The sequence below is a fragment of the Sebastes fasciatus genome, chromosome 11 (assembly GCF_043250625.1).
Source record: "Sebastes fasciatus isolate fSebFas1 chromosome 11, fSebFas1.pri, whole genome shotgun sequence".
Taxonomy (NCBI): Eukaryota; Metazoa; Chordata; class Actinopteri; order Perciformes; family Sebastidae; genus Sebastes; species Sebastes fasciatus.
Genome location: NC_133805.1, coordinates 20,607,084 through 20,751,262, shown reverse-complemented (window position 1 = coordinate 20,751,262; position 144,179 = coordinate 20,607,084). Strand labels below are relative to the sequence as shown.

The window sequence follows — 144,179 nt, the reverse complement described above, 5'->3', positions numbered from 1 at the left end:
TGCGAAATAAAGACCCGCACAATAATGAGTTCTGCTTAGTGCGATATATATCTGTTCCCTCTATTCACTACATTTAAAACTACGCCTCGTAGAATTGCGACAGGCAGGTGAATGGCGGTTAATAGAAGAGGTAATATATCTCTTGAAAAGACTAGTATACTTGAAATTCACTTGACATGAAATAAGAAAGTTTACAGAGCCAGCCTGCTAAAATGTCTTCTTCGGGGGATCAAAGGAAAACCTCCATTAAACAATGAACAACACAGCCACAGCGGCTCTGAATAGAAACCTCGCTGCTGTGTAAGAGTGCAGACATTTTGCTCAGCCTGCACTGAAAACCTTCAGCAGGAGGGATTACGAGAGAAGGTGGAGCATTTATGCCGTCCACTGCATGTTTCCTAAATTACACTGTGTGGGTCATTTCCATAGGGGGGAGAAAGTAGGCCTGCGGCGTATCTAATTTGTCTATAATACCAGCAGAAATAGAGAATCTCCTGCCAAGCAGCATCTCAACTTCTCCCTTTGTCCGACATCCTGTTGCCGGAATTGCAAAACTCTGCCAATCTTCTGCCGATATTCCAGGAAATTAGATGTAAAACCAAAACAAGTCATGCACTGGAGAGATTGTTTTATGGATATCCAATGTGTGTTAATTCACAATTCCTGAAGTATTCCATTATTGGTTTAGTTTTCATAGGAGATAACGCATTAAACGTGTATCATTTTTATACACAAAATGGGTAAACTTGTAGCTTTGTTTTTAGCTTTATATATTACTTGGACTATTAAGTGTTATAATACACAAAGGAACACTAAACCTAATTAGAAATCTGATCAGCACTACAGATGATGGTTGTACAGGTTTGAATGTGTGTAATAGAGCTGAGCGATATGGCCGACAAATAAAATGTATTTGTATTTTTTCAATTCACAACCGATTTACGATTTTAAATGATTTTTTTCCGAAAAGCAAACTAGGCCTACAAAAGAAAAATAATTTATTAACTTTCACCAAACTTGACTTCATTTAAAAATAAATAAATAAAAGACACCGCTTGAAAAAATACATTGTATCCCCCCCCACACACACACTATAGACCCTCTCCGACGGGGCACTTGCGATGGAGAGATATTTCTTGGCCAGAGTACAGCGAATGTGCGTTAGCATGTTGGATATGTTTCCATTCACATACCCTAACAGTGGTTGCAACGCCGACTCTCGCCGGCAACCCGGGGCCTGAAAGATGTCTCATCTTATACACAAATCTCTCTCTGCGTTGCTGTTGTAGCTGACGAGGAACCAGCAGGCGGGTCTTCCTGCTCCAGCGTTTCCATTTGTGCTCACATTCTTCTCATATGGGATACTATGAGAAAATGACTCTGCTAATGTTGCCTGCTTTTTAGCAGGTGTTTTAGGGCTGCCGCCATCTTGTGCAACTGGCAGTGCCGCACACTCCCACTCGGCTGCATGCTTCTGCTTGAGATGCTGGCATGAAGTAGTCGTGCTGCTGCTTTTAGTTGCCACAGACTTTAGAAAAACGTTTACAGCGGACAGTGTTTTGCTTGAGCTTGCTGAGGAGACGGTGTCTTTTTTGGGATAGAACTCATCACTTTAATCAACGCATACTGCCATGTTGATATTTTACCTGTGTCCGAAGAGAGCTTTACTATGAACTGCGGGAGCTCAGGGAAGCGCACCGTAATTACCCCAGTTAAAGGGAAAATTGATTTTCATTTTTAAACATTGTCCTAAATAATGAATTTGAATGAATTGATAAAATCGATTTATCGCCCGGCTCTGGTGTGTAACTGTGTGAAAGTGGAGTGGGGAAGATATCATATAGTACATGGTCATGGATGAATTAATAAAACAAAGAAAGCTGTATTTATTTGATAAGATAGTTTAGGACTGTATTCAAAAGATGCTCCATAGCTAGGATATTTTTTCCATTTAATTATTAAGTGCAGTAATGAAAGAGAATGCTTATTAAAATGTATAAATATTCAAGTCTCAGCCCTCTTCGATGAAGGGATAATACTCTCAATGTGAGATCAGTATTGTATGATTTCTCCTTGCAGTAGCAGCAGCAGCTCAGCAGCAGTGTGTGTTTCTATAATAAGGCTGTATGTGTGAAAACACCTCCACTCTTTTGTTGAGTGAACTAAAGGCTCTCCTCCTCCTATATTCAATCAAATACAAGAAACCTTGGAATCCATGGAAATTCTATTCATTGTCAACAATACAGAGAAACCCAGTATAAAGAGAAAACGTTTTTTCCTCTCAGGAGGGGAAATAAAAAAAATTAAAAAAAAACATTCATTCCTCTGCGTGGTCAGAAATGTACAGTCATGCTGATTCAATTTAACACTGCTACAGGAGTGTAAAGACATTAATCAATAAATGGAGGGTGCAGTGTTAAGCTTTAATTTGTGTGTTTAAAGAAATACGATCACTGCTGCTACTGAGGCTGTCACAGTTTCTCTCATGTGGGTGCAAAGTGACAAAAAAAAGTTGTTAAAGGAAGTGAAATCTTTTTTCTCAAATTGCAGTCGAGGCGAACGGCGCCAAGAAGCGTTTACCATTCAGGTGTTGGTCAGAGGGTTGGATGTGCTTGACTATTTCAAATTGATTACAGGGTGAAGGATGGCCGCTAGACCTAAATTTAGGAACGCTTCTCAAGTGAGATCTGAGATTGTCTACTTTTTTTTTCATATAGGCTACAGTCGGATTGCTCCCTGTCGCTCAGGTTACAAGCTGCTTCTATACTTGTGTTCAAAGTTAGGCACAGTGCACAGATCACACCTAACACAAACTGACAGGGAAGCCAAAATAATGTCAGACTGTTTTTTTTTTCTCAATGTCAAATCTTTTTTTTACGTTTTGTAATTTCCTAGCGACGTTATGAATCTAATTGTCTTTAATAATCCGTGATGGTGCATATTTCTGCTGTAACCTTCTTTTTAGCCACAGATGAAGGTTAACCTCTGCTTGACGAGAGAGAAAAATGAGAAGACGGTTAATTTTCTTTTTCTTCTGTGCCTGCTTCCTTTGTGTCCTAGTTAACATTTATATTATAAATAAAACCTTCCAAAAATAGACAAAATAACCTTTTGTTCTCTCACAGGCAAAACAGTTAAACACTTCAAGCCCTCATGACAGCGTGAAGTTCAACATCTACTGTAGCTGCGTTGCACAATCCATAAAAATATAGTTGTTATTAATAGCAGTTGTACTTAAATTGATTGAAAATGAAGATGGACACCTGCTAATCTGTTAATTAGAGCAGTGCTGTGTGTCTACAAAAGACAGGACATAAAAATCATGCTTTTAAATATTAAAAAATGCAGAAATTCAATATTACTCATTTACAACTGCAGTTTCCAAGACAATTGCTAAACCTTGTCACACTGCTCTTCATCTTATGTACATAATTCTGTAAATATTCACTCAATTTATTAGTTACACCTAGCTAATGCAGTCTACAATAAATCCTACCAGCATGAAGGTTATAATGTCAGAGAGATGTTGATCTAACTTTATCTTGGAGGCGGTAGTTTGTGTTGTTGTTGAATATATTGCATTAATACTGAGAGGACAAATATTATATTGATATTATGATATGAGAGTTCAGATATAATTGTCTTATAAAGGCTGTATTGTAAGTGATAATATTTTTCTAAATGTGTAAAATCAATTTGAGTGCCTTTTCACCCACATCTAAATATCTACTTTAGATTTAAATATTATATTTATTACAAATATCCACACCCAAAATATGACATATTATTGATGTCAAGGTGTTAAGTCAAAATATTGCAATGTTTGTTAACGCCATCTAGGGATGGGGCATGATTTTCGACTAGTCATTAAATTATAAAAAAAAAATCGAATAGTTAATGTGACTATCGTCTTGTCTTAAAAAAATATTTCCCCTTGTTTTTACTGTTGCAGGTGCCACCTGGCCGTAAACGTGTGTGGCAAGCTCAGTTTGGCTCTTTTCCATTGGCGCAGGTGTGTGTAGTTTCAGCTGGGAGATGTGTTTGAGCGGCAGAGAATTGTAAAACACACTTCATTCAAACTCGACAGAAGTAAAACTCACCAAAACCATTGTGGTTGGTCTTTCCACTGTTCCAACACTTTGGTCGAAATGAACCCTTAATTCATTGAGTTAGATGTGTGTTCAATGTTTTACCACTTCTCTCTCTCCTAGTGCGGGGGGGGGGGGGGATCTTTGAAGAATCATCAAATAGTTCCCAGTGATTATCGAATAGTATTCTGCTTGAAATGCCCATCCCTAACGCCATCACTGGGCGTCTTATCTGCTAAAATCTTAGAAAATATTAATTTGTCCACAAAAGTGAAGGATGTCAATCACTTTTTCATGATTGACAATAATCATAAGCCAGAGAGTTAATAACAACTTGGAGTTTTTAACAGGGGTAACAAAAACACAATAATTGTGATTGAAATATCTTTTGACACGCATGTTTCGGGCGACCCAGGACTCGGCGCCATCATCCCTGCCTTGTCCTTAAATGTCTCTGCTGTATAATTCACACCGCACCGTGCCACTGCAGTGTTACATGTCATGTTGATAATGGCACAACGCATTTGTCAGTTCACACCCTGGAGTTTGTCCCTCTCATCGCCCTGTGTTGGGATGCTCAACAGCAATATGCACAACGCCACTTAGCATCATTTAGCAAGACAAGGAGTACACAGGAGAACTGGATCACTATAACACAACAACAACAACAACGTCCAATTGAGCTTTTATTAGTGTCGGGTCTCTTGTTAACAACTGTGGTGGTGTATTTAGTTGCGGTGGGTGCAGACCCTATGCAAAAATCCATATCGCTGCATGTTGTCACCACATGTCTTTTTCACAGTAACATAATTCCTGTAATAGGTGTCTGGTAGCTCTCGGTGTCGACTGTATAATCAGTGCAGAAACAGCCCTAGGTGCTCAGTTTATTGTATTCAATGGAATTCATCTTGATAGGTCAATCTAAAAAAAAGTAAAACTGGGAAGTGCTGCTGTAAAACTGTGGAGCCGTGCTGCTGCTGCTGTTCGTACTTACTTTCTGCGGATCACTTACTGTGGATTTCTAGAGCTGGAGAGTGAATTTTGTCACACTGTATGGTGCTTAAAAACAAGAGGTTAGGAAAACATAACCTGCCTGTCTGAGGCAATATGGTGTGGAAAGACCCGCTGTTTCTGTTAATTCCCAGCGCAAAAGAAAAAATAAAAAATAAAATCCACACAAGGTAGAAAATATCAGCAGAAGAAATCTGTGCCAGCGAGAGAAAATAACACATGTTGCTGGGTCTGATTCTATAGAGGCAGGCAAGAAAACATAATGCTAATCAGATAATTGGGTCCAGAAACTGACAAAATGAATTACCGACTGTTTGTGTCACAGCCGGGGATAACCATGCGATTTTGATTTTAAAAACATTAATATTTTGATGATGGTCTGTAAGGCTAACAGATGGGGGCAAGCTGGCCCTCTTAACATAAAAATACTTAACATAATAGATAACCCAGGGAGAAGCCATTCTGTGCAAGTGGCCACACTCGGCTGCTATTATGTAATTCATGTATTTGTGAATTAAAATTTAATTTGATAGAATCCAAAAGCTTTCTTTGGAGCCCCAAAGATGACAAAATGGAGTAAAAATGTTTTCAGACAAGTCACAAATATAACTGAATAGAGCAATATATAATATTGTTAGTTAAATAACTGAAATGAAGAGTAAAAAGATATATAAAGCGTTATACTTTTCCTTTAACCCACATATTCAGTTGTTGGTTTTGGGGGATCTTAGCACATATTTAAACATTTATATATTCCTTTTTTTCCCCATGCACCATTTCCTATTTTCCTAAAACATATATGTTAATGAGATGGCCATGTAGGGCTGTTTTGTAGGGCTGTCCCGAATACCAATTTTTCGGGCTTCGAAGCTTCGGTGAGAAATATTCGAAGGTATTCGAAGCTTCGGGACAGTGCCGCTGCTGTACTACTGTACACACACGCACCTCTACACACAACAAACAGCGATTTCCGTCTGAGTATAACTAATAATAATTCATGTTGAATATGAATAATGAATAATGTTGTGGAATTATTATTCTTTATTTCATTTGGGGATTTACACATTATTATTACATATTTATATATATATAAAAAAAATCAAATACTGATTTTTGAGGTCGATTACCATGGCAACGGTCAAAGCTTCGAAGCATTTGGGTCAGCCCTATGTCTTGTGATACTTTGTGATATTGATTTTTAATAATGGTTTACATGCAAAGATTAACTTTGGATTTTGGATATTACAGGGACTGTGATAAACGCAAATGCAGATCATCACCACTGTTCTGATTGTATAAAAAAAGTAAACTTTTTTTTATTCAGATTGTATGCATATGGTGGTGTGTTCTTTATATTATGACAGTTTTCCTAAAATTGGATAAAGAAAATCAAAATGTATCACTTTGCTTACAGTAGCACAATACAGTATATTGAATTGTAACCCCTGTAGCATGATACGTATCGTATCGCCAGATTCTTGCCAATACACAGCCCTAGTATCCATGTATAGCTGAAGCTAACTAGCATATAGTGTTTATACTGTAGCTGAAGTATTTTAGACGGCAAGCAAATGCTAACAAAGTTAGCTAGCTGATGCTACTTAGACGTTTTTGTTTGATTTTTTTTTTTGCAATATGAGAAAAGAGACATTCGACATTAGGCACCGATCTGATGCCAGTGTTTAATTAATAATCTGTATGCCTCGCTGTGTGGAAATGACTGTGATTATTCTTTTATGTTCAAGGTTACATCAGGTTTGACTTAAACATGGCTTTAACACAAAATGTACATATGCCTAGATGTAAATTTACTGAATTATATTAAGATATTAATTTGCGCACCAGCAACTTGGTAAAAAATCTTCATAATTAACAGAAATTACATTTCAAGTCTGAACCTTTTTAATGCAACAACAAATTGATCAAAACTTAAATAGGAATTAAAATTCCAGGATATAATATATATAGTATATAAACATAGAATTTAATTGATTAGATCGGCCCCATTGTCACTGATGCTTGATACAGCTATTTAAGTCAGTATCGTCCCGATATATGATATCATTATCGGTATCGGTCCGTCCATAAATGTGATGAAGATAGAAGCATGGTGTCTGTGAACTTGTAACATTCCTCCATGAGGTATTTTAGTCTTGTCTGATGAGCTTTTATTGTAGTTTCAGGGTCGTTTCAACAGAACATACTTTTCAATTAAGCTTTTGCTCGTCCACTTTCCCACTTGCAATTGCACACATATACATTATTTTATCTTAATGTGAAATGACATTTTACTTTAATTTAAAAAAACGTTTACATAATTTCCAAATTGTTTACTTGGACCTCAAAGTCCCATTGAAAATAAAACGAAGCGTTGCACCCTCTTGCTGTTTTGTTAGTAATGTTTTTATGCTCTGTGGAAATCTAATTTTGGAATGAAACTCTTCACTTGATACAGATTCATCCAATTATGTTTTTGCTGTTTTGTAATTAAGTTCTGCTCAATATTGAGCAGAGAGAATGTAAAAGAGGGCTTCATCTGCTCGTGTCATTAGATCTGGCGGTGAGGATTGCTCGCAGACTGAAAAGTTGCATCTCTGTAGAAACCTCTGGGCATTACCGTGGGGAGAGATTAACCCTGTCTTCTGCTGTTTTGATGTGGTCGGCTGACGTAAAGCTCCACAGTCAACTATGTAAAGATACACGAACCAACCGTCTCCGTGCTTGTGAGTCGTGTGGGAGGCATGCGAAGATGGTATATGAAGCATGCTCTCTCCTAGCTAACAGCTTCCAGTCAAGGATGATGTCACTTCTTGCCCTGCAGAGGAGTAATCAGTCTCCTGCATGCCTGAAGGGCCCCTTAGGAGTTATCAGTCTTTGATAGTTGTCTCTATTGCAACTGATTCAATCTGTAACACTTTAAGCCGTGCGTGAGCATACAACAAACATACTTAATCATTTCTGTCGTTAGAAGTGGAGAAAGTCTTCCGCGAGCCTTCGTAGTTATGTTCTAGATGCATAGTATTAATATCCGAGCAGACAAAGTGCTACGCCTTGCAAGAGGTTTGATTACATACATACACAGGACAGAGGGAGACGCAGAGCGACATATTCACACACACACACACACACACACACACACACCCTCGGGCTGATACAAGCACACAGAGGCACACACGCACAGCTCAGTGTGCCACTTCCTCATCTCCTGCTGCTCTGTCCTTAAACCTCTTCACCCTCCATGCAGGGAGTAGACACTGTGCTCTTTTCTCTTTGTCATGGTAATAACACTAAGCCTAACTGTCCCCCATTTTGCCTGTCAACTTGCATTTATTTTGTTTTCCTTTTTTCTTTTCTTTCCCCGGCATGTACTGTCAGGTTTCTCGGGGTACGTTTAAGTCCCTCCCTGCATCATTCACCACTCCTGGAACCAATTATATTATCCGGCCGGCCCTTTCAATTCCTACAGAGCGAAGGACAGAAAGAAATCTAGATCTATTCTCTGTGCCGGCAGCATCACACCTTTGCTAACCTATTCTTAAGATCCCACTCAAGAGATTTTCATTCCTCGCTCGGCTTTCTCTGTCCCTCTCAAACTCGTCCCTCCGCATTTTCTCATTCTTTCCATGAAGCCTCCCCTGACAGTGTGAATAAGGGTCTTGTTGTTTGCGACACCAACATACTGCTGTGTGACACATTATCTGGTGTAGTCTGCCATTGCAGCATGATGCTTGCCTCAGAGCCTAACCGTATTGTCTGAGCTTTCACCTCACCCCTGGCTATCTGCTGTGCTCTGGCTTAAGGCTTATCCTCAGGCCTCTGCAGAGCTGCCGGGCCAATGAACACTAACAACTTTCCCTTTGTATGCTGTGAGAACCTCTCTACACCAGCACCGGCAATTTACTACTTCTATCTACCTCTACTACTGATATTATTCCGTCTGTCCATTAGCGGCATAACAATAAATTGTATTATGTTGGATTGTTCAGAACAAGCCTCTCAATTCACCACGCATTTTGTTCAAAATCTCTTGAACAATGCAGAGCGGTTTGTTTAGATGAGATCACATCTCTTGTTTTTGACACCACATCTGGTGTTTTTGTTACACTGCGAGGCTCTGCTTTGTCTTTTGTTATATATGATGCTGAGAAACCGTGGGTCAAAATGATGTTTTTTATCAATTTGAATGTTATCTATCCATCTATCTGTCTACCAACCATGGGCATTGATCTGTTGCCATATCAGCCTGCGCTCTTCTGTGAAGGCTTTCCACAAGATTTTTTGAATGCTGGCTGCGGGGATTTGCTTTCTTTCAGCCACAGGAGCATTAGTGAGGTCAGGGCACTGATGTTGGACAATGAGTCCTGGCTTGCAGTCGGTGTTTCAGCTCAGCCCAACGGTGTTGAGGTTGGATATGGGGCCATTATTGTACCAAAGCTTTTTGCCAAATGTGCGCGAGAGTTGTGTAACTGTATTTTATTGAATGTGTAGAGGAATCTGCAAATGTGTAAAAGAATCTGTGTCCGTAATCTGACTTGTAAATATGTAAAAAAAAAAATCATACATACATATATAGATGCTAGGGGTGTAATAAAATATTGATACACATGAGTATCGCGATATTGTGTTTTGTGATACTGTATTGGTTCTCCAAAGCATTTTATTGATTTTGAAATAACTTTTTAATAATCTGACGGCCCGCCGGCTAAATAACGCTCCACAGAATCGCTAAATTTTGGCGAGGAAGAACTGGAATGGCCATTTTCAAAGGGGTCCCTTGACCTCTGACGTCAAGATATGTGAATAAAAATGGATTCTATGAGTACCCTCGATTCGCCCCTTTACAGTCATGCCCAGTTTATTTTATATATATATATATATCATGCAGTTTTGGGCAAAATCCATGCAGTTTTTTGCATACAGTAAATATGTGTTATTTTTGCCTATTCTAAAATGGTGTAATTCTGGTGTGTTCTTTATACTATGACCGTTTTCCTAAAATTAGATTTAAAAACTTGCAATATTTCGCCCCACTTACAGTATCGCAATATATCGCAGTATATTGAATCGTTACCCCTGTATCATGATACGTATCGTATCGCTGAATTCTTTCCAATACACAGCCCTAGTAGACTCTGCATTGTAAACCAGCCAGGTTTTATGTTATAATGTCTGCCATGCTGATGTCGGTAGGCTTTTAAGTGACTTAATGTGGGGAGCTAGTCGGTTAGCTTTGCACATCTTCATCCTCCCATGATTCCTCCTGTTCTCAAGAGGAGTAACGATGGGTTGTTAGTCAATGCTCTCCTCTCCTCTTTCAGTCTCCACGGTGCAGCTACACCTCTTGTCTGTCTTGGCAGCAGTGGTAACAGTGTAGAAGCCTATAGCAATCTGCCTGCCGCACACATTTTGTGTCACGTTGCCCAGTGATTTTAAGTGTGACATTGCTGAGTCACATAGACATTTAGTTATACATAGCCAGCACATTAGTTTCATCGCCACTGTTAGACACTCAACACAAGTGTGTGTGTTTTAGTGTTGTGTTGTGTCTGTCTAGCAGCGAATATAGCCTAATGCCTTGTTTCCACATAGCTCTGTATACATATGCGAGTCAACCGGGAGTTCATTCATTCCTATTGGAACCTCCGTGATCTCCGATGTGTTTGAGAAACTCCTCTTTCTGTTTTTTTCCGGTCCGTAATTTGCCTCGAGTACATTGAAAAATGTTTACTTTTGCAGCAGTGTATGTACAATCCGTATGAGCTGTGCACAAAACAAAACCCTGTGGAAGCGAGGGTTTCTACGAGCATAGATCATAAACCATTGAATACACACAGATTGAGATACAGTTACACAACTCTCCACACACATTTGCAAATAGTTTTGCTACAATAATGGCCCCATAGTCGGGGCGCTGTGCAAGCCAAGTCAAGTTCTTCCACACAAAACTCAGAAAGTCATTTTTTATGGACCTGGCTTTGCCCAAACCATGAAAACAGCCCTAGACCAAAGCTATCCATCCATCCATCCATCCATCCAAAGTCAACAGACCCCAGTTGAGAAAAAATAGGACGTGAGTTTAACAGGCCTATGGCAACAGAATCAAAGGATGATTTAGTCCTTTTAGTCCGTCCAGCTATCTATCTACGTACCTACCTCACTCATTCACTCCTAGTTAAAATGGCAGTCATGGCGGGCGTTTTGCAGCGCAGTGGGACTTAACACAAGTTGCGTTGCCACCTAACTGATGCCACCATGTCCATTTGACTCCCAGATGCCTCACACATTTTTTGACACCACTTAAAGGTTAAAGCAATCTACCCCACATGTGGTGCTGTTTCAAAGGCATCGAGGTAGACATCACATGGTAAACCATTCTTTCATCTTCTCACTAGCTGCTATTGCAATCAGACAAGGCTTTGCCCGCATAATCATTAGCTTTGATATGGATGCAGTTCCATTGAGATTTGTGTATCGTCAATTCTTTTTATGTTGCGTTTCTCAGCTGCTTGACTTTGGTTTTCTCTGACTGCAAAATGATGCTTAACTTCACATAAGTTTCATATGAAATACATTTTTTTTCCCCCAAAGTTTCTGACTCTCCTATACAGAGAGGTGAGATCCTATATATGAGCCTGATTGAAATTCCAGTGCCACGGTCAAAGTTGTCTTCAGTTTCAGCTGAAAAGCGGTCCTATGTAATTATCCTAATCGCAGTTTTAAAAGCAGTGGAGCTGTCAAATACTCCCATGCAGGATAATACACAGATTGGCTAGAAATGAGCTGGTCGGACAAGCGCAATAATGTGTCAGGAATGTCACTAGCTGAAGAAAATGCCCTCCATTGTTATTCTGTCACACCTGTGGCTACCTTTTTTTATTTAACAGACAAGCTATAATTAAGTGCTCAAAGAAAGATGTAGATGGGGAGTATTAATGTTAATTTGTCTACTTTATTATTTTTAATTTATTTATTGTGGCTTATTATCTATTATTATTGTTGTTTTTGTTGTGTTGGTGGTTTGTCTGTATTGTGTGCTTGTTTCCCTGGAATAACTTATTGTTAAATGAATACAAATACAAATTGAATACATAAATGCATACAGTGGAGAAAAACAACCAACTAAAATGTGGAATAAAACCAGTCTAACGTTCATAGGTAACTTAGATAATATACTTATACTTAGATAATATATATAGATATAGATATAGATATAGATATAGATATAGATATAGATATAGAGATATAGATATATATATATATGAATTCAAGAAGTGAACAGCTTAACACACAGCAACCATGTTGGAGACTGGCGACCTGGAGGTCAACAATGTCTTCTGGAGTTGAACTAATTTGCTTTCTGGGACAATGTAAATGCAGGGATGCAATCAACTCGCTTTTCTGTAAGTTATTAATAACTTACTCAGTACGCTGCTTTGTAACTTTTTGAGCCGCCCGCCTGAACCTGCGATATTTGCTTGTAAGCTCACCTGAACCCATGGGCAACGTCCACTGAAAGCGCTGCATTTTCCATATGCCACACAGACATTTATGGGCTTAACGAATCAACAAACTAGTTAATTATCTTTGTTTACATTGCACTTTTAAAAATTGAATTGATTAAGTAGATTCACATGATTTGACTCAAGTGATTCACATATTTTGTTTTTAGAGCTATTTTTGGCATAGATTTATTTTATAAATAATTTAATTTAAAACCATTACATAGGCTGGATAAGACATACAATTATAAACATGTTCCCCTTTAAAATAACCTTGTCTATTTTTGTTGAATAAGAGTGCAGAGCACATGCCTTCATCACATGGATATATGATATTACGATGTGACATTTTTTTCTCGAATTCAGGTAGTTGTCTCTTTTTTCACCACACATGTTTGCATCCCTGTTAATGCAAACAGAAAATGATGAGATGTACTACTCCAAACAACTGCGCTGTGATGTACAAGGAACACTGAGGAGGCAATGGAAAGGAGAGCTACTGTAGATACCTGGCATCAAATTATGCTTGTAATCAATAAAAAAGTTGTAAAGCTGGAATGATGGTTCTCCAGGCTGCACGTAGCCGAACATGCACTTGGATACATTCTTGTATGTAGTACGGTTATATGTCTGTTTTTGTCCAGTTTCGATCCCGCCTCCTGAAGGGAGTTGAATTAACGAATCGACTTGCTGACACGCAGGTCTGTAAAATGCGGAATTTCACCCATAACACCCTTCCCCCGTGTATGCTCGTAGAGTATACATCTTCAGAGAAGCATAATTCCAGTTTAACAAGAAAATGGGGTAAAGCTGATCTTCCAGGGAAAGAGCAATTATTTTGAATTGTTTGGGAAATGTATACAATGGAAAAACTGACCTGCCCTCTGAGTTAAAGGAAGTATTTTTGGCAGAAATTGGAAAAAGTGGATAATTTACAGGAAACATGATGCTGAAAAAGTAAGTGTTTGAATATGCACTAGCTGGAAAAGAATCTCTTCCAGGAATGATTGAGCTGTTTAATTTTGGATTAAAATGAACGATGAGAGATGCAGGGGGCGTGGGGTCGTGCAGTGGGCGTCGACTGAAGCTCGGTTGCTCATGCAGGGTGTCCAATAGTGTGTCAATCAGGAGGTGAAAAGCTTACGATGGTATGTGTTCACATGGCAAGTTCAGAAGCAGCTGTCCGGACAGCATGGGGCAAAACAGGCTCCTGGTGAGGTTTACAAGCCCCCTGTACTGTACACACTCACACACAGCAGATTCAGCAGTCGCTGCTCGTTGCTCAGGTCACTGACAGTTCAGGCTCCCAGATTTCTGGTCCTGCAGTGTGGAGCTGCTGCTGAGAGAGGGGGTGCGGATATGAGACTACGGAGCTCTGCAGGCGCAATCTTATTTATATTCAGTGTGTAGATTTACCCTGACTCATCATGGTGCAGGAAGAAGTATTAAGAGTGCTGCTGCACATCACTGGAAGAAAAGAAATCTGCTTATACTTTCTGTCAGTGATATCAAACAAACAAAAAGCAAATCAATCATTTACATATGACGGTTGGCTGTGAAACAGAAACCCTCGTGTTTGCATACTGACTTCAAACATTGCTTAAATTTTTATTAATCCCCTTTTTTCAAAAGCGTCCACGCAAAATGCCAATCAGATGTCAACACGGCCTCATATGTACACAATATATTCGCTTTCATCAAAGCCGCTTCTGAACAATCTGATTGTTCGATTGAGTTTGCATATCGTGCTGTCTGTCCGCTGCCTTGTTCTCTTGTGAGATGAAACCATACAGATGAGGGATGTTTCATCGTATCAGAATAACAACTATTATTCCTGGTGCCACAAGCCACAGTATAGAAAATTCACAGCTGCCTGTGTTTAAGGGTCTATTAATTCCAGCCATGACTGCTGAAAGATGAAACAGCTGGCTATAAACTATCTTGACAAACTTGTGCGTTGTGTGGAGAGGAAAAAAAAAGATAGGACAGCCATACTTAGACAGCCTCTGTGTCAGAGATTTCCGCTTACATCGTTTGTGCTATATTTCCCCCAACTCTGCCAGAACCATCACTTCTGAAGAGGAAGGACAGAGAGCATATTTAATTTCCCAACAGTTCACTTAGGCCCGTTTCTTAGGATTCCTCAAGGACTTTACAGGTAGCCTTTTTTCAGAGGTTTAGTGCTTGCTTTGTACTTCCACTGACATGAAAAATTAAATGGATCCTGCATGAAACAGATGGGACTTACTGTACCTTGAACCTCTTGTCTACGTCCCCTGTTTCTCCAAGAGCAGTAAATCATAATGTTAAACTGTTGAAGTCTAGGTCACTCAAAAATCTAAACTCATCAGCCAAAGTGGAGTTTATGTAACACACAACAAGCTATTAGTGGTGTACTTGAAGATTAGCCTTGAAGATGATTCCCCATCCTGCCAGCGGAGCCAACACCTCTGGGGGGCAGTAGAGGCATCAACACTTCCTTTCATCTCCTCCTGGCTGCAGGAAAAGGGGGCAAGGTCAGACGGGATTTGAGCTTGGCTCTCCACCACATGTTTCTTTGCTTGCCCAGTCTTGCTGCAGGCACATTATCACCATATACCGGCTACTGTTACAGTCTACCTTTGTGGCTTGTAAGCCACGCCAGATCCTGATTGGCGTGTCAGGAGACTCTTCCCTCTATATTTATGCAACCAAAGCCCTTTCTTCACTTCACTGATAAAATATACACAAACGTAAAAAAAATCTAAAGAGCCTCTTAAAGGATTTCCTACCAAAATATACATCAACAAAGCTAGAGCTAGAAGCTATTTACAGAGCTTTAACTGGAAATGCTTCACCTGTGTGGACTGAATCTTTACCCCTACCTTTATTTCTTAGTTGTGTGCTACTTCAGCAGTTTAAAAAAACAGCAATGTACTTTTCTTTCTTGATATCATACACTGTGATACCATTTCTTATTATGATTTCCACCCAGGCATTCAACCGGACACCCCTTTAAGGACACTGCGTGTGATAAAAGATTAATAGTATGCTTGCAGTCTCCTTTGACGACACATCCTTCTTTACACGGCCTACATTTGTTTCGATTGAATAGTTGTATCATAAACACAATGAGAGCTCTCTGGGTTTGCAGTGGTCTGTAAACTGGCAGCGTGTGGCTTGATTGTACTGATGATTTGGCAGAGAAAAGGAGCGCCAGGCAGAGCGTGACTGAAAGAGAAATCTTCCAATGAGTGAAAGGAATTAGAAATTTATTATGTTTCTGGGGAGTGAGGACTGTGAATAGAAGATATGTGGGATGGAAATTAATAACTGTAGGACTCTCGCTACTTAAAATGTCACCAATCCTGCCATTTGAGGAACACAGTAAAATTGACAAATAGAAAGGTCTTTGAATTAAAAAGAAATGAGGAATACTCGAGCTGTCAAAGATGTACAAAATGAGTTTTTCCACAGCTGATATTGTTACCTTTACTTTTCTCTGTTTAAACCACCTGCACACGTTTGGTAGACAGACAGACAAAATATTCCTCACACATTTCTCCAACAATTGACACAAAACAAAAATGCATCAAACTGCTGTTGTTTTATGTACTTCTCCAAGTCTCTAGAGGCCTCAGGAGGACTTTGCTCAGAGTCCCAGTATGGCGAGGTCGAAGTCATCCAGCAGTGGCCTCCGTCTGGCATTTTACCCAGAGCACATCCTGTGGGAGCGGGAGCTTTGGAGCCGGCTGCGCGACCACATCAAACAATAGCTTTTTGTTGTAAACAAAGCCAGGGCAGCTTGCCGGGGGCCCTCTCTCTCTGCCTCTCTCTCCTCCCGCTCACGGCCGGATCCAGTCTGCCTACCATAATTCCGGACTGTCAGACAAATGTGCGTCAATGCACCACAAGTCTCTCTCCTCTATTTGCATTTGTACACAAAGACCATGAACCTGGCAGTGCAACAGACAAATTCAAATGTGTTTGAAAATAGTAAAGCAAGATGAAAAGCAAAACTAAAGGTTTGCCTCAAGAGGATAGTTAAAACAGAATCACCTGAACAGTTGTTTGAGTGCACGGCATGAAACATAATGTCCTTATGTTTGTTTATTGTTCAGTGTAACCACTGCTGCAGCTGCTTTGTCCAGGGGATAGCGTAAAAGTTGAGCATAAAACGTTTTATTTCTGTTTGTTTTTCCTGAAATGTGCTCTCACATATGCTTATTTGCAACTTGCATCTCTGTGATTGAAAATTAAAAATCCATATGTTCATATGTGTTCTTGAAGGCAAACCTTTTGATTAAGATATTTTTGAGTTTGAACTTCTCGCAAGTGAGACGCCAAGGACTATATGTCAATAAAGGCTAAATAAAACAGGATTCACGGACTATACTTCCCTAAAAAAGCAGAGAAACGGTACCAGAAGCAGTGAAGCTGAAGATTGAAATGCCTTCATTTTGTTTGCTTGATTATTTTAATTATTGCCATAAAACCTACATAATAACTGAATAATGTGCATACTACATTCTGCCTTTGGATAATCATCACGGAGTACAGGAGGAAAACGCAGTATCTACAAACAATATAGGGGTGTTGCGATATACCGGCATTGACAATAACCAAAATATTGAAAAAATTAAATATTGATATCATGTTGATAATACACATATGATAATATCGTGCCTCTTAAATCATTTTATATATACAGTATTACAGGTTACAGACTCTCTTCACCGCTCTACACTTGTACTTTGTAGTGTAATTAATTTGCCAAAAAAGAGACAAAACAAACAATAAACAAAGTTAAACAAGAATTTGACTGATAGTATTATTATTATTTATTTCCCTGAATTTTCTGTAGATATTGTGATAATATTGTTAATGTGAATTCTTTTGGCCACGATAATTGTGTAGTGAAAATTATTAATTAATAATTAATTAGTAAATAAAATATTATTATTATTTATAGTCCATTGCTTGTATTAATTAAATGTATCTCTGTATTGCTAGGAGAACATTTGTCTAACTACTATTAATATTTATACATTATTTACAATTTAATACATTTAAGTATGTGATTTAATGGGAGCTTAATTACACCATAAATTCCACTAGAATCACTGAGAGTCACTGCTACTCTGCTCAATACGTTACCTTTAGCATGAGTTTAGCCAGGTATTTTTTTCCTCCATAATAATTGGGTTTAGCTACTGCCTCATTTGGTTATGTGGAATGACCAAGATGTCCGTTCATTAGATTTTTTTTTTAAATTACAGATATCAGGCAGGAAAAAGTAATTAGTTAAGTAAGTAGTTTAAGCAAGGACTGGGCGATAAACCCCAAATCTTCTATCCTGATATAGGTAATTTCATATCTCGATAACGATATATATCACGATATAGCATGTTTTCTGGTAATTCAGTAAATAAATAAATAAATAGTCTGTATGAAATAACCTTTACCACGGTAAAGCCTATTTTTGTATACTCCTGTATGAATTAAATACTTGACAAATGAAAGTATTTTCTCATTTAATTAAGAACTTTAGTCAAAATGAACATATAACAGTTTCAAGTGAAATTATAGAGAAAAATAAAAATGATTCCAGCTATGCACTGACTACTGTATGTCTCCATGCATGGACACAAATACAGAGTAATCAGGTTAAGACAATAGTTTGATTCAACTGAGTTTGATCAGATTTTCAAGTTAACATGTGCTTGTCATTTTCAATTTCGACAACGTAATTGTGTATCACGATATCTCTATATGATTTCATCACAATACGATCCATATTGAATTATCCCCCAGCCCTAGTTTGAGCTTAGGCTAGCTGTTGCTATCTCACCCGCTACAAATTACAGATTCAGGTCTTAACTCTTAGTTAGACCTGATATGTTGATACTGCCTTTGTAGGGCAGAGTAGATTTCCAGCATGGTAGCTCAGTTGGCACTCTGACCAGTACGCTATAACTAACAAGCCACACTCACCATGAAATTACACTTAATAGGTGCCCAAAGGTGCTGCACCACAATGTCACATTACATCGGAAAAAAAACCATTTCAGGATCTGGACTGATTCAAAACACTAGCAAATGATGCAACATGCTGCAACCCCTGCTGTTTCATGTTAGTACCACATTACCTCTCGTGCATCTGGCGTGCACTTGATCAAAGGTGACACTGCAGAATGTTTTCACAGTAGGGCTCGTGCTGATCTCGGTGATTAGCACCATGCTATTGTCAGGAGTGTTGACTGCACTCGCTTGGTATACCCCAGTGATCTCACTTTAGCTACGATAATGAAAGATTTTAAACACCCTGCTAATTGAAATGCCGGTGCAAGGCAGCAGCTGGGAAGTGTGCTTTGCCATTATCACTACTAATAGTTTTGATCGGAAAGGGAAACAGGAAGGGGAAAGGGGAGGCCCATCTCTGCGTCCCAGGTGCCCCGGAGACCGTCTGAGGCTGTCTGAGTTTGTGTTTTCTTATTATGGCACCTATGTGTATTTTATCCAAACTGATATTCTGTCAGCAACTCATGCAGAGTAGAATTTGGAGAGCTGGTTAATTGCAATGCTTGCCGATAATTGTTTCATTAATTCTAGCTGGCTCCCATTGTTCCTGGCCATGCACATGGGTCCAAGTCTGCGCAGAGCTTGCCAGTAGTTTTTAAACGAAGGGGAAATGGAACAACCTGCTTCACTGCCCCTGCTGATCCCTCGGGTTTCAGCTAGTTTTTCCTTTTTTCTATCATACCTAGTGTGTCAAGGGCATTCCCTGTTTCCAGGCTTCTGGAAACCTGCAGTTCACAATCATTGTAAAAGCTGGTGGAGGCACACAGCAGGGGACTAGATTTACGTACTCTCTCCATATTCCCCTCGACAGACTGTCCAGAACGTTTGTTCTTAATAAATCCACAGCTTTTACAATCCTGTAAAATATTCTCTTCAAAGAAAATGCACCCTGTCAGGTTCAGACTTCATTTGTTTTGTTTTTTGACAAAAGCAGGATTAGCATGCTGTTAACATTTATGTTCTGATTCTGCTTCATATGGAGTGGGATTTATAATGGATTGAATTCTTACCAAGTATGTGCATGCTAATCACACCGCTTTGCTATTTGAGATACTCATGCTGACTGCTGAAGGGAAAAGAGGCGCCTATTGACTCTATTTGAATCCATTGGCGAGCACATGTTCCAATCTCAACACAGAGAGCCGGGGTTATAAAGTGTGGCGATGGGAAGTACACCAGAGGGCAGAGGCCAGTGGCTTTATTGCTATTTGGAGCATTGCTGTGTGTCTTTGAGGTTTGAAAAGTTTGAATTAGATTTGCTTCAGCACATCTCCAGCTGGGAACTATGTAAATTGACAGTAAGGAACCTTATCTGTGCAAGAAAAGTTAAAGCCTCTACAGCCACGGGCTCTAGCGTTTTATATCCTCTACACTGAGTGACTAGTCTATAAATTGTCATGTACCAATGATTGAATAGAGCTCCTCTTGTTATCTGGTGGCCATCAACAGTGAGAATGTAACCTTATGAGCGTATCCTGCTGATAAAAATCTATTTCTGGTTTCTTCCCTGGGACCGAACTTTTTCATTTATGGGAATTAACCCAGCATGGAAATATTTTTCCGTATCTTTTTGTTCTTAAAGAAAAACAGGATGCCTATTCATGTGCAGTTACTCAAAATAAAGGAAGGATCCAGTCCCTTCAGCGTGAGGCTTAGAAGAATACATTTCAGCTTTGAATCCGTGTATATTCTGAGTGCTGCAGGCTGGTTTGGCCTGTAGACCCGGGGCAGGGCTCTAACAGTGAGAGACAACAATCCTCCGTCATGGCTGGTGGCCGTTTTTTTTTTTTTTCTTGAACTGCAAAAACATACGAGGAGCCGTAGAGCCTCTTTGTAGCAGGGGAAAAAAAACGTCTATCATTTATTATTCAAATGAAATGAGGTCCGGCAGATGGTGGAAGAGGGGCCGTGGGCATACGGCAGAAAACCTCCTGCTCTCTACCTCTGTGATTTCAGTCAGCCCGTGACAAAATAAAAGTTCAAAGGGAATCAGCGATCGTGACGGATCTCATTAGCATATTTCCAATGAGCAACATTAGAAGCAGAGATGGGGGGAGTTGGGGGTGTATCCCATCCATGCAGGAACTAATCAATGTATGCTGTGTATATACGATACTGCAAGCTTCACTTACTTCATTTACTGTTTCCTGAGTATACTATTATTACTTTGTCCTGTGTCAGATAGGCCTTGGTAGAAAGTAAGTAAAGCCAGTGTTGCATAAATGTAAATGTTATGATCCACAGTTCAAACTTGTCGAGTCAACCATTTTTTATTTGGGTATTTTGTTTAATCTATTCACATTTAGTTCACAGTAAGCTGCCACGACTTATGTTCTGTTTCTGAATACCTTGGGAGCAGTGAATAAGCATTTGCAGAACATCTTTTCAGGTTTTTGTAGCTTTCTATTACTTCAGTGTCAAGAAAGAAAATGAAAACTGAGTAAATGCCAAAGGAGACTGTAAACAGAGCTCACACACGTTGACACAAAAATGGCCTGTTAAAGGAATAGATAAACATTTTGGGAAATGTGCATATTTGCTTTCTTACTGAGCGTTAGATGAGAGGACTGACACTTGTGTCTGTTTGTTAAATATGAAGCCTCAGGCAGGAGAGATTTAGCTTACCATAAAGATTGGAAAAACAGGGAAATAGCTATCCTGGCTGTCCAAAGGTAGAAAAAATATAAAATACAAAGTGTAAGTAATTTCATAGAGTCTCTGTTGGTTGCTCCCAGTCCAGCACATAACCCCCTGCAAAGCCATGTCATTTTAACACTTTGGTTTTTGTGCGGATTAAACAAACAAGATATAACATGTTAACTAGTGAGCTTTAGAGGTGGATTCTGTTACCTTCAGACAAGAGATGTCACAATACCAGAAATGTTATAGTCGATACCAATACCAGTGAAATTCCATGATCCTCGATTCCAATTTGACACCACGGTAAAAAAACAAAAGTAAAACAATGAATCCCATGTACTTAAACATACAGTCCTTTATTACCATTTGCATACTGGTTTTTGTTAGAAAGTTAAACAGGTCATAATTCCCTCTCTTTTATCTATATTGCTGTGAAAACATCTCCTTCAAACTACTTTATTTAGTCAAATTTCTCACCAAAAACTACATTTTACAAGATTACATTTGAACACTTCACGAGAACTTCAGAATTTACCTTCGTCCAATACTCATTTTTACCGAACGCATCATAATGTAAATCAATGGCACCTCCCGTGTTGAAATTGTCAGGACAAAAGCTAGTTAACATTAGCTATTAGCAGCCGGTAAGCTGCACAGTCCTGCACAGAGTTAACAGCTAATGTTATCTTGCTCTCGTCCTGCAGAATTAAACAAAGATTTATTCAAGTTCGCAATGTAGCATTATCAGGGAAAAAATAGGGTACGTCCACTGGATGCGTCGATAGTGAGTTTACTGCGCTCCAAACACATTTTCTAAGAAAAAAAAAAGTATTACTACACAATATAATATATACTGTAAATAGTTATGTATTTCCAGAGATCCACAATGGCTCTATTCACTCTGTGGACACTGTAGCTTTATGGAGTGCAGTCGCGTCATGCCATTTGCCCGAGCACCGTAAAACACCGGCATGTGTGTGGGGTGAACAAACCAAGGCTGGGCTTGTAAAAAAAGCAGAAAACTCTTAAGCTGCCCTTCAGACACATAAGACTTCAGCACCTGTCAAGGGGTTACTTAAGTGTCAGCCTGGGACCACGTGCACCCTGAAACACGCAGTCAGCCTATCATACATGCAGCTTCGTATTATACACTTTATTCTGTGGGAGGCCATTCACCCCTCTTTACTGAACAGAGTATCACTCCATCTCTGATTTGAAATATTGGGCTGGGAGATGCTCTCACCCCCTAGGCACGACTGTATTTCAAAAACTGAAATTTGAGTGAGTTTTTCTGAAGTTCCCTGTGGTGCTGTTCTTTTGGACCACAACAGGCCACAAATCTGGCTGCAGCAGCTTTTTTTTCTCCTCAGTGAAAATAGAGAGGAACATCAACCCATTAAAGCACAAGAGGAATTTGGTTAGAGAAGGAATGCAATAAAATGTATAAAAAAAAGCCAAATTTGACTTTACACAATAGATCTAAGAGTGTCGCAGGACCGAACGAGGGATATAAAGGAACAAATAGATCACAATCTTTTCATTTATGGGCTTATAAAGAAAGGGGCGGTCACATCCTGTAGAAGGGTTTTGGTTATTATCACATAACATAGGAATGTTCTGTCTGCAGAGTAGAAAGAAATCTGCTGCACATAAAATCAGGCAATTTGTTAATCCTAATTTGGAACTGGTCGTGGAAACCATAATATGTTGGCAGTTTCACAACTTGTTATTTGCATATTAATTAATAGGGTATGATTATAACACAATGCCCTCCTTTTCGAAAACGTGTTACATTACAAACTGAGAGAATCATAATGGAGGTCTTTAAACAGAAACATTTGGACATTTGGTTTGGCATCACTTTCTTCCTTTGTTCCGAACAGATGAAAAAAAAAAAATGGCTAAATACATTGCAGATTAATATAACAAAAATCCCATGGCTGGGAAAACTCCCAAATCTTGCTCTATTGGCAATGATCATTATGGTTAGGTTTTGAAGATTAATGACTGAGGCGTTTTTAAAACAAAGAAAAAGGCGGAACAATTGTGCGGTAAATTGTAAGTCTTGATTTAGGAGGGAGATCAGTGTTAGAAGCTCTGACTTTTCTTGTATCCACTTCCTGCTGCCAGATAAACAGAACCCTCGCCGAGGCTTTTTGCAGCTCGCACATGACATTCTTGCAATATCAGTTTGTGAATCTCACTCCTCTTTGCAATGTCACCTTGTAAATTCCTCCCCCCTGCTTTAAATGCATTTTAGTGCTTTGAAAATGAAGAGACCACCATGTGCTTGGAACATGTCTTTGCTCGCAACAGGTTCTTCTTTTTTTCTGACTCCCACTCAAACACTCACCCACTTGCCCCTCTCCACTTGGCGACCAGAATAGAAGCAGCAAAGCGACATTGACGAGCCCACTGGGCCTGCAGGCTGACATTAGCCCACCCTGGGCTGAGGCTGGTGGAGGACCACCCCAGCAGGCTGCTAAGCCTGGGTGCCTAGGCCAATTTATGACACCTACAAGGGGGTGATTGCACGGTAGGCACTCTAGAAAGCAAGTGGCTGAGTCACAGACCTGCTCCTTTGCTTCCTGCTTCCATTCAGGGGTTTATTTTGATTGTTTATTTTGCTAACAGATTTCTTTATTACCATTATTAGCATGATTGCTATCCTTGCAACAATCACACTCCTATTGTCTTGCATACATATTATTATTCCTGTGCCTTATTTGGTCACAGTTTATGCAACAACTACCATTTATATATCAATATGCGCATGATTTTACTGTTTTCTGCATTTCCATAAAATGTGCATAAAATACCTCTTTGACTAGTATCTCCTCCTACAGCTCCCAATATATTTTTCTTATTGATAATTGTGACATTTTATGAATTATTAGAATTAAAAAAGATTCCCATATAGACATACCGGTATTTTGTGTTTATATCTTACCCACTGTATGACTCCATTGATGTCTAAGAACGCGCAATATTGCACACTGATCAAGCATACATAATATCATAAAGATAACATGTACAGTTGAGTTATCATGAGTTATACTGTATATTGCATTAAAGTCTATAGAGAACCATTTACTCCCATTTAATTTATAACTCAAGACTTGTATACAGTACAACCTCCATTAAAATCTTAAAATCCTCAGTAGTGCACACTGATCAACTATAAACAAGCTCACTATGATAACATGTACAGTTTATGAGTTATCATGAGTTATATATTACATTAAAGTCTATAGAGGATAATTTACTCCCATTGAATTTATAACTCAGCTCTTGTGTACAGTGTAACCTCCATTGAAATCTTAAAATGTTCAGTATTGCACACTGATCAACTGTAAATAAGCTCACTATGATGGCATGTACAGTTTATGAGTTATCGTGAGTTATATATTGCATTAAAGTCTATAGAGACCCATTTACTCCTATTGAATTTATAACTCAACACTTTTATACAGTACAACCTCTATTAAATTCTTAAAATCCTCAGTATTGCACACTGATTAACTGTAAACAAACTCATTATGATAACATGTACAGTTTATGAGTTATAGTAAATTATGTATTGCATTAAAGTCAACAGAGGACTATTTACTCCCATTGAATTTATAACTTAGCACTTGTATACAGTACAACCTCTATTCAAATCTTAAAATCCTCAGTATTGCACACTGATCAACTGTAAGTAAGCTCACTCTGATGGCATGTGCAGTTTATGAGTTACATAATGCATTACTCTCTATGGAGCCTAGTTGACCTCCATTGTATTTACGTCACGTTAATTAGTTCAAACTCAATTCAAATTCTAATGGTCAGTATTGCACAGTAATCAAGTGTTGATACGCTCTTTATAATGATGTTTACAGTTTATGAGTAATTATAATGGAGGCCCATTTAGTCCCATTGTATTCATAACATTTTAGTATTGCTGACTCCTGAAATTGATAAAATGTTAGTGAGCCTTCAAAGGTATAGACATAAATCAGAAGCACTCCTTCAGTCTGACTGCACAAAAGGAGTGAAATTAAGACCAGACTGTGGACGGGGCTTAATCCACAGCAGATTCTCCCCTCAGCTTGAATAAAGCTTTGCAGCGTGGCTCTCCACTATGTCTGCTTGCTCTGGTAACAAGCCTCTTCTGTGAGCAGGGAAAAAAAAAATTCATAAGCAAGGCAAAGGTAGGGATAACCTCCCTCGCTTCCTCTTCAAATAGAGGCATGCTGAGCTTCACTGGAGAGGGTGGCGGCAGGGGGGCACAGGGGAGCATTCAAGCCCCTGTCCCCCTCACTGCTCACTTTTTAACCAGCCTTTTCCACGACCCAGTGTGCACGCAAGGCAAGCCAAAATAGATAATGAGGAATGTCAGCCTAGAAACAGAAAATCACCTCTACCAAGACCAAGCTGTTCCAGAGGACTGGATTGCATTCCGCAGCAACTCTGAGTGATTTATTACTACCAACAAAAAAAAAACAAGTTCCCCAAAAAGACATCTAGCTCCACAGCTGGTTAATGCCAACTGGTTGTGACTTGTGATGAGTAATGACATCCCTTTGAGTCCGTCGCTTTGTTCTGCCGCGTCTGGATGATGGATCATTCTTTTAAATCCGTTTTCAAGATGTGCAGATTACCCCGTTTCATAATTATTATTGTTTAAAAACGGAGCCGAGAAATTCTAAGAAGTCATTTTCCCCCTCCGTCGGGTCAGCCGTGTTATCACGTTTCTGCGGAGAGTCGAAGCCGTAGATGTCCACTCTTCACTGTGCTCATCAACAGTAGATCCAGGGTCCATACAAACCCAATTAAGAATCAATTTGAGCCAGTGTCAGACTGTCTGGCGCCTGGAGAGGGGTAAATGCTTTTAATATGAACATTTTATCGTTGTCTCACTGTCTTCCATCGTCTAACAGTCTGGCATGTGTAAAGTATCTGTCATGAAGCCTTATGCCTGAATACTACCACAGTAGTACGTCCACAGACCTCAACACATGGCATGCATATGAAAGGAAAGGTAGAAAACCTGATATGTGAAACAATCCCACTTGAAAGGCATAAATCATAGAATACTCCAGAACAATGACATTTTGACAGTAGCCGCGATTGGCATATTTATTTTCTCTGCTGTTCAGTCTCAATTTAGTCCTAAGACAAATGTCATGGCATGAAATGCGCTCTTGAATCATGTCAAACATATTTGACATGGGCCCAGACTGATGTGGTTGCCAGAAATGCTTTAAAAACTGACATCTTTGCTACTCCTATCTTGCAAAAGGCCAAATTAACTACCACCCACTTCCCATCTATCACAGTAAGACTAATGAAGTTGAGTATGTATATGGATCTGCAAATCTTAGTCTTTATTTATTATTGTCATAGCTCTGTGGAAGACCTTTATCGCAAGTGTAAAAACAACAATTTCAAGAAAAAAATAGCACCTTTACAGCAGATAAATGCATAAATAATATACTATATCAGACCAAACAACCGTGTTCACTTCTCAGTGTGTTTGTTTTACGGCACACATATGTAATTAATATATCATACTATACTTCTGCCTCTACTCCCAACAGGTAGCGCACTGTACCTGTATTTTCCATCAATTTGTAGCATTTCAGATAACAAGAGCCTGCACTTAGAGCACACGACGCCTGAAACCTTCGCCACAACAGCCTCTTTCTGGCGTCTCTCTCCACGCTGACATACCTGTGGCTGTGAAATGCTGTGATTATCATTTGATGCAACGCTGTGCAGAAAGGAGCTGCGCAGAGATGTATGCTTCTAACGGCTGAGTGGCAGTCAAGAAATGAGTCATGTTTGCTGAACATATTCACCTGAGCATGAAAGTAATTTGCACACAAGTCATAGGTGGCAGTGATGTTTGTCATGCTGTTATTGATTTAACAGTTAGGTTATTCTTTTGTCCCATTGTTGCTGTGTCTACCGTAGTGTTTATTGATATTTTGGATCAAAATGTTGGCCATGTGAAAGGGGCCTTGACGACCTACTGACAACACTCTGGAGAACCAGCTTTCAGGATAACGTTTTCTCTTTGTGGAAAAGCTAAAACACAATACTGGGTACAGGTTTTCTGTCAATGTTAAACACACATATACACATACAAACAACTTTTTACGAAGATAAAAGACAGTTTGTTGTGTTAGCATTAAAGCTGGGCATTGTTTAAAAAATTAAGATACCAGCACCAATACCAGTACCCTTAAAGTGATACCGATACCAGTACTTAATTTCATACCACCATGTGAATGAAAGCATTCAGTTGTGTAAAATGCCACCACCACTCCTCCTCATCCAAATGAATTTTACACGAATACCCAGTTTTTCCTGAAATAAACCTTCCACATATGCATTCATTTTTATCAGACACCACAGGCGTGGAGTATAGCCATACTTCTGAACGTTTTGGTGGCATCTTTGCATGCTGAACTTCCAACTCCGTGAAACACACTGTGCTCAACTTCACAACATCACAGACTGTATGGGTTGTAGCTGCTGCGGTACTGGGCCAATGACACATCACATTAAATCAAAGAGCGTTTGCAGTGATTCACTGCAAACAAAACCATACAAATATCCTTTCTTTTCTTGATCTGGGCACTAAAAGGATCGAATGCAGATATTGTTTGACTGGAGAAGTTTCGATGCTAATTGGTACTGGGTTATTTTGGTTGATAGCTTAAAGGTTTCCAGTACTGCTACCCAGCCCTAGTTAACATTCAAGAACTACAGCTGAAAATGAGTTCGAAGAACAGGAAAACCTCACGTCATTCTGACTTGGTGTTAAGGCTTTATTCCAAGATGATGACCTCCCACTTATTTTTTATCATGTTACATATTAGTAGTGGTTTATTGTCAAGTGAAATCAGATACAGTGTATAGCTTAATTAGTTATATTGACTGAATTGGAGTTAATATTGGATTTTATTTTAATGTAATCAGAAACTCTGGGCTGGAAGGTAGCGATGGGACTGAAGATAGTTGCATGATTTACAGAGGTGGTCATGTGAGGGTTAAATACTGTGCATTGACAATATGGGGCTATATGCATTTTATTTGGGTTTAAGTACCTTGAATAGTGGACATTGGCTGACCTGAAGCATCCATATGTGTTTGCTTTTTCAGGCATTCAACATATTATTTAGTGTGGTTACGTGAACAGAAAGGGTACTGACAGAAACTCCTGTATTGCAGTGTATGACTCATAACAAATGTTGTTATTTAAAGAACCTGCCAAACACATGGGTGTGGTTGCGGTAGGAATCTGTTCAGGTTGAAGTTGCAATGCTGGGGATTATGTGAGTTTACCGAAGAAAGGCGGTAAAGGTGTGATCTGTCCTGCCCCAACAGGTACGAGACAACTAACAAGAGAGTGAGGGAGATGTCATTCAAACACGGTCCCAATAACAAAGCCCTGAGAAAATGTCTTATCAACCCCCCCAGTGCCTCAGCTTTTCAAAAAGACCAATTAAAGACACCGTTTATGAGAAGTATATTAGGTAAGTGGAACAGAAGCAAGCTTGAAAAAGGGGGAAGGACTACATTCAAAGTCCCAAACCACCATAATGATTGCTTGTGATCCACTAGCATCTATTCCTGCATGTGTTTCTGCATGAAGGATTTATTTCACCCTGTTTTCCTTGCGAGCTACTTTGCAAATTAATGACTTCCAACCAACCATTGAGAGGATAATATCTCCATGTTTGGTGGATTTATTATTTATTGCGTCTGTGTTTGTGTCAGGGTTAAACTGTATGGTATGTGTCTGAGACTCCAGGTACTAAAAATAGAGGCAGTCCCAGAACTCCTACTTGAGTGACAGCATTCCTTTCACTGGCACGCAAAGATGACCCATTTCCTCTTTTCCTAAAAAGTTAAACACCACCTACTGCATGATGTTATGCTATGTTATAAATTCACTACTTTATTCAACGATGGTACTTTCTGCCAGAAGTTGTTTTTAGTATTATATATTTTTTTCTTTAAATAAAGATCTGACTTGGCAAATGAACAGTAACAGTGTGAATTAAACTTAACTATCAGCTACCGTCGTGCAGAATCGTTAGATGCTGTAAATCTTTTTTTTCCCCTGTCTTTTTTTTCTTCTCGCCTTTCCACGCTGGAACAATGAGCATCTGTTTCCAATGTTTCAGTGTTTCTGCCTCATATGTGGAAGAGGGTCGACTCGCTGCTCAACAACAGAGCAACAACATAACTACGCTCTAAGATAAACATTCGCCATTGGAAAGTAAATTAAAACAAATGTTCCCAAGTGCTTTACCAAGTGCTTTAAAATGCTCAAGTATAGATTGAGATGCTTTCTTCAGATAAGCATGTTTTTGGACTGAGACACGCTGACATTTTTTGGAGCAAATCACACAGCTGGAAAGCAGTCACTCTGGTACATTACTTTTATTTGTTCGGTGCTTTTGCCCCATATAAGAGCATTTTTACAGACGTCCCAAGGAAGGGAGAGGCAAAGTCTTATGTGCCAAAAAGATCTGGAGAGGAGACAAGTCTGGATCCATGTTGCTTGTCAGATTTTATCTATTGTAGAGAGTTCAATTCACTTTCTATGCTTGATCTAACTTCTGTCAGCGGAGTCTGCAGTCGACACAAATCTCATGGGGGGGAAATGGAGGACTACATACTGTAACTTCCAGAAGGGGGAATATACTACAGTTGTGCAATTCAAAGCCACCTTCAAAACAACTTTAAAGGCCCAAATTAATAATGGAGTAGCCCATACTGTCTATAGAAAAATGGACAGGTAGATAAATTTTTTTTTTACTAACAGTATTTAGCCACCAAATTAGCTGGCTTTTAGCTAGGCAAAAGATTTGAGGGAGTGATGTAGTACTTATTTTTCTGCACTCAAGGCATGTAATTCAAGAATAAGAAGTTTCTATGTATGAAATGTGTCTTTTAGGCAGTCCATTTTAGGTACAGTCGGTTTCACCAGATCTTTGTAAATTCAATCTTAGCCTAGTTGTAATGGAGCCGAAGTCTTTACTGGAGATTTACAAAATTGAAACTGGTTGCACCACACAACTAGTTCTGACATGAACAAATCACTAAATTAAAATGAGTCGCACCACATACACCAATTCTTACATAGATAGAGATTAGTTTTTAGCATTACCCCACAAGTAAACCCAGAAGATAGAAAACTTTTTTGGTGTATACATCCATGGCTATATGTGAGACTATACTGTTACTGACCGTCACTGACTTAGTAAAGTTAGTTAGTGCTGTTGGACCGTCGTGTGTGTTCATATCTTAGCAAACACGCATGGCGTATTTGAAACACGAATCACGAGTCTGTGAAATAGAACATGCGCCAATTTAATCTTAAATACATTTATAGAGATATTATGGTGCTAACATCAGTGCTAATATTAACTCATTTAGAGTGAGAAGTGAAAATATTAAATATGGTCAACATACCTGACCTTACACTTGATTAAAATTGAGTTTAATAGGCTATACCTAAAAAAAATTCAAAACTTTAAGCTAATAACATCAGGCTAACATTCTTAAGTTTCAAAGTTTATTGGTGCTAACTTGATTTATTAAATACGTTTTAAACTCTCTAGTAGTTATTAAGAACTTAAGAAAGACTATAAACACAATCAAAGTAATGGATTTATGAATGGCTGTGTGCGCGTGTGTGTGTGTGTGTGTGTGTGTGTGTGTGTGCAAACCAATCCTTCTGGTCCTCATTGAATTCAGTCATTGTCTTATCGTGAATGTGGTAGAGTTCACTTGTGGTTGAGCCTTATAATCGAGCCCGTTCCATCATGGGAACTGTCATTACAAGACCATCAAGATCATGATAATTCCCACCCTTTTTCATGCTGCCCTATGATTACAAAACTATAGAAAGCTACTCCACACAATAAGCTGGGAAATGGAAGCCACAAAGAATTAGCTTGCTCTCGATGCAGTAAGAACAGAGCGTGTTTCTGTCTGCGTGGAACAAGAGCATTTATCAAATCCCATAGAAGATCCTCAGAAAACTCCTTTGATTTTTCTTTTTTTCTAAACATGTATTTCCCTTTAAGCTCTGAGATTGCCTTTGAATTTGCAGCTTTTGATCTTAATGAGTAAAACCACCTAATAATGACTCAAGACATATTTACCGCAGCATTCCCAGCTACCCCCTTATTTACCGCATGAATGTTTGTTGAAACACCCCACATTATTACATGAGGTTTTTACCCATAATGTGAACGGCACATTTGAAGGAGGAACACACACAACGCACGAGAGGGTAAAATCAAAAACAACATGTAGAGGTGAGGAATTCTGACACTGCGTCTCTCTGTGGGGTCTCTGCGGCTGCAAAATACCACAAAAATGCTACCACCAAAATTTTTTAATTATCACTCCTATGATCCATTGCAACATCTGAAGTTTAGGTTCACAAGGAGTAGAGTTGACTTTGTATTAGAAGGCATGTGGGCTGCTGTTTTCTTGTGTTTCTGGAGCTAATTTTCAAGTAAAAGAATCAGTAACAGCAGGAGGCAATGGGAGCAGTGTATCACACATTGTAATTGATTAACAAATAAATAACCAGTACAATTAATAAACATCTATATTCACTAGGACTGTCAAACGCTTACAATATTTAATCGCGATTAATCGCATGATGGTTCATAATTAATCAAGATTAATTGCAAATTAATCTCTCATTTTTGTATCTGTTCAAAATGTACCTTAAAGGGACATTATTAAAAGTATTTAATACTCTTATCAACATTGGAGTGGGCAAAATGTATGTATAAATGTATTATTGGAAATCAATTAACAACACAAAACAATGACAAATATTGTCCAGAAACCCTCACAGGTACTGCACTTAGCATAAAAAAATATGCTCAAATCATAACATGTCAAACTGCAGCCCAACAGGCAACAACAGCTGTCAGTGTGTCAGTGTGCTGACTTGACTATGACTTGCCCCAAACTGCATGTGATTAACATAAAGTGGGCAATATCTGTAAAGGGGAGACTCGTGGGTACCCATAGAAACCATTTTCATTCACATATCTAGAGGTCAGAGGTCAAGGGACCCCTTTGACAATTGCCAGTTTTTCCTCGCCAAAATTTAGTGTAAGTTTGGAGCGTTATTTAGCCTTTTTGACAACAAGCTAGTGTGACATGGTTGGTATCAATGGATTCCTTAGGGTTTTCTAGTTTTGTATGATGCCAATATCATCACTCAAGCTTTTAAAACTGAGCCTGCTACAACATAATAATTGCAATTGTTATTATGGCGTTTATTTGACAGCCCTAGTATTCACATAACAATACAATATAACCACAGTGCATTTGTATGCATTTTACATGTGTTGCTGAACAAGGTGAGCCAGTTGGATGTTTTTGTTTCTGTCCTACATTAAGCTATAATGGAGAGAAAAGCAGTAGCAATCATGAGCAATCATAGGTGAAGTATGTATGGATTTATTCTTTCCAATGTTAATTAGCACAAATTGAGTCAGCAAACGCCATAGTCAATTGTGGAAGTCAAGCTATGGCAAAAACGGAGGGGAGTATACAGGGAAAAGGGAGCATGTTGTTTCGGCACTGCTATAATTTCAATGTGGCTTAAACTGGAGGCTCATAAAGACCTATAATTTACAGCATAGAGTCTGCTCTTATGATAAAGTCCGGTCCCTCGCAGTGAAATTTATTTACACTGTTTAGATGAGTCAGCAGTGAAACTTTTTAGTTCTTTTGTGCTATTACTAGGGGTTTTGATTGCACACTGAATGCAGACGAGAATGACGGGCGGCAGTGAAAAAGCAAAGCCAAGCATTTTCTGACAACTTCATCAGTCCTCAAAAAAAGGAAAAGAAAAAACAGAGACAAGGACCGGCTGTGTGTATTTACATATATACTGCGTTGACCACAATGAATAAAACACCAGCAAGCCAGGCTCTCCTGGGTCAGTTAAAATGAAATATAGAGTTTACACTTTCAGTAGTAGGCCATACATAAACATTGTCTCTCTAAATAAGAATATGTGCCAGTGGATCAGCATCATTACATCTGCTTTCTTTTTACTCTTCTATACTTTATTATGTAAAACTACACCTCGGAAAACATGCAAGCTCTGCACTAATCCTCTCACTTTCCACCTGGTGAATTTGACCCAAATTCACATTTCCCCCGTGCGGCCAAGGGGACTGTTTTTTATTGAAGCCACGTGTAACGGAGACCACTGACCCGGCTATGTACTTTGGCTCATGAGAAGAAGAGAAGAGAAATGATATGTAGGACATTAATAGTTCCAAACTTGGCGATTGAGTGTTTGTTCTTAGACAGACATTTCTCAGGCAAATATGTCCTTCGCCTGAATTTGCACCACTGAGGTAGCTCTTTTATTACAATGCTGAAAAGTAAGGATCTAAAAATAGGCGCAGTGTTGGGGAAGAATGAAAGCTCCTACTTGCTGTATAATATCATGTTCAAAAGAAAGCTGCATGGGGCTGAACTTTAGAAACCTGAGGAAAATGTTACCATAAACCTGCTTCCAGCTGGGCAGATCATTTTCCTTCCAGTACATCGATTGTTGAGAAATGACAACAGTCTTCACATGATATTTGGAGGTAAAATGATAGGACCCAGACAGCATATTAAACATTGCATGTCACATACGCAGACTGTGCAGAGACACCTCTGCTCACAATGAGGACACAGCTGGTAGTACAGCACAGGTAGACATTACACATTTCATGAACCATTAGTGCGCTGTGTTGCTTTGGCTTATCACGGGCGTAATGGTTTCTAATGATAGCCTTAATGTGGTGACTGAATAAATCAGAACATTATGAAATACATTTATTTCTTCATGTTTTTTTGTTCCGGTTTTTGCAAGACAGAAAAATATGCTGCCTGCAGCTGGCATATCCGAAGCAGTCAACAAATCATGACTAAATAATTGGGGATCTGCCGTGCTCAAACACGCTGTTGTCCAGTTTGTCATCGGGATTATATCATATTTGTTCGCAAATGGCAATTTAATGCTAATGTTTTGCAGCTTACAGTAAAATCCTAATGGGCTTTCAGCTTTGAAGTGTAATTTCACCGACAAAGCCGAATCATTTCCAGTCAACTCAGTTATAGTTTCATGTTTTTTGGGGTGCCAAGTCAGTTACAATTCTGGTTTCCATTCACGACCATGATATCAGGATTCAATTTGCCCCTTTTTCATTGTAACCAACAGAGGAGGCATGGTGTGCTTTGAATATGAAGGCAGAGTCAATGCAACAACATTCCTATTTGCATCATGAATGATTTCTTCCGTTTAAGACAAGCATCTGTGGAAACTGTGGCAATATATTGCACATAATTATATTAATAATGGTATATTCTTCCATTTATTAAGAAACGATGACTAAAGATAATCGTAGTCTGAAAAATCAATGCTCCCTAAATATTCCTATGAGGACTTGCAATGTGCCTGCAGGACACGATATTGGCCTTTTTGCACTTTGTGGTATTTTTATCTCCTATTACAATAATATCCTTAAAATATTCCAATAGGACATTATGCAGTTTATAGAAATGTTTGTTTTCTGACCCACCATGACTTTGTTTAACCAATAAATATCAGCCACTCAACATCATCCACCTCAAATTCAATCGATATGATGCAAAAATGAATACAGATTTGTTGTTGACTGTGACGGATTAATGCTCAAGTAAAGTTTAAAAGTTTGATATCGTTCATGCTTTACATAAATGAATGGAAACCAATGGCTGCCTAGAACATTACAAAAAATGCAAACATGCACTGGAAAATTGTCAAAAGTTTAAAGTATTGATATAAGTATTGATGATTTTTTTCACCCGGGTATGGTCCTTTACGGGTTCACGTGGGACACAAGTATAGTAGTCGTTTACACTGCCGTCCAAAAGTTTGGCATCACCTGTTATATTGGTGTTTTTCTTCTTTCTTTCAATAACGGCTATTTTAACAGAGATACAAAATGTATTCTTTACATTTGAAATAGTTTCGGCTCCAAAAGAAGAAGAATTAAATGATTAAAACGTATATTAAGTCGATGTCACCATAGTGTTGCATGACAGGGGAGAATACTGTTGTAACAATTTTTCCCCAAATACCTTCGATTTTGATTTTGCAGTCCAGCTGATATTCCCTGATCCAATTTCAGTAGTGCTAACCCTAGACTAACCTTGTATTTTGACATTTTAAGAAAAACTTTGCTATGCCTATGCTATGTTAATTTCAGCTTGTTAGGCATTAACCGGGTTTCCACCAAGAAGTTCCTGGTAATTTAGTGGCTGGACTACTTTTCAAGGTACTGAAAAATTCCTTCAGCCCATTGTTGTCTGCGTTTCCACCGCGGTCTAAGGACCTGCGAAGATTAGTCCTATTAGTCCGCTCACGTACGAAAACGCAACATGACAAGGGACGAGGGCTGTTTGTGAACACACTCTGCAGCCGGCAGTACAGTGTACCCGCCCGTTTCATCTAAATAACACGTTGGAAACGGTTTTGTCTCATTGCGATGACATTTACTGCTGCATAGTATTTATTTACTGATGCATGTTGGATGTAATGAATGAAATGCAGAGGAGGAAAATGAAACTAAGAGCGTCTGTCTCCACATAAATCATCTGTTGAGTGTTTGGTGATTATTTATTTGTGCTTTAGAATGTAACCGCCGTGAAAGAATCAGAAAATAGCTTTTCTTTCTCTCATTCACAGCACCGCCGCGCGTCTGTCTCTTCTACCACTCGCCCTCGCAATCTCTCTCTTTTTCTCTCTGTCTTTTTAAAAATGAGTCAGGAAGCTCAACTTTACTTTTAAAGCTTCAGTAGGTAGAACGTTTTTGGCAAAATTGGGCAAAAATTCCATAATAACCTTTCAGCATATTGTAATTCAAGTGTTCTGAGAGATAACTAGACTTCTGGACCTCCTCATGGCTCTGTTTTCAGGCTTTAAAAAATATTGTCCGTGATGGGAGACTTTGGCCAATCACAGGTCATTTCAGAGAGAGAGCGTTCCTATTGGCTGTGCTTTGGCTGGTGGGCGGTGCTTGGTATTTCCTCAACTGATCTCAACATGGCTGCCTTGTCACAAAGTTTCTCATTTTACAGCTAAACAGTACACTACAAGATTATTCTGAAAACATTTGAGGCGAGAAATAGGCATTACAGTAACGTAACTTTGATCAGTGCGTACAGTTGAAGTAGCAACACTGTGTGTGTGTTTCACGGTCATCCCAGCAAACCCAACCTCGGAAGTTTTGGTACTATCTAGAAAGTACTATCCTTCGGCCAGGGACTTTTATGGGGGTAAAAAGGCCCCGGAAAATGTCCACGGAACTTAATTTAGATCCTGGTCCCTGCGGTCGAAAAGCAATGAGTACCTCAAAAGGTTCCTAGAAAGTTCCTGCTGGCGAAACAGGGCTATTGTTGTGCAATTTACTATTTAAAAATAGTGGGTATTTGCGTTGAGTCCTTTGTTGCGCAAGAGTGACGATTCTGTTGACCAATCAACGGACTGCAATGTTTACAGCTCTGCCTTTATTGTCCCGGGTCAGGTTGCTAGGTACCTCAACAGAGAGGTACAAAAAAACAGGAGGGGATGGTGTGGTCCTATTGATACCATCCACAACTTTTGCTTATGGAAATGCAAAAATAACCGTTCTAATTTGTAACGAACTGAACCGAACTGCTTGGTGGAAACGTGCCGTTAGTCTCTTTCTGCCCTTTCAATTGTCAGTCTGGCTGAACCATTGGACAGCATTTTATTCTCAAAGTGCAAAACATGACTTCTTTTGCAAAGCCTTCATAGAAAATAACATCTATTTGTAAAAAGGAATTTCTACAAACCTAAAAGCATGAAAGACCATTCAAATATAGAGTAGTCCTCTCAGCCATCTGCCTGTACCCAATCAAGCTTTTGTGGCAGGCGATTCCAAAAATGATATTCATAAATGCCTTTTTACCTGTGAAGTGAAAAATGCACTTATAATTTGATGCAAACATACAAATTGGTGAGAATGTCTTCATATATAAAAAGCTCATTTGATTTTAATTCACAAGTGAGATTTGTTTTTGTAAGGTATTGTAAATTAAATTAAATGTATTCAAACATATCAAACGTCTAAATCCTGTCTCAGATGCTTTTGCATGTCGACAAGAATAAAATTAAAAGCGAGGCGCTGAACATTGAAATGTCTTGCCATGAACATATGGATGGACACTGAATGTTTGCACACAACATGTATCAGCATCTGCTCTGAGAAACTGATTGAATATCACTGTATGCTGGTAGTTTAGGGACATGAGTACGAATATGAGTACTGGATTTATTTTGTGCAAGGTGAAGGTTGAGGGTTAAGCCTTAGGATTGTATATTGCTGTTTTCCTTCAGCAAGTATTTTAATGGATTTTTATTTACACTGTACATCTTACATGCTTGCTTGTTGAAAACACTATTTATTGATTCTTTCCATGACATGCCGTTCATTTGTTCTGTACATTTTGTATGTTGGTTGCTCATATTGTAGCCTACATATCAGTTACATTCCTTCTTACTATCTGTCATTGGTTGATTGTTCATTTTCATTTTCAATTAATTTTCCAATATTTTTGACAAATGTTTGACTCAATGTCTGAGCAACACTCCAAAACCAAAAGATATTCTTTTTATCGTCACATTAAGATGAAGAAAAACAGCAAATTCTCACAACTTATCAATCAGCTTACTTGCTCTTATCAATCAAGCTCTTGTGTATATTCACTTGTCTTTATATATCTTTATACTAGGGCTGTCAAAGTTAACGCCATAATACCACGTTGATGCAAATTTGTTTTAACGCCACTAATTTCTTTAACGCATTAACGCAAATTGCGATTTTTAGGTTGTATCGGACTCAGTTTTATAGCTAGAGTGAAGATACTGGTATCATATGAAATTAGACAACCTAAGGAATCCATTGGTATCAACCATATCATACTCGTCGCGAAGGAGGTTAAATAACGCTCCAAACTTATGCTATATTTTTCAAAGGCACAACTGGCATGGCCATTTTCAAAGGGGTCCCTTGACCTCTGACCTCAAGATATGTGAATGAAAATGGGTTCTATGTGTACCCATGAGTCTCCCCTTAACAGACATGTCCACTTTATGATAATCACATGCAGTTTGGAGCAAGTCATAGTCAAGTCAGCACACTGACACACTGACAGCTGTTGTTGCCTGTTGGGCTGCAGTTTGCCATGTTATGATTTGAGCATATTATTTTTATGCTAAATGCAGTACCTGTGAGGGTTTCTGGACAATATTTGTCATTGTTTTGTGTTGTTTATTGATTTCCAATAATAAATATATACATACATTTGCATAAAGCAAGCATATTTTTCCTCTCCCATGTTGATAAGAGTATTAAATACTTGACAAATCTCCCTTTAAGGTACATTTTGAACAGATACAAAATGTGCGATTAATCATGGAAAATCATGCGATACTTTAATCGATTGACAGCCCTATAGTTTATACACTTAACTCTTAAAGAATAGCTAGTTTCAAGTGCAGAAATGTTGATTAACCTGTCTGATAACATGACCCTGTTACATAGAGTACTTCTTGGTAAACAAAAGCGTCTGGTAAAAAAATGATTTTCTTATCACCTTGATGCACCTTGAAACTTTATGTTTATACACTCCCCAATTAAACCGAGTCTTATTTCAGCCTCATTATTTTGTGTTTTTTTTATCATCAAAAATACTAATTATCAGTAGCATTTTTTTTGGGGGGGTAATGAATGGCCTTGCACTTTTTGTGCACTCCTGATTAAACAGTGGGGAATCCTGATGATTAAAATATAAGGTGCAACATGGGTTTGTTTCAGCTAAAGGAGAAACATGTAACACATGCATGAAATCTGAGCACACACACACACAGTGAGATTAGGAGGTTAATATTAGCCTTAAAGGGGACATATTATAAAAAAGTGAGATTTTCATCTTTTTTTTTATTATAAAGCAGGCTTAAGTCCGATATAAATACTGTGAAAGTATCGAAACACTCAATCCACAGGGAAATACACACAGCCCGTATTCAGAAACTCTGCATTTGAAACAAGCTGTCAGGATGTCTGTCCATTTGTGATGTCACAAATATACAATATTTAGACCCATGTCACAGATATAAACGTAAACATTCTAAATGTGTTCCAGTTTATTTCCTGGTTGCAGTGTATGTGAATTTCATCAGCTGACAGGAAGTACACATGGACCCAAGCTGTCGCCTAGCAATACTATTCCGTCGCAATTCTGTCAAAATGCGCTAAAACGGAGCGTTGCAGACAGACGGTAAATACAGGGTATATTCAGGCCTACAGTATGAGGAAAATAAAGTTATTTTTTTAACATTACAGCATGTAAACATGTTCTAGTAGAAACACAAAATACAAGTATGAACCTGAAAATGAGCACTATATGACCTCACATTAAGGAGGATGCATGTGTGTGCCCATGTAAATTATATAACTATATATTTGTGCTCCCCCCCTTCTTTTTATTTTCTATTAACTTATTTGTTGATTTCATTTATTATTACTCTTGTATTTTTGTACTATTATTTTTTTTTTTTTGTTTGTTATGTGTGTTTTTTGTTGTCGTTTGCTTTGTTGTTGTTTTTTCAACTTTACTCTTTCTTTTTGTCATTATTAATATTGTTATTTCTTTTCTTGGTTTTGTTTTGGTTTTGAATGTTGAGGTTGTTTTCTCTCTAGTGTACTTGATGGGTTTGTCTGTAAAGCACATCTACTTAAAAGTTGGCTTATAGACTGTTGTAATTACAAACAGTGGATTGCATTTTCGAAAACAGCCTTGAAAAAAGGGAAAAATAAAAAATGAGCACGACATGGGACCTTTAATGCGGTTTAAGGCTGTCATAATTAGCACTAGGATCCAGGATCCTCGCTGGGAGGAATCCGCTCCAGGTTTTACGCGCCGCCCTGTTCCAGCCAGCTGCTGCAGAGCAGGAGAACCGGTGCGCCGTTTCTTCCTCCGCCTTGTTTGCCTCCAGTCCGGCTGTAGCTCCGACTGTCTGCACGGCGTGTGGATGAGGCGCAGAGGGAACGACCGGGAGCGCACCGTAAAGCTAGACTCAAGAAGAAGAAGAAGTATCCCTCTCTCCGGGGCTGTTTATCTGTGAACCAGGGCCCACTGGAGACCTCCTAACAGACTTGACGTGCTCGGGAGTTTGATTTTTTTGTAGCAACGCGTCTGGGGCGCATCTCGTCTCCTTGAAGTGATCCTGTTTTATGCGGGTCTCTCTCCGTAGGAAGGAGGAGGAAGGAGGGTGCAAGTATAATCATTACTTTTGAGAACAGACCCCCTCTTCGACATGGAGCTATTCGTCCGGTCCCGGGCGTTTTGGCTTGAAGAAGAGGAGCAGATACCTGCAACAGGAAAACGCACCACCATCTGTCCACAGTGAAGAAGAAAGTGGAGCATGCAGCCGAGCCACAGCCGTCTTTGTGCGACCCGCTGCTGCTTATAGTTTCTGGGGGCCTCTTGTGCAAAAAAAAAAAAAAAGGAGAGAGGAGAAGAGGAGGAGGAGGTGGGGTGCTCCTGGTGTTGATCTGAAATTCACACTCCATGCCGGGGATCCATATTTTGGCACGCAGCACCAAACACAGTAAGTAGCCTTTTTAAAAAAGCGGATGTTTTGAGTCTTTCAAGGGAGATGCTGGGTTATGCCTCCTACTGAATCAATAGCATTTATTTACACTCCCTGGATATCATGAAGGCAAAATGTCAAGAAATAAAACTGGGCCCAAGGGCTCCTCCAGCAGTTTAAAACTGTTGTGATGACATCAATAAGAGCATAGGAGCTATCTATATAAGCTGTGTGTGTGTCTGGAGGCTCCACACTTTTGATTAATAAGTCTCGGCTATTGGGGTCATCCCAATGTGGATTCACCTTGTGTATATCTCTATATAATTTAAATTAAATCCCACTGAAGGATGCATTCTGTTAAAGAAAATGTGTGAAAATGCTTAAAGGTGTTTTCCAAGTGTTACAAATAGGATTATTTTGTATGTAAGATGAACACTGATAAATATGGATATGAATCAAAAAGACTCCAGACTTTTGATTAATATGTAGTTTCTTGGCTATTAGGGTCATCCCAATGTGGATTTACCTTGTGTATATGAGATAAGACATTTACTTTTATTGTCCCAATGGGGATTTTTTTTCCTATATATGACTATATAATTAAAATTAAATCCCACTGAAGGATGCATTCTGTTAAACAATGTGTGAAAATGCTTATATATTAAAGGTGTTTTCCAAGTGTTAGAAATAGGATTGTTTTGTATGTAAGATGAACACTGATAAATATGGATATGAATCAAAAAGCACATATAAAAAAAGCCAAATGAGAGTTGATTTTTATAAGATATTCAGCTGTGATAATAAGCGTGATAACATGGTGAAAAAAAAAAAAAATAGAGCTCACACAAACATCTCCACCCAGTTCCGGGACACCAGGAGCTAAGTAGTTGGATGTCAGTTACTGTCTCCATTTACTTCTCCATTTTGCGGCTATAAAATAAGATCATTTCACAGAGCATGTATAATTCACAGACCTGAGCCAGCCATGTGTGATGATGGGACACACACACACACACACACAGACCATAACACACACACACACACACATACACACAGTTTTTTACAGGCAAAGGGAACCATATCTCATTCTCACGTGAAGCTTTTAGAGATAGGGCCGCATAGAGCTCAGCAAGAAACCCCAGGAGAACAGGACTGTGGCAGACTGAAATATCAAGGTTAAATAACATTTACACATAATCCATACTGTCAATGCCAAATCAGGATAGTGGCGCAAGCTTATATAACTGACAAGTTAGGAAACTGAGAGCTTCCCGCTGCTCTGCATATACTTATATAACAGCTTTCATGCAGGGAAGTATATATATATATGATGACCCTCTCCAAATCCAGTTGTTTTTGGAAACCTAAAAGCGAAAGCGCTCGGCTATTCGGGTTTTGATCTAAGGGAACTGCAACATTATATAAGACATAATGCACAGTGTGAGAAATTGCCTCGCCACCAGACAAATCCGAGCAATTTTTTGAACCATGGTGGTGGAGAAGTTTTTCTGTCAAGCCGGCCATTTTGGGGGGACTGGATTAAAAAAAAAAGTCTGCTGCTTGGCTGGGGATGATGCTGAATGTGGCTGCTTGATGCTGACATGCCCATCAGTGATTCCTGAGGAGGAAAAGGTCATTTTATCCTCCTGCCAGTTGGCCGTAAATGGGATGCTTTACTGGTGAATGTAGATGTTGCACTTTGAAAAATCCTCCTCTGTATTTCACCTCTATTTCTTGAAATACTGGGACAGTGGGTTGTAGGAATTCAAATAGAGGAGGAAGGGGGGGACAAATGCTCTCCCTCCTCCTCCTCCTCCTCCACTTCTCCTCCCTCTCTACCTTCACTCCATTTCTTACCCACCCCAGACGTGCTGGTTTGGTCCATTTGTCTGTGTTGTCTTGGGGAGGAAGTGCCATCTCATCTCACATTGCGCAAATGGTTTCAATGCATGCTAGTGTGAATTCTAGCGGGTTTTTGTAACTGCCAATTTCCATATCAAAGTGTCTGCATTTCAATAGGGAGAACTTGAGCTACCAGCCCCCTTTCCTCTAAGCAGTTTTGTTCTGATGGAGTGTTGCTGCTGCTGCTGCTGGTGGTGGTGGTGGTGGTGGTGGAGGCTTCTGACAGGATTGCTGGACACTGCAGTTGGTTGTGTGTGTGTGTGTGAGAAGCAAGTGTTTGTGTTGGAAGCAGATTTAGTGTGGATTGGGAGAATTTGTTGGCCATAATCTTACACCAGAAGCCATGTATTTAGCGGAAATGTTGGATGCCGTTCAGACGTGGTTATGTTAAAAAGATTTTGTCCATGTTACAACATTTCCCCCAGTATTCCTCAGCAAGAGCAAAGAAAGCTCTGTATTTTATTTTCAAGGAGAACCCACTGCATCCATGGCGAGAGAGAGAGAGAGAGAGAGAGAGAGAGAGAGGAAAAAAGCCTAAATAACTTGAGGAAAATCTATTAACATATTTTGTCTGGTATTTCTCTAAAAATGCTCCCAAATGAATTTGTTTTCAGGTGCAAAATAAATGGCTTAATTCCACATTCAGTGAGTGTAGATGCAAAGACGCAGAGCGTTCGAGCTTTGTGAGCGACTCTGAGCACCTAGCGGTGTCTGATTGTTTTTCTGTCGCAGAGATAATATTTATTTCCCATTCAGTGCAGCTGTTGTTTGTCGGTGAAAGAATGCGGCAAGACACTGTTTATTTTTGATAGATTTCTTCTTTGTCTCGTGATACATGGCCCAAATGTTCTCTGCAATTTTAGGCAGGGCTTAATAGAGGAACATTTTGACCAAGCACAAAGAGAAACAAAAAAAAGTGCTTTATCGCCTTTGTGCGTGCCTTTACTTTGGAAGTAGGATCAGCGCAGGTTAATAGTGAAAGAAAGTGCAGCGTGTGAGATGTTATTACACAGAGACAGGGAATGTAAATGCCATTGGGAGCGCAGTAGGGGTCGGTGGCCCCTTCATGGTCATCCCGCTCCCGGGTAATAACATGAGCCAACTGCACCCCAACCTGCTGGAGAAGAGAACTTGCTCCTTCCTTTGTTCGGACAAAATAACATCTCAAAAAAGGAGCCAAGAGTGGGAGTTTTTGAACCCAGAGAGCAGGAAGGGGGGAGAAAAAAAAGAGAGGACTTCACCTGCCATCTTCACTCACGGCGGGCGGGTTTGACAGCTGTCTTGTTCAGTTCCTCTGACAAGCTCGCCTGTGAAAAGTTGAGCAAACAAATGGACGGAGAGAGGGAGTGATGAATAATGGTAGATGAGAGACAGTTTTGATTGCAATTGTCTTCAGAGGACAAATACCCTTCACATCAACTTGTGATGTTCAGTGCATTTTCTGACGATTTGTGTAATTCCTGTTTCCCGTTGTACTGACTTCACACCAGTCTTCTCCTGTTAGTCATTTCTCCTACTATAACTTCTGACAAATCCCAGAGAATAGGACTCTCTTTGTTGAGGCTAGAAAAAAAGAGTGGGAAATCACGCTGTGGTGAAGCTGGGCCGAGGCCTGGTTGTTCAAATTATTAAAAGGCTGCTGAGGAGGAGAAGGTGCATGCATTCTGCTCTGTTGGTGGAGAAATTGGCATCGGTGCTGCTCCTAAAGATGGATTTCTTCCTGGGTGAGTGTTGATGCAAAATGGTCTCGAGTCTAGAAAGTAGTCTCTGACACCAAGCCTGACATTTACCGGTGATGTGGTGAAGAGGCGCCCCACAAAAAAATATATTTTTGAAACAACATCGAAGCTGTTTCGCATTTGGCCAAAGAAAGAATAAAAACACACAACAGAGGAGCGAAAAAAAGCAAAGGGCATTTTGTTTTTTTTACCAAAGTGCTTTGGGGTAAATTTCTCATTTAACTGCAAAAACCCATCATAGCCATTTTGTGGCTTGCCTCAAAAATAAAGAGACAGATGACTGGAACGAATGATTATGCGTTTGGGTAGTTAACCCGATGGATGGATATATGGTCTCGCTCCTTTTCACCAAGAAAATACATCTGAGGGAGAGAGAAATCTACCACCTCCTGTGTTTAAAATGACAGTTAACTTTCCCCCACTGGTTCAAAATGGATGTTTAATGATCAACAGAGGCTTGCAGCTTATAGGTCTGGCAGTCACGCTGGCTCTCATCGCAGAGCCTCTGCTAAGAAAGCTACCCCCTCTGTGTTGTTAGAGGACGCTCCTGCTCAAAACGAGGCTGATTCTTGAGTGATGGATCATCAGAGGTCTCTTCTGTGGGATGTGTGTTAACCCTTTGGTGCGTGCACATCTCGCCCAGTTGGGAGCCGTTGGCGGCGTGTGATGGATGTGTCCCGGGTCTTTAGGCTCCATATATCAGGAGATTAGCACTGACCTGCGAGTTGTCTGGGCCGCCCTCGGAGCTTCTTCTCCAACACTGGCTGCGATTAGCATACGAGGACACTGCTCTGTCTCAGGGGGATACAAAGATAGTGTGCTTTATTTGGTTCTGTCGTAGTATAGGTCACAGGAAGTGTGCAGATTAAAGGCTGAAGGCTTTGTGTTGGTATTAGGTGTATCTTGACAGGTCATCTGTCTTCAACCGAGGAAATGCTTCCCTCTTCCCCAAATTCCTAAATAGTATCATATAATTATCCTCGAAATTGAGGTTCAGGCCATGCTTCACTGCAGAAAAATCTCTCCCTGTCATCCTCCACTGTATTCATGAATCACATAAAAATGCAAATCACTCCGCTGATGTGGTGTAACATTGTTATTTCTCATTTTGCATCGAAAAGAAAGAAAATGTAACAGGTATACACCCAAACTCATGTTTTATTTTCCAAATGAGTAATCTTCAGCGCCTCGGCACGTGATCGAATTCTTATTAAATGCTTTCACATGAACAGCAAAGGTGCATTTGCTTCCCGAGGAATCAGTTTTTTCGGTGTATTGAAAGGCTAAATTTAATATTTTTTTAAGCAGATTCTCTAAAAATGATGATAAATTCCTTTTACATTTAGTGCTCTCATGCTCCAACACTTCCATCCAAGTGTATTGATGCATTTGTTATCTTTAAGCATAGAAAGAATGCTTTTAATGCCAATTTCCATAGAGCTGTTTTCATGTTTAAAAAGGGGCACGGGATCACCTGTAGGCTGCCTGTTCTTCGTCTAATGGCTATTTGATGCCTACTTGTTGTCACCTGGTGTCTTGTGATGAGAAGCCAATGTGTTTTCAAGGTGAGGAGATATTGTCATAGCCCCTCGAACGTTCCCTGGGCCTTGATTGGCAGGCGTTGTCACAGAGGATGAGAAGCGGTGGGAGTCGCACAGCAAAGAGAATCTATTACCTAGGATGGCAAGGCGTGCTTTCACAATGTGTCAGTGCAGTCAGCCATCTTGCTCTCTCTCTCTGTCTGTGGAATAGTCCCTCCTCGGCGCAGCGAGGGAACAGCTTTCAAGTTTAATTTTGGTGGCTGCCATAAGTCATTTTATTGACGATACTCGGGTTTCATACTATGATGAATTATCACGTAAAACCCAAAACATTTAAAAGTTCGTCAGCAGCGGTGTGTAATCTGTTTATGATTGCTGGCAGTCAACATTAAAAGAAAAAGCGAAATATTTCAACTTAAATGGCATCCTGGCAGAAAAAGAAAAAAGCAATATAGAACTCAGAAAACTCAGCTGAGCCCTTTCTGGTATAGTCGTGTTGATTTCCTGCATTTCAAAAGCCTCCTTAATACAGAGAAAGAGACTGCGGACTCTGTGAGTTTCAGTGAGAGAAGGAGGCTTGTTGTTGATCAGCCAAGCAAATCAGATCTTGATATTTGAAGAGTTGAGTTGTGATTGCTAATCACTCCACTGCTGAGTTTTAATTAGGAGACTCATAAGCATTATGTCATTTCTCAGCAGAGCATAGTCAAGCATCAGATGTACTTGAGAGAACAAATAATTAGTTTTCTTCCTAGTCAGGGGCTACAAAAACAATCAGTGTTTTTTTTTATATTTGTACTATAGATCAATGAGGATTTTATTGTATGTACTTATGGAAATGATTAAAATATTGCAGCTTGTTTGTGTTTCATGTGAGCTTGTGTACTTACACCTTATCTTAAATCATATTTTGACCTTATTAAGGGATAAAAAAGACTTATTTGGAGCACAGCAGACACTTTTTTCACACCCAAAGAATCTAATCTTTAAGACTATTTTCTTTGAGATGGTGCTATAGATTGGACTGAGCTTGTTGTCAATGGGTAGGTTTCTGTCCTGTGCTCCTAAGACCTTTGTTAGGACATTTTAATTACAGCAGAGCTGGATGTAATTGATCTAGGCTTAGAGGGATTTCACTGTCAATGAGAATTAGCCTGGGCGTTAATACAGCCCACCAAATGCTTCCACCTCTGTGCTGCACTCACACACACTCACACACACACACACAGGGCCGGTGGAGGCGAGAGGAGATGTGTCTTCTTGTTGACTTTCCCTTAATTCAGCGAGGCGTCCGTCTTTTATGCGTAATGGTTAAATCAGCCTCGCAAGGCCGGCTAACACTACGTCCACCCTCTGCCTCCACTTTAACATATCTGTTGCCAACACTGTCGCCACCTGGAGTGTCCTCTTACGGAGCACTTTCTTCATGGTTCCGTGTTGTCACCCACAATCTTTAAATTTTTATAAGGCTGTTAGATAATGCTTCCCGATGAGGGTGAATTATTGATGGTCTTGTTCGTACGAGTGGGACAGGGCAGGCTTTTAACTCTCTGAGCTGCTGGGTCTCTTATCCGGTAACTAAGGGACACCGCGCAAACACCCAAAGGAATGATGTACTGGAGGAGGAAAAAAAAACGGAGGCGGGGGGCTGAAAATAAAATAAAAGAAGCATGCATCCTTTCCACTACTGTTGGGCTAAGCCTCACAGCACAAGGGAAACTTGGCAGCCGAGAAAAGCATTGCATCTACAGAAGCATTTTCTCTGTTTTTGAAGCACTGAGCATGGTATGGTGGCTGTGTGTTTGTTGCTTATATTTGTTGGTTTATATGGGAGTACACACACAGCACTCTGGCCCTGCTTTTTTAATTTTGTACAGGCAAATATTTGAAGGTAGTTACTTTTGTTAAAGTGTCAATCCGTGTGATTTCAGTTCTGGTTGATTTTGAATTTTTTTTTTGAGTGAAAACGATGGAATTGTGCTTAAAGTTTAGCGGTTTTGAGACTTTTTGTTGATACTGAAGCTTCAACTTTTCAGAAATGTGTGCATAGTTCCAATTTTGTGTGTGTATACAATGTAAAAAAACTGTAATACAGCATTTTTTTCCGGGAATGTCGCCACAGCTGACACCCGGTTGTTAATACTGCAAATTTATAAATATTCCATCAGTGGGCCATAGGATCAATCACCATTCTGTTACCTCCTTGATAGCGACTTATCAGACATTTATTTAAATGAAAATCTTCGAGATTGACACAGGATGCTCAGTCAGTAATGTGATGTGAAGCTGATTTTTAGAGTTTGAGTGGACATTAGGGGTGGGAATCACCAGAGGCCCCACGATACGATATAATCATGATACTTAAATCACAATGCGATCTTATTGCGATTTTAAACATTGTGCGATATGCTGAGTTTTGCGATAAGATATATTGTGATTTATTACCTTTTTTCAACTACAAATTATGCAGTGTCTTAAGATCTGTTTTATTTTATAAGGTGCAGTTTTCACTCTGTTCATCTCAGAGTTTTCATTCACATATCTTGAGGTCAGAGGTCAAGAGACCCCTTTTAAAAATAGCCATGCCGGTTTTTCCTCGCCAAAATTTAGCATAAGTTTGGATCGTTATTTAGCCTTCTTCCTGACAAGCTAACTTGACATGACATGACCAATTGATTCCTTTGGTTTTCTAGTTTCATATGATACCACTATCTTCACTCTAGCTTTAAAACTGAGCCTGCTACAACCTCTGAAAGACAGAGTAGTGGTCGTCGGATTGTGAAGAGGTTAATAGTTTATATAATAAAAGCTCGATACTTGATTTATCAATACAATATTGCCACACAATTTATTGCAATACTATGCTGTATTGATTATTCCCCCCCACCCCTAGTGGACAATTACACTTTGTAGCCACTAGAGTTGAAATGATTAGTTAATTAATCAATAAGTCAATTCTCTGCTCTTCTCTGTTTTGTATCACTGTAAACTGAATATCGACTGTCGGTCGGACAAATCAAGCAATAAGAAGATGTCATCCTGGGCTCTGGGAACTCATGACAGATGTTTTTCTCAGTTTTCTGACATTTCATACAGTAAAGGATTCATCTATTAATCGTAACAAGGATCAACGGATTAATCGAGAATGAATGTAATGGTAGGTTGCATCCCTAGCAGTTAACTGGCTGGATGTTGCAGAGCATCCACAGTTCAAGGGGCTTTCTTGAACTGTTAAACCAAAAATAAATTATTCCATAATTTCAAAATAGACTATTTTTTTTAAATATGGAGTTCTTTTTTGGTATATCATTGGTCCAAGGCAACATAAACAGTATTTTTGAACATTTATTGGAGGAAAAAAAACACACAGCCAAGAGTTTAATCTGTTTTTAAACAGTGAAATGACGGTTTGACCCTGAATGACAAACAGTGTAACATGCTGCACACACAGAGTGACGGTGTAATACACCAACATTGCTGTATTTCAGTGAAATCTGTCCTTCATTACTAAATGTACGCCCGTACACCCTGACAGCTGTCCTGATTCTTATAGCACTCACTTTCATCATTGTTCCAATTCAGTCTCTCTACACTGGTACGGCCCTTCAGTTTGCATCACAAAGGAGCGAGGCAGAAAAAGTTTGTGGAAATGCTGGCAAAGCGTATAATTTGGCATACTGAAATTCAGCGGTATTGTCCTTTTAAGATACATTCAAGGCTCCATTTTAACATTCATTTAGAGAAGAGGATGTTTTTCGGGCATAAAAAACGCTACATTTTGGCTCTGTAAACAGACTGTCTTTTGTCAAAATCTCACAGATTTGGGGCATTTAAGACATGAAGTCTGGCCAACGTTGCATTCCAAGATTAGACCCAAATTTCTGGGAACTTATCTAGTTTTTTTAGAGGCTATGTTGTGTAATTATGTTGTATTTTTGTCCATTGTGACTTGTTAAAGCTCAGGTTGCATCAGAGAGGAGGAAAGTATGTTTTCAGCTTTTTCTTTTAACAGCAGGGATGAGTCTCTAACTGTTATGAAGGAAGAGGCATTTTAAGCCCACCGGTAAACCAGCAGTGGTCCATCTTTCAAAATGAAAATGAAGTGCTTTACAGCTGAATCAGGGGTAGTAAGTCTTAAATAATATCCCTGAGACAGGCGCGGCGAAGAAAGGAAGAGAACAAGAAAGTAATTATGTACACAGAAACAAGAAAAACAAGTCCATCCAGTTCCCATTTCCCAATGGAAATGCTGCGGATTGATGCCTGTGTCTTGGTTTCCAAAGGAACAGACAGAGTGGGTGGACAAATTAATAGAAACCAATACTGAGAAAAATGACTTTAAATTGAATACAAGCACGAAACCCGTCCAGGCCTACAGCACGCGTGTGCATATTAAGTCCATGGCTCATTTCCAACTCAATACAGGCAAACCGTAAAGCTGGACAATATTGGTAAAAGATATTAGCTTGATATTTTAAGCCATGGTGAAATACTGTATCTCTACAAAAGGATTTATCTAATTAGAGCAGTGACTCAGAATAATCTTCCTCTAATAAATGCTATTAGATTTGAACAGGCCAGCACAAATATGTTCTCATTCAAGATTATAAAGCATTTTCTAATAACGTTTTGACAAATTCAATTAAAATTTTGAATCAAGTTCTGCCAGTCCCTCCAGGATCTTTTTGTGATTATTACAGCTCAAAATACATGAACCAGAACACAAAGCACATCTGTGAACTTAATGTTGTTTTCCTTCTTTCTTTCTTTCAAACATTCATAGGATGTTTTTAATGTTCCCCAATTCCCAAATCAGAGCACACACACTGACATTAGCTGCCACTACTAACATGTCATTATATTCTCTTTCACTCTTTTCTTTATTGAAATGTAACTGCATTTCAGTTGCCTCTGTGGTGGCTGTTATCAAGTTGAATGATCAGTTATGTGTCCGCTTCAAAAGAGGCTAATCACCACTTTTTAAACTGAATTGATGCAACTACCAGTTCCAAACAGAGATTGCCTGAATAGCTGGTGTATCAGCCACGGAAAGTAAAAAATAATTTAAGGTGACATTGGAGGCGGTATTCAGAAATTATGGCAACATAGTGCTGGGTATTTTTTTTTTGGAGTAATGAGTCACTGGAGTTTTGGTACCAATACTTTTTTAGATTTTTGGAGGAATATAATTTTTGTTCCTTCTTTTAGAAATTTCTTTTACATATAAATGCCAAAGAAATATGAAATTGTGTCTAAGCACAAGCAGCCGAACAAAACTTTGCTTAAATAAAATAGTCAAAACTTGTCAAAATCATGATTTGAAGCTACACTTCATTTTTTTTTTACATTAACAATGGATCTAAAGACTACATGTAATGTGAAAAGGGTCGCTCATAGTGACGAACCCACAGAAAATGATCATTCCAATCTGCAAATCTCCACACCACGAGTCTTTCATCTCATTGTTTTGGTTTTTACGGCCCACAACTTAACTGTTTTGGTCTCACGGCTCTCATAGCATAATTTTTTTCGACTGCAGCAGGAAGCTGTTTTGTTTTGTTTTTTTATAAAAAAGCTACAAAACCCACTTTACCTTTACACCTGCCCAACACCAAATGCCATGCAGACAAAGGTAGCAATTAGCTGGTGAACATAGTGGAGCATTAAACAGCTAAAGAGACACATATTTCCCTCAGGAGTTGGTAGAGAGCAAAAACAGAGCTGAAAGGAAATTACAAATAACATACAAATTAATGCTAATGTCACAATCACAAATTTCTAAATCAAATAACTACAGAAAAATACAAATCTGAGAAAGCATTCAAAGGCAACTTTCAGTTTTTGTCACTCAGTTTTTTGTGTCAGACAAAAGTCCTGCACATTTTTTCCCCGTGGTTTAAAGGAGCAGTGTGTAGCATTTAGGGGGACCTATTGGCAGTAATGGAATATATAATAATAAGTGTGTTTTCTTTAGTGTATAATCACCTGAAAATAAGAATCGTTGTGTTTTTGTTACCTTAGAATGAGTCGTTTATATCTACATAAGGAGCGGGTCTTCTTCACAGAGCCGGCCAGCGTGTTTCTACAGTAGCCCAGAACGGACAAACCAAACACTGGCTCTAGATACGACCATTCATGTTTTGGTGTCGGCCACCGTAGTTCTCCTACACGCTTGGCACACGGGAGAAGTTTCAGTTGGTTGCAATCTGCAACCTCACCACTAGATGCCCCCAAATCCTACACGCTGCACCTTTTAAGCTGTGTTCTCCTTTCATGAACCACAAATCCAGCCGAGGAAAAGTCTCTTCCACTGGCTGCGCTGAGTTTGCTCCATGCCGGTGTCCAGGATGGCGATAGACTACAATCCGTGCAATCAGTGCCAAGCTTTCATAATAAAAACAATCCAGGTGGCTGATCATGCTTGATAATATTAGCTGATTTAGGTGTTAAAATACTGCCCGATCATTTTCATTTCTGATTTCTCCAGATAAAACAACAACTTTTTTTTTTTTTCACCCACTGCCCGCCCACATTTAGGTTATTTTTACCCGCGTTTGTACCCGTGAATTTATATAAATGTATTTTTTTTACCCATTACACAACTCATTTACTGTTTACCCAGTGCAGGACTCTGACAGACACTTGAATAATAACACAATAGAACACCCACAGCTGAAGATCATTGTCTTTACAACAAAGCAGGTATTGATGTTGAAGACGCCCTTTAGAAAACACTTCCATTCAAGTCCAAGACACAAACATGCATTGTTACCTGGTTTATAAGCAAAGAAATGAGAAACTGAAAGAATGAGATGATGTTAAGCGTTTCTTGCACTTTCTTTTCTGCATTCTGATGAGTTTACCTGCAGAAAAAAAAAATGTGTGCTGTCGACTGTTAAACGCGGCGGTGGGTCTATAATAGCATTGGCAGGCATCTCATGGGACTCATTAGGACTGACGATTACTCCACACCGTTTCTGTAATGGCCAAGGTGTAGGAGACAATTTTATAGGACTACTGTAGCAGCAGCACTGTGTTTTGCAGTGGTTTCATAAATGAAATGAAATTCCCGGTATGGTTTCCTCCGTCACCAGATCTAAACAGTATTTAACATCAAGGGAAATCCTGCAGAGCCGAGTGTGAAGTCGAATTTCCACCTCCTTCTTCCTCTTACACAAGCAGAGACTTTACTTCTCCAAGAAAATTACATACTTCAGGACTTGTAGATACTGCAGTCACACCAACCTCTTGTAAAGTCTTTATATATTTATATGTTAATAGGTTTTTACTCACTCTAGCACTTCCACATTGATCTTTAGGGGTTACATTTCTTTAAAGGCATAATTAACCCTTTTAATTCACTATCTTAATGTAGTTGGTATGTATTGTCTGAGGACAAAGTGGAAAGTAGGTCTTGATAATTATGTAATATCATCATACATTGACTTCATTGAATTCTATTGTGCCATATTGTGATACCATTTTACGATATTGTGTTGTCCTAATTAACGATTCCATAAAATGAGTAGTGGACGTTTTTATTTTACATGTGTAAAGAGTTTTTCAGGATTTAATACATAATATTACAGTTAATTAAGAGTTGTCATTGACAGTTTAATCGTTTGGTCTATAAAATTATACAAAATAGTCAAAAAATGGCAAACGCAATTTCCCAGAATCCAATGTAATGTCTTTAAATAGCTTGTTTTGTTTGACCAACAGTAAAAAAAAATCTCGAAACGTTAATTTTACAGTGATATGAAACGGAGAAAAACAACCGATACTTAAACGATTCTTTTGTTAGAAAAATAGTGGGCGATTAACGCTCTGTCGATTGACTAATCAATTCTCATTGATTCAGCCCTAGGTTATTTTTCATGTAATTGAGTTGCAATTAAGTTAGTTAGTTATTTTGCACTTATCTTACGTGCACTAAGGTAACAGTTTATTTGGTACACTGAGCTAAAATAAATGCAGTTTAATACTTTTTAACAGTTATAATGTTCAGTTTTTGTTGAAATTCAACTTTATGGTCATTTTAAAAGGCTGTTGTGGGATTGTTGAATTGTGAATGTATTTTGATATCAGAAAAATATTCGTATTTATATTGTGATATTGATTTAGACCCTTGTATAAAGTGATTTGTGCCTCGGTGTGTTTTATAACTTCAAACAACCAACGTGTGCTTACTTTATTTAACAAATTGTCCCTTGCTAATTTCTTGTACAAGCACAACTCACAAGCAACAATTCAGTGTTGTCACTGTGCAGCATTACAGCCCTGAATTAAGGCGAATTAATGCATGTCAGTCACTAAAGACGCTGAATGAATGGAGACCACACAAACCGTCCGCAGTTAGAATGCAGCCCATGTGCTGACCATGCATAGGTAATGCAAAGCAGACGGGATTTTGGACAAAAACTTTAAGCTTTGCAATGAATCCACTACAGACGGTGATGAAACCAGGGGGATGAATCGCGTACGTGAAGCGAGTCATGAAGTTGTCGTCGTCACTGCATGAAATTGTTTCCAGCTGAAAGAAACCATATAACTTTAAATAGCTTCTTAAATCAATAAGATGCACCGAGCATGAAGTGTAAATCAGGATGTCAGGAGACGTAAAATGTTTGATTAACAGTTAATGTTCCTGTGATTAAAAATAAAGTTTCACTTTATAACACAACACATTAACATAACAGCTGTGTGGCTGAAGGAGGATTTGGAGAGGCTTGTACTTCTGGCAGATCTGAGTTAATTGTAGTAGGTGCTACATGAGTTTTACACAAAAATAACTTGTGTTACATTTTTTAAAACTTTAGAAATGGTTTTATTTGAGTTCAGTAGCGATAGAATGAAACAAGCCAGTGAGACTCTGATTTGTGGAGGTTGTACCTGCAACCAAAGAGAAGTGCAGGCACTACTCAAGGCTGCAAAATATACTGAAAACTCCTCTGTGTGTTTCTTTTGGGGTAAAAATATATATATATGTACAGTATATTTCCATTTAGCCCACAGTCTGTATTCTTAAAAAATGATAGGAATGAACATCACTCAAAGATGAGACATCCGTCTATCTAGTGGTGTAATTGCAACTAACGATTATTTTCATCATCGATTCATCTGCAGATATTCAGTTTACTAAAATGTAAGAAAAAAAAGCAGCAAATCCTCAATTTTGAGTTTTTTTTCTTTGGCATTTCTATGTGAAATATAGTTGCCGATTAATTTTCTGTCAATCAACTAATCGATTAATCGACCAATCGTTTGAGCTCTGTGAATGAGGTCTCTATCTGCAAAAACTAAATGTGATTTTCAGTGGCGTTAGTGTATCAATAATGCAGGAATTTACACAGCATTTCAGAATCAGATTTATTTGCCAAGTACATACATGCATACGAGGAATTTGACTCCGGTTTTATGCATTTCTCTCAATGTACACAGAAATAGCAATAACAGCTAGGGACAAGGACAACAAAGCTGAACAAATAGAGGTAAGGAATAGACAGGACTGTTATGTACACAAGTAGGGGAACAAATAGATATAAATATTATATAAATATATATAGAAAGCACCAATGACCAACAATAAAATAAGAAATCAAATAAAATGTCTATATACCAGTCAAGTGTTCATTAAGAGTTTTAAAAAGAATACCATTGATTTGGAAAGCTCAATAAACAATTTCATAATAATGTGTTATTTGCTAGATTGATATAAATATATAGATCCAGGACGTAGCACCTTTTGACTCCATGTGACTCTCACCCACTTCGTAAACCAAAGCTACGTATTTGCATACAATTCAAAATTAGTTTTTCGGTTACACCGCCAACTACTTGCTCCCCTCGAGGATTAATGGTGTTTGCTCAATTTGCATATATTTCTAACAAAATTCGCTTTTGGCAACAAACGTGTCACTTTGTCATTGTACCACTTTGTTGCAAGCCCCATTTGGATGGGATTAGTTTTACTGGTTGGGGGGGGAGAAGGGGAAATGTAATCGAAAATTGGAGCATGTGTGTCGTTTTTTTTAGTCCCATCTGAATCTTGCCATGTCAGTAACTTGTGCGGATTTTAGTGGCCGGCCAAATCTGGGACCTCCCAAATAACCTTAGATAAAAACCTCAGCCAGCCCAATCCGAAATGACAACCCTGAGATAGTTTGCTATAATAATGTGTCATTTCCTTTTTTTGGGAGTGGAGGGGGACTCCTCTGGCTTTTACCCCAAATTGACATCACTCTGGTCCAGATGCAACATTTCTTCTCCTTTTTCTGTTTTGTCATCATTTTAAACAAGTTTGCTGTCAGTTGCGGAAATTATGTTTGACTATTATGATAGGTTTTTGTTTGCGATGGCGGCACATGAGTGGAGTTCTGTAGCAATGGAGACTGATTACTCACATTTCTCCTCGCCTGCATGCTGTTCATTAACAACACACGTTATGTATTAGCAGTCACTTTATGTACATTTTGCTGAAAGCTAATCCAGTCTGAATGGGGCTACAGTGTGTAAAAATTTAACATGGTGTCAATGCATTTTCCGCCCAGAAGGTGTGAACATCAACACATCACCTGCTGGAAACGTGTTGAAGGAGTGAATGAATTTGTTGTGAGTGTGTTGTGAGTTTTAGGTGGTGGTGGTGGTGGGGGGGGTGATGCTGCCAGGCCAACCATGGCTCCTCTTGTAAAAATGTGTTTTTGACATTGGAGAGAGCTGGAGGTGAGCAGTGTGTGTGGGGGTGTGTGTTTGTGTGGGGAGTGCTAGAGTTATGCGTGGAGAAGGCGAGAAGTGAGGCAGTCGGTGCGTTTATGAAGAGACTTATTGAAGAAGAGAAATTTCTCTCTTCCGTGTCTGTGTCGAGCTGATCTCTGCTGCTCTCCGGTGACCCTACTGCTTAACCAACTGCTCTGAGGTCAGCCTATTCATTTCAATGCCAAGCAGGATTGGCTACTGAGCTCACAGTAACCTGTGGCCAATTATTAGAGAATGAAACAGACATTTTAGTCACTTTTTCCACCGCACATTTTCAAATTTGTAGTTCAGTTTTTTTGGCAGAATACATATGGTCTTAATAAGCCCCAGTAACCTTTGCAAAATGTTGAGGTGGAGAATCTAAAAATGAGTGTATTACCATAAAACATGGCTGCAGCAAGCAAAATACAGTATGTTAAGATTACCAGAAACAAATGTCTGTCAGAGCTGAAACAATCAGTCAATTCATCAGAGAACATTAAAAGAATAAAAAGAAAATCAAACTACAATTATTTTTGCTAATTATTTAAGTACTTTTTGAAGCAAAAATAGCAACAAAAAAAATCACTGGTTCCAGCTTCAATTATAATAAAGAGAATATTTTGGTGCATTTGTCTCAATTTTCTAACATTTTATAGCAATTAATTGATGAATTGTACGAATAAACAATGGATTAATCAGTAATGAAAATAATTGTAAGTTGCAGCCCTTTGGTTGATGGATGAATTAAACAGAGATAATAATAGCCGTTTGTTGGCAGGTGATTTCAACCACAAACCTTCGACACAAACATCCACTTTTAGCCTTTTTTCAAGTGCCTGCTCCTCCGCACGGCTCCTTTTTGAAGACTACACACCGACCTCTCTTCATTTTGCTTGACACTAACCTGGTTGTTCAGTCTGGGTCTTCTTTGTTCTCCTCACTTTACTAAGCTTCTTTGCTCACCCCTCTCTGTTTCACTATGTCCATCTGCCCGCTGGCACTCTATCTTATCTACTGCCTCAATCACTTGGCCAAGAGCTGCTGAACACACCAACTGTTGTGCTCTCTCTAAATAAAATTGTAAAGCATTGCACCTTTCAGGGGCCTTTTCTGTTTGGGCTTTTTGAGCTGCACCGAAGAACATTTCAACTTAAAAGCATATTTTCTTTCCAGAGGTCTTTTTTAATGTAGATCCATTCATCCTGAAAACAAAAGAATACATAAAAGCTGCAGTTTAAGTGCCTTGAATTAGAGTTTTGCGTATTTAAATGTTACAGGAAGTCGAGAAGTCAGTTAGGAAGAAAGTCATTGTGACCTGCACCTAAACAGAAGATGTAAGAAGTTCTGTGATCTATTAACCATCTTAAAAACATCTGTTGACACATCAATTATTTATAGGCACTGAACCAAGCTGTAATTATGATGGAAGAAGTAGCACACCACACACTGGCTCGTAGGAAATAATCCAAAACTACATTTCCCTAAAAATAATTAAAGCAAAATTAGAGCTGACACAATTAGCTGATTGATCGATTAGTCAGTTGACAGAAAATTAATCAGCAGCTATTATAATAATCAATCTTTCCTGTCATTTTTTTTTTTTAAAGCAAAATTGACAAACATTCAGAGGCTCATTCTTTTTTAATAATACACTGAATATATTTTGGTTTTGTACTATCAGTCGGACAAAAAAAATCTTATGAAGATGTCACCTTGGATTCTGGGAAACAGTTTTTTTTGTACATTTTATAATCCAAACAATTAATTGAGAAAATAATTGGTAGATTAACAAATAATGTTATTTGCAGCCCCAAAGAAAACAACAAACTGTACATCAAAATGAAGCAAAGCAACATAATAATATCTTATGACTTCTCTAATCACATCTAGTCTTTTTGTGTTGCTATGAAAAAAAACATGCATAAAAATGTTTGTTTAGGATATTTTGTTGCTCTTAAATTAAAATTAAAACGGCTAAATCCAAATGTATATGTTGAAATGCTTGTTTTGTCCAACCAACGGTTCAAACCCATTTTTATATATATTAATTTGACAATAATAGAAGACTAAGAAAGACAGAAAATGTTCACGGTTGAGAAGCAAAGAACCACTGAAATTGTTCTTATAATCAAAATAAGTGCCGATCTATTAATCGACTAATCGTTGCAGCTCTACTGTCATCCAAGAAGCATAAAAAGGGTTTGTTTAGGATATTTTGTTGCTCTCAAGTTAAAGTTCAAACTGCTCTTAAACCTCATCAAGACTTTTCTCAGTTAATCAATAGGTCCAAAAATAGTATCAAATGTCCAACACAATTTCACAAATTCCAAATGTATATGTTCAAATTGTTTTGTCCAATCAACAGTTCAAAACACATTTATACGTATTCATTTGACCATAATAGAAATGTTCATTATTGAGAAGCAAAGAACCAGTGAAATTCCTCTTTGAAAATGCCCCAAAAGATACATCGATAATCAAAATAGTTGTCGATCGATTAGTCGACTAATCGTTGCAGCTCTACTTTCAAGACTTGTCTTAAGTTAATCAATTGGTCCATAAAATGTCGTTTTGCCTAACAAAATGACTTAATTTTATGTCGATTGTCAGTTGAGACATCTTTATCGTTTCAGCGTGTGCAGCTGTAAACCAGAGTTTACGACTTGTTTATCCCTATAGTACATCTTATCAGCGCCGTGTTGAGAAAACGCACTCTACAGACGGAGCTCGGTGTCAGCCCATCTCTGTTTCTGGCAGTTGATGGTAAGTTCTCTACATCTCCGGTGGAGCCAAGGAAATGACATCATGTCCCTGTAGGGGCTGAAAGCGCAGCCCTGACAGGACTGTCATGACAAAAGAGTTCCTTGGGAACATCAGGGTGCACCGAGGACAGAAAAAAAAGTGTCTGGAGGCTGTGTTTTCTTAGTTCCTGTAGTTGCCGTCTCCCACTTCTAGCCCATCAACCATTTTCTGATGTTTGAAATTCCCCTCTCACATGTGTGTCTTTTTTTTTTGCCCTGAATGTAGGGCATGGGGGCGGGGCAGAAAGTTCTCCAAATTAGCAGTTACTCAAAGAGTGGAAGACGAATCATTGTGTTGGCAAGATCCAGCTCAACATCTCTATTTCACTTGTAGGTTTTCAGCTTACACTTGGACTTGCGCATTAGTTTTGTTCCAGTCTTACTTGATATGTATGTATGCGCTCTTTATCTCTCTCTTCTCGGCGTCGACAATTGAAAATAAATTAACATTCCTGGGCTTTATTTTTGTCTTCTCTAAGCCTGTGGAGAAAACTTGGAGGCGAACCCAGGAGGTCAGGCCATACTCACAGGCTGTCAATCCTCGCCGGTGACCCTACCGCCCCTTCCTTTCTCCCCCTTCCATTCTTCTCCTCCTCTGCTCTCCCTCTCCCATCCATTTAGTCCCTCCCGCCTTAGAAACTCCCAAACTCCCCCCTTCCCTCACTCGCTCTTTCACTGGACGCCTCTCCAGCTTGAGTGAGGCAGACACAAGCTTTGTCAAAGGAGACTCGCATTCATTCAGCCGGCTGTTGCACAGAGCCTTGTATTTCATGTGAAGACATGTGGGCTGTCTCCTTCTATCCATTTATTTTAATTATGTTTTAATTGCTTGCCGTCCTCTTTTAAATGCTTGCTTATTATTTCTATCAGGCTGATGTGAAAAATTGGTTGTGGACTGTGATTCTCTCCATTATCTTAACTGGTGATAGATTTCTCTCCTTGGGTTTCCACTGTGTATGCAAGCAGACAAAAGAAAAACAGATGTCGTGAATGTTTGCATATCATTTTTCATTTCATTGGTGTTTTTTTTTTTGGGTCTTGTTTCCAGAAAGACATACTGTTAATAGAGAGAGTAAACCTGAGGGAATATATATATACTAGAGGAGCTGAAGGCGCAGATGAAAATGAATAACTTTTATTTAGCTAGTGGTCTTCTGGTGTATATTAAATGTTTGCGCTCATTAGATTTAGTGTAGGTGGTGACAGTTAGTCATAACTGTGTACCTTTTTTTACATATCTGCCTTAGTGGAACATGATGATCATTATGCGGAAATTGCTGGCCGAGAAACAAGTAACCGCAATTCCCAGTTTGTCAGGGTGGGGGGTGGGTAGATAATTCCTCAGCACAATCTCTGAGGGGTTAACGATGCCTCACTTACCTCTTAAAATCATTTTCTGCTTGAGAACTTCTTCTTAGCCCCCCACAACCATCATCTCCCCGTCCCCTGATGTGAAATTATGATAAGTCTGTCAGTGCTTGTGTAAAGCATCTTAATGTTAATCGCCTAATCCTTTTATCTCAAGTCCGGCCCGATTCAGTGCAGAAATCCCACCAAACAAAACAGTGTTTTTAGGAAGATGAGCACGGCTGTGTGCTCCAACAGCTTAAGGGAGAAAGAAGACATGTTCACTCAGCGGGGCGACGGCTGGTCGGGAGAAAGAACCCTGGGGTGGTGAGGGCAAGTTTGCCTCGGCGAGGCCTGGCAGGCTCTCGCCCCCTGGTGTCTGGAGGGGCTGAGTAGCTCAGCAGGGCTCAGCAGGCCAGAAGGGCAGGAGGATGTCCCCCCAACAGTTTCCAATCTCCTCCTGTCAACCACCATTATGGTTACCCCGTGGCCCCCGGCCTCATATTTGCAGAAGATAAATGGCTGAGGAAGAAGTCACGTGCGTCTCTGGAGATTTGGTGCTCTGCCCAATATTGAACTGGTGGCAGTCTTGTTAAAAGACTTGAGAGCGTGAGCAGCCTCAGTAGACGTGGTGCGAGACTTCCAGCATAGGGGAGCTTGCACCCTCCAATTCGGTCTTATCTGATCTGGTTCGGCGCCACCGGCAAGATAAACAACTGGAAGACAAATAAAAACCTCAATTGCTATAAAAACCACCCAAGTTTAACTGATAAATTATACGTTAGCTGTATGTGCGTTTCCTTGGCTCAGACTGTGCTGCACAACTGCTCGGCCAGGGTGACCTCAAATGAAAATAAACACTCCCAGGCTGCTAGGTGCAGATCCAGCGGGCTCATTTTTTGTTCAGCTATTATCCCAACGACCAGGTGTCGGTCATGTATAGAATGAATCTCATAGTGACTTAAATTATTACTCAGTATGCTAATGTGCAAGCTTCCCATGTTTTGTGGGTTCTCGTGTTGCCAAAAATATCCAAGCGCATTAGTGAGGCCCGGAGAGCGATCAGAGCTGACTGCTGTGCTGCTCAAATTTAGGTTCATTATAAAATAATCAGGGGTAGTTGACGAGTGGCTGTGGAGGAGCGGTATTCAGAGACGGGGAAACATTCACCCTCCTCTGCATAGCGACGGCTACCAAGTGACCGATGCTGTTTACAATGTGGCTATATGTGTGCGTGCATTGGGGAGATGCTGGATGGCGACCACATGGGAATAAACGAGATACGATTTATCGGTGTGGGTGTGTGTGGATGCCGTCCATGTGTGTCTGCAGGAGTGTGCAGCTCATCGGTTATATATGTTTGTGCAGGCATGCGTGCGTGTGTGAGTCTGTGTGTGTGTGGCATTTCACATATGACACAACACATCCCTGCTCGGTGTTTGACTTTGGTAAGCAGCTTATCTGTCTGGTGTGTTAGTCCGTCTCAGGCTCTAACCTTTTGCTGCTATTTTGCAGACAAAGGGCTGTTTTTTTGCCACCCCTTGATAAGGACGGAGACAAAAGTAGCTCTCAAAGCAGCTGTGTCTCTAATGGCGTCCTGTGTGTGAATGTGTTGCCGGAGCGACAAGCTTTCTCCCGCGGGGATCCGGGAGTAAATGGGGAAGGTGGAACAGGGAAGAGTGGGAGAATGAGGCAGTGTAAACATTGTGTTGTAACACGTCGCCAAGTGCTGAATAAGAGCAGAGCACCAGGCGCCCTGTCTGCTTTGTTTTCATGTCATAAACAATTGAGAAGAAAGTTTTAATATTTCTGTGAAACTTCTGAAAAAATGCCTTTGTTTATTCAATCACACAGCAGGCGGGAATTTTGTTTTCATGGTGTTCAGATTTGTTTTTGTCTACATTTCATTTATTGCGATACACACATGTAGAATCCAGTTAAAAAATGGCACACCCAAGGCTGTGATGATGCTGACGATAACCGTCCATTTCCTCCATCTTTATGCTCTTTTCTCTCTTCTTTTTCCAGATGAGAAGATGACTGGTGATGCTTCTCCGAGAACTACTGATCGTTGACATCGCTCCAGCTTTCCGCTCTCCCACTGCAACGCACTGAACCACTATTATTATCCAAAAGGCTCCCTGGATCGTCTGCATACAGCGCACAATGGCCTCTGCACTGTGGAGGTGTCCGATGTTTCGCTGCGTCTCGCTCCTTCTCTTCTGCTTTCACTGCTCACAAGGTGAGTTACCATGGAGTTTGCGTGGCAGAAAGTGTTAATGCGATTCTGGTCAACCTTTCAAGAAGCCACTTATTATTCAGCTTATGTATGTGTGGAATTTATTAACACACATTCTTTACTGTGTGGTAATAGTTCTTCTTCAGCGGTTTTACCCTTGGAGTGTGAAAAATGTGTTTCAAACACTTTGCTCTGAACTCAGTGAATATTCCTGCAAAACCCATGGACACATTTCATTCACCTCCAGAACAACAACTCAAACGGTGTGTCAGAGACCTTCCTCTAAAGGTTCATAACTGCACCTTTAGTGCATAGTGAGCTTCATAACAGATTGTCTGAGTATACTTTGAGCTACCGCCGCCGCAGAGAATAGATGCATTTTTTATTTTTGCCTAAACCAGATCGTTCTGTGCAGCCAGTGTACCTGAAAGCATCAAAAGCATGATTTAGCGCCAGACTCTGAGACTGGGAAAGTATGTGTCAGTGTTTTTAATTGTCTGCAATGACATCCCTAGGCTCTTTCTTGGTTCCTTCCCTCACTTTTGATTAGTACATTTGGCTGTAATTACAAGTATTGTCACAAAACACTCCCGTCTGTTACGTGCCCATCAAAACCACTGATGTTGGTATGTCTGCTTAATGATGATCATTACATTTCCCCCCCTTTCAGTCCCATTGTAGCGGGAAACAAAGTAACCCAAAATCACATGCTTGTGTGCCAAGCATTGATTACAGATAGATAGTTGAAGCACATTATTTTGGGGGCTTCCTTTTCAATTTGGATTTTGCCTTTTTTCTCCCGCTTGCTGTTTTTGTTCTGTGGTAGATTTCTCTTCCAGTTTTATTTTAGGTCTGGCTGTGCTGTTCAGTTTGTTAACAAAGACATATTGCTATGGAGCAGGCTATCCCAGCCGCCTTTCAAGCAGAGATGCATTTTTTCTGTAGATTAGCAATTTTAGATAATATGGAAGAGTCTTACTGAGGCATTTGAAGAATTGCCCTGTTATTTGGCCCGGCTTACAAACTGAGTTGAATAGTCCTGTTGGATTTTTTAAAGAGGAATACTGCTTTGGTATGCAGAAAGTCGAGGTTTTGGGTTTCATTTGATGTGAGGGCTCTCAGGCCTGAGAATGCATATTTGCCCATCCATCAATAAAGGAATGTGCGTGTGTGTGTGTCTGTGTTTCTGTGTGTGTGTGGGTGTGTGTGTGTGTGTGTGTGTGTGTGTGTGTGTCCCTCTGAAAACAATATCTGATTCTATCCACATGCCACTCACCTTCAGCCTGTCCGGCCCTGAGGGCCTGCATCCCGCCGCTTATGATCTACGCTTCCATCACACAGTGCCAGCAACAAAAACCCTACTTGATAATTACCTCCTGTCCCTCACCAGGAGGGAGTATAATCAGGTTATCGCTCTCACCCAAAACATTCCTCACGCTTTGAAATGCTCATTGACATAACTGAATAGAAAGTGTTTTTCTCCTCTTTCCTGGTATTGACTTCCCCGGTCAGTTGGAACAATGAACACCAGTCGGGTCTTTGTTTTGACAAACTTGATCAATTTGTGCAAAATCTATTGGAATTGAATCGCTAGCAGGCATTCGGTTAAAGTTGTAATCCTAAAATCCCTACAATCAATATTTTTATATTAATCATGTACAGTGATGTAACGTAACTAAGTACATTTACTCAAGTACCGTACTTAAGTACAATTTTGAGGTACTTTACTTGTGTATTTTCATTTTCTGCTCCTATCTCAGAGGGAAATATTGTACTTTTTACTGCACTACATTTATCTGACAGCTTTTGGGTACTTTACAGATTTATATTTTGTATTAATAATCTGAATCAACTAATAACATTATGATATATTATTCTAGATTAAGCTGCTCAGCAGTTAAGTATTTGCAATTTGCCACACCATAACCAGCTGAAATATTAATGTGATGTTTACAGTAACGCATCAGTAATTATAATCCAATAATATTATATATATATTGACATGGGCTATTATGCATAAGTACTTTTACTTTTGATACTAAAATAAGTGTATTTTGATTCTAATACTTTTGTACTTTTACTCAAGTAAGATTTTAAATGTAGGACTTTTACTTGTTGCAGAGTATTTTTACACTGTGGTATTACTACTTTTACTTGTGGAAGAAGTTCTCTGAACTTTTACATAACTGATAATGTATCAAATAACAATGTGAAAGAGTCAAACTGGTGATGAACCTACAGATGAAAAAACTCTAAAAAAACATTTAGCAGCTAAAGAGACAGATATTTCCTTCAGGAGTTGGTAGAGACCAAAAAAGAGCTAAAAAAGAGTGAATATTGGACTTACTTACACCTGGCTGCCAGAAATACAACTCCATCTAATGCTAATGTTGCTCTGTAACTGCTGGATGTGTGAATAAGCAACTGTTTGCTAACAAGTTTGCCATATCAACTTAAAAGGTGATGACATGTTGTTGTAAAAGCCGCTTGTGTTTTGCCAGTTGAATGCTTTTAATTAGGGATGCACCAATCCGACTTTTTCAGTCTTGATACCGATAGCAATATCTGGGCTTTGCGTATCAGCCGATACCGAGTACCGATCTGATACCAGTGTTTAATTAATAAGCTGTATGCCTCACTGTGTGGAAGCGACTGGGATCATTCTGTTATGTGTAACGCAACATTAGGCTTGACTTAAACATTGTTTTCCTAACTTTGTAAAACAAAATGTAACAACTAAATACATAGATAACATGACATAAATTTAGTGAATTTTTATTTAGTATTAAAATAATAAATCGTACACCAACAACTTGGCAAAAAAAATCTTCAAAATTAAAAGGAATTACAATTCAAGTGTAAAACTTTTTTATGCAGCAACAAATTGGTCAAAAGTAAAAAATAATAATAATATTCCAGTCTATAATATGTAAAGTATATAAACATAGAATTAATTTTTAATAGATCGGCCCCATTGTCACCGATATCCGATTCAGCTATTTGAGTCAGTATCGGCCCGATATCCGATCCAGTATCGGTGCATCCCTACTTTTAATGTGAAGTAGTGAGATACGAGGTTTGCATTTGCAGTAACTTACAGCTTTGATAAAGAAAGTGAACAGTAAACAGTGATGTTGTTATGAATAAGAGGAAAGTAAAAACAGTAACGCTCGATTACATTCATGCGTTGTTTTCCTGTGAATTTCTTGTGCGTGTGAAGGCAATTTGAATCCAGCTCGGGAATGGATATCATTTGAAAATGTATATTTATTGAATGACTATTGCTTTTAAAAAACTGACCATAAATAGAATCCAAAATAGGGTTTGATGATATGAACATATCTAACTTTAAATAATGTCACATTTTTGTCTTTTTAATATTTTTAATTGAGTATACGCCATACAGACACTTCTGAATTCTCCGTATATGCGGCTTCTTGCTCTCAATATATGTACTCCATTTCGTCTTCATCCATGTGCCGTTATATAACAAGTCTATAAAATGACGCTCCTGCTCGAGTAAACTAGGTCATGCAGGTATCAGATTTGTTTTAGATGTTTCAGACCGCCCAGTCTGCAGATACGAAAGAAGACGATACAGATTCAAAGGGAGCAGCCACAAAGGTGGGGCAAGTGCACAGGCACACATCTAATGTGACTGAATGAGAGCTGCTATCTGAGTCTTTAAAGTAAAGAAAGACAGATTTAAGGGGGAGGGATTATATCGTAAAGTCTAGTCTCAACGCTTTTAGTTGGCTGTTGTGTTTAAATGCCAAAAGGAGAGCAGGCCTTCGTATCTAAATATTGCACAACAAGGGAAATGTAAAAGATTAAGTGGTTTGTGTCCTGTCTGCAGAGACGGGGATCAGAGCGAAGAGGCAGTGTTTGTTTAGGTCCGGCATTGGCAGAGTGAGCGAATGACGGACATTAATATGCAGTTTTTTGAATAAACAAGTCAGTAGACACAGAGTCATGCATGAGAAAAAGGCAAAAGATTCCTAAAAAAGATTTTCTTCTCTGTTTTTTTGTCTGTTGGTTTTGAGCCCTCCGCTGCTCCGGATAACACACTGCACAGTTCTCTCCAAGGAAGATTGTGAAATATTCCTTGGTTTGAACATACCAGCATGCTTATGTTTCTCCCCAAAAGGTTGTAAAGGTTAACAATACGTCTCAGCTCAACATTTGTCTCAAGCAGTGCCATACATTGTGCTGATGGAGGAGCCTCCCTCGTGCCACACTGGCATTTCCAGTCCTGGGGTTGACTGAATGGGGAAGCTATTGTGCTCTAACTCCTCTCTGGCCCCGGGCCATACACATCCAGTCTGTCATCCATTGATATGCTTGGCTTGCCATTTTATAATTCATATTGAATGCTGCGGGTCCATGGCAGGGCGATCATGAATTATCAGCTAAACCATGGGAGATTCACAGATGACTGGTCAATCTGTGTGGTGAGAACAAGCACAGAGGAAGAAAAAAAAAAAAAAAAAGATATATCAGTCTTGCATGAAAATTCTGCCCAACTGGAAGTATTTCAAGAAATAAGGCAGGAGTTCATCATCTGGATTGAATGGACTTTCTTGCCACATGGAGACAGATAAATCATCACATTTATTTTTGTCTTTATTTCCAATACAGTTTTGTCAGCGTTTGTCACTCAGAAATCCCTGCAGTATGCAGCTTTTCAGTCTGTACAGAGATATATTTATGTACAGCATTGCGCAACAATCTGCTTATTTTAATAATAACTGAGGACCTGGAAAGTTTTGAATCATGCGAGAACATGAAATTGAAATGAGCCAGAGTCACATGAATCTCCAGGATCAGTATTTCACTCAGAGGAAATGAAATACAATATCACCCTTGATAGGGTCATCCTAGATTTATTGCAACAGCGATTTCCTGAGTGCGTTTTTGGTAAAGCAGAAGCAGTGAGAAATGTCTCCATTCAATATGCGGTTGTGAGAGCAAAGCTCTCTTTTTCCCTTTAGGAGAGAAGCTTGTGCTTTATTGTGTGTTTAGACGTGATTGTTAAAGTTGTTGTTATACAGCCAGCTGATGAACAAACACTTAATTTAATGGGCCAGGAGCAACAGTTTTCTGACAGTTTGATTTCATTTGTTAAGTATGCCTTAAATCTCTCTCGCTCGCAGCATCTCGGAGCCGTTCAATTCACACCCCTTATGGTAACAAGTTGTATAAACACTGGAGCAGATGCCTACCTCACTCTTTCCTTTCTTAAATGCTGTCCGCACTCGTTTTTTTTTTCTCCAGGCAGCCTATTTCAAATAATAGATGAGTCCCGCTTACAACCACAAAGTAGTTTGCCTCAGAATCTAAACTTTTGGATTTGCTCGGTGTAAGTCTGCTTCACAGGAGGGTTCAGCTGTCATAACAAAGCAATGCATTTAATCTTGAGTGGAAGCAGAAGGATTTCAAATAAAATCAAGTCTACACTATAGAATGCTGTAGAGTTTTTTCTTCTCTTTGTGTGTTGGGCGGTGTTTGCCAACAATATAAATCAGGTTTGGAACCGAGACAAAAGTATTTATGCAACAAGAACCTGTCGGATTTCAGTGCAGTTCAATGTTCACCCAATACTTTTAAATAGCTTGGAGGCATGTCAGAACTAATTTCAATTGAACAAAAAGCACAAAAGCTAAACAAACATGTAAAAACAAAAGGAGGCGTAAAACATTTAACACCAAAGGGACATTGTGCTAAGGCAATCAAAGCAGATTGTTGCTCTCGCTAAATACCTGCGGCAGGGAATTTTCTTTTTTAGCACAGCCACTCCAGCTGTTTTTTTCACTCATCGTGACATACATTTTAAGCATTAATTTGTTAAAGAGAGCTTGATTTTGGAGACACGTCGTGTGTAGATGAACACGAAGGCCATTTGAACAAAAAGCCCCTCGCTGTTACAAAAAGAAAAAGAGTGCAAGGCCCCAATTATATTTACTGTGTGAAAATCGTTCAAAAATGATGCATTTGTCTCTACCTGTCCTCCTCGCTCCATATCAGAAATGTCATAACAGCTCAGGTCGCACATTTTTGTTTCTGCTCGTTATGATTTACACAGTAAAGGCTGGTGGTAAAACTAATGTCGACAGTGGGGAAAGGATGGCAATCAATAAAAGAAATTATGATGGATTCCGCAAATGTGCTTTTGTGTGCTTTCGGTGGCTCAAGTGTGTGTTTTAGTGCGCAAACAGATTCTCTGATGTGTCTGTTCTTAAAACAGAGAAGGAGAAAAACTCACAGAGAGGGACTGGTGTGTAAATATAAGATGAAACTGTTTCCACTCTACTTCACCAATGGTTTCTCTTTCATTTCACTCACGTTTGCATGGCTTATGGTCATGTATGATTCAAACCAGTGTAATAACGTGTGTTGGGTCTCTCTCTCTCTCTCTCTGTGTGTCTGCCGGCTAGCTCTCGCTACAGGCCATGAATGCAGCTCTGTTGCTTTCACTGTATTAGTAATCTCCTCAGGCTGAGAGGCTGTGCCATAGAGCATGACCACACAATTTTTGTCCAGGAATTAAATGTCACCTAAGGGTGGGTCACCTGCAAACAAAAGGCCACCAGCCGATTTGCAGGTATAAACAGTCAAAGATAAGGAAGCCCTCTCCTGCCGTGCAGGAAATTGAATAAGTACGCAGCAAGAAAAAAGTCAGAGAAACAGCGAAGCACAAAGAAGGTTTTTGTTTGCCTTGCGCTATCGGTATTGACCCCCCTCTTGTAGCGTATATATCCCCATTGAGCGCGCGAGGCACAATGGCCTCGTCGAAGATGAGGGGCAGGAAACTGTCTGTCATCAAGATCTCCCCATCTGTGCATCTCTTATCAGTGCTCCTGTTTTCTGCTCGCATTGACCGGAATGCTGGTGGAAGGGAAAGGGGGCAAGGTCATCACGCTCAAGCCAATCAAAGTGGTCAGTGTTCCAGAGATAGCAGCGGGTTATTGCCAAGGAATGCGCCTGGATGTTTTTTTTTCCTGGTAAATCTCCGAGAGACTCCAAACAGAGCGGTATAAAAGCCCACAAAGACTTCCCCTGTTGCACCGTATGTACATGTCTAGTAGGCCAGTGTGATAGCAATGTCTTTATATGCGTGGGAGACTCTTGATGGACCTCCACGACCTGCAAAGCAAAGGGTCACAATGGAGACAGCCAAAGGAGTCCGTAAGCAAATTTTTAGGAGCCTTACTAGCTTGACTACTACGGTATAATAATAATAATAATAATAATTATTATTATTATTGTTACTGTATAAGAACAGAAACTGTGAGCAGGTGCATTCCAACTTTGCTTGAAAAATTTGTAGAAATCTGTACAACAAATGGAGAAATGCGGCAAAGTTTGTTAGGCAACCTGCTGCATTTCTTAATTCTTTCAACTCTGTTTAGTTTTGACAAACTGTGATGCGATCAATGCAATGAAACTTTTTAGAGAGGCAACCCCCTCCAAAACCATTATGAATATTCATACGAACATAATGACCTTATGTTATAAATTTTAATTAGATTTTACTTTTTTTTTTTAAACTTATTTTGAATTATTTAATTATTTATTATTTGTTTGAGAACTGTTGGAAGTTTCCTGAGAACAAAGAATTCCATTGCTAGGACTGCTTCACTGTAATTGTCCTGCATATGACAATAAAGAACTTTGACTACTTAATTAGATTTTGAAAACCACATTGAAGGATACCTTAAAAATCAATTATTTTCCTCTTTCAGCATTACAGTTGTATTATCACAGATTTCTCACATTCTTTAATGTGTGGGTCGCAAGAAAAATATTCCTTTATTCAGAATGTCTGTCTGAGGAAATAGTGGATGATAAAGAGGTTACAGTTCAATGCCCTTGAAGCAAATCGACAACAAATTCCATTTTCAATGATTTTTTTCCTACTAAAAACATGAAACTTTATTCAATAAAAACTCATAAAACTAAATCATCAAACCCGAGGCCGGCTAGTGGTAATGCTAGCTCGGCTACCAATGTCGCATGACCCTCGCTTTGCAGATTGCAGCTGTCTGAGTCTGTGAGAGTCTCCCCTGTACGCATATATCAACTCTATTTTCCTGAAACTGGAGTACAAGCGGGTTTGACCAACACATTTTTAAATTTGGTTGACCAGAAGTCCAGTCCTGGTATGCGGTCTGGAAAAATGGCTACAGCAAGATAAACACTGTTAGCAGGAGGATGTGTCCTGAAGACATTCCTGATAAGAATCGTCCATTAATCCAAGCCAGCACAGACTCTGCCTTTATTGCATTAAAAAGTTGCATTTTAATGTGCACAAGATGAAAAGCGTATGTCAAAAAAAAAAGAGGCAATACATACATGAACTTTTTTTTTTTTTGTTGTGCATCAACTAAAGCCACAAAAAAATCTCGGGATGAAACACAGAAACACAATTTCATGCCAAAACGAATACCAAAATTGCACGGCGCCACTTAATCTGCACAAACACAACCGTAACTACGCCACTCCATCCACTCTGGCATAAGTGGGTTCATTTTGGAAACACGGAAGCACCAAAATGAACTTGACGTGAAGTGATAGCACCACTGTGTTAAAGGCTACTTCAGGCCTTGCATGAAGATAAAGACTGTACCTCTCATCAGAACTGTCTCGTCTCGAGGCCCTGATCTCTGTTTCTAGCCAACCTTGTAGTCTGTGGTTCATTATTCATGTAATCCGTGTTCCAGCTGCAGCTTCTCCTGACACCCTGTCTATGTGACGTACCGAGTAAGCCTCCTGGGCTCGGCTATGTTCAGGCAGGGCCGGGCGGAGGAGGGTTGATTAGGAGGGTGAAATGGGGAGACTGTGCCCCAGCAAACAAGAACAGAGACACAAGCATGTGATGGAGACAAACCCACATCCTCCTCCTCCTCTTTCCACCACTTCATCCCCTTTTTTTTCCCCCTCTCCATCCGCACCCCTGAGGGAGGCACCTGACTTATTCTGAGACGTTTTCTTGAGCGGAAAATCCAGTGGGGGACGTTAAAGTGCAGGGGTAAAATGTGGGCTTTAAGGGGAGTTAAGCATCACTCAGGGTAGATCAAACCTGTGAAACTATACCCCCGCTGCACTTGGGAGGGTTTCTTTAACTCACCTCTTTCTGCGTGTTTCATCAACTTCCCTGCAAAAAGATATGCAACAATATGTTAGATATTGAACAAGCAATGATCTAATTCTGTCAAAATGGATCTCCCCCGGGAGCATATAGGTTTTGTTTTCATCTTCCAAGTCGAACATATTTTTTTTTCTGAAATGTTTAGCCTCTGTGACAGTTATTTATGAAAGGGTTGTTTTCTCAGACTATACAAGGTGTCGCATTATACTTTGCTTTAATCCAAGTGATTCGTCCATGGACCCGAACAAAAGAAGACATTACATCTGGTAATGTCTCTGCCACTGAATCATTCTTGTCACTGTGATTTATATTGAGCAGTGACCCTCTTTACATTTAGAGGATTATACAGTATGTATTAGATGATGTAATGATGCTCCCCTGCTTCCTTGCTGGTTGTCTTTGATGTGCGCCCACGGGGTCAGGGATCATCCATCCAATCGACAGAAGAGAAAACCTTGATTCTCGTGGCCAAATTAAGACATAGTCATTATAGCCGGGCTTCTTTTCTTTAGTTCTCACTCCCTTGGGAGAAATTCTTCATCTGCAGTCTTCTCTGCAGCTGAGCCGGCTGAACCAAAGTAATCCACCGTGTCGACTGCGCATCAGTTGTGGCGAAACTTAAACATTTTTTTCTTCGGGTTGTGTAATTCCAGACATCAAAATAGAACGGTCTGTGCATGTTAAATATGTTGTGTACATTGTGGGGTTGTTACATACTTTGTAAAGGGATTTGCATGTTTAAAGGAAAACTCTGGGTATTTTTCAACCTGGGTCTTATTCTCATGATTGTGGCTATTTTGACTAATGGGTCAAGCCATAGTCAAAATAGGTGGTCAAGCCATCAAGCCACACCTCCGTTGTAGAGATTCAGGAAACGTGACTGCGGCAAAACAATATATACTGGGGAACAAGCGGTATGAGCCTCCTAACAACATCATGTCAAAACAATTTTTAATTTTACATAAATCATTTCAAACACTTGTCTTTCAGTTCGGCTGTGGATTAGCCTGTGTAGCTAACCAACTAGTTAGTCAAGCTAGCCATCTAGGTTCGTGTCTAGAAGGTAACCCCCAATATGCGAAACTCTCGCGAGGTGGTTAAGGTTAGGCGTTGACCTCGAATGGTTAAAGCTAGGGTTGATAATCTTGAGAAACGAGCAAAAGTACACTAGATTTAAAGAAATTTTCAACCGAAAAACCCAGCCCGGCATTGCCAACTCTTTTCCAATGAAAGTAGCTAGCAGCAATAGCTCCAAAATTTGCTCAGTCGGGCCGAATTAAGTGATTGGACGGGGATATTCCAGTCCTGTAACAGCCACAGATCTTTTGATTTATTAATGCAATGAGAACTTCAACAAATATAAGAAAAAATGTTTTTGAAAAAATGTTTTTGAAGAAGATTACCAACCATAGCTTTAAGGTTAGGCATTGACCTTGAATGGTTAAGGTTAGGATAGGTTGTCAGGCAGCAAGTCTCGCATTCACAACTTGGAGGTTACCTTCTAGACACAACCGCCAACTAGCAACTTACCTTTTCATCTGCATTTATTACTTATCGTATCATATATATCATGATCTTACGTTAACAGAGGGAAACGGATATTCCAAAATGTCTTGAAGGTCATTGCTTTACCGTACGGAGAGCCGACTGTCTCTTTTTCCAGTTGATTTTGGGGAGGGGAAACAGTCTCTAGCTCAGTAATGTAGATAAACCAGTGTGTGCAGATAAATAAGCAGCTGTTTGGTTCGCCGGCACGTCTCCTTTGTATCAATCCAACTCTAAGTAAGAAAGTGAATGTTCCCAAAATATTCACTTTATATGATTTATGTAAGTTTACGTGGAAAGCTCAATGAGGCTCATGCAGCTACTCCAATATAAGTTGTTTTGCCAGAATTGCATTTCCTAAATCTTCTTCAATAAAGGTGCAAATTTAGCATGACCCAGTTGTCACAATGGACACAATTATAAGAAAAAGACCCAAGCAGATTTTGCCTTTAAATTCTTGCTTAGGAGCGAGCTTTCTCTAAACGGTCCCACCTGAGGAGTTAAGAGGCAGCAGCAGGGTCTAGCGCGCTCAGCCTCAGCAATATGACAAATCCTTACCTTTAAACCCCTTCAACGAGACATGCATCAACATGGAGCATGTGATTCTCTCCTCCCACCTGCTGTTTTTATTTTTTTTTATTTTTGTTAAGTCGAGAAACATTCAGGAGATGAATTAGAGAAAAGGCCTTGGCCATGAATACGAATGGTGGCTTTGGAATTTGAAGTGCATACACTGAATTCATGTAGCCTATCACAAGAAGGAGAAAAAAGATATGACTCAGAGCACTTCATCTAACCACAAATGGACTCTATCTATGTGACTCCTATATTGCCAGTTTCTATTTTAGTATACTTATATCGGAATCAAGAGTGTCTGATAGCAGTTGTCTGGGAAAAGCGGGAGTAGCCCCGGGGTTTGTGGTCTTGTCTGACACCGTCTTTAGAAACAATTCCCAGCAAGGTGGACTAGAGCGGGGACTAAAGTGTCATGGGAAATGGTGCCATATGTCCAACTAGATTTTCAGTGTTTCGCCGCATTTCGACGGTTGAAATGAAATCTGAGCCGCTGTGGCTGAGTGAGGAGTTCTCGGGTTGTTGTCTGTATTTGAAAAGCAGGTGTTATTTTGTGAATCCCAAATCTCCTTTCTCATCTCCCACCTCGGCCCTGTGTGCCTCTCACTTCTGATGGGCGGTCATGCAAAGCACTTGTGAATGCGTGTCGCACATTTTTAGGCAGCAACACTGGACGCCTCAGAAATTTAGGGATGTGGGAATGGACATTTTTGGAGTGTTGTCTTTGTACAGTGTAAGATGAATTAGTCCAAGTGTTTAGTTTGTCAGTTTAGAGGCGTGTGCATGGACAGTGAAGTGTACTTTTGTTTTATTAAATACATAAAAGGTTTATCACAGTGGTCTCGTGGATTTATTTTTTTTAAAGTAAATTTTATTCCTTGGCTAGCAGTCAAAAAGTTCCACTGAACAGACTAGAAATACTGCAGTAAAGAACAAAGGAGCTGGAAAAAGAAGAGGCAAAACATTGATGATGCTTTGTTCCCTTATATTAAAAAATATATATTTTTTATCCTACTTTATGAATTATCATTGAAAATCTCCACCAGAGCAAAACAAGACCACTCTGTCACTCCGGATATTGGATTACGGAGGCATCCCCCGCTGTTGGAAGAAAAGCTTGACTCTAGGATCTGCGCTTTCTTCCAAAGATGTTGGCTACCAGTAATATCGGGAATAAAACAACATAAAAAGACAAACAATCTTGAAGTACTCCTGCTGTGACCACGGTGGGGGCACTCTTATTTGACTAAAGGCTACACCCTCCTTTATGCTGCAGAGAAAGCGTCCCTGTCAAACCCAAGCCCAGAACAATGGGGGCCAGCCATGGGGAAACAGGGCCATTTGCATGCAGCTGTTTGCCGTTTCCAGGACCACAAAGGCCAATCAAAGGAACCTTAATGGAGGATGACAAGCGTCAACCAACGCCTTTGCTCTCTGTCTGTGCCAGCCCTCGCCACTCTGTCTACCCTCCAAAAATTGCCCTTTTTCCCCCCTTTTGGACTGATCAAACATTCCTCCAGTTCTTTCTCCCACCGTCTGATGTCCTGACGTAGTGGAGTTTATAGGGTTAAAGGTTGGTCAGGACTGCTAACACACACAGAGCGGCAAACTCAACACGAGTGTTATGGTCTGACGCCTTGCAGTCGCCAAATGTCTATATCTCGACACCAAAAACATCCATTATCTTTTCGCTTCATCTCCAGGGTTTTAAAAGCCACCGAGTGTAACTCTGTGGATGGTTTCAGATGCACCCATCTGAGCCACAGTACCGCTTCCAATTTCAAGGGTGTTGATAGAAAACAAAATATGTATTATGGGGTGGGAGTTGGGGGGTTGTCGCCAGTGAATTATAGGCTGTCAACTGGAGAAGCAGAGAAACTCCCAGAATGCAACATATTGAGAGGCAGTCCTGGGCCCTTGCCTTTGCTCTCCTGAGCTCAATAGAGGGCTTAGCAGGCAGGTCAGGGGGAGGAATCTGAAAAGCTACTTTCCTCACAGTCACTCACTGACCAGAATGCATGATAAGGCTTCGTGTCAACAAGGTCAGGGATGGGGATCACAGCCAATTATGGCTAAGTCAAAGTGGTTACCATGGCAATTTGACTAAGTCATATAAAGCATTATTCAATTCCCTCTCTGATTGTGTAATTTAATGTTAATTTAAGGTACAGACACAGCGAGCAGACCATTCTCCGTCTACTTTTTTTTACACATTTGGGGATCGTGTTATGGATTTTTTCCTGCAGTTTTCTTGACACCGTTTTTCCCTGCAGCTGGTGCCCTTCTGTCGCAGTCTTCAACTGCTGCAAAGTTGAGCAGTCAAACAAAGCACAGAACGCGAGATGAAAAGCTTTTCATACCTCCCAAAGACATTGACATTTGTGCACACAAACAAATCTTCCTCTCTCTCCGAAATCTCGCAAAAACTTGTTTAAACCCGAGCAAATCAACACAGAAGAATACCTACATCCAGAAACCTTTGTTGTCACACGGCTTTCCTTTCTTAGCTGTGCTTAAATCCTAAGATCTTAAGCAGCATCCAGTTAAGTCGACCGAAAATACATTCCCTTGAATTCAGCTCTCGTCCTACAGAGCAAAAAATCTCCCTTATATATATTTTAACTTTTTAGACAGATTTGTCATTACTCGCCCAGTTACAAGTTGAAAAGACAGTCATTAATGAGGCAGAGACTGTACGCAGTTTTGAGAAAAGGCAATTTGTTCTTTAGGTCGCCAGTACAGTCTAGATACTCCCCCTAATTGATGCCGTGTTAGCCTATGACCAGAGAGATCTATACAGGCGAGGGAGGTGGAAGCCGGCGAGGCACAAACCCAATCAATCGCTCGGCCTTTGTTGACAGCAGCATGCCATCATGCCATAGTGGTCTGATAGATGGGCAGAGTCTCCAGTGGACAGCCAGAGAAAGGAGGTTACAAAGGCAGATGGCTTGTGCATGTGTGTGCGTGCGTGTGTCCGTGAGGGTGTTTTAGCCCGAAAGACGGGTCTCTCCGCTCAGAATTTTAAAACCCCATGAAATGCATTCTTTCTGTCTGCTGTCTGTAGCTGCCGTGATAAACCCGTCACTCGTTCCATGAGGAATGGCAGGCGGGACGATCATTAGTCTTCGCAGTAAAGCCGGCGACTTCACTCTGTGTTTTATCATCCACCATTCTGGACAGGTTTTCTGAAAGGTTTGGGTAATTGTAGTGGTTATTGGAATAGATGGAGTGACCCCACAGCCCTCCACTTATGGTTCGGCTACACTGACGTCTTCTAATGAGGTGATAAACAGTCCAGCTAAGCAGAATCTACTGGCCATTAGACAGATCATGGCACTATAATGAAATGTCTAGTGGCCGAATGCCAGAGAATTTATACCATTAGTTTCATATTTTGTTATACTGCTACCACTACTAGTGCATGCAGAGGTTTCTCCTAATATGGGATGACTCCAACATTATACTCTCAACAATGTTTCACAGATGTCTGTGTTTGCTGGGGTGACATGTGCGGACTGACATAGAGTATCATTATAAGTGAGCCAGGCACAGCGGGCTGAAATGGCTAGCAGAAATGTGGGTCGGGGGGTTTCGGGGTAGGAATTTCAAGCCGGAACCACTTCAACTTTGAGCAGTTCAAACAATGCTAATTGCGTCAGGCCCTGACTGTCAGAAGTGTGAGGATAATTAGAGTGAGGGGGCAAAGTGAACCCGAGGTGGTAAGTGTTAGTACATGACAATGCTCGGGAGCCAATGGGAGCATGGAAAAGGCAACAGGCTGAAAGGAGGGCTAATTAGGAGAGCAGTGCAGAAAATACAAATGGTAGCTGCCCCCTCAGGGACCCCACTATTGCTGCAAACAACGGCGATTATTGACAGCTCATGCAGCGCTCTGCTTGCACTTCTTAAATGGAACACATTTGCATGTTCTACTTAGATTTTACCTAATTGTTTTCTCAGAATTGCAGACATTCGTGGATCATTTTAACCTCAGATAATGGATTTCTTTCTTTCTTTAGTTTTTTTTTATTGCTTTTCTCTCTCCTTTGCAAATCTGCATATCTTTAGTTCCACCCTATTTGTGACATGACATTTTATTACTTAGAGAAAGGAAATGCGGAGGAAGAAATAACCTATTTCATTGTAATTTGCTGAAAGCGGGGACAGATTTGAGTGAAATAGTTAATTTTCCCCCAAAGTAGAGCTGTTTGGCTGCACTCCCATCTGCTGTGTTCCACGTATAGATTTTTCCTCCTGTGTGTGGACTCCAGACTCTTCGATCCCCGACACTGTAAAATGGATTATATTACACCCCATTCTGCCCGGATTTTGTCTTTTCCTCTATCTTTCTTTACAGAGCAAGTAAAGCAAAAGAAACAAATGAGGGGGCTTTCACGACTGTAAAACAAACTATTCTGGGTCCAGATAGGTTTGGCTCCTCGGTGGATGTTCCCTACTAGGTGGAGGCCTTCCTGACGCTCTGCAGCCTATGTGTTTGCTCAAGAATTTATGAGGTTACCATTGGTCTCCAATGACTTCGATTTGATGTCTTAGCCAACATCCAAGACCGCAGAGAGATGGAGAGATGAATTGTTTCGTCTTTCTCCATTCCTGTATCGCGTGTAATGGCCCGTCTGTTTAAAACTGTGGTAAACATTGGACTGCTGTTGCCTATTTATTTTGTGCCAGCGGATTTTTACCGCATGATGTGTGGTCTTTATTGTATTGAAGCAGTGATCCCTTTAACTCATTACTTTTATTATTTGCCTCTCTAAGTTTTGTCTCTGTCTGTCTTCGTGTCTCCGTCAGGGTTCAGCCGCGCGGCCTTGCCTTTCGGGCTGGTCAGGAGGGAGCTCTCGTGTGAAGGATACGCAATTGATCTCCGCTGCCCGGGGAGTGATGTCATTATGATCGAGACGGCCAACTACGGCCGAACTGACAACAAGATCTGTGACGCTGACCCGTTCCAGATGGAGAACGTCAACTGCTATCTCCCCGATGCCTACAAGATTATATCACAAAGGTAAAACGCTGGGGGAGAGGAGGGATCTTATTTCACAAACATAACCAGGAGCTGGCAAAGTACGGACCTTCTTTTTTTTTTTCTCTCCTTCTGCGCCAAAACATTTCTGCACACAAAAGAAACGTTTAAATTATCACCCTGCTCGTGCAGCCACCTACATACCGGACAATTAATCAACATCTCGCACCTTTTTCTTTTTTCCTTCATTGACTAGATTATGTAGGTGGCATTTTCGAAATCAGAAAACTGGGGCACCGATTAATTCTTGACAGGCAGGAATTGACATGCATGCGCTGCGGCAGAGCTCTTCACACCAGCTGCGCGTTGTTGCTGCTGTTTGAGTCATAATCAGTGCAGCTCAGAGAGACTGAGAGTCACATGAACACCCTCTTAATTCCCTATCTGGAACATTGGGCTTGCTTTGTTCAAACACTTGTACTGCATTGAAGTGGCTTTGCCTCAGGTAGCGAGCAGTGCCCATCATCATGCCTTTTATCCTGGTTACCCTCTCACAGGATGCTGCTTTTGCTGTCAAACGACAGCACAGCAACACTTCAACTCGACTGCTGCGGCTCACCCCTAGAGGTGTGTGTATTTTTAAAGGGCACTGGATGAACTATTCATAAATAGTAACCAGCGCAGTTCATCTTCTAATGCACTGCTCTGCCCTAACCTGGCCCCCCTTAGGCTAGCTTCTGCTCATCATCGCCCACCATCTTACTCCTCTGGGTTTGTTTTCCCTCATTCACTTCTGTATTTACCTCCCATGAGATGCAGCAGTACAGAATAGCTCAGGAATAGATCAAGTCCTACTGTCTTACTCTGTCTCTCTGAATTTACAGCTGAGTCCCAGTACTCTTGTACAGTAACATGCCGCTGACAGTGTCCATGCCCCTTGGTTTGCACCACATCTGTTGACAAGTCAGACTCTCACTTGCTGCAGCTGAACTTCAAACCTATCTCCATAGAAGATTCCCTGGAGGCGCTGAGCGAGCGAAAGCTTTGAGAAGACTCTGCACCGCAAGTCCTTAGCCAGAATTATTCTAATGATTCAGATCAGAGGAAATGGGCTCCTGACCGTAATTAAGGTTGATGTGATAACCAGGGATGTTAAAGTAGTCACAAAGCTCTGGGAGACCCTAATCAGTCCTCCTTCAGTCCGCGGTAAACTAAGACAAGGAGGATATTTAAACGGCGAAACATTAAGACACAATTCTCTGCCAATGTCGGGGGAAGATTAACAAAAGGCAACAGCACCAGAGACAGATAAACAAACATATTAAACAGGATTGGGGAGATAGAAACAGTGGGAAGTCTGCCGCACAGAGTGGCAGTTTTGTTGGTTTGGAAATTGCGACAAAAAAAAAGTATTCATCAGCAACCCATTTTTCACAACAAAAGCAGCTAGACAGGAATCGAATGTCTTGATTTTCAACAACATCTACATCAAAGTGTTTTGTCAAGTAAAATGTTTGGATGTTGTGATAAAAAAAAGGGGAAAATGTACAAAGGTACTGATGGAAACTCAGGTTACTGGTCCTGTTTAATAGTCAGGTGATCGTTCCCTCAGAGATGTACTGTAAATGTCCGACCTCTCTCTCTCTGCTGACCTTGTTCCCTCCACCGCTCTCTTTTCTACTTGTGTAGGTTCAAAAACGATTCACACACACAAGAATGTAAGGCTGTTTTGCTGACTTACATTACCTCATTTCAATAGCCACAGACTCCCTGACCCAGTGAAACTAACAGAATAGATGTTTCCTCTGGTCAGAGGTGAAGCTCTTAGATAGATAGAAAAGCAAGCAGGATTCAAACACTTAAACACCACGGGATTGTGCTCAGTGCAATAGAGATTACATGCAGCGATTTCAGCGGCAGTTTAAAACAGAGGAAGCGTGTCTAAATGCTTAGCAACAACACCTCCCTTTTCTTCAAAGCATCTAAAAATTGCAGTACAATAAATACCAGAGTGCATTCTCACAATGTGAAATAAATGAGCAGTGGTGGAAAAGTATTGAGATCTTTTACTTAGCTGCACTAATTGATATTTTTACATTAAAAATGGATACAAATGCAGTGACACACCCACAGAGAATTATCACCCTACTCTGCAGTTCCCCTCAGCTTTGATGTCTTTCGGCTCATTGTTTTGGTTTTCTGGCTCGCGACTTTACTGTTTTGGTTCAGTCAAGTCTTGCTGCTCTCATTGGACTCAACCAAAGTAGGCAGCTGTTTCAGTGAAAAAGCTCTAACAAACTGAAACATCAGACAAAGTAGTGCAGCAATTAGCAGCTAAAGAGCCAGATATTCCCCTCAGGAGTTGGTAGAGACCAAAACAGAGCAAAAAAGAGACTGAATATGGCTTAGAGGTCTTGTGTTTTTCCTTGATATGTTGGCTAGAACATTTTGTAGGCTAAGTTATACAACTCATAGTATTATTTGTATTATTATTTATTTATTTTATATATACAGTATATTATTATTATTCAGTATTTTTTGTTTTCTTTTTTATTATGTATTTATTGTGTTCTTGTGTCTTTTGACATTATCTTTGTTTATGTTTATTGAAAAGAAGCATGGCAATACCATGTTTTCTATCTTGAAAAAATGATGCTTCATAATAACAAAAAATAAATTAAAAGAGAGTGAATATTGGACTTATGTTCATCAGTTGGCCAGAAACAGGACTCCAAATGAACTTTAATGTTGCTCCGTATCTCCTGGCTGTGTAAATAGGTAATAGTTTGCAAACATATTTGCCATATCAACTTAAAAGGTGATAAAGTTAAAAGTTTTACTTAAGTAAAAACACTTAAGTATTAACAGGCAGTTCCCCTCAGCTTTGACGTCTTTCGACTCATTGTTTTGGTTGTCTGGCTCGCAACTTTAATGTTGTGGTTCAGTCAACATTTAAGTATTGACAGGCTGCGTCTGAAATGGCATACTATGCACTACATACTCATATGTGTACTATCGTTCTACATACTTTTGTGTGTATAAACAGTAGTATGTATCGTTTCGGACGCACTGAGCAATAATTTACGACGTCACTTCCTGAGAGCCTCCTTGCCGGTTGGAGATGCGTAACCATGGTAACCCGTGCCAACCTCATGTGACCAAACGACGATTTGCGAGAATCTAAGTCTGAACTAATTTAATAAACATATATTACACATAGCAAAGTGAAATCTTATACTTACAGTTAAATTGAAGCTTTATTGACGTTACAGAGCTGTCCGTCAATGTCTGTTATGAACGTTGTTATTAGTAGTATGTTATACTATTGGTTTCATACTAAGGTTTTAGACATACTAAAATATCTCACATACTGTTTAAGCGTATTAAATAGGATGTTAGTATGGAATTACGGACGCAACCACAATGTACTGAAGTATGAAATCAACTATGATGCCGACTGGCTCCTTTCAAGGTCTATAGACCTTTTCAAACCAATAACATAAACCTTCTGAATGGGCCCCTTTGTATTACCTGTTGCAATGTCTGTTAATGTAGAAGCTGACAGGAAGTAGAAAGCTGTTGCCCTAGCAACTGAATGGCAATGAAAAGGTCTATATTATTATATGCATTTTATTATCTGAAGGTTATTATGAGTGATGCATCAACATGTAAGCAACAATCTAATATTGTAGCCGGTGGAAGTGGAGCAAATATTATTATATATAAATGTATTAATAATAATACATTAGAATGCATCATATTTAACGAGTTAATACTATCTTTTGTATGTTTAAAGTAAACGACAAGTATCTGAAAATTGTACATAAGTACATTACTTGAGTAAATGTAGTTTCTGCTGTTCGGCACTAGTGTCAGTCAGGCTTTCAAACCACTGAATTAAATCGATTATCTCTGGGTGTAGTTGAAGTGACTCTGTTGCTTTCATCTGCTGTCAGTCACTTCACATTTTGATGCAGTGACCCTTGTCCCTCTCAGCAACTCTCACTGCAGTGAAGCCATAGAAGTGAATCTCTTAAGTGCAGCTGGCACCGTACTGTCAGTGATGTTGGAGTTGATGCTATTTCATAACTTCATAATGGACTTTTGCACATTTTTATTCATATATATAATGTTTAATAATCCATTAGTTGCGAGGGGAAGGCTTTTGTTATGAAAACGCATAGCTGGATTTCGAGTGCGGCTTTAAAAGCAAAGTCTCTTCTGGTTAATGTACATACATTTACCTTTTTATTCATGACTCTAACGTCCTGCGTAGTTGAAAGTGCAGAGTCAAGGCTTTGTGGGGTTGTTGTGCAGCACAATCCCATTTTGCAGCGACAGAAAAGCCTCTTGAATTACTAATGATTCTTTGAAAGTCATGTCCAATGTTGAAATGTATGTCCAACTTGCATGACTGCTACTGACCTTCTAAAATATTTATCTCCGGCTTGCAAATTGTTGAATGTCCTATTTTGGTGTCAATTTCTTCTTGTTTGCCTCTGTTGCTGCTGACATTATTCTCAATCCCTTGGCCTCAAGAGAACTTGATTGAAGTGGAGCCAATTTCACCCTATACACTATTTACACAAACGCCGTCCTCTGCTGTTCTTTTTCCCCCCCTCTCCCTCTATACTTGAACTTTTTTAGCACCCAGAAACATCTGCAAACACACACACACACACACTTCACACATCAGACTGTTAATTCACTATTCATTATTTCATACTTGAGGTCAAATAACCTCTTATAAATAAAGACACATTCGCATCGTGTTTGTTACATACATACTGTACAGAGGAGCCACCATTCCAGTCCACTCGCATGTCACCGCCACCTGTCCTACTGTATGTGTTTTAATGAATGTCTTCCCTTTCAATAGCGGTATGAAGACGCTGTTAAAGGAAATGCCATCGCAAATTCCTAACATGCCTTTAGCTGCCCTCTCACTCTCTTATTCATTATCACATTTACATCCATCTTAATGCTTTCATTCCTCTCTCTGTTTGCCAAGGGTTAAACTAGAATGCATATGTGACAGTCCTGGCTGGGATTTCATCTGTTTCTTTGTAGCTGTAACCATGAACTCTTTTCCCCACTCTGTGTTATTAATGTTGTCTTTTGCCGAGTACTCTTGCTGTGGGTAGTCATGATGAAATCTCTGGTCAATCTTTTTTTTTTCTAGGTGCAACAACCGTACGCAGTGTGTGGTTGTCACTGGCTCTGATGTCTTTCCTGATCCATGCCCTGGCACCTACAAGTACTTAGAGGTCCAGTATGAGTGTGTTCCCTATAGTAAGTATCGCCATCCAAATCTCATACTGAACTCTTATTGTGTGTTTTTTTATTATTAAAGTGTCTGTAGACTAGACAGCTGTACTGTAACTACAGTCTCTCTTCAGTTGCAAGTTTGTTTTACAGATGGTACTTCAACTGGAAGACTAGCATTAATAATGATAAATTAAGTTGATGTATTGAAGTGTTGCCATTTAAAGGGTCTGTTCACCAAAAATTACAATTACAATTTTCTCAATTACCTCCAGTGGAATCCAGCCATGCAGATAGTTTTGGTTTAATTTTTTATGCAGGTTTTGAGATATCCGTCTTCAGGTTTGGGGTTTTGATAGCTGCTTCCTTTTTGGATCTGGTTCCCGGTTGGCAAAATCAAGCTTAACAGTGAACGCCCACTTTTTGAACGGCTCCGATTCCAGAAAGAAACTTTCATTCATTCACTTCATTGACATTTCAGACAATCCTTATATAAAGGGTTTTAAGCATGGAACCAAGCCAACCAGCTACGAGGTGAATCATGACCATAAAACATTTGATTCGGAGCAATAAAAACATTGAAAAACAGAAAAAAGGCAAAGGTACAAGACTGTGTACATAATTATTTACTACTTATCCCATAAACCATTGCGAATGGCAACTTGCCACCTCTGGAAACTCCTGAAAATAACCATTGTCGATCTAAAATGAAGACAGATTCAGCAACTGCACGCCTTATTTCTTGCTTCAAATGTTTTCAGAAACACATTTCGGTGAACTACTTTCACATTATAGAGAAAGTTTCCAAACGAGCCGCCATATTGGCCCCGTTTGAAATCCGGGAGCAGCACGTACGAGCATGTACCCCCACTAGCCGTTCGTGGGTGTGGTAAACATTTGAAACAGAGAGCTCCACCAATCAGAGACGTCTCTGTTACACTTAGTAACTTAGTAAGTAGTGTAGTACTTCTCCATGACGTTGCGACTGTTGAGCTCTATACCCAGATTTGTTAAGCTCAAAGGCTAAAGACCTCCTTATTGGACCTTATTGTTATTTATGTTAATGTAATGGCTTAAATTAAACGTCTGATTGTTGTCTGGTTAATGTGCTCTCTGCAAGCCAGCATCTGAACTCGGCCAAAGATTTTTTGTGAGGGAGAAGAATCATCCCCCTATGACCGCGAGTAGACTGGGTGTTTTTGTAGTTCAACAAGATCAACTTCTATACATATCATATCAATATTTTAAGCCTGATCTTTAGTTTTTAGGGAAAGTAGCTCATGAAAAATATGTTGTAAAAGTTAGTAGGAATGTGTTTGTTATTACAATGTAGTGATACGTATTTAACATGTCTTTTCATGTCGTAGCAGGTTGGGAACATTAATTTTCTGCCACTAAAAACTGTAGTGTTTTAGTGTTTAGAGTTATAAATGGAATCTTTGAGTTTTAGTTAATCACGAGTTTACTTTGTATTCAATATATTGGATTCAATACAATGTTATCGAACACCATCTCTGTCCGTGTTACATTTCTGCTTCCACCTCCGCACGACAGAAGTAAATGGAATTTGTGGTTTGAAGCTTGCGGTGCTCACAACAATGAAAAAATGACATTTAAAAAAAATTTCAAAAGCTAAATCCTTTTCACAAACAGTATCCCTGTTACTGTGGATAATCCACAGAAAACTTTTGATTGGAACAACTTTCTACTTAAGAAATATGTTGCTGTGAGCAGCACAAACAAAATTACATTCACCTCTATTGTATTTGGATGGTGAAGGAAAATCTCAGAGGCAGATTAGTTTTAGTTTAGTTTATTTGAGAAGGGACAGTGCAAGTTAATAAATACACATGGTATAAAAAAAATGCCAGAATTAGCCAAGAGGACATTTTTCATCTTTAGTCCCTGGCAAAGGTGGTACAAAAGGCTTCCTAAAATACATCAAAAATAGAAACAAAGACAAGGCATGCTGTTTAAAAGTCTTCCTAAAATACATCAGAACAAAAACATAAAACAGGGCATGCAGTTTAAATGTTGGAAAAGAACACACAGTTGTTAAAAGCAGTATATTTCCAAACTAAATATAACCCAAACTATCTGCATGACCAGGGGTAACTGGGAAAATTGGGGGAACTGACCCTTTAAACGGCTTTAATAACTGTCCTTTAGATTTTGTGTCTTTTGCTGAGATCATAAAGGAGAAATTACAAAGAAATGGACACATTATAGGTCTTACAATAGCACATTACATTCACTAATGTCCTGTAGAAACAGACTACAGAGACTTCCAGAGTAAAACAGTATAAGTGATAAAAATCCCAAAAGTTAAAACAAATTCCTGTAGTCGGTCATGGATCAGCTTTAGTGTTTAACTGTGAACATGGTTTAATTAAATGTACCGTAGAGCTGGTTAAATCCGGCACTATTTAAACTCTGTCTATGGTTTCTGATTTGAGTTAATCTACCTTAAAAGGGTGTTTTAAAGTAGTTTATAAGAGCAGCTTTAGGCTTCATCCCTGCCTGTGAAAGTACTTAGTATTCAAATTGATGAATTGTAAACATCTTCCGAAATATTCACCTCTTTTTCTCTTCTTTCAAACAGACCTCCCTTTCACCTCCTGTCCCCCACCCCCGACTAACCTCTAGTGCTCTCATTTTTTTTAAACTTCTAATCTTTCACATATTGTCTCCAGCCTCTCCACCCCCCTCCACCCAGTGGAGTGTACGCAGCCTCAACAGTCCACTAAAGAAACTCCATATTAGGCCGACTGTTCATCAGTCATCTCATGTGCTGTTGCTCTCTGTGGCTCATTTAAAGAGTTTGGTCTGTAACATTAGCACCGTGTCATGTTTTGCGTGTGTGGGCGAGCAAGTTTGGAATCGAGTTTTTGATTTGTGTTTATAAAGTTTGAACAAATTCCACCCCTTCAGTCAATACATGCCAAAAATAACTCCTGTGATGTTTCTCTAAGAATGCTATCCATCTAAATATGACCAGGATATATTTTTTTTCTCTCTCCTGCCACTTAGGAGACGCATTTTTAGAGGGATTTATTTTACATCGGCCAATGCATTATTTTTTTGGCAGTTAAAGACGGTAGGAATGAAAGGTTTAATGCGCTGGAAAGCATGGCACATAGCTTGTCTCCAGCCATAACTTTGTCTGTTTTTATATCCTAGGATGAGAGGCCGTTTCACTCACAAACACTTTTTTCCCCCCCTAGCTCTTCTTCCCGAAGCAGCCCTGCAGTTCATCTCATGGTCATATCCTCCAGCTAATTCTTCTCTTTGTACCTGGTAGTTGACTCATGATAACCTTTCTCTCCCTCTTGCACTCTTTTTTGCTTTCTTTTCCAATGCCTGAAATAGAAGTGGAGCAAAAAGGTAAATGAGTGGTCTGGTCCTCCCCCCTCCCCTTCCTCTGGCTCCTTGTTCTGTGGTGTTGAGTACAGCTCCCCTCACGTCTCCTCCCCCCACCTGATTGCCTCTCCTGTCAAATGCTAAACCCATAGGAGGATTGTTTGCACCCATGGAGTCCAAATGAATTTCAAAAACAGAATTTCAAATGACATCCACGGTCATCGGATGTAGTTTTTTTTCTCGCAATGTGGAAGAAAACACCAACTGTTGGGTGTTGATTTGTTCCAGGGACTCTTGCCTAGCACTGTGTGAACCCTTGAAGAATGAGTAGTTGTGTGTATATATTCCTATTTGGCGTAGTCTTAGTTTGCTTGGCCCAACTTCTGCTGCACCCATAGCACGTGATGTGAAATAGCAGTGATGGCTGAGTGAGATTGGCACAGACAAACAAAAAAAAAAAAGTTTGAAAGGAAAACAACTATGTCTCTTTTTTTATCCAGAACCAATTAATTTAAATGGGAATCTTGCCATGGCCTCTCTCACCCATCAGTGGTTACTCTTGTCTTCTGCCGCAGAAGTAGTGAAAATCCTTTACGACTGTTGTTCGATCTATTCCCCAACCTCCACTTTCATTTTACCTCTGCTTTGCTGCCGCCACCACCATTGACAACCTGTTGTTCACTCTTATCACAAGATGTGAAGTCTGTTCCCTTTTTCATTTTGGTTTACGACCTCAGTCACGTCAGTATGCATGTGCAGTGTGTCCATATACCCAGCTGTTCATGTGGCATTTGACGTCAGAGACAGGCTGGTATTTAAAAAAAGAAAGTGTGAACTCTACTCCTCCCATTTCCCATGTCTTTCATTTGCAGGATTTTTGTACCCTTTTTGTTCATATTTTATTTTGTTTTGTCCCTGTTAGGATGTAGCAGCAGACCCTTGAGATGCAAGTTCACGTCACATTTCTCATTCTGAAGAATCACTACGATGCATTCATTTATTTTCTTTTTCTCCCTATTCATTAGCAATAGTGCAAAAGCATTAGTTAAAACATTCCTCCAAATTCACAATCCCTGATCTTTTTTATCCTGCACTTGAGTTGTACAGCAGCAAGAATGATGCGTGTCAAATGTGTCAACACATGGTTGAAATATTTTATGCCTTACTGTATTTTGTTTCACTCTCTTCTGTCTACTAGTTTTCATTTGTCCCGGGACTCTGAAGGGTGTAGGAGACGCCACCTTCCTGTTCGAGGCAGAACAGCAAGCGGGGTCGTGGTGCAAAGACCCGCTGCAGGCCGGCGACAAAGTCTTCTTCATGCCCTGGACGCCGTACCGCACCGACACCCTCATTGAGTACGCCTCTCTGGAGGACTTCAAAAACGGTCGCCAGACGACCACCTATAAACTGCCGCACCGTGTTGACGGAACGGGCTTCGTGGCCTACGATGGCGCCATCTTCTTTAACAAGGAACGCACTCGCAACATTGTCAAGTTTGACCTGCGCACTCGCATCAAAAGCGGCGAGGCTATCGTTAATAATGCCAACTATCACGACACCTCGCCTTACCGCTGGGGCGGCAAGACTGACATTGACCTTGCGGTAGACGAGAGGGGCTTATGGGTGATCTACGCCACAGAGCAGAACAATGGGCGCATTGTGGTGAGCCAGCTCAACCCGTACACCCTCCGCTTTGAAGCCACATGGGATACGGCGTACGACAAGCGCTCTGCCTCCAACGCCTTCATGGTGTGCGGCGTGCTCCACGTGGTGCGCTCGACCTACGAAGAGAACGAGAGCGAGGCCAGCCGGAGCCAAATTGATTACATCTACAACACCAAGCTGAGTCAAGGCGAGTACACTGACATCCTCTTCCCCAACCAGTACCAGTACATCACCGCTGTGGATTACAACCCCAGGGACAACCAGCTATACGTGTGGAATAACTTTTACATCCTGCGCTACGACCTGGACTTCGGGCCAGGGGATCCTGCTGAAGGTGAGAGCGCCTCTTGTGTAATTCACTGTCCTTTGTGTAAGTGCTCTATTGTTGGGTTGCAGCATGGCATGTCACAGATGGCTGCCTTTTAATTTTGGATGCAATTCAGGTGTGATAAAGAAAAGAGGGGTGTGTTAGTCTTGGGGAAAGGGCTCATTTGCAGACAGAAATTACAGATTCGCCTTGGAATGAGGGATAGCTCCCAGTGGGACTGAGCCTCTTCAGAAGACCGTTTCTTTATTACCATGAGGCAAGCTGAGGCACTTGCTCCAGCGGAAGCTCGGACCCTATCAAATTCTTTAATCTCAGACCTTATCCGCCACCATTATGAATACATATATACAGTGTGTATATATATATATATATATGCTGTGAATACATTGTAGAAGTATGGTGCACAGTATGCAGAGGTCATCCTCTCCACCTTACCTTGGGATTTCAAGTTGCGTTTCCATGGCTACCTCATCAACTTCACAGAAGCCTTTATTCTTTTTTTTCCTGCAATAGATCAGGAGCTAATAGCCATCCTATTGTAGCTTGATATTTTAAAACGCACCACGCTGAAGTGGGTGTGAGTTGTGTACCACATGGTGAATCAGCGCAGGAGAGTCGCCGAGAGATCAATTACAGTGAAGAATCTTGTCAGGCGGTTAGAGGGCTTAAATTAATCTGTGAAGTGCCGAGAGGTGGCATACGTGTCATCAGACAGGGACCTTGCATTAAGTTGATAATGGGCTTAATTACCTGACTGCAGCCACCTTATCATACAGAGCCGGGCTAAGTCCCCTGTGTGAAGTAGGGAGACAAGGATCTTGACCCGACTTCTGGTTACATTAGAAGCTCAGGTTTCCCTCCGAGCGCTGGTCTGGATTATGATTTTTAACTTCTGGATATTCGGGAGGGGTTGCCGGGGGAAATTTGATTCTTGACCTAAGCTGTTGAAGCGGGGTTAGCGCTGATGTCTCAATGGCGGCTGTGTGCTCCTGAACTCTGGCCTCTTGTCAACAAGTCTGTTTGTTTTCCTGCCTTTCTCCCCAGCATGATAACTCGACACCCAAAGGGTGCTGGTGGTGGTGGTGGTGCTGAGGGGGTGGGGTGGAGCACGAGTTTGTGTCCGTTCTGCTGAACAACCAAAAGCCTCAATTAAGAGTATGTTAGAGGAGATATGAAAAATACTCAAACTTTAATGAGTTCTCCAATGCATGCAAACTGCCTGCTCAACTGTTCACGTCCTGATGTATGTAAATGTAATTAACAACTGAATTATCATAATTACCCTCCTTGTCTCAAAAGAGGCTCGGCGAGGAGGAAAGTGGCCATCACAGAGCATTTTCAATGAAGGGTTTAATGTGCTCTCTCAGCTACTGTAATGCCTCGGTAAACATAAATGCCACATAGGCTCAGTGTTGCCACTTGCTTTGGGAACAGCGCGTTTAATCAAGGAACCCAACAGAACATAGCTGTTGATTTCACTCATTATTCTAAATACCCGTTTCCGTCCGCTGTTCTGTTATTGGGATCCAATCAGAAATGCGTCGTGGCAGCAGAACTTGTCACTGTGGATCATTAAGTGTGTTTTATGGGAACATTTTGAAATGTTGTGAGCTCAAGGAGGAGAGAGGAGGCATCTCAAGATGCCACAACCAGCAGCGGCAGCACACCGGGCTTTTGTGAATGGCACTTGAAAATAATTGGTTCTTGTTTATTAGTTTTTTTTCAGATCTGCACCTTTAACTTCTTTACTGTGAAGCTATTAGGATTTATTGCTGCCCATGATATGGCGTTGAATTAAACAACCTATTCTGCAGGGTAATCTAATGGTGCTGAAATAATGTCTCTCTCTCTGAAACTGAGGGGCACTTGAGGCGTAAAGGAAATTAATTGTGCCCATTAAGATTCATCGACCACAGAGTGAAGTTACCTCGAACACCAAAACCCAGTATATTTCTCTTCTTTGTAGAACTTGTGTAACCCAATGAGCGTCTGCGTCCTTTTCTGTCAGAAGCATCAACCTTGACTGTAATGCTCATCCTGGAGAGGTGCTGGAGTGTCTGCAGGATTAGGGGTTTATATTAAGGGAGTTTTAGAAAAGTGATCAAAGTAGAAAATAACTGACCTTAGCAACTTCTTTTACCTTGACTGCTGCGGGTTTCTTAATTCTGGCTATGGTTGAAATGATTAGCTAAGATCTATCCCCATATTGATCTTTTACGCTTATTGTTCCAAACAATTCACACGTATTTAAAGAAAATGTCTACCCTCTGCTAATGCATTGTGAACACAAACCAGCAATGATCGATACTCAGAGAGTCCACCTCCTCAGAGGTCTATCTAAAAGAGGTGCATGCCAATAAAAAGCACACCAAAGCGCCCGCCGTTACAAAATTTAAAGGGACACCGGTAATGTATTCCCTGTGATGTGCAAAGGCATTAACTGATTTCAGTCCAGAGAATTTATAAAAAACAATCAGAGGAGCCGGCAATTGCCAAAGAGCTTTTCACACTAACAAGGAAAGAAAGGAGAAAATTAATTTGTATTTGAGGTAGCATTGATCTGAGGCCTTAAAGACGAGAGGCATAAAATGAATGGCTTTGTCCAAAAGGCTTAGCCACTCGGCGTAAACCAGTGAGCACAAGTGGGGCTCTGCTCTGAATTGAAATATCAAGCAAAACCCCTATTTCATATCCTGCATGCCACATGATGGATATCTATCATCGCAAAGCTGTTTGTTTATTTATTTATTTTTTGCTCAGCCATTTTGTGGCTAAACCCAGCTGTGCACCTCGCTGCACTTTAGTATGCTTTTATATCCCTGAATGACGCCTCCAGGTGAGCCGTCAAGACGGAGGACATTTATAGATGTATCATGCACTAAGCCTGTGTTCCACCCTCTGAAGCATGATGTTCAGCAACAGGAATAGAGGCAGAAGTAGTAAAGGAGTCAGGAGATTTGCAAGAGCTCTAATGTTCTGCTTCTCGCTGAGCATGGATCAACACTGGCGAGTTTATGGCAGGAAATTGTTTAAGTGGGCATTATAGGCGTAGACGACAGACAGTTTTGGAGTGTTTTTTGCTCTGAGTGTATTTCCGTCTGCACATATATCTTCCTGTCCGCATGCATGTGTCGTTTATTGTGAGTGAGCCACCTTCGTCTGTCACAGACCGTCTAGTTGTGACTGCGCTATGTCTGCTGCTCCACACTATTCAGTTTCAGGCCTCATAAATTACCCCGCACAGACACAGGATATGTCCGGCAGAGCTTTTTCCGTCTACTGCTCTTTAAAGGTCGACTCCATCTGCCTTCTTTTTTTCATTTTTTTTTTTTTTTTAAATGTAAACGCCCACTCAGCCGTTAGCAAAAAGCACTGACGTAGGCTACCAAAGTAAGCTAGTCAATAAGGTTATGATGTAAACGCTAGCACTAGCTGTGTCAACGTTCGCTGTGCTAGTATGCTGGGTTAGTTCGGATTTTTGAAGTGGGGTTGTATGTATACTCCCTTGTTTTGCGAGAAAAAAATGACTGTTTTTGTCAATGGAGTCTGGTGGCTTTGAAGAGAGCGATATAACAGGGCTGTCTGATGGCGAGGTAAAGCGGCTGTGGACGGGAGCAGCAGAAAAACTTATTTTAGCCATTTAAAAAAAATATATATCAGTTTAAGTGTGTGCTATAATAATAATATTTTCACCACTTTAGCGCTCCATCAGACAGTTTTTTTCTACAGGGAACTGAAGCTGTTATATCACTCTCTTCAAATCCACCAGACTCCATTGACAAAAACAGTAATATACCTCGCAGAACACGGGAGTTGCGGGTCTACCGCTGCATCGATCGGCTTGGCTTCCACATCCGAACTAACGTGGCGTCCACACAGCAGTACATTGCTTAGCTGAATTCTGCCTGCTTCTCTAAACTGGGAGCGTGCCGACTGCCATCTAAGTTACTGTAGGTAATACACACTGATTATATGTAGCAACGTCACCATGCAGAGACCAACGTCAGGTCACATGGGAAAACATTTTTGGAAGGGTTTGGGGAAATAGAATTTTGATGCTAAAACAAACATCAACCAAGATTTCAATGTCCGGATTTGAATACGTGGAACACTGCTAGGAAGCTACAGAAATAAAAAACTAACTTTAACACTTGCCCCTTGACAAGTGTCAATAAAACAGTGAGGCCCTGCAACAATCTCTCGACGGCTCGAGTTTTTCATTTAGCATAAACAGACAAGATAAAAACATATTTAAGTGTTGGATAAAAAACTGCAGATGAATTGTCTGGCCCTTTACCTTCCATGCCAAGCTATGTGCTCCCGTCAAGTAAGCTCCGATGAAGCAGAACAGCATGAGCGCATATAAACAACCTAATGTAAAATTCATGTCTTCTGGGACTTGTTTCTCTGTCATTAATTACCAGCACTGGCTCTAGGTAAAGAGGCAAAAAGACCAACTGTAGCTCACACACAGTTCTTATCCTCTGAGTCTTGTTATTGAGTCAGGGTTAAATGAACAATGAATAAAGATATATGAAGACCCACACACGCTGAGTCACACCATGTCTTACTTATTGTGGTACTAAAGGGGCACTGTCGGCGTTGCAACATACCTATTGGTTTGGTTAAAGCAGGACATTTTGGGAATTACATTTATTCGCTTTCTGGGGGAGAGTTAAATGAGAGGATCAATACCACTCTCATGTCTGTACAGTAAATATGAAGCTACAACCAGCAGCCAGAACCTAAAGCTCATTAATTAACAGTGTTGAACAATGTCGCATCATTTAGTAATGTGTTACATTAATGTGTGATTACATTACAGTTACCAGCAACCCTCCTTTACTTTGACAATAAAGGGCTCAGCCTGTTCACTGTTTTTTTTGGTGGGATGATATTTGCCTGGTCTCTTCCAGTGTCACTGCCACTCTCAGTAACTTCAAAGCTGTCTAATTTGCACGTTGTATGCTTTAGATGACATGCTAACGTTCACCACTGCTGCATTAGTGATGTCACGTGCTGTGGCAAGGCTTCGGAGAGTGTGTCGAGTCGGTTTTCTGTGAAGTGTATATCGAGTCTTGTATCTTTTAGACCAATGACGTCATTGATGACACCCAAAGCCGAAACACAGTTGAGAAATTATTGCTCCTGAATAAAAACAAATAGTCTCCCCTCTACATCATTGTCCTAGTTACACAAGCACATTCCCTGCCCACCGCCCGGTTAAACCACTGACGTAATTATTATACTATGATACAATTATTGATTTACATACATTTGATGCATTACTCACAAGAGAATAAAAGTTTATGTTATGTTTATTTATGTTATACAATCATAATATACTTATAAATAATTAATGATAATATAAAATGGATACTATATTGATATAAATGTACTACATGGAAATGTATTTTTTTCATTGTAGATAGTCATTATTCCCAAGACTTTACTGGCGCAACATACATTAGTCTATCTCACATAAATCACATAGTTGAGATCATCTGTAATATATCTGCCTGTTTTACACTTTTTGACCAACAGGTGATTTTGTGTGCACATGAACCCTTTTGCGAACCAGTTAGCTGGAAAGCCTCACTGCTTCATGAAGCTTAATCTTGCCATCAATAGGCTACCGGTAGTTCTGCATTCAAGAATCAGCTGGTTTTGTTCAGACCACGTTATGTGCAGTCACAAGAGCCAAGGGCGTAGACACACCAACCCGATATCAAAGAACTAGCGGCCGCCTGTTGAGTCGCCTCACGTCGCCTGCGCCAATAAGTTGCATTCGAACACACCTCAAAGACTACAGCCGACGGCCAACTACCACGTACGCTCTGCGCCTCCACACCAGCAGGTGGCGGTAGTCTGTATTCGTCATTCAAAAAGGAAACTGGAAGACTGAGGACTGCAGATATACAAGCCGTTGTTATGATACGTACATGAAACTAAGCGGCGTCTACTGACTATTTTGACACTACTCTCACTCACCACTTGGGTTCATTCCAGATCAGTCTCGTGCATTGATTCATTTAAGCTGAACCGCCAATCAAAGTGATTTCTCTCACCGACGAGATCCGCTGCCGATTCAGCATGTTGAATTAGCAGAAAAACTCAGACACGGGCAGACTAGAGTCAACGGTGCGGGACACACCGAAAAAATTAGGCAGACAGACGCTGAGCGACGGCCCCAAACTGTCCGACAGCCGACCGTCGGCTTGGTGTGTCAGGGCCTTTAACAGTTAAGATGCTTGTTAAACCACAATGCCTCGTTTTCTGTTTCTACACATATTAAATACAGAATGCAGTAGCGAGTAACTAATTACTTTTGCTGTCGAGTAATACGTTTTTCAATGAGTAACATGTAATGAGTAACTGATTTTCAAGCAAATTGCCCAACAATGTTAATTAACACGTTACATCTAGTTTGGTTAATCTGTCCAAAATATGTAGTGTGACAACGACAATTCACTGATTTACTGGGGGTTAATAAGTGCTGTATGTTTTCTTAGCTCTGAGCTGTTGCCAGGCAACTAGCGGAGACGCCAGGAAGTTACTGTGCTTGGCCAGGAAATAGTCCGGCACATGGCTCACCATAAAACGGCGAATTTTACACTTTTTGTACAGATTAAACAAACAAGATATAACATGTTAGTCTGTGAGCTTCAGAGGTGCTGATAGTTGGATTATGTTTTTTGGAAAAACCTGTTTCCAGTCTTTATGCTTAGATAAGCCGACTACCTGCTGGCTATAACCTTATATTTACCGTGAGCTATTCTTGTTCTTTCATTTGGTCATGTTCACAGTATGATGAAAAGAAAAAAAAAAACCTGTTACAGCTGTTTTTTTCTTTTTCATTTGGACCGACAATAGGAAGTTTTCTCACCATTTCATATGGTTTAGAAAAATATGCAGCTGAAACAGGTGCTTTTCAGTTCAAGGACGGCTAACTTCCAAGGGAAAGAAAGGGGACTGTAGTATGCATTGATTGATTCTCAGCCGGTAGTGCAAACAGACCCTGCTAAAGTAGAGCTGATTTTTTTAACTGAGCGCTGCCTCTTTGATATTTCCTTCCAACTATATGTGTCTATTTGTCATTGTACTTGGAGGATTAGCCTTGTAAGTGATTCATCTTAAAAATTTAAACCAATTGGAAACAGCTTGATTTGCCTGCGAGTTGTCATCACTCTTCGCTAATAGCAGGTATTAGGCGGCTTATGATCCATTTATCCTGGCGTTCGTATGGACATGTAGATCATTTTTCCTGCTCTGACTGTATGTGTGTAATTTGAGATAAAAAAAATGCTCTTTTAGTGCAGCGGTGTATGCTGCAAAAGCAAGGACAAACACAATATGTAGACCTCTGATCATCTGATTATGGTTTAATATTTTTTGTCATCTTCCCCACGGGTACGTAAATGACTCTGGGGGCCTATAAGTGATAAAACTAATTCTGCTTCATCTCTTCATGTCTTGATTGATGATCTTGCATAATGGTTTTCCATCCTTTTAGCTCAGTTTTAATTTACACACTCTGGTTTAGACTCCGCTGACAGCCATTTGTCAAAGTGTTCAATCTCCAACTCTTCCATTATTTACAAGAGGTATTATTCAGCATATGGCAACAATATGCCTTTGGTGTCAGATTGCCCATAAAGAGTGACTTCACTGCCTCTTGAGAGAAATGGCAGCTAATTGGTGCAGCCCTCTCTTGGTTGAGTGCTACCAGAGGACACAAGGCTCTTACTGGAGGGGAATGTGCTCCTCGCAATCAAAAGAAAATTGTAGAGCGCATGGTGGTGCAGAGACATCAAAATAAGCCCACAAAAGCTGCGACATCTGATAAGCACATTACTTGAAAATAAATATGTTGTTTATTTGATGTTCTCGATGTCCTTCATAATCACACTCTGATAACCCAAGACATGCTGGCTGTAAATAGCCACAAAGATCGTATCTCGTCTTTGATTAAAAAAATCACTCAGTCGACATCTGAGTGCTCTTCCTAATTAAAGCGATATGATTTCATGATTCTGCCTGAAAGAGTGAACATGAGAGACACAAGGACCAAGTGTCTAGTAGCATGAAATAACTCAGAAATATATTTACTTGTGGGAAAAAAACAACAGAATTTTTCAGGAAACTAAAATACAATATGCTAATAGGATATATAATGTTCATTAGGTTGTATCTCCATTGGATTTTGTGAGTGATTAAGGGGATTAGGGCTGCAGCTAAAAATTATTTTCATTTTAGTTTTTTCTCAATCAATAGATTCATCTTTTGGGTCTCTAAAATGTCAAAAAATAATGAAAAATTAACATCACAAAACCACAGAAATTCAAGGTGATGTCTTCAAATTGGTTATTTTATCTGATCAACAGTCTGAAAACCCAAAGATTAAATTTACAATGAAATAAAAGGAAAAAAGCAGAAAGAATTCTCTCTATAGAACCGGAGAATGTTTGGTATTTTTTCTTGAAAGATGATAGTCATCGTCCTCATGAAGCAGATCAGCATTCTGTTAAACTCTTAATACATAATAGTTTATGATGTTTTACTTTAATCTTTAATATTCAGTGTTATAATATACCTAAGATTTGAAATCGAAGTAATCAGAGGCTTTAAACTCACTTTTTAAACAAAAATACAAAAGAATCTCTGGCTTCAGCTTCTAGTCTGGTTCAAAATGTGAATATTAACTGGTTTTCTCTGCCTTCAATGTACGGTTGTAACGGTATGAGATTTTCACAGTACAATTTCACAGTATCCTGGTATTACACTATTAGTATTATCAGTAGTAGTGTTATTATGAGTAGTAGTAGTAGTATCAGTTACAATGACCTTTAAACGAATAAGAACAGAATTATAATATACTTAATTATAAACCTGATTAATAAATAGCTTGTAACTATAATATGCTATATAACTAAAGTTACATGTTAGTTTACATGTTAGCAGCACTATAGTATGTAATTAACTACTAAAAGGAAAATAACATCAGTTGAGAGCTTTTAAAATAATGTCCTCCTATGTTTAATAGCAATTAACATACACTGTGCATGACAGCACAGCAAGACTGCTCCTCTTTGTACCTTTAACACACATGCACACACACACACACACACGCACGCACGCACGCGCACACACGCACACACTTATGTTTTTCAATACCGTAGATATGCAAATGTACACAGTATGATAACTGTTTAATAATACATTATATTGCAAGATGTTTTGCTTTCATCTTTAATATTCAGTGTTACATACCTAAGATTTGAAGTCAAACTTAGCAGGGGCTCACTTTTTTTAAACAAAAATACCAAAAAATCACTGGTTACAGCTTTCACTGTGGTTCAAAATGTCAATATTATCTGTTTTTTTTTTGTCTTCAGTGATAGTAAATTGAATATTTTTGTGGGGTTTGCATTGTTGGTGAATTTGAAGACGATTTTGTGTAAAATGTCCACCATTTAACATCAATTTATGAAGATATCAAATGGTGGACATTTGACACAATTTTGTGACATGCTATTATCTGTATCTGTAACCGCTTATCCTACTCAGAGTCACGGGGGGGCTGGAGCCGATCCCAGCTCACTTTGGGTGGTGGCAGAGTACACCCTGGACATGTTATAGACTAAATGACTAATCAAGAAAATAATAATCAGATTGATCGATAATAAAAATAGTAATTAGTTGCAGCCCTAACATGTAGATGTAGACAAATACCTTGCACTTAATATTCCCAGTTGTTTGCATCATCTCTGAATAGATTGAATCACTAATGATATTATTAAAAAGCATTTGCAGAGATAACAAATTAACATTATGCCTAGACCGAACAAACTCTGTCTCCGTACTGTGTGATAATTTGTGATGTAGTGTGGGTGTTAGAGAACTTTAGACTTATGAGGTGGAGCAATATGGTCTCTGGAGCAGGTTAATCAGGTGATACTAGCAAGCTGTTACAGGAAAATGCATATTAGGGCTAATATCAGCCGGTGGAAAAGCAGAAGTTTGCTCAGGTATGGAGAGGTTTAATATCCTCAAAACCCAATTACACTTGCCCTTGTATTGCATTATATGCGTATATTGAATCAACGGAGTCCGCCTATAAATCATCTCAATTTCCTGAGACAATCAAAGATCTTCCCTGGCAGTACATATATTTGAAATATTATTTATTTTTTCCCACCCTTTTCTTAAACTAAGTGAGTTATTTGTCCGGTTAGGAAAAAATAAAATATTTTTTTTATCAAATTTACTTCAGTGCACTTTATACATCTTCCAAAAAAAAGTAAAATGTAGAAGACTATGGCGATCCTGTTTCCCAGTAAGAAATATAACAAGACATTTCTAATCATCTGAGGTCCTTTTCGCACTTTCTCTTGTTTCCCTGGAGTTATTGTGAACACCTTCATAGCTGTGGGTGCCAACCAAAGACTTCCTGATCGTCTGCGCTTGTTAACCACACATGTCAGCTGTTACTTCTGCAGCCATGCTGGCCGGGCCAACCTGTGAATGTGTGGGTGACAGACACACAATGACTGAATGAGTGTAAGGTAATTAGCCAGGGCTCCTGCCAGCGGAAAAGGTCACTGAGTAAAATGTCACAACTCAGCCAACACAGTAGGCTGGTTTAGGGGGTTATTTTCTTATGGTGAGTATCACAGGAACATTGTTCCCTCCCTGCTGTGGCCTCCTGACCACGACGCCAGATATCAGCTTTGTAATAAACTCAGATATTTCACTGGACTGAAAAAGCAAAGATTCCCCTGACTGGCTGATTAGTGTGAAACGTGAAATGTGGGCTTTGTCACCGCTCTCTCTCAGGAAATGGAGATATGTGTCTGATGATGGAGTGTCAGATAGCATGATATTGCATTTTCCCAGCAGCACCCAGGGAACGTGAAGACAACACTATAGTGCCTTTCACAACGGCAGACCTCATTGTGGGAAGCTGCTTTTATCTCTAAATACAATCCGGTGGTTGTGGGTAAAAAATGTATGATAATTCATAGAGGAGAGTAGTATATCCGTGTATATACACATGCACATACACACAAACACTCACTGTGTTTTCTCTTTTATTCATATTGGCTATTCATACCATATAAAATGTATAGATTTCCTATTTCTGTTCTCATTTCCTAGTTATCTCCAGGCTCTTTGCAGCAGCTATCCATCTGCGCGCACGCAGTGGTTTTTAAGCAGGAACACACCTGAGCAACGGAGCAAACACAAGTGCACTCGCACACGTGCATGTGCGCATTCACACATGGATTTGCTTCGCAGGGTAGGCGTGGATTGAATACAGTGGAATCGCATTATTGCTGATGTATGTTTTTGGCTCGGAGCAGTGCAGTTCTCCTTCCGCACACCAGCTTTATCAAAGTGTGAGAGATGAACTAGGCAGGAAAAAAAGTAAAATGCAGACAGGCTTTGTCTTCATTGTTGACATTTAATCAGCCCTAGGTACTGAGTCTGTCAGGAGGAAATCACTGCTTTGTCAAAGGATGCCCCACCAACTGCTTGTCTTATTCATGGGCTTAAGTAAACTAAAAATAGCTAGAGATAGATGTGTCGTGTTGACATGTTTGCCTTGATTTTGTTTAGTGAAGGAGCAGCAAAGAGGTGGAGTTACGAGGGAAAACTGCATAAAGCTTTTTATTTCCAGGAATTATGGGCAGCAGTAACTCCAGCAATACCAATAAGCCACGGGACTCCAAACAGTTGCAGTTCCCCCACTGCTAGAAACGATGGGAGTTCAAGCCAAGGACATTTATGGCTCCAGCTCTAACAGCTTCGCTCTTCTTCTCTCACTCTAGTGCCAACCAGTGAAGACTTTTCGGTCTCATCATCCATGCCCAGGACGACAGTCGTCTCAACCACCGCTGTGTCCACTTTGAAGGGGCAGGGCGACACCACTGCAGCAGGAGCAGATCCGAGAGATGGGAGGGACCCGTTTGAGGACAATCATGCCTCGGGTACAGCGGAGCCTACCGTCCCCGAGCTGCCGCCAACGCCCAGACGCTTCTGTGAGGCGACCAGGAGGAGAGCCATCGACTGGCCCCAGACCCACACTGGAACCTCTGTGGAGAGGCCCTGCCCCAAAGGGACCAGAGGTAGGCCCACTGTCTATATGTTAGTTTTTGATACATACCGATGTTTAACTATATGTCAAATTTTCTTAAATTTAGGTACAGTGTGTAGAATTTGGCGGCATCTAGTGGTGCGGTTGGAGATTGCAACCAACCAAGTTCCCATCCGCTCACTCCTCCCTTTCCAAAACCGTGGTAATGCTGTTCGCCTTACTCAGAGGCCATCCTTACCATAGTAACACCGCAGTTTCACAAGTGTGTCGGAGAATTGCGGTGGTAATGTAAAATCGTAAAAAGGCTCTCGCTAGAGCCAGTGTTTGGTCTGTCCGTTCTGGGCTACTATAGAGACATGGCGGAGCAACACGGCGGCTCATTCTAAGCTAACGAAAACAGGACGATTCTTAGATTTAGGTGATTATACACTAATGAAAACATAGCTATGAATATTATATTCCATTTCTGCTATTAAAGATCCCCTGAAATGTTCCACACTGTTCCTTTAATATTTATATATTTTTTTGCACCCACTGTTCTGCCTGCAGGATGTTAACGCAGGACATCCGTGGACTGCGAATATCATTGTGGTCATTTTCAAAAATAGTGCCGTGTCATAAAAATAATCCAGATACAAACGTGTTTCCAAGGACACAGAAATGCAATAGTATATGATTCTATAAACATGTACATGTATTTCTGCTATTCTTAATCACTCTGATCGTTCACTACTACTACAACTCTGTAGGAGGTAAACAGGGACAGTTGTTTTGCCTTTTCCATTAACAATCAGATAGAGTCTGAGAATCACACTTACAGCATACAAATGAATCAGGAACAAAGCTTCAAAGATCCTGCCAAAATCTGTTAAAACAGCCCTGCCACTTGATTTGTGCATATTTAGTTAGTTGATGCGCTATTTCCATCTTTGCCTCCATGTACGGAGAGTCTGTGACATTTCAGCTCGGGGGCATGTCAAATTTAAAAATATAATATAGCATGATTAGAGCCTGCCACTTTTCCGAAAATTGGTAACATTGCTCCTGTTTGTGTGTAATTTTGAAACCCATTTCTTTTTGAGACGAGAGTGCACGGAGAGAGAAAAAAATGCTCTTGCCCATTTCCCCTCCCCTAACGGAGCACAGAAACCAATGAAGATGATGGACAGTATTTGTGAAGTTATGAAATAGAAAGCGCTACCAATGTCTAGTTATTGTCTTAATTACATCCAGACAGTATATTTTCAGTTGTTTCTCTTGTTAAAATCGCTTCTATAAGCGTAGGAAGACAGCAGTAAGGGGAACATTATGCTGTTATACCAGTACAGTTGACACACACAGGAATCTTTTACAAGTTACCTTAACACCTCATCACAGAGACTGACAGAGCTGTCAAAATATAAAGCAAGGCTATTGGAAGATGAAAGCCAGAAAGAGACAATGTTTTGACTGTGGGGTGAAAAGGGATCGAGTCTTGGATTACATGCAGTATGTTGTCGCTGTTGTCAGTGAAGTGACATTCATTAGGAGCATTTTTTATTTAGACATGTATAGCATATACAATGTTTACTATTCTAAAATGTTTACAGGTAATAACAAAACATTGTTTTTTTCTGTCAGTTTTGTCCAAGCTATGTAGGAACCTGATAATGTTTTAGTATGCCTTCTATATTTTTTTGTTTGTGTGTAGACCGTACAAAGCTTGCAGCCTTTCAAATTGTTTGGAAGTGGTTGTTCCTGGCCAAGCAGTTAGTTTCCTGCACCAGAGAGTCTGTGTGAATGAGGGATCAGCAGGGGAAACTGTATCCGAGCAAGGTTTTGGCTTCCCTCCAACTGTTGTGTTTATTCTGTGGTACTGCAGGCATCGCCTCCTTCCTCTGCACTGTGGCAGGGAGCTGGTGCTCCAAAGGCCCGGACCTCAGCAACTGCACCTCCCACTGGGTGACTCAAGTGGCACAAAAGGTAAAACAGGAATGTGTCAATCACAAAATATAGTAGCAAACAAACACGTTACGCACCTCAAATCAAACCTCTAGTAGCAATTTTTTGACCCCTTGCTTTGCTTGGGTTATTTTTCTCCTACCAGCAGAGAAGTGGTCAAGGATAAATATCATGAAAATATGTTTCCCTCCCCTCCCACCCCCCCAAGTGTAGCTATAATACAGTGGGTTGGCAGAAATAAATGAGCTATCAGGAGTAAATACCAAGTTCTGCAGTCAGTTACTGAGAATCAAAGAGCCAGAGCGTCTTTCTTCACTGACTCTTCTGCTTTGATGTCCAACAGTCATGCAGGTAGAAATCTAATGGAGACACACAGATAACAGTTTCAGTAGCCTGAACGGACTGTGATGCAACACAAACACACACAACGTATTGCATTCTAAAGGAAGAGATTTCTGTTGACCTGAAAAATACCACCCGAGGTTCAGAGAGGGTTTCTGGGTGCTGGCAGTGGGCGTTTTGGGAAAATCAGACGTGACCAACTGAACAACTGTGCCCCATTTTCATACTACACAACTGATTATACACAGGGTTTTAGTATACTATAGAAAAAGTTAGTAAATCAGCTTGATGTTTGACACTAGGGCTGCAACCAACGATTAATTTCATTGTCGATTAAGAGCTTTTGATTATTTCTTGATTAACTGATTAGTTGTTTGGTCTATAAAACGTCAGAAAATGGTGAAAAATGTCGATCAGTGTTTCAGATTTTCAGTTTACTGTCATAGATGAGTAAAGAAACCAGAAAATATTCACATTTAAGAAGCTGGAATCAGAGAATTTTTGTTTCTTTAAAAAATTACTGAAAGCGATAAATCGATTATCAAAATAGTTGCCGATTAATTTAATAGTTGACAATTAATTAATAATTGTTGCAGCTCTAGTTGACACTGTTGTCATATGGAAGCTACTCATAGATGCAGAACATTAAAATAAATGAAATATACAATAATAATAATTTATTCTTTGGAAACACATTTATGCTGCATCCATGGCATGTTGCCGCAGTGGGAAAACTTCACGTTATTCCAATTTAGGAAATCTCAGCTATTATTCCAAGATGGGTTACACCAATTGCTTGCCTTGTCACACGAGAAATAGGAGCCGTAGTTTTTATTTCTACATATTTGCTCATTAACAAGTGAAAGCACATACAAAAGGCGTATAATTGGCTGAATTGATTGTATTAGCATTGAAATTTATGTAGATGTAATTGCCGACGCTGGTGGTTTTGCAGCCATTATGCCAACGGTTTGTTGACACTTCTGTAGTTCTTTTCGCCAAGTGGGAGATATCACAGCTGTCAGACATGTCTGATGCATCTGACTCTGAATTAGACCTTGGAATCTGAATGGTATGCATGTTGTTCCCACTCAGTCACTCGTAATAATGGCCTGTATGATATGACATGAACGCTGCATTAGCTTTCTCTTTGTGAAGCTTAATTGGCAGTGCAGACCCAAAGTCACGTTTTGATTGATGTGTGTGTGCATATATTGCTTCATTTCCTCTTAATACAAAATGGAAAAGTAAATTGATTTCTCAATGCAAAAGCATCATACCGTGAAGATCAGTATGTAGTATATACCGTACGTAATGAGTATGCAGTATAAAATTGGGTCACAGCTCAGTTAAGGCAGGTTGGGGACGTAGAAGACTTAATACACAACATAACTGCTGGAATCCACTGATCACAGATGAAAACATAAACACTGACAGCTTATCATTGTCCTAGAGTGTTTTTCTTTGCTCAGCTTGTGTGTTACAGTTATGCTATTATGTTCCCTGCTAAACATGCAATCCCTGTATTCATTCTGCACACAATTACTGTCTTTCCCTCTGAACAAGCAATGTTTCAACTAGGGATTATGACTCTGAGGTGTATGTGGGATACATTATTTCAGCTTCAGCTTGCAGAACCATCCCAGACCTGCTTCGCTGACATTCCCCCACATTTTCCTCATTGCTGTTTTTAGATCCGAAGTGGTGAAAATGCGGCTAATTTAGCCAATGAGCTGGCACGCCACACACAGGGCCCGGTGTTCGCCGGAGACGTCAGTTCCTCGGTGCGCCTGATGGAGCAGCTCGTGGACATCCTGGACGCTCAGCTGCAGGAGCTCAGGCCCAGCGAGAAGGACTCAGCTGGACGCAGCTTCAACAAGGTACTGTGAGATTCCTGTCTAGCTGTAACTTTGTGCCCCTTTTGCCCCAACTCTGTGTCAGCATGACTCAGGATATTCATTAGCGGGACACCTAGCAATACACACAAACACACACAGTCTCAGGTGAGGGGGCTAGTGAGGCAGGTCTAGCCCTGAGGGGAAGCTCATTCCTCTACAGCTCCCTGGTAATTACCGGCTTTGGAAACACAGGCTCACCTGGCAGTTCTTAAAGGAGCTAATGGCCACGAGCCCCCCACCAACACAAAGAATCACTCTTCAGTGCTGACAAGGGTGGAACTGCTCTCTCCTGGAGCTTCTGCAGGCACTCGTCAAGAAAAGAGTAGGCCCAAGACGTACCTACCTCTCTCTCAGCTGCAGGCAGTCCCATGCAGAGATGAGTGACAGTTTGAAAAATGACATTGTTATTCAGACTTTCTAGGCAGCAGTTGCTCTGTAAACAAGGTTATTTGCACCAAAATGACGCCCGTTGTTTGTGCCTTTATGTTCAAGACAGCTACATCGCTATTACGCATTTGAAGATAAGGGCTTACAGGTTTCTCACTGAGTTGCACACCACAAAAACAACTGCGTATGATTGGCTGATGACAAGCAACAATGACAGAAGTTAACCTTTTCCACTCCACCCCTCTTTACCAGAGCCCCATTCTTGTTTCCTTTAGGGGGGTACAGAGGGTCTTTAGGGGGAGATAGCATGTCAGCAGTAGATGCCACATAGACGTGGTGTACATCATCTGAGAGCTGGGAACCTGAAGATTAATTTGAGATGCAGCTCAGCACTGTGTCAAGTTTTTCTAGTCATAAATCAGAAAGAAACATGAATTAATTAATTAAAATAAATAGTGAAAGTGTATAAAGGTTTAGAACAGTATGATGGAAGTATATGATGGCCATTCCCATGAACTATTATATCTCATACGTTGTTGCAGCAATTTTTGGGTTGATACCAGTTGTGTTGTAATATTTTTTTACCACACAAGAATTGATTAAAATGATCAATAATCCATCCAAATTACAACACCAAGTCACCAAGACCTCAAGGAACACCATAGAAAAAGCCATGCTGTGATTTGGTATCAAAAACTTTCAACATTTTGAGATTTCTGCAAGAATTGCATTTTGTCGCTGATTGGATGACGATCACTTCTGTTCTGGAAACTGCTCAGAAACCCCCTTATTGTCAATCTACTTAGGAAAGCTATCCATCCTCTTAATGCCCTAGGTCTGTTGTTTGTAGCTGCAAAGTTTCACGAGGCTATGATTATCCTAGAGGTCACAAACGGGCATTTTAAACAGTGACATTTTATAAAGTTTCAAAAAATGGTCTCACTACAATGAAATGCCTTCTGTGGGGACTGACATCATCACACATGGATACAATTGAGCTCATTGAATCAACAAGAGTCTCAGCTTTACAGTGATAGCCAATTTATGCAATTCCAAGACTGCTTAGGGACCCCAGTATGCAGAAATAGTCAGATACACTATTTTTAAAAAAGGCAAAAATAACACATTTATACAGCATGTAAAAAACTGCATGGTTTTTGCCCAAAGCTGCATGTGTTTATCATAAAGTGGGCATGTCTGTAAAGGGGAGATTTGTGGGTACCCTTAGAACCCATTTTCGTCCACATATCTTGAGGTCAGAGGTCAAGGGACCCCTTTGAAAATCGACACAAATTTAGCGTAAGTTTGGAGCGTTATTTAGCCTCCTTTCCTGTACCAATAGATTAGTTAGGTTTTCTAGTTTCATGTGACCAGTAGCGTCACTCTAGCTTTACAACTAGCCTGCTACAGCTTCTGAAAGCCAGCAAAGTTGGCCGAGGTTACCTCCTTCCTCTAGGAGTGGAAGTGGAAGAGAAAGGATCATTCCGGTGGTTTTGTTGTCTTTACTAGAAATCCCACACACACGATTTGTATTCAAGGAGCTGAAACACTGATATGGTCCTGTCCATGGCAGCAACCATGTCTTGGTTGAAGAAACATTTTCCTGTGTGTGTTTGCAGGAAGTGTTAAAGATATGGAGATTGTAATCCTGACACAAAGAACATTTTATCTCTTTGTTTTCCAATTCTGTGCGAGAGCTACGGTATGTGATTTTCTACTGTTGGACTCAATTAGGCAGGAGAAGGCGACTTATTTAATGCCTAGATACCAACAAAGGGTTTTAAAAAAGAGCAAGTACTATATCTTTCTCTCCATGTCATGAAATACAAATGACCTCATCCCACATTGTTTATCTCCTCAATGTATTTTAAAGCATCACTAATGGGGAGCATCAGAATCTGGTCTCAGCATTTTTTCCCTCCACACTGCTGTGCATTTCTCATCTCTTCCCCTCACTATTATGTGATCCATATTCATATTTAAAAGCATTTAGAGCTGCCGGATCATTTCAAGGTTGTAGTTTATAGACCTATGTAGTTTATAGTGCCTTTCTCTTCTTTTCATTAATTCTGTAATTTATGGTAAGTGGCATGATTTAATGCTTCCTGTGTTCTTACCACCTCTTTCTACAATCTGTCTTTTGTGCTTGATCCTCTTTGTTGTGTGGAAAAGCTTCAAAAAAGAGAGAAGACATGCAGGGCGTACATGAAGGTATAACTACTACTGCAGGCTTTCCGTGTTGCTTTTGTATCCCCGATCCCTAACGCCTGACCAGCAGCATGCAGCACTGTCTGTCTCTGTGTCCTTGATTGTCTTGTTACAGTTTGTGCCCGGTGACCTGCTGCTTGTACAAGATGTGGCTGCTTCCTCATCTGACTCGGCTGTCTGTTCTCCCGTCATTCTGTCCATCTGAGGATGCCACTGTCAATATCACTCCGTCTTTGTCCCGTCTCCCCCTCCTCTGCGTGCTATCACTTGTACATCTTTCTTTCACTTTTCTCTCTCCTCCTTTTCTTCCTCCCCCACTCTTTCTCTCTCTTGTCGGCTCTTCATACATTGTGTGAATAATTGCCTTCCCACGGCCGTAATTGCACCTCCCTGTCAGCCAGAAGTGTGATCAAAGTGGCAGCGTGCTCAATTTTCACTTGCTTACATTGTACAATTTCTAGTCTCCCTTGTCCCCTTAGCAAAAAAAGAAAGTCTCCTCTCCCGTTGCAGCCGTGTTTTATCTGTGAGATTAATTTCTGAGCCCATTAATATGTTTGTGTTCCATTCTGATTTTGCAGTCTTTCCCCCCAGACATTTTGCTTTTCCTCTGCTGTGCTGTGTGTATATTTCCTCGGGTAGGTTGTGTTGAAAGACAAGGGCATGGTGTAAACACTGGGGAAGAGATGCCTTGCATGGCATAATACAAATGAACAGATTTTGTATTTTCCAGTGGCTCATGGGGCCTCAATATAAGTTTGAGTTGTTTTTACTTGAGGTCTCATTTTACTGAGAGAAAAGGCGATACATTTCCCTCAGCTGATTTAGAGAAGTCTTTGTATTCCTGCTAGCAGCTGTATGGATGGTTATTGTCTTAACACCGAGGCCCACATTGGAAATAAGTGTTACGATTTCATGTGCTAACCTCTGGGTTGACTAAAATAGCCAAGGGTGTTTTTATGTCTGTCTACACCACTTTGGTCCAGACTGAAATATCTCACCAACTGTAGAATGGGTGAGCCATGACATTTTGTAAAGACATTCCTGGTGCCCAGAGGATGAATCCTGACTTTTACTCTAGTGCCACCGTGAGGTTGACATTTGTGGTTTTAAAAGAGTGCTCCACTGATTAGCATTGCTCTTCTTATAGACCCTTTTACAGTTTGCAAACAATGCCCGGATCGATATATTTGCTTCATTTGAGTCTATGCAGAGGTAGAAGGAAGTTCACGCTTTTATTGTTGTAGTCTGAGTAACGTAACTTCATATTCATTCTGTGTCCTTCAACCAAATCAAACAGCGGCCGGCCAAAACAAAAAAGTAGAAAACGGCGGAGGCATTTTAAATCCAAAGTGGTAAACACTACACATACAGTTAAGTATGGAAACACTTTGGGTTTCACACATTGCCAGGAAAAGCAGAGCTAGACATCACGGCTAAAGCTGCATCCTAACTCTGTCATGGACAGTTAACGTTATTGTATTGTGGTAACGTGCGGTCAAGCCAGTCGTCACTCACATATCCGTGGTCAAATTGGCCGATGCTACAACTGTAGAGCACCCATATATTGACATTTATGTTAAATGCATTTAAACGGCCCTGATGGATCTGACCATGGATGTCTAAAGAGAACGCAGATGACGGGAGAGCTAGTGATGGACTTGGCAAAGTTAGCGGGAGTATACTCGTGTGACTAAGTCCGGTTTTCAAAATAAGGTATTGACAAAGGGAACTATATACAAAATACATATATGGAACTAAGATCGATTGGATTATATTCACCAGAAGTATAAAACATTACATGTCCCTTATAAATTAAAAAGAAAATACCACTAATTTGTGATGGAAATGTCTTTATTCTTTGATTTTTGGGTTGCTGGGAAAATAATGTAATAAATAATACCTGAACATCACCAATAAATTTGACATAAGGACATCTCTGATTAAATACAGGCTGAAAATCAAACATTCATACTGTATTAAATTAGATATTTTTCAAAGTAAAAGAAGTGTATGACTTTTTCCCATGGTCTGGCAATAAATCATAATATCGAATCGCAATACTTAAAAATCACAATACACATCGAATCGGCACCCAAGTATCGGGATAGTATCGAATCGAGAGATAGGTGAATTGTCCCAGCCCTAGTAACATTACACCAGCAAGAAATTACAAGCATACAAGTCATTAGATGCTCATAATCTGTTTATTGAGTTTTAAAATGGGCGCTACAAACACAGGCATTTTGATCGTGTCCTCAGTCCAGTGGTAGTCAACACGTTTAACAGTTTGGTGACCTGGTGACTCTTAGCCAAATGTTCTTTATACAACTTATTTCAGATATGCAGTAGGACCCCCCGAGACCTGTAAACAGACTTTGATGTGTAAAACTGCTGCGGTTCCCCTTTAAATAAAATATCTCAACAACTATTGGACGGATTTCCGTAAAATTGAATGCAGACATTCATGTCCCCCTCAGGATGAATTGTAATATCTTTAGTAAAAAGTTTAATTTGTCCAAACTGCAAAATTGATGACTTTCCATCAGCCTCAGCTGGACGCTGTATTTAATGCTAATTAGCAAATCTTAGCGTGCTAACATGCTACACTAATATGGTGAACGCGGTAAACATTACACCTGCCAAATATCAGCATGTTCGCGTGTCACACTTTCGTGTCACCTGTTTATCACCCGCCGTCGCTCTTGAAGTTAGCGCTCTCGTTCGCCGGCCCGTTCGCCGAGCTCATTTAATTTTCTCTCGAGCTACAGCGAGCTATTGGGGATCCTCTGGTAGCACCCCTGTGATTTGTAAAGTGACCTCCAACCAGGCGAGAATTAAAGAGGATTCAGTCCGAACACGGATTTCTTTCTGTGCTACACAAATTAGAGACAGGCGACTTTTTATTCTCCTTTTGGATTTCATGGCTCCTTTGAGGATGGCTCACTGTGGGGGGAGAGGGGGGACCATTTAGTGTCTGTCTGGTTGTAATGGCTCCGACCCTGTAATGGCCACTGCTCTCTCTCTCCTGCACACACACACACACACACACACATACACAGATCGACTTAACTCCCATCATAGTCACAGCTCACAAGCTTTCCAGTTGCCTGCAAGGTCAGGGCCACAGAGATTGATTTCTGTGCGCGGGCCGAGATATAAAGACGCGCTGAGAGCCCTGTGTCTGGATACAGTCATCATCGCTGCGGTTAATATGAGCTCAGTGGTTAAATGTTGCGGTTAATCATATATTGGTGCAGACTTTGGTTGATCCCCTTTCTTGTTATTCCAGGCAAACGGATAATCCTGTCTGTGGTCAATTAGTGTTTTGGATAATCACAGCTGTGACTAATTGGTACAGTGAGCAAGGGCTTGTTGTTGTTAATTACCGTTCTTGTGGTAGGCCTTGCTGTGGTTAATGGCACCTATGGTTAAATTGTCACTCTGATTTATCACGCCAAGGGTTGAGCTGGATTCTTTGTACAACTGTCGACGTCGCGGTCGGCGGTGTCAGGCGGGAGTCATGAACTCTGCCGAGGTCAGAGGAAACTCTTGTTTTATCAACATATGATACTTGTGTGGGTTTTGTGGAATGTTTTGCTGACTTACTGCTTATCAGAACGCAGGAAATGAAAGGATTGCCATTGAAAACAAGCAGAAATGTTCCCCCGTCTTGACTCAAACTGCCACTCTGGACATGGATTTCAGGGATAATGCCCACTTTCCTCCAGGAGAAATAGCGTTCGAGGCCATTATGGTCAGATCCCGTCAGGGAAATAAGACTATTGTTCATGGTGGTAATTGTTCTCTTGGAAAAAATAGCTGCTTAAAATTGAGAAAGCAGTATTGTAGACAGCTTCATCCAGGGAAGGGGAAAAAAACATTTGGTTTGTATTTCCTCTTCCCCTAAAGCATTCTTACATTATTCAAAAACGAAATTGGTCCAGAAGAGGCTTCCTCAGATTAGGCCTACTTTTCGTAAACAGAATATTAAACACATACTGCATTTTTTATCATCATTATTATTTTAGTTACCTTTAACTTGAACCATTGTGTCTTCAATCGGAGTGATCTTGATATTTCAGTGTCAGTTGTCGTTGCTGCTGTCACTGTTGGCCATGCATGCCTTTTTTTTATCATTTGCTGCCCGGTCCCCGCTCTTTGTTATTAAACTGAAGTTACGATGGGGAGGAAACAGCATGCTGACATTTCACTTGTCTCCATGGATACAGGCAATTGTGGACACTGTTGACAACCTCCTGAGGCCGGAAGCTCTGAAATCCTGGAAAGACATGAATTCCACAGAACAAACGCACGCCGCCACGATGCTACTGGATACCCTGGAGGAAGGGGCGTTTGTCCTTGCAGAAAACCTGATTGAGCCGGCAATCGTGAAAGTACCCGCAGAGAATATCAGTAAGTTCCTCTTCGATAACTATAAAACAGACAGAACTACATGTACACATCTCTCAGTCACAATTTATGGTGCTGATGGTTATTTTTTCTTTTTTGGCTCTGCACCACCTCCCAGTACAATTGTTTTAAACTGAGCGGTAAAATTGTCTTCAGGGTGATTTCTTTTTAGCTATTCTCCAAGGAGAATATAATTTAAAATAATAGCCACATCCTGCTGATTCACAATAAAAGATTTGTCTAAAAAAAAAAAAAAAAGCAAATATGTCCTCGCAGGCAGTTTTTTAGCAACATGATCTCATTCATTTAAGTCAGCTTTGTGCAGTGAACTGTCATATTTCTACTCATAGCTCGTTGTTGCTATGGTTATGGTCTCCTACTCACCCTTTTTGTCTTAAACCTCATTGATTTTTAATCTTTTTCTTGCATAGTAAAGTCACCTCATTGAATGTGTGCTGCAAGATGAACTGTTCGGACCTCTGGGGGAAAACAAAGAAACCAATTGAATGGCATTGTTCCATTCACACAGCACTCTATCTGTTCTCTCCGTGCCGTTCCCATTAAGTGGTAGTTAGCTAAGCTGATAAGGACTAGTTGCTCTGTCTCTACCAAAAGCACTGATTAATACATTGTGTAATATGCTGTATATTGGCCACTTAATCACTGCATTCAGGCAGTTTTTATGAGCTCTCGCTTATCTGCGCATTAGAGATAATATTCCAGCGGAGAAACATAAAAACAGCCATATGAGAAAACTCACAACCTCGGAGGAACAGCTTACCTGACCTCCCTTGAAGAGTTGGAAAAAATGTGAAAATGATTGTTGCTCCTAATTAGCAGTTTGTCGAAGGCAAAACGGCACCTCCAGGCGAGCAACAAGGCAAGACGAGGGAAAAGGGAGGGAGAGCAAAGAGAGCGCTAGAAACTAGAAAGAGGGGGAGTGCAACAAGAGAACAATTCCTCATCTCCGACTGTCAGAAGGCATCTATCTGAGGAAGTGAGGCCGTTTCTGATGGGAGGCGGTGTGCTGATACGTGTGTCCTCCTGACCCTTCAGTAATTTCACACATCAAAGGGAGCACCACCCGGCAGCTGGCATACCGGAGAGAGGGGCTGCTGGAATTTGGAGGATTTTCAGAGATTTGCTCGTCGAGCCCAGAGTTATCTGAACCCACAGGGGATAGAAAAAGTAAAAGTAAAAGCTCAATGATATTTTTGATCCTATGAATATTTGACATTCATGCTGCAGTAGGCTGCATGCTCGCATTCGCTCATCCTCTATCACCGCCCTTGTTGTTATTTTCTCTTTTGCTCTTGCCTCGGAGGCTTTCACAATGCCAACCAACAGCTTAGTGACATGTTTTTTTTAAGTAAATGACACTCTATGGGGTCTTACCAATAAGATTAGATTCTGTTACTGGTACAATGAACCTCGAGTCTTTACACATGCTATGCTGGGCCTTAGCGGCAGAGCTCTATTAAACACCATGTACTGCTTTTGCGATATTGCTTTTTGAGTAATACATCTCTCTCTTTTTGTATCTCTCTCTCATTCCCCTCACCTCCTGCCATCTCTCAGTGTTGGATGTGTACGTGTTAAGCACCGACGGTCAGGTTCAAGACTTCAGGTTCCCGCAGACAAGCAAAGGTGGAGCGTCTCTTCAGCTTTCCTCCAACACGGTCAAAGTCAACAGCAAAAATGGTGAGAGAAATACAGGTGCTGCAGAAACATTTAATCATGGTTCATTTTTAGCTTTTCTTTTCCTTGTCGGGTTGTTTCAGCAATTGACAATTTTTAGCTGTCGTTCGTGAAATGAAGATGTGGGCAGTCACATCAGATATTTTTAAAGGAGAAGTTTGGGAAACATGCCTATTCGCTTTCTTACAGAGAGTTAGATGAGAAGATAGATACAACTCGCATATCTGTATGTTAACTATAGAACTAAACGTGGGAGCTTAGCTTATCTTTTTATTGGTTGTCAACAAGCATCCTCCACTTAAAAAATTCAGGATTAAAAACAGGGACAATCCTGGTCTTGACAGAATAAGGAGAAATAACAGAGCAACTTGTATGTCATTTTATGGACATAGGGGGCAGCAATGAGCCCATTAGAGGAACGGTGTGTAACATTTCAGGGGATCTATTAGCAGAAATGGAATATGATATTCATACTATGTTCTCATTAGTGTATAATCACCTGAAACTAAGAACTCTTGTGTTTTTGTTAGCTTAGAATGAGCCCTTCATATCTACATAGGGAGCGGGGTCCTCTTCAAGGAGTTCGCCATGTTGCTACGCCATGTTTCTACAGTAGCCAAGAACGGACAAACCAAACACCGGCTCTAGAAAGAGCCTTTCTCGTTTTTACGTTACCTGAAGGCCACTGTAGTTCTCCGACACACTCGTGAAACTGCGTTAACGTGATTCGCGTGTAAAACCGGAGTACCGCCAGCCGTCGTCTGACTTCTGTTGCTGTTAAAGTAGTGTTATTATGGTAAGGATGTCCTCTGAGCGAGGCAAACGGTCTTACCACGGTTTTGCACTCGGCGGCTTACATTACCACAGTCTTGGAAAGGAAGGAGTGAGCGGAGGGGTACTCAGTAGTTGGTTGCAATCAGCATCTACACCACTAGATGCCGCCAAATCCTACACACTGTACCTTTAAGGAATAGTTTGACAACTCAGAAAATGTGCTTATTCCAAAGTTTAAAAATTATAGGTGATGGTATCGACCTTTGCATCTAACTCAAGAAAGTGAATGAGTGTTGTTCCCAAAATGTGGAACCATTCCTTTAAGGTTTGGTGCAGTCATACAATGAATGAATACATCTCTTTTCACTCAATAAATTTGTAATTTGCTTGTTTATGCTCCCTCTGCATGTCTGATGATTGTATTATTGCCGGTTGCAGGTGTGGCCAAGCTGGTATTTGTGCTCTACAAACACCTGGGTCAGTTCCTTAGCACAGAGAACGCCACACTGAGGGGAATGGGGGACCTGAACAGACGCAACTTATCCCTCACCGTCAACTCCCACATCCTGTCGGCTTCCATCACCAAGGAGTCCAGCCGTGTGTTTGTGGCCGACCCCGTGATCTTCACACTGGAGCACCTGGATGTAAGCCTTCTCCTGAGACTCACCAAGACCACACTGTAGAGCAGGGCTGCTAAAACAATGAAACAGCTGCACAGGCTTTTGTATTGGAGGGAAATTGCAGCGCTTTGATGGATCATTGTTGTAGAAAAACTGTTGTAGTAAAGAGAAAGCATCTATATTATGCCAGTGTGTCATGAGACTAGTAGAGTTAGAGAAGCAAGTCAAGCTTCCGCATCTCAACACATTAAGATTCTGTTTTATTTCTTTATTTGGATCTCCTTCATCCCCTTTCTTCCAGCAATTTATTGTTTTTTAAATAAATGTAATTGCTAATTGGTAAAATACACATAAGCACAGTCCACACATCAGGTACATTGACATCCTGTCTCTTACATCTGGAGATATGAAATATACAAGGTTTGTTTGTGTACAATCATGCATATTGCAGCACATATTCATATATGTTTAATCATCTTTCTCTCTCTGTGTTTTGTAGAAAGAGCACTACTACAATCCCAACTGTTCCTTCTGGAATTACTCAGAGCGGAGCATGATGGGATACTGGTCCACTCAGGGCTGTAAGCTGTTGGAAACCAACAAGAGCCACACCACTTGCTCCTGCAGTCACTTGACCAACTTCGCCATCCTCATGGCTCACCGGGGAAATGTGGTGAGTGGCCTACTCCTTGTGGTTTGCACGCGCTATTTTTCTGTCTCGGTTAGTTGTTCTTCCGTCTCGCTGACAGATTTATGCACACACGGCAAGAACAAGAATGGCATTTCAGTGGAGATAATTAGATTATTGCTGGAGGAGAAGGTAAGGGTGGGGGAGGAGGGGAGGAGGTGGAGAAAAAGGAAGCGGGCTGTCACTTTAAAAGAGCGAGACTGTGGATCAGGATAGGAAGTGCCGTACCATTATCAGAGGTAATTATATTTTACCTATGGTCCGTGTCTAATATTCCTCCATGCGTATGTCCCTGAGAATCATGGGAAACAGTACAACCTCAGCTTTAACTTATGTTTCCACCCCTCTTGGAAGTGGTGCAGGATCCATTTGGTCGCGAAATGCAATTACAATCCAATTACATGATAAATAGCATGTGTAGCGAGGACCTATAGCCGGTAATAAATGTGGAGGATAAGTTTGTGGTTCGTTTAATAATACGTCCCATTTCATGAACTCTGTCCCTGTCATCTGTCTTAACCTCAACCTTAACCACAGCTCGAAACCAGAGCCCCGAGGCCGGGCTTAGCCTCACACCAATTCCCTGCACATCACCTCAACTGCAACTCCTGCCCGCAATAAAGTTACAAATATCACAGGAGGAATTGCCTCACTTTCGGGCCACCATGTCCTTGAGTGATATTTTGTACGGTCAAGTCTGCTATTTTCACATTCGCCTGGCTTCGCATCTTGAAACACGCTCAGTTTTTGATTTGCTGAAACACGGCGTGATTTGACCTCAAAAAAGGAGAACCCACATGTGGACTTGACATCACGCGGTTGCGGTTCTTTGTGGCAGGTTTTTAAACTGATGATCGCTTTCTGCAACCTGGGCCCCATACTGTGATCTAAGCATGTTCGGTTTGAGCGCCAAATGTTATCGGGTACAGTCAGGTTAAAGGATAGGTCGTCTGAAGCTAATATGAGGCGTCAACAGTTTGAGTTTGTCAAGTCAAGTGGATATCTTCTAAAGTTATTGTTCATTTTATTACTATCCTTCCACTGCAGCTCAACAGGGAAAACACTGTGGACACACGGAGAGTGATTTTGTGCTAAAAAGACTGTCACTTTGGAAGATATCTATTTGATTTGATCTATCTCATATAAACTGTGGATTTCCATTGAAAAAGCATTAGGAGGGGACTTTTTTAATGGTCAGTAAAAAACAGGAGGAATGATCACAGCACTGTTTCACGTGACAATTGTTTTAAGACAATGCATCTGTTTCTCTGTAGGGGGACGGGAGTGTCCATGAGCTTCTTCTCACCGTCATCACACGCATGGGTATCGCCGTGTCTCTCGTCTGCCTCGCCATCAGCCTCTTCACCTTCTGCTTCTTCAGAGGTCTGCAAAGCGACCGGAACACCATCCACAAAAACCTCTGCCTCAACCTCTTCATCGGCGAGCTCGTCTACCTCGTGGGCATCAACATGACAGAACCAAAGGTACATTGGAAATTACACTGCAGATGGTTTTAACGTTGCTGATGAATGGGCTCATCTGCTGTGATTGACCTTTAAATACTTGCATTTTTATTTAAGGCTGTGAAGTAAGTAAAAAAAAAAATAAAAAATCCACATTAGAATAAAATACCACCTATATATTCTGTATCTGCTCGTTCCAGCACTTGAAGAGCTATGAAGCTGGCTCTCAGTGAAATATTCAAACTCAGGGTGATGTTTTTTTGGGTTGTTTTTTTCTATGGCTGCAGCATTTTATCAGATGGAAATATTCTATGCATGCCTGATTTCATACATCATTTCTATCTTTGGAAACTTCAGTAAAACTGAAACTAAAACTCTATGGCTTTGAACAAAGCTTGGTTGCACTACGTGCATTTTAACGATGGACCCACCAGTGGATTTTTAGGAAATTGTACACTTTATACTCTTCTACCTACCGAGAATAAGAAAAGACTTATAGATGTATTTGTATGTATAATATTGTATGGTGTTTGTTGGCTAGTGATATTAGCTTAGCTCATTATTTTATTAGACAGTTATGAATCAGTGCCATTTAGGGTTGTAAGACACACATTCTCAAATTATCAAGTATTTATTAGGGGGTGTAAGAATATATCGATTTTTAATAAATATTTTACATGAAAAGATTAACTCAGTCAATACTTTATTGCATTTGCAAAGAGATGTTCCCTCTCAGTGTATGTACCCTCTCAAAGTAGTGCTATGATGTTGGTTGTTACAGGGAAAGATAAATACAGATCCCACTGATGTGATTGCATAAAAAAAATAGTTTTTTTTACTCAGATTTTATGCTTATGGTGGTGTGTTCTTTATACTAAGACAGTTTTCCTAAAATTAGATTTTAAAAATTGCAATATATCATCTTGCTTACAGTATTGCAATATATTGCAATATATTGAATGGTAACCTCTGTATCATGATACTTATCGCCAGATTCCTGCCAATACACAGCCCTAGTACTTGTACTTTGAGGCATTTTTAACATATGCATTTCAGAAATACTGTAATCTTATTCCTGAGTTGTTGGGGAATTTAGAGATGTAATAAATACGTTTTTTAGAAATTGCCATTTTATCACTTTATAAAGGTGTTTGCATTTTTAACACATCCAGCAGATACGGAGCAACATTAGCATTCATTTGGAGCAGTGTTTCTGTCCACTTGATAAATGTAAGGCTGTTATTCACTCTCTTTTTAGCTCTGATTTTGTCTCTAAGAACTCCTGAGGGAAATATTTGGCTCTTCGGCAGCTAAATGCTCCATTATGTTCACCGGCAAGTAACTAAGTTTGTCTGTGTTCTGGGCAGGTAGTGCACAGTAGGTTTATCAAAGGAACAGCTGCCTGCTGCGGCAGCAAAATATTGAGCTGAAAAACGCTTAAAGAGCTCAAGCAACCTCTTTTATATTACATGAAGTCATTCGATCCAATCAAAAATATTGATTGGAGCCGCTTTAAGCAGAACCATTACTTGATCCCATAGACATTGTAATCTAACTAAACTGGGCTTATGTCAACAGTCACTAGGGCTGTCCTCGACCAAAGAAATTCTTAGTCAACTAACACTCACACAATTTTGACGACTAATCGATTAATAAACAAAACAACCAATTAATGGACTAAGAGGTGGCAGACGTATCAGTCACTGAACTTTTAAACTGTGAAGAAAAGCATAAAACAATCATAAGTAACTAGGATTCAACAAAACTGTCCTTCTGAACAGCCCCTTACTCTTGTGTGTAATGTCTGCATGTGTCTTCCTGTCAGCTGGTGTGCTCCATCATCGCCGGCGTTCTCCACTTCTGCTTCCTGGCTGCGTTCGCCTGGATGTGTCTGGAGGGCGTGCAGCTGTACCTCATGCTGGTTGAGGTGTTTGAGAGCGAATTCTCACGCAGGAAGTACTACTATGTCTCTGGGTATCTCATCCCTGCTGTGGTGGTGGGCATCTCAGCAGCCATCGACTACAGAAGCTACGGCACACAGCGGGCGTAAGTGTGACATCTTTTTAGAGATTTCTTCTTTTGTGGTATAGAAATAAGGAGCATTAGTCATCCCTTCTTCCCCATCAGCATGCGTGTATGTGCTAATGATAGTAACACCACAAAGAGTAGTCCACCTCTGCTCCCTGGTAAATTTACACCCTGTCACAGCTGGGACAGGGTGTAAATTTCAAGAGGCTGTGAGCAAAGCTGCAGCATTAATGAACGTGCTGGCTAGCTGCACTGGCCTGCTGGGTTTTTATTCTTTGCATGTGGATAATTGCCGCCCTTGTCAGTTAAAAGTTTATGCACTTCTCCGCTGGTCTTCATCCAAGCAGCAAGCTTTATGATTTGTACGACTGCAATCCTCGAATTTATGGAATTTAAGTAAATGCTTTTTTTCAAACTCCCATTTTATTGCTGTAGTCTTCACTTCATTTCTGTTTCCTGGTGATAAACACAGACCGAGGTGCAATTCATTCTCAAACTGTCTACAATACATTGTTTACTGTTCAGAGACTTAGGTGTACACAGTCAGACCCACATTTGTAGACCGTGAAGTCATGAGTCCAGTAACCGCTGCTTTTTAGACTGCAGCTTCTCATGGCACGGGGCCAGCGCTCCGTCAAGGTCGGGTTTTCTTCTCTGTGGTCAGAGGAGTCTCTAGTCTGTTGCTGTGTCGTATCACCAAGCCAGCTCTGCTGAGCCCTGATCGATGAGACACAACTTTGTTTTGGCAATGAGATGATTTAATGAACTGAATATCACCTTTTGGCCCCTGCAGATGCTGGCTGAGGGTTGATAACCATTTCATCTGGAGCTTCATCGGACCTGTAACCTTCATCATTTTGGTAAGTTGTAATGTTCCGCACACGTGTGTGACTTTTTTTTTTTTTTCTTTCAAAGAAAATCTTTGAAAACAGTTTATAGATTTTCTCTCTCTCTGTACTGGCAGCCTCTTAGCTCTGCTTTCCCAGATCAATTTGCATGAAAGGAAAGTGGTCCCATTATAGCTGACACGAGGACATCAGTGTCCACTCAGCTATGAAATCCTCTGAAATCAGAATTGGAGCGCAGCAACAACTCAAAGCTGTTTGGTCCTTGCTGTACATCTAGAGAATACTCCCCTCCTGCAATCAAGAGGAGAAATCGTCTCAGGCATGAAGGTCATTTGCTCAGTGGGAAAACAAGGGTGATGGTGGTGGTTGGTGGGGGGGGGGGGTGAACATGGAAGTAATGAGTGGGTGGGCCAGACAACCATTATCACAGCTCATAGCCCTGCTGAGGATCATGACACGTCCCCAGCCAATCCCAGCACGCGGACATCTCCATCTTCACCTTTTAATATTTGATGTGGTGCACTGGGTGTTCTCAATGCACACGCACACAACACTCGCATGCATGCAGGAATGTATGCACACAGCCCTGAACAAACACACACTGCGTATCCATATTGACGTATATGGCTAACACACATGTAAATCTGTCCATAGGCTGTAAATACATGCAAAAACTGGGAGAAGTGCTGCGTCGGCAGCGCTATGTTTTTTTTTGCTCTGTATTTGGCAGAGAAGTGAGAGACCTGAATATTGTAGAGGACGGCCCCTTGGAGACCGGGCATGGGGGGGGGGGTCCATATGTAGTTTGCTTCAGCTTTCTGCAGAGTGCCTCCCTGCCTGTCCGTCCGTCTGTCTGTCTCATCGGATCTGTGTCATCACTTGCGGCTGTGTTAAATGCATCTCCAGCCACTCGACTCATGCGGACGTAAATCGGCCCCAGTGGCTGGGAGACAAAACTCGGCATTACTCTAAGCTGTGATCTAAAAGCCTCTTTCTGTCTTCTTAGCCACTCCTTTTTCTTCCATCTTTTCCCCTGCTGTTGTTGGTTTCCATCTGCTTTCCATTCACACTCTTTGTTTCCATTTAAAGCCTTGTTGTGTTTCAGACAGCATCCATATGGGGTAGTAATGAGGAACCGTTTTGCTTATTTGTGAATGAAGAATTGAAGATGAAGTATTTGATAAACTGAGGCTACATGGAGCTCATTACACTTTGTTGTCTTGCCAACTCATACTGTTTAGTCGTTTATTTTCCTTCATGTGCGGTCGATTGGCTTTCAAAATGCACACTCAAAGCAGATAGAAGTTTTTAATAACGTAAAAATCCATACATATATTTGTTATTCATTGAATATTTACAGAAATGAATTTCAAAGGTTTAGAATGGTATCGTGCCAAATTGAAGCACACCTCCTCCCTTTCCCTCGGTGGCGACGGGCCCTCCAGTGCTTAGAGAGTCATCCTGAAAGCATGGAAACCTCCCTGGATGTATGGCTTGAATCACTTAAATGTTTTTCCTGGCTTCAGAAAGAATTCTTTCTAAAATATGGCACTGAGCTCCGTTCTTTCCTCTCTGTATTCTTCTGGAGCTTTTGTCCACGGCACATCAGGTCTGTTTGGACTCCATCAGATATACATCCGTGTATTCGATGAGGATTTGCACTTTGGGATTGACTATAACGTCAAACAAGACAAGAAGATTTCAACACAGCTTATGTTGAAGGCCAGAGCTGTGTGAAGTAGACCCAAGAAGTTTAGCTCTCACTGTTGTTTTTCTCTTTATGATCTGCACCGAGGCATTACATTTTTAAATTCCTCACAGTAAGGTATGCTGGTGTTGACGCTCACTATAGAGACAAAATTGCAGTTTTATTATTTAATTTATCCTTTATTTAACCAGGAGAGTCCCACTGAGATTAAGACTCTCTTCTCCAAGGGACCTGGCCAAGACAGGCAGCGGCATAAATAAAACACATATTAACAGACAGAAAACACAAATGGAGACAAAAAATTTAAGAAGAAATTTAAAAGAGTCAGTTTCGTAACCAGGTAAATTTAAAAACATTGACATCTTAAGGAATCTGCCTCTTCAAATTTTTATGCAGCATACTCCACTCCAAAAAAAAAAAAAAGACGGCCACAAGTCGCTTTTTTACATAAAAAAAACCCACATTATTACTTAACTTATTTAGAAAATAAAAACCCAGTTTTAGCCTCAACTTTTTCGCCAGGTGCTAAACACATGTTGAATAAAAGTGAGGCAGTCATCAATCAAAATACCCAGATATTTACAACAATTGACAACCTCTACTTCCCTCAAGAGTGCCTATTCCTAGAGGTGGTAAACAACATACGTTTGGTCTTATCTGCAAGAACAAGTTTCAGTTGAAGTGAAGTATTTTGATCAACATTAAAAGCATGTTGCAAATATTTATTGGCCTGCACAAGAGTTGATGGACAGCAGAATAAATCAACATACAAATTTAAATTAGCATTTGACCCAGTTTAACCAATACTTTAAGTCAATGTGAAACATAACTATAGGTGGTAGCAATCAATGGTGGAATGTAACCAAGTACATTTACAAAAGTGCATTCATACCACTTTAAACTTCTACGTCCATACATTTCAGTTACATTTTTTTTACTTCAATACGGTTATTTGACAGATCACAAATGAAGAACACACGAAGAATTTGTAGAATATGATCCTTTGTTATTGATTGAGCTACCCAACATGATATACTAGTAGAGCCAAAACAATTAGGTGATTGACAGAAAATCAATTGACAACTATTTTGATAATAGTTTGTAAATTTTTCATGCAAAAAATACTGACATTTCATGGTTCATGATCTGACTTATTTGCTGCATTTCCTTTCAATTATTTTAATAATGAATTTAAAATATATACATATGAGGTTTGAACTATTTGTTGGACGAAAGAAGCATTAATTAATTGTGATTCTCAATATTAAACAAATCAGATTAATCGAGAAAATTATCCATAATGAAAGTAATCATCGGTTGCTGCCTTAAATAACAACTCCACCTCAACTATCTACGACAGTAAAATATTTGTACTCATTTATAATCTAATGATATAATATGTAATAGTATGACAGTCACACAAGACGCTTTTATACATTCATTATTTCTGTTTTATTTATTTTAATACTTTAAGTACATTTTCCTAATTATGCTTGAATACTTTTACTACTAAAGTCGCATTTTAAATGCAGGACTTTTACATGTAATGGAGTATTTATTCAGTGTGATATTAGTACTTTTACATAAGTACCTTTACTTACTGAGTACTTCCTCCTCCCATTGTCAGCAACAGGAACTGGATGCCTTTCTAAGTGCAGTCTGTTAACCCTGATACGCGTCTGTTTTGACAGGTCAATGTCATCTTCCTGGTGGTGACGATGTTCAAGATGGTGAAGCACTCCACCTCCATGAAACCCGACTCGTCCAGACTGGGGGGTATCAGGTGAGGGGTGTCACTCTGGGAGATTAGGTGGCCACACTGAGGTTTGCTTGCTCTGAGACCGTGTGTGTGTGTGTGTGTGCGTGCGTGTGTGCGTGTGTGCGTGTGTGCGTGTGTGCGTGTGTGTGTGTGTGTGTGTGTGTGTGTGTGTGTGTGTTGAGTGGGAGGTAATATGCACCATTACTGCTTTTGCCTCCCTCCTGGAATTTCGAAAGCCGCATCTGACCAACACATTTATTTGATTTCCTCTTCTCTTAAACCCGACTGGACCAATATTTTTTCCCTTTCAGATTTTATTTTCGCTCCGTATAGACGGAGCCGATTTAGTTCATTTTATGATTTCACTATTTGCACTACGCAGGGTTATATTGCCTTTTTTATTTCTTCATAACTGCATTTCTGACCTTTTGGTATCTTTTCGCTCCCATGCTGGCATAGTTTACAGGCCTCCTTGGAAGACGGATTCAACCCTCATCCCTTATAGATTTAAAGATGGTGAAAACGGAAAGAAAAGCCCCCTCCCCCATCTTTCCGCTTCAAGTGGGCTGCATTTGCTCGATAAAAAGACAGGTCCCTGTCCAATTCTGTGCCTGGATTCTTGTTCAACAATGTGTTTGAGGGCAGGCCAACATATGTTATGTGGGCGCTTGATTTTTTAGGCAGCTGATTTTGGTCCAAAAAAAGGCATTGAATTGGCTTTCAGTTTTGTTTTTAGAGGACAGAAAGCCCGCATTTGTGGATGCTAGATTTCACACATCATCTCAAAAAGTCAAGACTCATTAACTGTCATTAATTAGGGTCCACCTCAAATCCGCTATGTAATTAGTTTCTGTGTCAAATGTGGTAAGCGAAATAATTGGTTGCACTTTGATTATTCAGACCAAACAAATACATTCTTGTTTAAAAAGCACCAAAAACTGGACAGCAAGCCTAATCAGCAATCAGTGTAATTTTTCTGTGGATCCTCTCGGTGACATGTTGTTGTCCCATTTCTTCCCTCCTCACCGTACCTCTCTCGGCGTGGCTCGCTGCTCTCTTGAGTATCGATAACGAATAGCCGTCGTCATTGAAACTGACTGAAAAGTTATCATATTTCCTCTAGGCTTTCCTGGAAGCCGCCAAGGAGAAACCTGCTGTGTCTGCATACTCTTTAGCCAACAACTCCAAGGAAGACCAAGGAAATATCTTTTGACTCAGTGTCAAATACCGAATGCACATTCATTCCAAAACTTTGTATCAGCATTTATACACCATGCCGCCGCTAGTGCAAAAGCAAAATAGCTTCTGCTTTTTTTTTTTAACAAGCTGCTGTCCATGAGGAGCAGAGAAACGTCAAAACAAGAAAAATCTATTGCAACTTTGCGGTTTCACTTGTTAATATCTCTCTGCCTTCTCTTCCGCAGGTCGTGGGTGTTGGGAGCATTTGTGTTGCTTTGTCTGTTGGGGCTCACGTGGTCCTTTGGCTTGTTCTTCCTCAATGAATCGTCCATTGTGATGGCTTACCTCTTCACCATCTTCAACACTCTGCAAGGGATGTTCATCTTCATCTTCCACTGCCTCCTCCAGAAAAAGGTACGATTTCATCCTCTGTCGCTCTTCTGAAATTAAGATAAGATAATCCTTTATTAGTCCCAAAGCGGGGAAATTAGCATTTAAATTTGATTTAAATTATTAGTTGTTAGTTAATGACTAGTCGAGCAACAGATTTTAAATTAAGAATTTATCAACAATAAGTTGTTTATGAAGCAAAAATGCAAAAAATAAATATATATATATCTTTTTCCGGCTTCTTAAATGTGTTAATCTGTTAAGTCTGCAAATTTAATATTCTTTGGATTTTAGACTAAAAATCAAATTGAAGGTATGACCTGAGAAATTTCATTGTCATTTTTCACTATTTTCTCAAATTTTATTGACTAAATAGATAATGAATTAATGAAAAAATTATGATTAATCCATCGTATAATGGAGCAGATTAATCCATTACTCAATCGAAAGAAAATTATTCAGCAACTATTTTTCATAATCAATCATTTAAGCCACTTTTTAAGCAAAAATGCTTCTCATGTGAGGATTTTTTGCATTTCTGTGTCTTATAGTAAATTCAATTAAAGCTTCAGTAGGCAACAATTTTTTGGCATCATTGGGCAAAAATTAAATTGAGAAAATAGTCTGTAGATTAATTGGTAATGAAAATTATCATTAGTTGCAGCCTTACTGTCATAAAATTCAAACATGGTACTGCCTATTTCTTTCCTAATCCATCTAATCCTTGCACTGCAGGTGTGGATCTGCACATATTTATATTGTGACATTTTTTAAGTTCACATGTGGCATTTCCTGATATTTTATACATTCTCACTTTGCAGCACTTACATCACAGTGCATTGTCAACATGTTATCCCAGTGTTTGTTATCCCTGCTGTCCATACAGATATGGCATTTAAACTGCTGTCAGCTGGATGGCATTTGATAAAGATTTAGGATTTGCATCTCTCGTGGGGGTTGTGTCGCTGTCTGTGTGCTCAGTCTGCCGTGATCTTTTGTCCCTCTGCAGGTCCGCAAAGAGTACAGCAAATGTTTCCGTCAGTCCCAGTGCTGCGGCGCGCTGCCGTCTGAGGGCCCCCACAGTGCCGCCAAGACAGCCACGTCTCGATCCACCGCCCGCTACTCATCTGCAACACAGGTACGTGTACACCTATCAGATATATTTAGGTTTAGGATTTAGAAAAAAACGTGTGAAAGCGTTTGTATTTATATTAACTACAGTTATATGAGTGGAATCAGTTGGAAACACAAAAGTTAAGTATAAAAACTAAGTATTTTTTCTTCTTTTTTTTTAAGTGCGGTAATATTCTTTAGTTTTTAATTGTCAACAAATCCCATGAAAAGGCCAAAACCAACAATAACATGATCCTACTAACTAGTATTTGTCTGGGTAAGCTACACCTGATATACTGCAGCTTCTTCCTCTCACATAAATACACCATTTACTCCTGCTTTATTAATGTTTGTTACAAACTACAGTGCCCAGATGTTTCAGGAAATAAAGAAAAAAATGAAAGTCTATATTTGCGACCCGTTTTTAAAGATTTGTTTAAGGAATAAACGGCCTTGTTGCTGAGAGCCACACAGAGGCTGGGGAAGTTGGACAGTATTGAGAAATGGACTAACACATTGTTGGTTTTGGTCTTTGCACAGGATTTGTTGACAATAAGAAATGTAAAATTGTAAAGCGAAAGAAATTCAAAGACATTCTTGATTCTTTCACACAAATACACAGTTTAAACATTTCAATAGAAATTTCAGTACAGTATTTTATGTCTCAGGCTTCACTGTGTAACGTTAAGCTTTGCTATCAAGCTGTTAGACAGCATTGATGTATTTGAACCTTTCTTTTATACCTGTTACCTTGACCCTATTTGAAAAGAAAGAAACAGAGAAAATTAAAAAAAAGATGAGATAAATGCTGTTGGATAGGTCACACAGGTCTCTAATCTCTTCTATTGTGACTTTGTGAGATCTATCCTAAGGACTTTGTTGGCGGCTTCTGCTCATACTATCTTGAGAAAAGAGAGCTGATCTGTGCCGATCTCTCAAATTACAAGCTGTAAGAATCTTGGAGTATCCATTTTTTCGTATCGGTTGGATCAATAGCACATGCGGGGCTTTGTTTCACAGTAGCATGTCCGTGTCATCAAGCAGGGGGTTAGTTGAATCTTGTATACAAGTGTAGCGTCACAAAACCCACGTAGCCGCTCAACCCTCAGCGCCAGAAGCCTCGAATAACAGCGGCACCATGTCGAGTTCTGATCAATGGCTGCTTTTCTTTCTACCCAGAGCCGCATACGACGGATGTGGAACGACACTGTGAGGAAGCAGTCGGAGTCCTCCTTCATCTCAGGAGACATAAACAGCACCTCCACACTCAACCAGGGTAAGCAAGCGTTTCTTCCACCGCCACCAGACGAGACACATGCGCCATTCTCTTTGTGATGAGTTCACAGTAAACACTTCAATGGATGCAGCTTATATTGCTCTGTGGCAAGCTTGGAAAAGAGGAAGATTTAATGTTGCATTTCTCTTAGTGTTAAGCAATAAAACAAAAATAAAAAACAGCGTTTAAATGCTGCCTGTGTACCAAAGTTCACAGCATTTTTCCTGCACTTTCCTGATCGGTGGGATCACGTTAAAGGCGACGAACAGAGACTGAAGAGGTGTGATATTTAGTTTGGCATAAAACTGTTACTGATGAGGACTTGAGTTCAAATCCCAGCAACTCTGACAGTGCAGCAGCCTCCTTAACTCATCCTCACCTGTGAGTGATTGTCAGGATGAAGGTAGGGGTGCAACAGATTAGCAAAGTCAGGCTGAGGTCAGTGCAGGTTTTGGGAGTGTTCGCGGCGTCTCATGCTGCAGACATTTGGCTGTAGTTATGAATTTGTTTCATTTTTTTTCTTTTAAACGCACATGCCAGCGCAAAAGTTTCTCAGCGATCCGATCCAAATGACTGAGGATAGTTATTACATTCTTGAGGATTTACACAAGCATGCTCAGGATGATAGGGATGCTGTATTATTCATGGCAGGCCACTTAGACTATGTTGTGTCTAGTGTCTCGACTGGATGCGTTTGTTTGGATGGATTTGTTTCACATAAACACTGGAGTTGATTGTGTTGCTGCGCGTTGGTCAACACTCGTCGTGATAATAATGTTTGTCAGTTACATCAGCTTAGTTTAGATAATGTCTCGCTCTGACCAACGTTTCTATGGCTGCTTTGTGTCCATAATAGAAGGCAGACGGCCCGTAGGTCATAAATCTTTTGCGGTGTCAGATTTTGGACAGCGAATGTCAGTGTTTGTTTATGTTGACAGCTACCCAGCGCACCACCGCAGACCATGAAGTACAGTACCTCGAGCACTTTTTCCTCAAATGTTTTTCCCTTCTCTCTCTCTCTCTCTCTCTCGCTCTCTCTCTCTCTCTTCCTGTTATTTCAGGGATGACTGGCAACTACCTCCTAACTAACCCTCTCCTCCGAACCCACGACACTAACCCTTATAACAACCTCCTGGCAGAAACGGTGGTGTGCAACACCCCCTCTCCACCGGCCTTTCACTCCCCAGGTGCACATCCAACCTCCGCTTTTATTCTTACATTGATTTGTATGTGTGTGTGTGTGTGTGTGTGTGTGTGTGTGTGTGTGCGTGTGCGTGTGTGTGTGTGTGTGTGTTTTAAGGCAAAAGTTTGCCAGTTTGGAAAATACACTTATTTGTTTTCTGGGAGAGAGTAAGATGAGACGGTCGATCAATACAACACTGACTCATGTCAGTCTGTTAAATACAAGGCTTCAGCCAGCAGACAGTAAGCTTAGCTTAGCATAAAGACTGGAAACAGGGGCAAACAGTTAGCCTGGCTTTGTCCAAAGGTAACAAAATCTGCCTACTAGCATCTCTAAAGCTCAATAACTAACAAGTTATATCTCATTTGTTTAATGCATACAAAAACGAGAATGCAACGTTTTACGAAGGGGGGGTGGGGGCGGACTATTTCTTGGCTCTGAGCAGTTGCTAGGCAACCAATGGAGACTCAAAGATGTTACTGGTCACGGTCGAGAAATAGTCCAGAACATAATCCCCTGTAAAAAAGCAAATTATCGTTTTTAAAGAAACAAGATTTAACGGGTTTATTACTGGCCAGGCTAGCTGTTCCCACCTGTTTCCAGTCTTTGTGCTAAGCTAAGCTAACCAGCAGCTGGCTTTCGTGACAGTATTAATCTAATTTTACACGCTCCTTTAAGTGTGTTAGATTTATTAAAGACCTCGAGGTTGTGGCTCTGACACAGCATGCATTAAAAACATTGAGAATAATTACTCCAGATTCACCGTTTCCTCTTCTTCATTCACACCTTCTCTGTATTTCCAGTCGTCGTTATCTAACGAGTTTCTCTCCTTCACAGAAGGAGATAAACTCACATCAATGCTATCTTATCTCTTCTACTGCGCAGTCAAATGGGAATTCCTCTCTGTTGAATTATGAGCTTCACACGTTGGTCTGGATTGTTTATCCTTTTACCCCCTTTAATCCATAGCTGATATCTTTACATCATGTTTAGATTGTATTCAGTTTACTTCCAATTAGATCGATTTAAATCATGTCAGTGTTTATGGTGACCTAGTTCCTCGCTGGCAGAGCAAAAGAAACCCAATCAAAGAAGAAGGGAAAAAAACAGAAGCTCATGACGCAATGCGGGCAGAGTCATAGCCCTCAGATATTCCCAGGCATTTGATGATAAAAGAGAATATACAAGAACGGCAGTATGGCAAAAGTGTGTAAGGAGAGGATATGCGGGAATGTATAGCTTTAGCCCGCTGCAGTCATCACCGTCTTTTTTTGTGCTGCGAGCTCGCTTACAGCACAATGAGAGCACTTCACACTTACAGATAATGAAGCAGGGTTGGAACTAAACAATGTCTGCAAAGAAAATCAAAGACAATTTTTATTTTTTTCCGTCTGTGAGTTCAGCAGCAGGCGAGGAGCTCAGATGCAGAAGTCAGTGTATGTGTTCAGACAGCTTGTGCTTTATTGCCCTAAAATGTTTACCTGCTTAATCATTGTAGTAATTACATGTTAACATTGGGAGCGCCAGAGACAGATAAAAATATTTAATTAGCACGTAATCCTGAATGTCAGTATAAATTAACACCTCCTTTACCTGTAGAAACACTTCTCCTCCTCGTGAGGCGAACCGCTGCACTGCAGCTGCGTTCATACTCAGGAGCAACAGTGACAAACAGGAAAAAAAAAGATTTAACATATGGAAAACTAGTTTGAGGATGGCAGGCAACAGCATGACACACAAATGTCAAAACCTGGTGTGAAGATCACCAACCAAGTATGAAATACGCGCCGAGAGACTGTCAAGTTTAACATAAGCTTTTTCAAAAATGTCGCCTGCTATAGTCATTACATTTAGCTCCTGGAGAAGGATGAGAGTGTCTTCTATTATAAGTGTATTAATACTAAGTAATGCTCTGCAGATGTTCATCCGATGCAGTAAAATCGGTAAGGAGAACATCTTGGATGAATCTCTGCTGGAACGGTTCCCAGAGTGCAGCTGTCGCCGTGTCCAGTTGAATTCTGTTCACATCATTTCCTCCCTTTCCCGGTAGACACTACCTGTCTACAATAAAACCACTGCCTGTGCATGAACAAATGCAAATTTGGAAGTAGGGTCTATTCAGAGAGGTGTCTAATAATCTTCCACCCCCCCCTTTTTTTTTTTGTCCTTTTGCTCTTTGCGCTCTATTCACTCTTTTTAGAAACGTCTTTGATGTTGTTTTTAGAGCTTTTCTTCTTCAGGTTGCTATCATGCTTTTTCCTGACACGTTCATTTGAAACCGAAGACTACAGATTCCCCGTGTTTTTTTGCTCTCCCTCTGACAACCTCCCCTCACCCTGTAAAATGTCAGCCTTTCACTTACAGGCTCACAGTGTACCCAGTAAATAAAATGCTCATATCAAATCAAACTACCTCCCTTCGCTGTCATCCTGCTACTTGAGCTTAGTCATCGGGCTGCACAAAATTAGAGTACTCCACTCTCTCTGTGTGCGTGTGTGTGTGTGTGTGTGTGTGTGTGTGTGTGTGTTGGTCACATAAAATTTATGTACTCTTCAAAAAGGGAAAAACAGTGTGGCATTCAGAGAGAAATATTAGGAAATGTTCCTCCTTCTATTGTAGGTTTTTTTAAAAAAGACTGTGTGCTTGCTGCTGAAACCCTTTCACCTGCTGAGTCCAGGATTCAGTTGTCCTTGATTTGTCCTTTAGCTCTCTCAAACTGTTAAAACACATAATTTCGCTGTCGTTCTCCTCTATCTACCTACAACAATTTGAGCAAAAGCATCACATGGGCTTAAAAATTAAAGTTAATGCCAAGGACACAAAGAGTTGGATGGACTGAATCCAGGCTGGATGTTACGAGCTTTTTCCACTTTGGTCTTATTTCAGTGATTTTGTTGTTTCTGCTGCAATTGAAAAAAAGCATCTGTTTTACTTTTTTTGCACATCAGCTGTTCTTAGGCCAGATAGCCTGAGCAGACACACTTGATGTGAGTGTTGGCAAAGTGAGTCATTGCACCGTGCCTGTCTGTCGTGGTGTGTGGGGGCTGTTGCTGTGCTTGTGGGGCTCCGGTGCAGAGAGGTGGCTGGCCATCTGTGTTCGACATTACTCTTTTGTCTTGCCTTCTTTTTAACAGGTGGAATGTTTTATTCATTGTTATTGTCACAACACCTCCTCATCAACTTTTCTTTTTTCTTGCTTTTTGTATGCTGTTGTGTTGTTACCTGGTCATCAGCTACTTCATAGCGTGTTGCTGTACTCTATTTTTTAAGTCATCTTCTGTTCTCATTTCTTCAATATTGTTCAGGATAATCTCTTAGATTGGCTTTAATGATATTCAGCCATAATGAGGATGGACATGGTGGGGAGCTGATTGGGTTCTCCTTTGAATTTTAAAACTTTCTGTATTTGCATAAAATTAAAATTAACCCAGAGATCAAAGAGCACAAGAGTGAAGTGTCCTGAGCAGTATCTAGTTGTATGTGGATGGTGTAGTGGACACTGTTATGTTCTACACAAAAGGCCAAAAATCATCTCACGTGCTCTGTTTGCCTTTCGTTGCAGGACAGCACTCTCTGAGCAACAGCAGGGACATCAGTGCCATGGACACCCTCCCCCTCAATGGCAATTTCAACAACAGCTACTCCCTGCGAGACGACGACTATGAGACCGTTGGCGTTCGAGCCCCAGGTGACCTGGGGGGCCTCCACCTGGATGATGCTGCCTTTGAGAAGATGATCATATCTGAGATTGTCCACAACAACCTAAGGCCTCGCGGGGCCCCCAAAGGTCGCGACGTCCCGAGGGAGCAGGACAGAGCCTTGCCTCCGCAGACCAGAGTGACAGTGGACCGAGGTGGGGGTGGGGGTGGGAGCGGCAGCGAGGATGACGCCATCGTGGCGGATCACGCCGAGGCCTCATCCCCCCAGAGAGGAAGTGGAAGAGGAGGCCACGCCACCCTGGAGCTGCTCCTGCACCCACACCACAAGGAGGCGCTGGAGGCCCCCCTCCTGCCCCAGAGGACTCACTCCCTGCTCTACAGCGCCCAGAAGGCCCCCAGGCGCCTGGAGGGGCAGGGCGGCCACGGCTCTGAGACTGTAACCGCAGTGGAGGACACGGGCTCCCATTCACCCAACAATAATAATAGAGACTCCCTTTACACCAGCATGCCGAACTTGAGAGACTCACCCTCGCCCTCAGCTTCAACGTACCCCCCGGAGGAGGAGGAGGAGCTCTCCTCCTCGCCACGAAGCGAGAGCGAGGACGCGTATCATAAAAGCATGCCCGAGCTCGGCGACGCGCCACAGCCCCTGTCCTACTACCACATAAACCGAGGCACCAGCGACGGATGCATCATCCCACCCAACAATGAAGACTGCGCACAGGAAGGAGAGGCGCCCACCGACGGACAAATGCAGCTCATTACCAGCCTCTGAGTCGGCCCTCTTTGTTTGCACAGGTTTTAACAGATGGCTGCTTTCGGTTGATGTCAAGAGAGCCGGCAAGTCTGGCTCTGCACTCCACATGCCCTTCCTGTTAGGAGAGGAAGTGAAATGTTGTTGGGTGGGAAAAGGAATGAAGAAATGACTTTTGCACACAGATTAACACACAAAACACGTCCATCTGAGGCTAGACAAATGTGGACTGCGAAAGCTCTGCTGTTGGACTAAAGAGGTGCAGAGAATAACACACACAGGCCGCCGCGTCAGAGATAAGTCTGGCATTTCTGTTGTACTGTACTGTCGAAGAATAAGGGATAAAAAAATACTCCAAGCAAAGAACTATGAAACTCCTGACATACTCTTGGGGGACTTTGCAGAGCCAGGGTCTTTTTAGTCATGAAGTACAGAACTAGAACTAGTGTGGCTCCACTACACAGTCGGGACTGTAAAGTTAAGAAACCACTAATTCAGACTCAGGCCTTATATTTTCTCTATTGCACATTTAACTGTTGTCAAAGTAACAGCTAAAGAAAATATATTTTGCTGTACCACTAGTGTAAAAAGTCAAAAAAAGAAAAAGAAAGAAAAAAAAAAAGCAAAACGGCAACCATTCAGTAGTTATGCCCTTTCAATGTTAATACGATTCTTCAGACAAGGTTAATACAAATGGTGGAAATGTGCTTTTTCCTCTCACACTTGACTCGTTGTATTATGTTTGAATATGAAAAAAAAAAAAAAGTTTCGAGGGATATCAGTCCATATGAAATCATGCTCACGTCTCTGCTTGTGAAGTGCTTTTGCTTTCATGAATGATGAGTTTTTGCCAGTAGTATATTTGTTGACACCGGGCCATGCACAGATTTGGAGTGAATTGGAAACTTGTGTAATTTATTTTACTTGAAAGAAATTGTCAGGTTTAAAGACTTATGTTCACGTCAATGCAATATTGCAGTTTTTGCGGACATATTTCATCCTTTGACACTAATTAATTTATTAACTGAACTATTCAGAAAAAAAAGGAAAAAAGAACATGGTTGGAAAAGTGTGAAAAGTTGTTGCAGCACTGATTAGGTTCATTTTTATTTCTTTTGTAAGAGCCCATCATCAGCTGATATTTAATTCAACTCCTGTTTGATATCAAATAAATGTGAAATTTTTTTCTTGTTCTCCGATGTCTGGCTGCTTATTCATGTTTTACATGCATTTTAAATACTATAATCTATATTTCAGAGTACCTGTCTCATGCACTACTGTCAGGATACAGAGACTGTTTTATAAAAATAACTTTTTTTAATCATATTTGCTCCATTTTCTACCCACTGCTGCTTTAATGGTTTTCTTGTGGACTATTTTCATCTACGGACTAATACACATTAAGGGTGCGCTAGCGAGGATTTACAGCAGCTGGACGAAATAAAATAAAATCTAAATAAACTACAGTACCCATGTTAATTGCAATGAAGGAACTCAGTGCAACAGTAGCCGAGTTGCCATTGAATTGTCAAGCGTTTTTTTAATAGAAATGCGAGCCAATAAATTGGTCAGAAGGTGGCTCTATAAGCTGTGCATGGTTATAATCTGCCAGTAAATAAGAGAAGAAGAAGAAGAGGATACCAACTGGAAACAAAACGGAGAGAGGTCTTCAGGAATTTGTTTTAATTGAGCAAGTTTTGAATTGTTCTTTCATGTCAACTAGTATTGGCCATGTTTCATGGTGTCCGGAGACGAAGACAATTATTCGCATATTATGGAAATATCCCAAAAGAAGCAGCTGATCATGTAAGTTAAATGCCTCCAAATTGTTGCCAAAATAAAATGCCCCTTTATCATTGCTTAAGCCAAGGCTTTCACATGTCAAATAGCTGTGTCAGTATGACAGAAGACGCTTGTGTTTCTCATTGAGAAAGACATAATAATAAAGTTAAATATATATATTATTAAAGTTAGATATTCTCTACAGCTGACGAATGAACTCATGACATGCTAACACAGGTTTTAACAGACTGTTTCCAGGTTTCTCACTGTCACAGTTCACCTTTATGTGCATTATGCAACAGTAATGTAAAACAGGAAAATGAAGGCAAGGCAAGTTTATTTATACAGCATAATCAGTAACAAGGCAATTCAAAGTGCTTAACATACATTTTTTTATGTAAATTGTTTTTATTATTTAATCACAACTAATTGCATGATTCTCCATGATTAATCACGATTAATCACAAATTAATCTCACATTTTTTCATCTGTTCAAAATGTACCTTAAAGGGAGATTTGTCAAGTATTTAATACTCTTATTAACATGGCAGTGGGCAAATATGCTTGCTTTATGCAAATGTATGTATATATTTATTATTGAAATTCAATTAACAACACAAAACAATGACAAATATTGTCCAGAAACCCTCATAGGTACTGCACTTAGCATAAAATAATATGCTCAAATCATAACATGGCAAACTGCAGCCCCACAGGCAACGACAGCTGTCAGTGTGTCAGTGTGCTGACTTGACTATGACTTGCCCCCAAACTGCATGCGATTATCATAAAGTGGGCATGTCTGTAAAGGGGAGACTCGTGGATACCCATAGAACCCATTTTCATTCACATATCTTGAGGTCAGAGGTCAAGGGACCCCTTTGAAAATGGCCATGACAGTTTTTCCTCTGCAAAATTTAGGGTAAATTCACAGTGTTATTTGCGTTCTTCCCGACAAGCTGGGATGACATGGTTGGTACCAGTGGATTCCAATAGATAGGTTTTCTAGTTTCATATGATACTAGCATCTTTACTCTAGCTATAAAACTGAGCCCACTACAACCTCCTAAAGTTATGTTAATGCATTAAAGAAATTAGTGGCTTTAAAACTAATTTGCGTTAACGCGTTATTATCGCGTTCATTTTGACAGCCCTAATTAAAACACATTATAAAAGATAGAATTAGTGACATAAACAATCCACTAAACAGTAAAATGTTCGGAGGATAGTTTAGGTCACTAATTTTCTCTTCTATCTTTTATAATGAATTAAAAAAAGTCTAAATACAATAAAGTCATATAAATAAGGAACACAGTTTTGCCCCATGTGGTGTGAATGTGTTTTGAGAAATGAAAGCTTCAGGAGTTGCACCTGTAAACCAAATTTGACAGCATGTGATAAATTACAGAAAAAATTCAACAGGTCACTAATTGAATTTAAAGATTCATCTGTTATCAATTATGAGAATACTACCTTAATTAAACATTTATGTTTGACAAGCTGACATTTGGCTGAAATATGTTGCGTGCAAGGATTTGTCAACAATAACTAAGATATACTAATATCCAACAGCCTCATCCTTTAACTGCCACCATAAGAATACACTATGACAGTAATTATGCAAGTTTAACAAGATGTGCCATAATCGTTTGTGATCGGTGTCTAAATCATTCCATGTGCTGAACTGTAAGCACATCATCCGAAGAGGAGACAGAGTGGATGAGACTCGCATCATAGATTTAGCAGATTTAGAGCTCGATATGTCTTTCAGCCGTGACTTTTCCAGGAGTGTCCCGCTCCAACTGACCACACACACAGTCAGCAGACGTACAGTAGTGCATGCAGCCGCTGTAGGATCTGGGTGGTGCTCTTTATTAGTTTGAGCTGGGTGCCAGTTCGCTGTCAGGAGACTTGACACGGAGGCCAAGGCAAAGCTCTGAGTCCACTATGGCTCTCTGCCTTGTTGTTTGAACATCAGCCTCTCGGTTTACACAGAGCCATCCAAAAAGCCCGGAGACACACCAAACCGGTCTGTGAATTATACGGAAACTTGGCTTCTGTTCAGATATAAATCAAATTTAATGCAAAGTCGATGACCCGCTCACGCTTCGCAGAGAATGGGCCAGCCATTGTCTGCGAAAGCTTCTTTATTATAAACACTGGAGAATCGACATGGCGGCTCACAACCGGCCTCACATGAGACTATCCCTTCGGGGGCGTGTGTGATGTCACTGCGAGGACGGGAGGTTTCCTCCGTCTGCGTTTTCATAACAGACAAAAAATTGTGATGAGTGAATGTGCTGAGCTTCCTTTGTGAAGCATAAGGATCGGTTTTTGCATGATGCATATATATTGGTTCATTATCACTAAGTCACCTGTGCTGTGTATTAGCTCGCTCACCCTATTATCTTAAAGAACATTGGATTCTGAAATTGAACAATATATAGATGATCATGTCTTTTCCCTCAATAACACTGGAGGGCTTCTTGATACAAAGATCAGCATATCCCGCGCTCTCCTTATCCCGTTGTGATGATTTCCGGCCATTCATCCTCCTCTAAAGATGCTCCCTCCCTACCTTTGACGTCTCATAGAGTCGCTGACATTACCATCTGTGATTATCTGATTGCATTATGATGCAGCATATTAGCCATGCAGTGTTTGCGCTGCAAAGTTGTCAAAGTTTGTTGGAGATGAAAGTGCTTCATTTATCAACTCATCTTTTATCTGTGCGCGGTCAAAGCCCAGCTTCCATGGGGCAGCGGCAAATGAAGGCGCAATAAGGTTCAGTCCGAGAAGACATTACCGTGTTTTCATTTGAATCTGTTTGATGTTCCAGCCCCTGGTGATTTGGACATTATTTCATGTCCATCATCAAAAAGACATCAAACAAGATCAAAATCAGATCACAGAGGCCGGGCTAAAGTGTGTGTGTGTGTGTGTGTGTGTGTGTGTGTGTGTGTGTGTGTGTGTGTGTGTGTGTGTGTGTGTGTGTGTGTGTGTGTGTGTGTGTGTGTGTGTGTGTGTGTGTGTGTGTGTGCGTGTGTGTGTGTGTGTGTGTGTGCTGACTGCATGTGGCCTATATACTTGTACGTGTGTGTGCACTTGAGGTATATATATATTTTTTCTTCAGGAATTATCCTAAACTTTGCTCAAAACTGGAATGTTATGTTTACAGGATCGACCTTTTGACCCGCTCCACCGAGGTCCTGCCTAAAAAAATAATAATGTTATTATTAAAATGAACAGGCGTTCTTGCAGACAATGTTTATATTCTTGGATAGCAATCTTTTCTTTAGCTATTGTAGGAACTATGCATAATTACATTAGCACAGCCACAATGCAGAAGGAGTATTATATTTCCTCAGGGCCTCTGTAAATGTACAGCTTACATTCCTCTACATTTCACTCTGCAGCGGGAAGATAAAGAACATCTGAATCGCTCCTGCTCTGCTGCCACCGTCCCAGCCGAACAACACTGCTGCACCGTCTTGGCTGACTCGGCTTCTGTGTGCATTTAAAGCCTCAGCAAAGACGGAGAATTCCTGCCTGCAGAAACGGTAAAACAAGCCGAAATCAGGCTCGCCTCACATTTCTCCAGCTGTGCTGCATAGCGGATATAGCACTTATAGACTGTGTTATAGGGTGGATGTAAATGTGTGAGTGTGTGTGCGTTGAGGGAAAAGCTGCACATACCAATATAGTAACCACATAATGTTGCCCTGAAAAAATCCTGCTGCGCTGTGAGAATTATCTTTTATTTTTGTTGCATAATCTCCCGCTGCAATTACTGCAATTTAACTGTGCTGCAAAATTTAAAAATGTAGCCTTATGGCATTTGTAGTTGTGTTGTTTTAATGCTTGTTAGGCTATCACCACAATTAGCCCCCTCCGACACCAACAGAGGGCTGTTTTAAAAGAAATATGCATGGGCTTCCTCCTTGACTTGCACAAAGAAGCCTATTATGAGAGATTAAGACTTTAGGCTTAAAATATGCTCAAGAGTCCTCTTTGAGTCCGGCTGAGAAAAGGCTTGATATAATTTCTTTGCCTGTGTGTGTGTGTGTGTGTGTGTGAGGAAATGAAAGAAAGAAAAGAGTGTTTAAGATTGAGAGGCCGAAGAGGAGAAAGTGAGAGAAAGAAAAGGGGAGAGATTGTGAGACAGACATAGAGCAGCAGCAGTCTAAGATGTCAGAAACGATCCAGGTCTGAGCCCCTGCAGTTGTAAAACTGTCATACCTTGTAGGAAACACCAGCAGTGACCTCAGAATTGGGCTAAGGTAGCCTGTCACACCCATTATACAGTAAACACTCAACAGAGGCCCGTGTTTTTGTTGGGTTGTCTCCGTTAAAATAATAGCAGTGCAATCCCCTGAGACACAAACATAACATACGACTGCTATTAGTCAAAAGATCACGAGAGGAATTTTCCCTTATTTAAGCAATTTTGAGACAAAAACGTAATGATTGTAATTTTAAAAATGCAGGACTGGGAGGGGAAAAAAATTGAAGAATAAATTTCAGTCAAGTATATCGAACATGACTTCAAAAAACACATTTGAACATAAAATATGGTCATTTTTACCATATGTCCCACTTCAAAGTGCCTTTTGATATGCCAATTCAGAGAGACAGACAGACAGTGTTGTCAAAAACAGCTCAGACGGAAAAATCTTTGATAAATAAGAAAGGGATTTATCTTCTCCAGGCTGAAACTTGTTGAGTATAAATGTTTTATTCAGTGGTGTTTCAGAGTGATAATTATAGCTCATTGTCGCAGATGTTTTTCATATATCTCTGAAACTGTATAGCCATTATTTACATGAAAAACCCACCATTATATAAACACATCTGTACCTATTTTGCATTTCCAATTTATCACCAAAAAAAAAGGACGGAAAAGAGACAAAACATCGAAATGAGGCTGCTGATTTAAAAAACACTGCTTCAAATTTAAAATGCAAAACAGAAAGCTGAATGTTGTAATGGTTTTGTTGCAGAAGCAGCACGTAAGTCATTTTCTGTTTGACAGCGTGGCTCTTTGTGTTGCCACCGACTGCACTGTTAGATCACTGAGAAAATGTATAGCATTAAACTCCAGGGTGTCTTTGTCTAATGCTTAATTTAAAAGGCATTTATTCACAGCTAATTTACTTACAGTTCATATAATCACTCACCCAGGATGTACCGAGCCTCGTCTCAATGTGAAATACAGTGGTATAGTTACAGTAGCATGTGGAGATAATTATGAAGCCAAGATAATCAATGTCATGCTTGGAAATTGCATTCAAAAGATGCCCAAAGCAATGTTTTCTTGAGTCATTAGTTAGAAAATCAAAGTGACGGGTTCAAAAAAAGAATTAAAGTTGAATAAAGGTTTAGCTTCAGCTTTGAAAGTGTGATGAGCCTAGCTACTACACATGGTGACATGTTTTATTATTGCTTTCTTGTAGTCGCTAAATGACCTTTACTATGGATTACATCAACAAAGGTTCATATTTCATCAAAATATTTGGTTTAGGAGTTAAGACGGGCACACATGCTCCAAACCACCCACACATATACAAACGCAAAAGAAAAACTAGAACAAAATAACTAAAATGTTTCATTGTGACATTTGTTTTGGGAAGGTTTTTGCTATCTAAACAATGTAAAAATTCATAAACGGTTTTCTTCTGACTCCTTACTACACTGAATATGCTTCACCGTGATGCTTGGAAAAAATCCTGACACTTTTATAGGGGGAAAGATCAAGTTTCAGAAAGAAGCTCCTCAGCTGTTTCAACTTCCTTTCTATCTGCGTGCCCTGCAGGCATCTTTCTGAAAAGGGTCCAACTGGGGACCGGACCTCACCTCTGGGACCCGATGGTCCGTGAGCCAATAGGAACAGAGTAGAGAATAATAAATACAAAATAACAAAGTTACCCTCTAAAAAATACTGGAGAAATGTTTTTTTATTCCTATATTTTATGTATACGTTTAGAAGGTAGTAGGAGTTTGGGCACACATAATTTTGCTAAAATCCAACACTTACACTACCAACACGAGAGGTTTACATTTTCTGCTTTATTCCAGGTTATATTATATTACAATCTATTTCACTTGGTTCTACAGGGCTAACACAAATGGCTAATATCACCTGCATGTTAAGCTACCACCAAGTATTTTGTTTAGGTGGTTTAGCACGGTATATTCCTAACCCCTCGAACACACTACAAGAAAGATTAGCTCGTTTTTTACCTGACAAAAAGACACTAAGAAACAAAAGACAGCTAATGGAAGTGACGCCCCTCATTTTATGAGGACCCCACTCTCTTCTCATTGGCTCGCAGGCCTGGGGTCCACATAGGTGAGGTTCACAGTTGGCCCCTCTTGATCTTTCCTCCGACTGCTCCATAGTCTTTCCTGGTTGTGAATAACTGTGTGAATATAAATCAGAGTGCTGGTAAAAAGCCAGCATGCTCACACAGACTCGCTAGATTTCCTGGAAAGAGGAGATTTTAAAATGTAAGAATTATAATGATACGAAATAAATAATAAATACACGTGCAAATATCTGCGTCTGTGTTGTTCAGACAGAGGTCTTCTTCTTTTCTCCATTTGTGCAATGTAAGAAAGGAAAAAAACATTCAGAAGTCGACAGCAGAAAAACCATGAGATTTTGTGGAAAGTCACTCTGAGCTGCAGCTCTGTGTTCTTTCTTCTGTGAGAGATCAGACTATAAAAGCTCGAGGCAGCACAAGAAATCTCCAAGTTTTCACCCCACACCTCCATACGTCTTTCACATTTCAGTTTATGGAGAGCACCGTGCAACACTTGTACCTGCTTTGTTCACATCCAAGGCCGAAATCTTTTTCGGTTAGACATCGGAGGGGACCAACCAGTTTAGTGACTGATCAACTATCAGCAATAAACAAACGACTGAGATCATCTTGCATCCAGTTACACTGCCAAACACCCCAACCAGATGTGTTTAACAAGTAACACACTGGTTTATAGTTAACATGTGTATATGTGATGCTGTGATTTATACAAACTGTGCAGCAGACCTGTGAGTGATCAACTGTGCGTGGCTGTTGTATTCACAAACACGAAGCTGGAAGATTTCAGTGACCATCCAGTGTTTTGGAGTCGATTAAACACTAAATATTGAGAGAAGAAAATTAGCTTTGGATGCTTTTTCATCGTCAATATTGAGGGAGACAAATGCAACGATTTCGCCCGCGCTCACTTCAAACTTTTTTTGCTCTTAAGCCAACTTCTTGAGGAGATGCATTTTAGGAACTCACATCTTCAGTTTGGCAGAGCAAAACGGGTATTTTCAGTAAATGCATACTGTAAAGGAAAATCCTCCACTGCACTTGGGTTCTGTGTTGTGTGCCCTCTGTTCCTTTCTTTATCACTTTGCTTTTTCTACATCAAGAACGGTCTTGATTCAAGACTGCTTAAGTTAAAGGCCCTGACACACCAAGCCGGCGGTCGGCCAATTTCGGACCGTCGGTGAGCATCTGTCGGCCTAGTATTTGCAATGTGTGCCGCACCATTGGCTCTAGTCTGCCCGTGTCAGAGGCTTTTTGGCCGATTCAGCATGATGAATTGGACATGGAGCCCGTCGGTAACAGAAGTCACTCTGATTAGCAGTTCAGCTTAAGCAAATCAGTGCACGAGAAGAAGCCAACTAGTAAAGTCAAGAGGGAACATACAGAAGCCTCTTCTCATTTTTCATCCTCATCTCATCTGATCAATCCATCGCAGATATTTTGGCCATCTGGAATGAAGCTACCGGTTTCCCTTTTTGAATGACGA

At 40.3% G+C, this 144,179-nt stretch overlaps 1 protein-coding gene across 13 annotated transcripts; it reads left to right on the top strand.

Moving 5' to 3' along the window:
- Positions 1-40,320: 40,320 nt before the first annotated feature.
- On the top strand, positions 40,321-135,784 carry adgrl2b.1 (adhesion G protein-coupled receptor L2b, tandem duplicate 1). 13 transcript variants are annotated; one of them, XM_074651485.1, is made up of 23 exons: positions 40,321-41,015; positions 63,093-63,306; positions 79,379-79,592; positions 84,733-84,842; positions 89,374-90,174; positions 102,000-102,296; positions 104,127-104,227; positions 106,243-106,428; positions 109,006-109,044; positions 113,271-113,454; positions 115,030-115,152; positions 116,362-116,567; positions 117,043-117,216; positions 118,506-118,715; positions 120,520-120,740; positions 121,516-121,582; positions 124,970-125,061; positions 126,462-126,630; positions 127,616-127,744; positions 128,899-128,995; positions 130,057-130,182; positions 133,741-133,866; positions 134,237-134,413. In XM_074651485.1, the coding sequence occupies exons 2-23, from the start codon at positions 63,231-63,233 to the stop codon at positions 134,275-134,277; spliced, it is 3,789 nt and encodes a 1,262-aa protein (XP_074507586.1). In that variant the 5' UTR covers positions 40,321-41,015; positions 63,093-63,230; the 3' UTR covers positions 134,278-134,413. The 13 variants fall into 13 exon arrangements, with proteins under 13 accessions (XP_074507586.1, XP_074507588.1, XP_074507590.1 ...); XM_074651487.1 differs by having other exon boundaries at positions 133,746-133,866; positions 134,237-134,370; XM_074651489.1 differs by lacking the exon at positions 134,237-134,413 and adding an exon at positions 133,127-133,165 and having other exon boundaries at positions 133,741-133,882.
- Positions 135,785-144,179: the final 8,395 nt, after the last annotated feature.

Coding starts and splice junctions, on each gene's coding strand:
- adgrl2b.1 (XM_074651479.1), top strand. CDS start 63,231: ATGGCCTCTGCACTGTGGAGGTGTCCGATGTTTCGCTGCGTCTCGCTC. Junction 79,593..84,732: donor TACAAGATTATATCACAAAG/GTAAAACGCTGG, acceptor TTTTTTTTCTAG/GTGCAACAACCGTACGCAGT. Junction 128,996..130,056: donor CACCTCCACACTCAACCAGG/GTAAGCAAGCGT, acceptor CTGTTATTTCAG/GGATGACTGGCAACTACCTC.